The 144,179-nt window shown below is 40.3% G+C and overlaps 4 protein-coding genes and 3 long non-coding RNA genes across 13 annotated transcripts; 5 read left to right on the top strand and 2 right to left on the bottom strand.

The window, feature by feature from the left end:
• The first annotated feature begins 27,278 nt into the window (after positions 1-27,278).
• On the top strand, positions 27,279-54,639 carry LOC124298821 (transcription factor SOX-4-like). 2 transcript variants are annotated; one of them, XR_006906908.1, is made up of 3 exons: positions 27,279-28,490; positions 48,216-50,608; positions 54,378-54,639. XR_006906908.1 is itself a non-coding variant. In XM_046751383.1 (2 exons), exons 1-2 carry the CDS (start codon positions 28,386-28,388, stop codon positions 49,380-49,382), a joined length of 1,272 nt encoding a protein of 423 aa, XP_046607339.1. In that variant the 5' UTR covers positions 27,279-28,385; the 3' UTR covers positions 49,383-52,551. The 2 variants fall into 2 exon arrangements, 1 of the variants encoding a protein (XP_046607339.1); XM_046751383.1 differs by lacking the exon at positions 54,378-54,639 and having other exon boundaries at positions 48,216-52,551.
• Positions 54,640-74,058: 19,419 nt separating this feature from the next.
• Positions 74,059-114,433, top strand: LOC124298376 (uncharacterized). Its single transcript, XR_006906792.1, has 3 exons — positions 74,059-74,315; positions 96,982-97,164; positions 113,819-114,433. It is a non-coding gene; the product is annotated as an uncharacterized LOC124298376 (long non-coding RNA).
• A 4,346-nt stretch (positions 114,434-118,779) lies between these two features.
• Positions 118,780-123,385, bottom strand: LOC124298341 (formin-like protein 20). 6 transcript variants are annotated; one of them, XR_006906783.1, is made up of 4 exons: positions 123,079-123,093; positions 122,587-123,013; positions 122,177-122,424; positions 121,779-122,052 (listed from the first exon to the last, which is right to left on the bottom strand). XR_006906783.1 is itself a non-coding variant. In XM_046750219.1 (3 exons), exon 3 carries the CDS (start codon positions 120,993-120,995, stop codon positions 119,385-119,387), a length of 1,611 nt encoding a protein of 536 aa, XP_046606175.1. In that variant the 5' UTR covers positions 120,996-121,119; positions 122,587-123,013; positions 123,079-123,382; the 3' UTR covers positions 118,780-119,384. The 6 variants fall into 6 exon arrangements, 3 of the variants coding, with proteins under 3 accessions (XP_046606175.1, XP_046606168.1, XP_046606184.1); XR_006906784.1 differs by having other exon boundaries at positions 122,177-122,408; XM_046750219.1 differs by lacking the exons at positions 121,779-122,052; positions 122,177-122,424 and adding an exon at positions 118,780-121,119 and having other exon boundaries at positions 123,079-123,382.
• A 61-nt stretch (positions 123,386-123,446) lies between these two features.
• Positions 123,447-124,493, top strand: LOC124298363 (glycine-rich cell wall structural protein-like). The gene is made up of 2 exons (XM_046750254.1): positions 123,447-123,704; positions 124,050-124,493. The coding sequence occupies exons 1-2, from the start codon at positions 123,611-123,613 to the stop codon at positions 124,298-124,300; spliced, it is 345 nt and encodes a 114-aa protein (XP_046606210.1). The 5' UTR covers positions 123,447-123,610; the 3' UTR covers positions 124,301-124,493.
• Positions 124,494-125,537: 1,044 nt separating this feature from the next.
• LOC124298369 (uncharacterized) lies at positions 125,538-126,542 on the bottom strand. Its single transcript, XR_006906787.1, has 2 exons — positions 126,326-126,542; positions 125,538-125,866 (listed from the first exon to the last, which is right to left on the bottom strand). It is a non-coding gene; the product is annotated as an uncharacterized LOC124298369 (long non-coding RNA).
• Positions 126,543-128,138: 1,596 nt separating this feature from the next.
• On the top strand, positions 128,139-131,379 carry LOC124310315 (basic proline-rich protein-like; the record flags this gene model as incomplete). The annotated part of the gene is given in 5 exon segments (XM_046774126.1): positions 128,139-128,311; positions 128,898-128,974; positions 129,087-129,275; positions 130,280-130,500; positions 131,143-131,379. Coding segments are annotated over 5 exon segments (897 nt in total), but the record flags the coding sequence as incomplete, so codon positions are not given.
• LOC124298372 (uncharacterized) lies at positions 128,714-129,507 on the top strand. Its single transcript, XR_006906791.1, has 2 exons — positions 128,714-128,974; positions 129,087-129,507. It is a non-coding gene; the product is annotated as an uncharacterized LOC124298372 (long non-coding RNA).
• Positions 131,380-144,179: the final 12,800 nt, after the last annotated feature.

Genomic DNA, 144,179 nt, shown 5'->3' with positions numbered 1-144,179 from the left:
CGACATGGCAAATATCGCTTCTCGAACTTCAAGTACGAATTCAAAAACAACGGTGGAAGACGGAGTGAAGTCACAGACCGGTGCACCCGCATAATTCACGCCTCAAATGAGTGCTGATATGCACTCAAGGCCAAGGACGTTTCAGGTACGTGTAATACATACCGGGACGGAATGCCCGATCTTTCGGTCTTCCAACCATCCATGTGGGTAGCTGTTGCCGGTGTGAGAGAAAAGGAGAAACGAAAATACAGAAGAGACGATTTCCGTAACGACCGGAAATTCTTGAAAATCTAACCTCGGGTGACACTTGTGAAACCCGTATTCACTTGAGCGCTGTAGTGAGTCAAGAGCTTTCGAAACATCAAGAACTGCTGTATCTTCTCCAACATCTCGGTAAAAGGGCGTCTCTGTTCTTCAGGGTTAACTTGTCCTTAACCGTTAATACTTTTGCGGTAAACAGGATGCAGCTGATTGTATGGTTTAATGCTGAACCGCCTGAGCAAACGCAATAAGCTTAAGCGACACTTGTTGAACCCAACATACATGTGTGTGTGTGTGTGTGTGTGTGTAAAGAGGAAACCTCGCGATCAGTCGTAAAGCACTGGTGACTCAGAGTCTTCGAAATATCGATAACTGCCAGTGTAGAAAAAAAATAAAAGCAGCATTTTCTTCCAATCCTGGTAATTGGTACTGGAACACCAACATAGGTACCTCATGTACGGACTATGGCAATATCGAAGGGAACAGCATCGACTGTTCCGCATATAATTAAGACGGAAGTACCGCCGGGAACACGTGTTCCCTTACCTCCGATTATAGACAGCAAAGACATTACGCATGACGTATGTCACTGGACGAGTTTCTCTACGCATGACGTACAATAAGTCAAGTTTTTGCGTCATCGCACGCATTACCGGTTGCCGGTATAACTAGCTCGTGGCACTGCTGCCCAGTGGGGACAAAAGGAAGGTGAACTGGATCTGCGGTATGTCTGTGTCTGTGTGTTACGCGGTTGTGCAAAATTGCATTAACCGTGTGAGCATCGAAGTTCTGCGAACTGTTCAACTTGTTCAAGCACAGCTATCGGCAGCCTCGATTTGATCCGGATAACCGCGATCGGAGTATCGAGAATATTGTCAAGGCATTTTATGGCGGTGTCAAAGTTATTGCAGGCTCGCTTGATCGGTGGATAAAAATTTGAACAACTAAATATATTCGAGCAGTATGTCGTCGCGCTCAACGTTTTTGGGTGAGCAATTGATTGCGCGAAGAATTCCAAGGCACAACAAAACTTGTCGAAAACCGTCAAGTTTTCAATTTATTACAATCAAATATCCATTATATGTGTATGGTTCAGGTGCGTTACTAGTATAGCTTAAGGAATGTTATTTTTATATTCTTATTTTTTGTTTTCTTCGGTACTTATTTTCAATCGCCATAAACGATGTAATTTTTTTCACTACAATCAAGTCAACGAAACAGCGTTCAATATTACCTGCGGCGAGGTCGAGATAAGGTTGGCAAAAAAAAATATAACAAACCGTATTTATTGGCGGTAAAAAACGTGCGAAGATTTAAAAAAAATAACAATAATAATAACAATTGAATTATAAAAAAAAAAAAAAAAAAAAAAAAAAACAAAGAAAGAAGTTGGACCAAAGGAGCGAACGAATTATATTCCGTCACTCGTCGTCTCTTTTGACTGGTAAAATGATTTCATCATCATAATTTTCATTCCCGGCTGTCGGGAGTCTAGCTTCTGCGATTAATTATCTTATACACACATCGCCGGTAGTGAGTGGCGGTTTATCGCGACGAAGCGTGATAAAATCGTCGACCCACGTGCATGCGTGTATAAAATACGTGCACACATTGCGTATTGTATTGGAGTATATTGGCCATTCGCTCGACGCGAGCCGAGTTTGCGGCGTCAACTAGTCTGGCAACCGCTAAGCGAACCGGTGCGGTGACGCATTTCGCCAAGCTTTGGCCTACGATTAGATGCTCGGTCGGTAAGTAACCTACAATTATTGTTATGTTTCATTATTGCCATTATCGTTATCATCATTCTTATTATTATAACCACGATTGCAAATAACTGCGGTTTAGGATTTTGGCCATCGAAACTGTGCAATCATCGATGCGAAAACGTGATTTAAGGGCGTCGCGGAATGGGGGGGGGGGGGGGGGGGTACAGCTTGAACGGTCTAAAATCATATACCTATTTTTAGGAGTTTCTTTTTTTTTATTTTTTTACAGAAAATGAAAACACTTGGGAACAATTTGAGTTTGAGGGCTTTATTATTTATAGTTTCAAGAACATTTTGGAATTTTTTTATTGAAATTAATAATCACGTTTTCAATCCGGTGACGCAGATTTGAATTTGAATGCCAGATTTTATTTATAAATATTTTTTTTATAATTTTTTGTTCATTCCCGTATTTTATTGCCGAGTCATTAGTTTATGGACGTTAAATTATGTAACGACTGTACTTATCTGTTATTGTTTTTCTCAGCCAATAAAGCTCAAGAAAAAATGTGTATTAGGTGATCGTAGGGAGTTCGTTTATGAATAAAATGACCTGTTTTTCACGAGAAACGAACAAATTGTATGAATTTTTCTATGAAACGATTTTAAAATAGTGTAATTTCTCCAAATTTGTCGACAGCAAAGTGATCACGGTACAACCTCATTGTCAGAGTTTTAAAATTTATTTTTAGATCACGGGAACTAATCCGTGTTTTGCCATGCTTTTGTTTTATCAAATTTGAAAAGCTTGTTAAGCGCCAACTTTGCACAAAGTACCTGAAATCTAGTTACCGTCATGTGAAAAATTCCCCTTCCAGTGGCCGGTAAAAAAGATTTCCCAGCAACAGCTTCCCGAAAAAAAAAGAAGAGATTCGAAAAAACAACTTCAACCAAAATTACGATAAATTATATTTGCCTGCATACGTAATTCACCCAGGAAAAAAATGTACATTAAAAATGGAAGTACAATACGTTAAATCGAGATTCCCGGAAAAACAAAGAATATGAAAAATATCGATACTTACGCGACGAGTAATAATGTAAAACTAAGTCGCGTGGAACCGGAAGTCATGTTTTAAAGGTCGCTAATTCGACTCGAACTGCATCCGATGGGATTTATTTTCCTCACCGTTTGTTACGTTTCGCTCTTTGATATTTATAAGCGAATATACCTATTTTACAATCACACCTATACGTGCATACGATTCTGGGTACATGCATGCATTTATTTTCGGGCTGTGACGTTCTTATCTCTATATTATACGGGTGCCCGTATTTACCTACGTATATTGTTTATCCGTCTATAATATGCGTGTGCCAGCTGCAGGCTGCAGTGTAACATACATAGTTTGAAATTAGCATCGTTTTCGAATCGCCGAAGCCTTGGAGAGCAGCGAAATAAGTTTCCGAGTTGCAAATATACGTGTGTGTATGTATGTGTATATATATATATATATATAAATTTAACGCGTATGTTGGATTGATTTTGCCGTCTATTTGCTCCAAGTTTATTCCTTATTTTCAAACATCTCGCCCGCTTATCACCGCAAAAGAATTTCCGACGAATGTGAATATACGCGCGTATGCGTACGTAGAACCACGTGTAATATCTTAGCCATATATGTATATACGTGCGTGTGATTATATCGCTGTATAATAATGCCGAGTTTACACGTCATCGCAGCCCTCTGTCCTTGAATTGAATCAGGTGTTTTCCTGTCTCGTCATTGCCGCAGTTCTACCTTATAGGTAATTATCGTAAGTATTGCTGTTGCAATTGAGGCGCGCGATTTTAACGGCCTGAAAGAAAGATAGTAAAAAGATAGAAAAAAAAAAAAAAAAAAAAAAAAGGAAACGGCAAACAAATCGGATGGGGAAATCTAACCGACAAGAATAACCCTGCGGGTGTGAATCAAGTCGTTGCAATAATACCGACGGTCGGATAAACAATTGCAAAAGTATTTTGAACGACCGGGGATAATGTGTGTTGGAAGAAAAAAAAAAAAGACACGATGAGGAAAAAAAAAAAAAGATTGCAGAACTCGGTGGAAATTTGACGTCGAAGAAAAATCGGATGGTAAAAAACACCCAGAGTTTTTATCGCTTCGAACTTCCTAATCGTAAAATCTTTACTAAAATTGTTTATGCATTCGTTTCCGCGACACGTTAATAGTTTTTTTATTTTTTTTTTTTATTTTTGCTCTTTTCCTCCCTCCCTTGACTTTTTCAACTCGCGACTCGTTGGTAGTTTGCCAATTGATCGCGGTTTTGATTGTTGACTAACGTCGTTGTAGACTCAACAGATAATACAATCTTTCCATGCGCAAATTTTTTTTTTTTTTTTTTAAATCCTTTTTCTCCTTATTTTCTTAGGTTTTATTTTTTTTTTTTTATTTGTTTCGTTTTTTTGCCCCGTGATTTAGCGTAATGATATAAATTATAACGTCCCTTATACACTTGGGGAACAAGTCGCGACGCGAAAATTTTGGCGAGAGCAGGAAACGTTTAAATTCCAATTCATTCCAGATGCGGTTTTCCGCGCAGCGAACTTCCTTCGTTCTCTTCGAATGGAAAAAACTATCGCTCGTTAGCTTAATTATTCTTATATAAATATATACGTATACAAATTATACGACTTACCTCGTTTATTGAAGCGATAACTAAATGTGGGATGCCAAAATGTCCTCGTTTTCCTTAAGAAAATTATATAATACGAGTGACGTAACTTATATATGTATATTACAGGTTACCAGGAAATGAAAAAATCTATTAACAGGCAGTTGATTTTTAATTTCCTTTTTTTTTATCTCCTAGTTTTATTAATTTTCATAAATTTTCTAGCCACAAATAATGTGTGATTCGGAAAATCGTCACGCGATCAATTAAATTTCTTCATTCTTCGATAGCCGAAATCACTTGTTTAACGGTCGGAATTTTGCAACGTGTTTTCTTAAGCCTCTATTTCGTCTTCTTTCCGTGACGTATGTATATAATACCTAATGCCGTTGTAAGAAATGAGGATAACACCTAAGCGTTTTAAGCTGGCGATAATAAGTTTGTTGAATTTAGGAAAACAGAACGACAAACAAAAAAAAAAAAAAAAAAATTAGGAAGGAAAGAAGTAAACACCCATCAAGAAAATGCGGTCAAACGATCTACGCAATGATAATTAATTTATATACTTAACCTAGAACGATTTCGAGGTTGAAAAATCAATCAGTATAGAGGACAGATAAAGAAAGAGACCGTTTAAAACTTTTTATGGGCAGAGTAGTTAGAAACTGACCCAGTCAAGTCTTCGCTATGCATGCGGTACGAAATTCTAGTGATTTGTGAAAAATGCATTGTAAAAGTTACATAATATTTGGTGAAACTTTAGAGAGAACCAATTACAGCCTGTAACAGTAACTTTATACATACGTATATATGTCTGTATATGTAATATATGTATGCATGAATTAAATGTACTTGAACCACCTGAGTAACTTTGGCGAAAACTTCGGCGGAACAACAAAGTTTCGAATGATTCGAAACCCGACGCTCAAAGTTCCGAAAGGACGAAATGCCAAAAGAAGATAATATCCACAAGTCAAATTTGCTAAAGTCCAAAAATTAGAAAATTGAAAAATCTGGAACTTCGAAATTCCGGATGATCGAAGATTTTCGGTTCTTTGAACTTCTGGCTCTTTGGATTTTCGGAATCTTACTCTATCGAAACTGTATTTTTCGAAATTTTTCTCCATCGTAACTTGAATTTTCAGAATCTCGCATTATCGGAACTTTGAGCCATCGACTTTCCGACCGTTCGAAACTTTGTCGTTTCTTCAAAGTTTCATTCCCTTACGTCAAATTTCGTCACCAAATAATTCGGAATTCGGCGCATCCGGAACTTTTCAAATTCGTAACTTCTACTCCGCCCCGTATAACATTTATTCACAGTACGAATTACCCTGGGAATAACAAACGTCGTGGAAGAAACGAAAAGTGCGAAATTCTTACAGACGATGATAATAATTTGCACGTCAGGTTGAATGGACGCGGAATAAAAAAAAAAAGAAAATCAAAAAAAAAAAAAAAAACCCTCGAACGAAGAAGTAATCGGAGAAACAACAGCGCTGCAATATCGCAATCCTATACGATTTCCATAATGTAAGACACGCATGCATGCAGGTTAACGATAAGCGGTTTTATCATTATTAGCTGTAACGAAAAGAAGAATATTATATACGTGGAAAACTGGAATAGCGAGTGAATTAAACCGCGGATCGGCGTGTATGTAAGAGCTGATAGCGAAAATTAATAACGCAGAATACTCGGAAAGCGGGGTGATAAAATATAGATATTTTTACGGTGCACCGTGCAACATTAATAATAATACGCGCTAGGCGAATCAACGTACAAATGCATACACGCAACGCACATCGATGAAAGGCTCCGAAGCGGATCTGGACGTTAACAACCGGCGGCGTTGTTATTTAAGAAAAAATATCGATATATCTATTAGCGAATTAAATATCCTCCCATGTTTTATGTAGACAATTTCTGCGTTTTATCACGTCCGAGTTGAGAAAATTAATCACCCTCGTTATCGCATCGGCGGGTCTGCGGAGGTCAGCCTCGCGATTGCTGCCGCCTATTTTATCGCTTTATTCGCGTACTCGGGAAGAATCATAAGCGCCCCGACCCCTTGTCGCTTATCCCTTGGTGTTAATGTTACTTATCAGGCGTATCGCAATTTCTGACAATAAACGCGGAGCTGCGAATTTCTTCCGATTCATTCGCAAAGTCCGATTGATTTTGTCAAATTAGAAACTGGCATCTTTGACGGACACGCCGAGAGAAATTTTTAGTTTCCGGTTACCGCTCGGTCCTTGACTGTTTTCATTTTTTTTTTTTTTTTAACGCAATCGAAAAATATAGTTCCAGGTAGAAAATGACAATTAGTTTTCTAGCTCTAGACTTGGTCAAGCCAACGAAGTGTCGTAAGATTCCTTCGAGCCTCTATAATTACCAAAATTACCGATCGCTCGATGTCGTTTCCGAGTTTTTATGCGGTTTATCACTTTCGCTTATACATTTCTCGCTATAATCGTGCGCGAGTAAAAACTTCGATGTCGTTGAAAATACGGTGTTTTAGCAAAGGCCGCATGATGCGCGGTTTTTATCGTTACCTAGGCGCAGACAGTCCGCATCGTAGCTGATCGCGAGCTGAGGAAACGGCGTAAAATTTTTCTACGTAATGCGAAAGACGCGGTGGATGGGCAAACCTATAATTACTTTTATCAAAAACAAGCGTAAAACGCGGGTAGGCGGATTCACGGAACGCTATTATGCATGTAAATTTCGTTTCGCACCGCGACCCATCTCAAAAGCAATATTAGCATTGCCATTATTGTTGCTCATTCTCCGCGCGTTGCTTTTCCTGCACGTATCCACGAAGATACGCTTCGCACACACGATAGTATACCTATATACACCTGTCAATAATCACGTGCGCGGAAAAAAAATCGTATCTCGGGAAATCGCGAGTCGTATTCATTTTTTATATCCTTTGTTTCAGAGTCGCAAATTTACGAACCTCGGGTCTATCAATTTTCTTCCTCTTTCTCGCTATTTTTTATTTTATTTATATATATTTTATTTAGGATTGAAAAAATATATCGTATAATTAGGTCATCAGGTGTTCGTAATTTCGTAGTTTTTTAAATTGAAATAAGCCAGAGGGAAGATAAAAAATATTCTTGAAAATTCATACAATATTTTTAGGGAAAAAGACAACGGAATTATTTATTCCTTTACAGTTGCATTAGTTTTCACTTCGTCTCAAGTTCGTTTTCCATCTGGATAGATCTTTGAATTTTTTAGTATTATCAGACGATTTTTTTTTACAACTATTCCAAATCGTCAGTGTTTAATTCCTCATCTTTTTCTTTTTCATCTTCTTCTTGTCCCGTTTCTTTCGTTCTTTTATTTGTTTGTTTCTTCGATGAATAGACGCAAATTGATTTCGCAATATGTAATCATATTCCGCAATATCGTTCGTAAAGAAGTAACGTTTATACGATGATAACATGTCTTAAATTATACTAGCCGACAACGCGACGTTTCGATCCAGTATTCGTTATTATTAAATACAAACACGGTAGAATAAACCGTGAACAGCTGTTGATGCAGGAACGCAAGTGTCGTTACTACAAATCTCTAATTGCATGGAAACGCGATACGTGTCACTGTTTAAATTTAATTACAAAAATTTCGGGGCGGGGTTAAAGTTCCGAATTTTGAAAAATTCCGCCTAATTCAAAGAAATCAAACTTTGAAGAAGCAACAGAGTTTCGAACGGTCGGAAAACCGATGGCTCAAAGTTACGAAATGCAAGATTTCGAAAATTCAAGTTACGATGGAGCAAAGTTCGGATAAATAAAATATACTTGCGAGGTTTACTCAACGAGCGGTTGTAAGAAATCAGAATGACCAGGATTCCGAAAGTAAAAACATAAAAAGAAAACAAAGAAAGGTTAAAGTAGCGAAATTTCCCCGTGCCAAAAATTCACGGAACTGAAAATTTCCGATCATTCGAAATTTCGACGTTCCTGATTTTTAAATCTTCTCATTATCACGCTTTCAAAATTTCGCCTTGTCGGGATTTCGTCCTTTCGGAATTCCGAACGTCGGGTTTCGGACCTTTCGAAACTTTGACGCGTCGCCAAAGTTTGATTTCTTTACTCAAAGTCCCGCCACCAAATACTTCGGAATTTGACGCTTTCGAAACTTTTCAAGTTCGGAATTTCAAAACCTTGCCGCGCTCTAAAATTTCCGAGAACTTTGATGCCGATAAATAACAATAAAGACAGAGTCACCTGTGCATACAAACGAATGCGATGCAGTAAAATTTCATATTTTCCCAGCTGAATAACTAATTGTACCTATATAATACACGTACGTATCGGTAATTGGATATCCGCGTAATATGATTCAACTCGGGTTATACAAACCGCGACGAGCCGCTGCTGCGTTGCTCATGCATTTCCGTGTGTTTGCCTCTTCTTTATAAACGGTTTTATTTATTTTTTAATTTTTTTACATCTCAACCTTCCCAGAATTATAAACATTCGCGTACATGCCTTAATACGAAGATGAATGATAGTAATAATAAAAATAAAGCACAAGGTGCAGACAAGGTATTAAATTTTAATTAATTTAGCTGCCAATTATAATTTTAACTGTTTTTTTCTTTTTTTTTTTTTTCTTTTATTACGCTCTTTTTTTTTCTTTCCACAACAACAGCGATTTATTTTATACACAAATATGTATCCAAACCGACTGTACGAAAAAAATTTTAACTTTTCTCCCCGTTTCGCAAGTCTATTGAATCAATTTGCCCGTTTTTCATTTCTTTCCTTCGTGTAAAATTTTGAATTTGCCAAAATTGAAAATTCTCCACCGTACTTCACGGTGTTCGATTTGAATTTTCGTAAATCCAATATCTACTAACGGTTACGTCTATAGTTTATTATTAATCTTGCTGTCGTTTTTTTTTCTTTTTTTGTTTATTTCTATTTCTCTCTCTCTCTCTCTCTCTTTCCGTTCAAGATCCGATAAGCTTGGAACCGATGTAGAAACTCTTCTTCTCTCTCCCTGCTTTTTCCGATTCGTCCACGTGTTACATCGACATGCGATTTTTTACAAGAAACCCTGCGCGTACATCGCAGCCGGTCTCGCTTCCCGGTAAAAGTCATTACTTCATTTTAATAACACATTTTCCCGAATCAATCAGCTTGACAGTCAGTCCGACCCTCGGCTATGCATTCACGGGGTTTTATTATATTTCACGGTGCGCGCGAGATGGAATGCTCGAATCTTACGTGGATGCGTATGCGCGTGTGTGTATATTTATTGTACCTAGTCTTTTCGACATATATCTATATACATACGTTACATTCTAGATGTATACACGCGTTAACTTTCAGACGAGAATATAAGCCACGGATAATATGGGGGAGGGCGGGGGAGGAAGGGGGAGGGAAGAGAAGCCGAAAGGTGAAGAAAAATGACGCGCGCGTTACGAAAATTTTTAGGAAGAGAGTGACAGAGAGAGAGGGATGTCTGTCAGATATACATCATCGCGGCGAAAATAAATTTGATACAAATACGCGGCATTCCATTCTCGTCTACTCATCGTATTCCCATGTATGTACACATTGTACGTATATATATATATATATATATATATATATATACATGTATACCTTACCATCTTATTTCTCATCTTCGCCGTAATAGACGACTTTACTTTTGCATACTTGTTATACATCGTATTTATACTCGTATTACGTACACGCATTTTCATTGGGCATAAATATGCACGTACGCGCACGTTTGTGTAAAAACCAAAGCCGAATCGTGTGTGCCAATGCGCGTCGTTCCGGGGAATCTTTGGGTATAAATTAATCCCGATTCCTCCACTCTGCTCTTCCAAGGCAAAGGACGACACCGTCGAATTGTCGACTCACCGAGACGAATATGCGCATACCGTACATGCGTTATAAATTTATATATCTCTGCGTTATTTGAACTAGCTTTTCGTGAATTATTTTCATATCGTACAAGCCCGTAACGCGAATTTACAACAAACCTGTCCTACAGGCTAACGATGACGTAATTAACGTAGATAGGTGGGTGAGTTGTGTATTGTGTATCTGATGTCGTAGATCATGCGGGAATTAAGAGTAAGGAGAACCTTGGATCGATTCGGAACTACGTTAATAACGATCATGATCACGGCTACGGCAATAATAATAATAACAACAATAATAATAACAATAATAATCATGAGGATGAAAATAATTAGATTCTAGGAATATATATATACATGTATTTGTAAAATTATTCTTGTAATTAATTATCAAACGAGTGTGTATACAGAATGTTTGCAATGCATGGGTGAAAGGAATGCAGGGAAATAATTATAAGACGACACATTCGGGAATACAGATTTCAAGTATCGAAGTGATTTCTATTGTCCAGTTTGAATGTCGAGGACCGAGGTGAGCGTGCGTAATACGTTAATCGAAAAACAGAACGCGAGAATTGCGAGCGAATATTGATCAATCCGTACAGAAGAAGTCGAACAACGGAACAAAAACTGAATTCAACACTTTGTGCTCTGTTGTACATGCATTGCAGTACCTACGCAATGGAAAGATGAACAACTTTTGTTGCATTGTACGCGGTTCAATCACCTGAAACATACTTGCGTCGGTAAATTTTTTTCTGCGCCGAAACGAAACAAAGTTTTCAATCATAGATCGAGTCAATTAAGCTTGGAATAAATGGATCTACATTTTTTTACTTACACGCGATTTGCATTGGAGGTAACGTGTTGGATACGCGATAACTTGTTTCATTTTCGTCGATCAACGTCGAATTGCAGGATCGTTGACTTCGGAAGTCGACATATTCTGGCAACAAAAACACCGCAGCCAGGCTCGTATTTACGTATCAGATTGTTTTTGTACCGCTCATTTCATCCTAGATCATATCAACGTGACGAAGCGGATATCCGACGGCTTGCACGCTAACCTCAGTGTCCTGATATTTGTCAAATATACCTAACACGATCAGCTGATTGCCCGAACCGACGCCATCGTGTCCTTAAGCACGCCCATCTCCAGGATCTCGCGATATCTGATTTATAATCTCGCTTGGTTTAGGTTAGGTTAAAGGTAAAATTAGATTAGGATAGGTTGGTTCAGGACGGGTTAGAAATATCGTTTCGAATAACATTTTCCTCATGAGTTTTTCCTCCTAGGTTAGGTTAAGTCACATTAGATTAAGTTAGGTTACGAATATCGTTTCAAATAAAATTTCACCTTTGAGTTTTTCCTCCTAGGTTAGGTCAGGTTAGGTTAGATTAGGTTAGCTTAGGTTACGAATATCGTTTCAATTAAAATTTTACCCTCGAATTTTTCTTCCTAGGTTAGGTTAAGTCACATTAGATTAAGTTAGGTTACGAATATCGTTTCAAATAAAATTTCACTTTCGAGTTTTTCCTCCTAGGTTAGGTCAGGTTAGGTTAGATTAGGTGAGCTTAGGTTACGAATATCGTTTCAATTAATATTTCACCCTCGAGTTTTTCTTCCTAGGTTAGGTTAAGTCACGTTAGATTAAGTTACGTTACGAATATCGTTTCAAATAAAATTTAACCTTCGAGTTTTTCCTCCTAGGTTAGGTCAGGTCAGGTTAGGTTAGATTAGGTGAGCTTAGGTTACGAATATCGTTTCAATTAAAATTTCACCCTCGAGTTTTTCCTCCTGGGTTAGGTCAGGTTAGGTTAGGAATATCCTTTCGAATAAAATGTTCCTCTCGAGTTTTAAACCTCGGCGTGACTAAAGGAGGCATCGTGACGCCGCGCTACGCGTCCTGTGCACGCATGCGACTGTTTTTGAAATCTAATCCAAACCGAGACAGCCATATGGATCTGCTTCCGGAGTTTACCGAGCAAACGGTGATTCTTAGATCTTGTCAGTTTTGTCCCCAGTCGTCGTATTTCTCATAATATACATATATGTACGCTGTGTTTGCAATTTTTTTTTCTTTTTTTTTACATTTCATCGTACACTGCATGTACGATATATTGTCCGCACCTCTTGTGCATGTATAACAAGTGCCCTGTGCAAATATTTGCATAGTTGGCATAAAATATTGGTTACTATTCACCTATGTACATTATAAATGTATGTGTACATGTATATTGTTTGTACCTTGTTGTAAGATACATCAAAATTTACCTCAGCAATTGTATGTAACTGTTTCTCTCTTCATATTTCCTAACATTTTTTCTTTTCCGTCAATTAACCCGATTTAAATTAGATCGAAAGTTAAAGAAAATCGAACCTGTTTTTGTTTTTTTTTTTTGTCACAAAGAATTCAATCAATTCGAAACTTTCCTTGTAATATTAGTAATAATTCCGACGAACGGCGGAGAAACATCGAATATGAATCATTGGAAATCGTAGGAGGGAACAAAAAGTGAGGATTTACACAGTAAAAAAAAAAACAAAAGAAAAAAAGGAAAAAAAAAAAAAAAAAAACCACCACGAGTGATGAAACTTCGAGGAAAAACGCGTAGTTATATATCTTGTGAAGGGAAAATACAGGAAAATTCGCACGCAAAATCGTTGTTTTATTCGTGAATTTGATTCATCTGTTTCAGGCCGCGTTTCGCCTCGACGACTTTTGTTCACGGATAATTATAATTACGGTTGTTTGTAACGCTTGTGCACTTTCTGGGCGACCGTGGTTGCACCGAGCAGGCGTTCGGTTGTCTTTTTTTTTTTTTTTTTTCATTTATTTTTATTCTTATAATTTATTTTTTTTCTTTTTCACAAAGGAGCCGCATGGCGGCATTAAAACACAACTCGGCACGAGGATACAAGCTATAATTCGTAGAGTGACGCGAGGTCATTCTCAGAAGTCTGTCTGTGAACTCTTGGGTGTCGTGACCGAGTAGCGATGGATAGAAACGAGGCTGGAGTTGGTAGCCAAACGGCGTTAAGCCGTTCATCGAAATCCAAAAATTTTCTCATTGTTTTTCTGTTTTCAGAAAATTTATCAAGAATTTTGGTGAAGTTGGTTGTTGTTGAAATTCGATAAAAATGGTCGTAAAAAGGGAGACTGTTTCTGAAGAATTTTTTATCCATTATTGTTGTGGGTTTGAAAGAATAGCTTGTAGACTAAAATTTGCATTGCAAAAAGAAATTATCAACTCACTGCGAACCGCGTCGGAATTTGAAATGGATATTTATCAATTTGTAGAGCTGATTAATCCACCGTTGAAATTTTTACAAATTTTCTACACTGATTTTTGTTCGGCTCTGATCGTGGAAAAATAAATTCCTCGTTAATATTTACAATATTTGACAGACAGTTTCCAAGTTATTTTCGAGTTCTCGAATAGTTAAATTGACGCGTAGAAATTTGGAAAATTTGTTGCCAATGTGAGGGAGGAGCGTTTTAATCATTGCCGTGTCGTTTGTGTTTAAATGGAAGAAACGGAACGGCGAGTCGGGAAAAAGAAGAATTAAAAGAAGCCTTGAGAGTTGGCGTTTTCTATACGATTGCGGTTATATTTCGTCATCAATTTTCTAAACCTGAATATTATACGTAAATATATGTAGAAGAGCGGCTTTGGATTAGTCAGTTTGCGTACAATCATGCGTGTATACGTTCGGTTTGCACGTCGTGCGAAGCCTTGTGCCTCCATATATAAGTTATATCTATACGCGATTAAACCGAAAGGTAATTACGTCGGTGCACGCATATATTATAAACAAAGGTCGGTATATTTCCGTAAATGAAACAATAGATTATTTAATGCCACGATTATTATATCTCTCCGCTTCTGCGAGTAGTCGTATCATAATCTCTGCATATCTGTAACGTTTGTCTATTATCTTCGATTTCCTATTCACCCTGTACTTATCTACTTCGTACTCTACACTCGCATAAAAAAATTCTCCGCAATCCGCACGGGACAGGAACGATTTTATTTAAATATAAGAGTATCGGATGATTCATTTGGCGTATAAAGAGTAAAAATTTATTTTTAACGAAATAAACAACTTGCGACGAACTGCATACGAAAGTTTATTTTTTTTGTTCGAGCAACGTAAAAACTAAAATAAAACAATCCAAAAAACTGTTTAAAAAATCTACAACAGCGTTATCGGTGATTAAGGATTAAAAACTCTGAGGTATTTCAATCCAAGAATTGGCGCTTTTTTTTTTTCAACGTTCGCCGTCTCTCTTCTCGTTTAAAGTATCTACGTAACTTTTCATTGATATTGAAAACAGCTGAGCAAACGATTGCCGAACAAGGAGCATCCGTGACTAATGTTGCAAGTAAGTAATCCGAAGGGACGGGGAGTTAAAATTGCAATTATTCGAGGCCAGGCACGTGTTTCGCCGATCTACCTGCACGCAGAATTCGCCCGTGATATGTATTTTCTTATCTCGAAGCAGAACGCGGAACGCGGTCACGAGGAGCGATAATAAACGGCGGGCATGCGATCGGACGGATCGTTGCGTTTCACGTGAATCATCAAAACGTGGTAGGCAAAAGCCGAGGCACACATGCTCGGAGGGAATCTGCTGCTGCCGGCTCCTCGTGTATCTCGACAATGACATTCCCTTACGTCATCTTTCGTTAGAAAACGCGAGCGTCGTGTGTTTGCTTCGTATTTCGAAACCCCGACAGTTTCTTCGTAACACACCTACACCAATGGCTTCGTGGCAACGAGTTCAGGGAAGCGAACGCGAGTCCGTGTCGCGGATTGCCGATTTTCGCGGAGGTAATTTTGTCGCATCGCCTCGAAACTGAGATCGGAGAACAATTTTTCACAGTCGAAACGTGAGACTGGACGATTTTGAATCGCCTGATGGAAATTGAGAAAATACGGTTTTTCCACACTCGTGGAGAAATGGTTCGTTATTTTACGACACGGCGCGTGTGAGAAATAACGTCTTATGAGTCATCGGATTTTGACGATTTTTCGTCTCGATCGACGCGGCTTTTCTAAACTTGGAACTGATTAGATTTTGCCTTTGATCAGTTGCTTACTTTTTCAATTACTTGAATAAGAAAATTCCAAGAAATAAAATAAAAATTACGATATGTTGAGAATGTATGAATGGATTTAAACGACAATCGGCAACGTGAGGTTTTTTTTATGTCGGTAATCGCGAATCTAAGGTCAGATTTGTAAACTTTAAATCTGGCATATTCGATAAGCTGAAAAAGAACTAAAAACATTTGGGAATTTGATGATCATGAATCTGAAGTCAGATTGCAAAAAAAAGATTTTGTTAGAAATTGTTGGGCGGTAGTTTTTTCGGTCATCGATAACGAACCCAAGGTCAGGATTCCAAAATTCGTAATACCGGATCCATCGCAGTGGTTCAAAATAAAAAAAATCGTCGTATTTCCATGTAATATGATATCCAAGGGCTTTAAAATCGTTTATCACGTATCCGAATCTGTAGTTCGAAATTCGAGACCAATATTATTCCTCCTTTTCTCTATAAACTTGAAACCGGAAGTATGAGAGCGGAAAGTTCGAGGTCCAACTCACTGACACTCCAATCGTAAATCCGTTTGTTCGCCAATTACTTCCCATCTTTCACTTGGCTCTACTCTTTTTCCGAAGGAAAGGAAGTTATTCCAATTAACCTGACAATAAAACGTCACATTTTCACCAGATCTCAATCAGCTCCGACCGTCCAGTCTGTTTGACTGCATGACGTTGTTATTATTACTTTTATTACTTTGTTACGTTATTTTTCTGTTCAATGTGAATAACAACCTTCTCCACGCGAGATATCAAACGAAATCAAACATCGCAACAGCGCCATTTTTAAAACCTCCGGCATCCGCGGCTGCTAATCTAACCCAACAAACATTTCCCTTCATTTCCTGCGGCTGCAACCGCTGCAAGGCTAACTTCCGGTAGGACGCGTCGACGTCCGGGTGTTTCGGCGAGCCTAGGACACGAGGTACAATCCTCCCCATCTCTCCTTCCGTTCCCTTCCCTTCATTCCTCCCCCCCTATCACCCATCAACAAATGCCAGCCTGCCGTCTGCCTTGCTCACAGAAGCCCAGAAGCCCCGGGATCAGAATCCTCAATCAGGATCGGGATCGGGATCAGGATTAGAGAAGCGTGCATGGGCATTTAAACGTTTAAAGGGACGACGCGAGAGGGGAAACCGAAAATCGTAATACCTGCAACGAAGCCGGAAACGAGACACGTGAATTGTTTTTCTCTACTGCTCGTGAATGGAATCATAGATGATTCGGGATTGCAAAATGTTTGTGCTGCGTTTTCGTGCCTTTTTTTTTTTTTTTGTTTTTCAATCGGATCGGTTGACTCACTCTTTCGATCCGATGTTATTTGAAGTTTTCTAATTTCGAACTCAGGCCCTTAATCGGAGTTTTCAAAATAGCCCGGATACCTTCGAGTTCCATGCAAATTAAGTTAACTTGTTGCAATTTTGAATCCCGAATTTCAAATTCTCATATTTTGAGTAGAAGTTCGTGAACCAGTCGACTCGACGATCCTCGATTTTCGAAAATCGAATCGATCGCGATCGGAAAAAATATTTACATTTTCCGAAATAGGCGAACAACTATCTTTTTGCATCATATTATCGCTGTCAATTTTATACCCGACGTGTACAAAAATTTCTGCTCACATTTTGCTATCCGCACTTTTCAACCACAGCGTACCGAGTCTATTAGAGTATCCATACATAGAAAAAAAAAGTTGAATCCTAGATATTATTTATTCCAACAATCCTCGAACGAATTCAAAGATATTTGATTCTTTCAATAAAAATAATTACGTTTTGAATAAAATTTATCAAGGACTATTGAAATAAATATTCCATTGGATCCAACTATTTGTCTATATATATATATATATATTTTTTATTTGAAACTTATATATTTATTTTTATTAAAGGAATTAAATATTTTTGGATATACACATATGTAAGGCCTTACAAATAAAAGTAACAAATGAACGAATAAGTTAGTATTAACCAGCAGGGCGGAATATTGAATTTATAGGGTTCGGAATTGATGTATCGGGAAAAAAGTTCATTCTCGTCCGTTGCGGAGGATGATTACTGACAAATGATTAACGTTTAATTATACCCGTGTGTATGTGCGTGCACAAAGTGGGTCGTTAATCTGCGTAACGTGTTCACTGCAGAGTATGTAATCGTAAAATTTAACTCTACCAATTAGCACAACCACGCGCGGGGCTTTTGACGCAAGGAGTCGACTACTTGGATGGGTATATAAAGTCAATGCGCGTGTGTGCGCGGGTGTAATATTTACAGTCATTCCACACGTGCACCGCCTATTATGCGATTTCCTCTTATCGACACCTAATTACATTTAATAACTACCATGTAAATTTGATATACTCGTACGTATATTGTATGTTGTATCATTGCAGCTACGATTATTGTGCGAAGAAATGAGAAAAATTTCGCACAAATCTCGTTTCTTCAAATTAAATCTTAATGCGGAATCAGCGAGGATTACACATATTTACAGAATTCACGTGAGAACGTGCTTGTGATAATACGATTAATTCCAACACTCGTTGCAAGATTCGATTCGTACGAAATCTTTCGGGCTTAATTGTAAAATTAACTTTAGCAATAAGGTAAAAATTAACAAGAGGCGTAAGCACGTAATCGTATACTTGAACAATTTTACATTATACCCAAACGTATTATCAAATCTACCGTGAGAGAAGTTTCAAACTTCGCGGGTCGACAGATGGCGCGTCATGCGCGTATCGGTCGTTCGATATGCAACTCTAATAGACGCAAACTTCACACCGGACTGTATGTCCGATCCATTAATTGTCAGAAATAACTGTGATCTGTAAACGTTTCGTAGTATATATATATATATATATTGGCACAGAGTTACGTTAAATTATCAAAATTTTTACGAAACGTATATATATATACATACACGATACATACATCATTGTATAATCACGCGTTACATTCACTTCCAAATCTTGTTAACAATATCTGCTTTACTAAATTGTTCCGAGAGGATAAACTGTACAGAGATTTATGAAAAAAACAACAACAACAATAATAATAATAATAATAATAATAATAATAATAATAATAATAATAATAATAATATTGACAGTGAATGAAGAAAAAAATAAATGCCTGAAAAATTTGTCATTATATTGAAAGGTTCACGATGCAATAGTCGACGATAGTTTCGGACGATTTAGAACTAGATTCTTCAGCGCAGATTAAAACAGGACGACGACACTAATCAAACGCCGGTTTCATTTCGTTTCGTTACTTTTTTTTTTTTTTTTATTCCTCCTTGGTGAACGGGAAAAAAAAAAGAAATATACGAATAAAAAATTTCTGCATCGAAGAACGCGTTTCAAGGAATAAAAATACGAGAAAGAAATTGATCAAATAGAAGGATTGTCAGGGTTAAACGTCGGTCGAGCTTACGTTGGGAACGTGCGGCACCGCATCATGCGATTGATAACCTCGATTTAATGTCTCTTTCGGGTTTAGAATACAAATAATTATTTATCTCCTGCAAAACGGTCTTGCGTTTATTTGTCGTTCTCTTATTCTATCGGCATTCATCCGAATATCTTCCATACATATCACGTATTCAACGTTTGTATGATAAAATATTGTTTTTATTTTTTTTTTTTTAAATTTTTTTGCTTAAACAAAAAATAATTTCGCAGAAAAAATTGACCTTGGCATTTTTTTCTTTTTTTACCTTCTTTTCCATCCTTTTTTAATTACCCCTCTTCAATTATTATTATTATCCGTACAAACGTCGAGCTCACCGTTCAACCTAAACACCGATTGATATTGATTGGAAAATTTTCAGCCCGTCCGGCTGTCCGACATTCTCATACCTCTATTTCACCTACTTAATAACACTCTCGCTGCGTTGTAATTTAAACCTAAGCTACTGCGCGTTGATCTCATTTCCAATTTCTTATCGCTGTTCAGAGTAAACGCGGTGCGTTATTCATCGTCTTAAATTTCTCAAACAATAGTACAGATAGACTTGCCTGTTGCCTATTCGACACAAATATCGGGCATAATCCGATCGCGGTTTTTAATCGATCTCATTGTGATTGGAAATTAAGTTTGGATTTCGTAATTAGGGAGGAACAAAATACGAATAACGCTTGTATTTTATCTCGACATTTTATTCTTAGTTAGCGATAACCAATTTCCAATCGACTTGTCGAAATTGCGTCAACAGATTTTCGTCACTCGATCGTAAAATCGTTGGAATATATTTAATCGTTATATTTTTCACGGTTACTAAATTTCCGGAAAACTTTTCATTCTTATCTCGACTGCGAAATCCGTCCGCTGCAGGGGTCGAGATTAAAATTAGCATGCGTCGATGGCCGAGTATTTTACATTTACACACACACAAGTTTGCTTACGCATGCGTGCATTCAATGTAGATAGAATATAACGAGAATCCGGGTTACAGATAAAACTATTCCTCATTCTCTTACTGCGAAATTTTCGAATTTCTACATACTATATTCTACAATATATATATACACGAACGCTTTGAAAAAATAAAATAAAAAAAAATACGCAATCCCTCGAAAATATTTCCAACCATATTACATGGTCAATTGCGTATACAGATACAGGGCATCATTCCCAGGATAATTGGTTCATCGATCTTTTCGCGGAATAATTATAACGCTACGCGTGAGATAAGGTATTAATTATACGAACTTGACCAAGTCCCAATTATTTTTAACAAATCGGGGAGAACGTGGTTTGAACTCGAACTACTGCTAAACGGCAAATGAAATTGAAAGTAGACTTTTTTCATTTTTATACATCGAACTGAATAGATAATTTTTTTTTAAATTTTTCAATTTTTTTTATTACACATGCACTATTTTTCTTTTTTTTTTTTTACTTCTTTTTTTGCAAAAGAATTACACACATGTGAATACAGAATATGTATATTACATAAGTATCTTATATCGTAATAATAATAAAAATTATTAAAGGATTGTTAAACAATCGATATACTCTAAGATCAACGACATTGTCGAGAAAAATTATAGGTAAAGACAATATGTACATAATTTCTACCGCAAAAATCATACCGCGTGAAAGTTTATATCGCGTGAATTTTTTTACGTCAAAAAACAAAGTGACCAACGAAACAAGACGCGGAGAAATCGTGTGATACGGTAAATTTGAGTTCAGTTATTATATTTCACACGACACACAAATACACATTAATTTTCAAAATAATGTTGAATATAAAACTGCTGGGAGATTTGTTTTTTTTTATAAGTGTTTGTCATTTTTTCGACAGGCGGAAACAAAGGAAAAAAAAAGAGGAAAGAAAACAAAAAATACATCGATCAAAGATTAAGAATTAAGAAATTTAATTTCTTTTACTTACTCATAAATATATCTCGCATCGAGTCTTGGAATTGTAGAACTTTGTTTCATTCTCGGAACATTATTATAATCTCATATTCTTCCTGAAAAAATTTCTATTCGGTATAATCGTGCTTAACGAATATTATTCACGAATTTCATCATTTCTATATTACAACGATTAAATTATTTGGAACTCTGCGTTTTTTTCTCTGCCTGTTTCTGATTAATTTTACATGAAATACGATTCGCGGGACGTGATGTGAGAACGAGAAAAAAACCGTTGACTTCGAAATGTCGATCGATTTTCAGAATCGTAATTTTACTTTTTTTTTTCTTTCGCCCCTCCAGCAACTCGGATAACAAAAATTGTATGATAAGTACACAATAAAAATGGAAATAGTAGTTTTAACGCTTTGAGTCGGCCATTTTTGTGCTGAATCAACAATTTTGTTCTGACAATAACAATTTACGTTGTATCGCGGTAATAACTCTCGAGTATCGAAAACCTATCGGTATACCATCAGAAACGGTAAAAAACCGCAATGAAACATGTCGAAAAGTCATCTAGGTGTAAAAAAAATTCATGTGAAATATGTAGTAAGAATTTAATTTAAATTTAAAGCACGATTAGCATAGTTGCCGAATAACGCAATCAACACGGCGGCGTGCAATTTCAAGATACTCGTTTCACATCCGCGAGGTTTTTACAATGCAGTTGCAATACATTTATAATTATATATTAAATATTCGTATTTATATTTACATTTGCGTAATTCTCATACGTGGAGAAAATTTTTGGCACGTTCTTGTTTCGTTAACTTATTTTCACTGTAAACGAGATTATTTTTAGCAACCAGGTACAACGTCGTATCCATTCGCGTTTTATTTTAACGGATATTCGTAAGCGATGTAAAAGCCGAGAATCAGCGAGGCCGTTGCATCCATTCTGCACCGATATTACGAAATATTTTAACTGCGGAAAATAAACATCGTCAAAATAATATTCATCCGATGAAGAAACTGTTGCAAATCCAGTAGAGCCTCGATTATCCGAAGGTTGCTTCATAGAAGAAATTCATTTTTTAATGTTAAATGTGCATTTTTGCTCGCTGAAAAATGTGGAACAGCCGTTAGTCAATTGACAATAGACGTCTGTGTAAAATCAAAGTAATAAAATAATCGTTCGTTGTTTAAAATAGGTTCAATATGTAGTTAGATGTAGATTAATACGGACTGTGCGTCGATATAAATTTGTACTGTACATATTATTACACCTTAAGATAAAAATTGCATTTCGAATTTTATTTTACTTCAAAGATTTAATTCGTATAATCAAGGCTCTACCGTACACACATTCGCGTGTGCGTCTCTGCAGGTAAAAAACCGGAGATTTTTATTTTAGAAACCACTTCACCTGTGTCAGTTTTTGAAAATTGTTGATAAAAAAAATGTGTAAAAATACGAACTGTATTGAAATAACGAAACAGACGCGTTCTCTTTTCTTCTAAATTTTCATCGCTTCTAATTTCGTCCCGTTTCTTTTTTTCGACAAATTTTTATCGCGATTCGCGAACATTGCGCGTAACTATACAGATCTATTTTTTATAAATTATACCGACGTACATCGACGATTCTTTTTTCTTCTTTTCTTGCCTTTTGAATTGCACGACAGTCGAATGTGTCAGAGGTAGCGTAAACCTGACCTCACCCAACATCAGCCTACGCGCATATAACGTATAACATATTCAATATTCGTATAACAAGCTCAAGATCAACGTGCAACGGGAACTGCATACGTGTAAAAATGTCCACAATATAATATATATAATAAGACTAGCAGCCCATCCCGGCTTCGCACGGGCATATAATAATATTAAGTAATAATATAAATGTTATTTTTCTAGAAACTCACTGTAAACATTGTGTATTTTCTTTTATTATATTATTATATGCCCGTGCGAAGCCGGGATGGGTTGCTAGTGTAGCTTATATGACACGTTCGTAGATTTACCATAGCAGCGCCATCTATTGATTACTTACTCAACCCAGTCGAAAGGTATCGACATCTGTTAGAATCATTCGGAGTTAACAGATAATTGTGACTGTCGAATAATAACAGACAAATAATTAGCAATAAATTAAAATTGCGACTATAATTTGAGATTTAAACTATCCTATCTCTCAAGTTGGATCGAACTGCACATGGTGTGCGTATTTTATTATAATCGGTTAAGTGGTTTAGGAGTCCATTGAGGACAAACATCGTGACACGAGATTTATATATATTAAGAAGATGATGTAAAAGAACCAACGAATCAACGTTAACGAACGATCGTGTTGCGTAAATTGTTGTAATCTGACGTAAATGTGTATACGTCGTGTGTGTATATATATATATATATATATATATACAGACATGCATATATATATGTATACGCTTACATATATCGTAGTCCACGTGCGTGTGGGCACATCGAATAATGCGTGTAATGTGAATATAACAGAGATAGAGAGCCTTGAAGAGTTTAAGTGACGGGTAAACGACCGGGGAGATCCCGTCGTCGACGGAAGAGACAGTCATCGTCGAGTGTGCGATGTGCAACACACACACACACACACGCGAACTTTTTAACGCCCAATGCGGCGAAAAAACTTTGCCTTTTCTTCGATTTCTATTCTTTTTTTTTTTCGTGCCATTTTTTCTACAACATTTATTTTGTCGTTTTCCTTAATTTTTTTTTTTTTTCTTTTTTCTATTTTTTTTTTCGTCATCTTCTTCCTCTTTTTCCTCTCTCTTGATCGGTATTCGTCGACACTCGAATGCGGCAGGGTCATTATACAATTATGTCCGAAACAGTGTTTCGATCAGATTTCTCAGATTACCGAACAGATTTTAATTGCAGGAAATTTGTGTGCAATTTTTATTTTTCTTCACGATTCGCAATCAAACGAACGAGGTAAAATTATACGAGCGAGATTTTTTTTCTCGCCGAGTAAGCGAGTGGAGAATTATTGACAAGCATAGGGATTCTCAAAGTTAATAATAATACACGATTCGCTTACATTGTGCAGTGAAAAATTACGTTATATCGTCGGAAATTTTTGTAATATGCCTCTTGAATCGAGATCTTGAAACACATTTTTGCGAATGTCAGGATAATTATTCCTGTACAATTGTTTTTCGCTCAGGCTTTTACATATTTTCTACTTTCGGATACGTAAATATATGCACAGATATTTTTTTTTTTTTTTTCGTTTTCATGCACGCAACATTGATTGAAATTTACACGTATGCCTACATATATCATACGTATACGATGAGGATGATGATGACACGTATGTATAACTGTATTCCGAGTTTTTTCCTTGCCAACTCGTTACGCGCCATTGATTGCTATTTGTACAGTCCCTATGTTTGGAGGCGTGTATACAGGTATACGTATTGCATTAAAGGTATGCATGTAAATTGAGAAAACTGCAGAAACGTCCGTATCTTTTTTTTCTGTCTGAACTCGTATTTGACTATTATTTTTTTTATTTTTTATTTATTAGTCATCTTTTTTTTTATTCAAGACTGACCGTCGCTTCCAAAAATGTGGCGAATAAATTTTTTCCCATCAATAATCTCACGTTGGGTGTATAAATAATCTGTACACATATCGCAGAATCGTTCCCGACAAATAACATGTGCACGTACACGCAATATGTTGTTTTTTATCCGTCACCGGTATACGAAGAATTTTCTCCTCCGTTTCGGCACTTCGATCCGATTTTATACTGCTATTCTCTAGGAAGAATTATAGGAAATAACGTATCGTAACGTCGAATAAAATTCAGACAACCAACGATTGCTTGTTCACGTATGCACAGTATCATTAACGTTGAGTGAAAGAAACTTTTTGCAACAGCGAAGAATTTGCCCTCGACGTGAGTAAACAATCTTCAATCTGCCCGAGTTATCGATTGACAAAATCAATCATGCAGCGTGTGTTTTTGTCCAACTTTGTTGTAATAATTCGATCGCCACCCACGATGAATACAATTTTTTTCAACTTTCTCCCTCCCGCGCTACTTTTCTTTCGTAGCCCGATTGTCGGTGCGACGAAATGTACGAAGTAAAAAAAAAAAACCGCTAATTTATTGCGACAAGTTTTGCAGAGTGAGGGAGAGGGGGGAGGGCTAGAAAAAAGACAAAAAAAAAAAACCACCGCGCATCCCTTTAAATCCAAAACTGCGCCGCGGTCGAGACCAGGGCTAAATGAATGAAAAAAAAAAAAAAAAAAAAGTGAGTGAAAGAAAAAAAAGGAAACACTTTCGCACACACGTTGGTGAAACGGAAGCCCGCGTGCTGCGTTTGACAGACGCGACAACAACTCGCCGTAGCCCTGCAAGGGTGGCTATGCGTATACACACATACATACACACATATATATATATATATATATATGTGGGTGTAGTACATACGTATGCATGAATGTACCTACCTACCTATACAATTTTTCATTCGGTCGGCGAAGTGTCTCAACTCTTGGAAATTTTCGGCGGGGATTGTAATAAGGAAAAAAACACAGGACAACATACGACATGTGTAACGCACGTATTCTAAAATTTTTTTGCAAGTTTACAGTCGTATACACATCGTATACCTATGCGTATACCTTTTGTGTGTGAAGGAAACGAAAGACAATATATATGTATAATCTTGTACACACTCGTCTAAACATCGCGTATGTAATGTAAAAGTACGGCCAAGTCGCAAAAGAAAGATCTCTTTGAAGTTATTTGAGGACCGTAAAAAGTTGCGACTCGGGTGAAAAAAAAAAAAAAAAAAAAAAAAGAGGCACGTTTTTTAATAAACGAGATACGAAGCACTGGACTAAAGCAACGGGATAATTAAATAATAATAACAACAACAACTATAATAATAATATTTTTCATATATTTGCGGAAAAAAGATAATTCAGCGTAAATATTTCAAAGCTTTTTTATTTGTATGATTTTCTCGGTACGTCCCTCGTCAGTTACTGCAAATACGATTCGTTTTCGAAAGATGTGTTTGGTGAGTAAGGTGAAGAAGAGTGAAAAAAAAATTTCTTTTTTGTGTGTTTTAATAAAAACGAGGCAATTAGGGGTCGGCGAACGGATACACGTGTAATAAGTTTACTTTGACAAGTGGCCAGAATTCGGATTCAAACGACCAAGTAGGTACACATGCAATACGTACGCGTGGATAATTATTAACTTCCGAGAAGCCTGCGCAGATTCCACTCGCATCGCGTTGATGAGAAACAAAATAATAGAAAAAAAAAAGAAAAAAAGAAAAAGAAAAAGAAACAGCCGAATTAGATGAAATAAACGACAGAATCGGAAAACGAAAAAAATTCCCACGAAAACACATTGCGAGGAAAAATTGTAACATCAGTATATTTTGGGTATAGGAGAAATTGACAAACACAAAAAAAAAAAAAAAAACCCAGGAACTTCCGAACGAACTTTCGACAAGCCTCAAAACGTCGTGTGCGAAGAAAAAAAAAAAAGGAAAATAATTGACATAGAAAAAAAAAAAAAAAAAAAACAAAGCAACGGAAAGCGATCGATACCCTAAACCCACCCCGAAATTTCTCGTCGATACGAGAAAACAAAATGCTCTTCTATCTCACAATCATTGATCACCTCTGTGCTTGCCGCTCTAGCACGACGAGGAGACGCGGCAAACAAACGTCGTCCACAACCGACGACTTGAGCGCTCGGGGAGCGAATGCGCGGATTGGTCGCCGACTGGCTGCGCTGCGCTCTCGCGAAGCGTTGGAGGGGAGGGCGGCGATCGGTGGTGGGGGAAGCGCGGTGCAAGGGTGATTCGAATGCGCGCCGACGTCGGCGAAGGGGGGGCGAGAGGAGGAGGAGGAGGGGTTGGAGGGGAGGGCGAAGCGGCGCACAGCTGATGCAGCTCCCTCCGCGAGTTATAGAGAGGACCGTTCGTGACGGCAGGGAAGTCAGTAGCTTATGTGCGCTCGTGATGCGAGGGTCGTTTTCGTTGCGTTTTAGAGGCGGCGGTAATAATGTCACCACATGTCAGTTACTGTATTAGAATACGACAACAGATCGTTACAGTGAGAAGAAGAATATCGTAGAACGCGACTCGCGATCGTTGTTACGAGTTAACGTTTCGGTTTGTTCGAGAGAAGTTTGTTTCACTTTTGTTTGTTTTGTTGTTTTTGTTTTTCTTTGGTTTTTTTTTTTTTTTTTTTTTTAATTTTTTTTCTTACTTCGCTTCTCACACACGCGCACCAACTTTGTTCATCCACCGACCGGCTTTGATTTTTCACTTTTTCTTTCGCTTACTTCGCGGCAGACGAAAATTACTGCCTCGTCGATAAAGGAGAGGAGGGAAAGTGAGGAAGACAAAACAAACAAAAAAAAAAAAGAAGAAGGAAAATCGACTTCTGCTCCCGATCGATCATCTGCCGACGGAATTTCTTTTTTTTTTTCTTGGACTCAGCGTTGTTGCGTGACTGGAGAGATTTCTTCGAAAGGGAGAGAGAAAAGGGGAATGCTCAACGTCGTGTTTTCAACATCCGTCCTCTGCAACGTACGAGGAGAAGATAAACAAAACAGAAACAAAAGAAGACAAGATCAAATCGTCGATTACACGATCGAACAATTGCCGCGCGCGGATTTTTGAATAATCTGTTATCCGCTCAGTTTTATTCTCGCGGGACAGATCTCGGCGATCCGATATATTATTATTGTACATTGTTGTTGTTGTTTATAAATCATCACGCGCAGTGCACAGGAGTTGCTGTTTTTACGTTTCAAGTTCTTTTCGATTGTTACGAACGCTTTGCTTAAGAATCGAGAACGTTGAAATTTCCCGCAAAGAAACGCGGTGAAAATTAACCACGTGTAATCAACGGACGGGTGAAAAATACTTTGCTCAAAATCCCACCTCAAAAATCATCGTGTAACGCTTAAACAATAAGAAAAACAAAACAAAAAAAAAAAAAACTACGAGAAACAGTGAATGTATGTATATAAAAATACACATACGATGAATAAAGTACGTTACAACAAGAAGCTGGCATTCGACGCGTAAAAGAGAGAAAAAAAAGAAGAGCGAAAGGAGTGTACTTTTTTTCTGTGCTTCGAATTATGAAATAACTGCATCCTTGCGTGTGTCGATACTGCGTAATGTAATTACAATTTAAAAGTAAAAGTGAAGTGAAAAGTAAAGTTGAATAGAGAGAGAGATAAATAGAGTCGCCGTAATCGGAGGTCTCGTTATTTCTTGTTGATTACGAAGAATAGATAAAATTCGAATCAGAACGCGTAATAAATAAGTTAAAATGGTGCCGCAACAGCAGGACAGCCCTTCAAGCTCGGGGATTCCCCTTTTCGGATCGCAGCTTGTGGATAAAAATTCGCCGACACCTTACTCGGACGCTACTCAGGTAAATACTTGTTTATGTTTTTAATCTGTTAAAGTTTTTCGCCACCTCGCTCGTTTTCTCACCCTTCTCATTTTACCCCCTTCGCGTGTTTATTCTTCGTAGGGATATTTGCCGGGTTTTCCAAGCGGTCGAAAGTTCTCGAAGATAAAAACAAAAGATCGTCGATTTTTAAATCTGTCGAATTCGATTCCGAAGCGGAACGAAATATCGGTCGCGAGAAAAGCACGAGGTTGAAGTTGGTCGCGTTATCGTAACGAAACATTGGGAAAAAATCATTGTTTTTTTAATGTTACGATGATTTTGAAACATTACCGTAATTGAGGTTTTGTCTTATTACGGTTTACTCGAATTTCAGACGATTCGAAAATCGCGAAATAACGGTTTTTCCTCGGCACGAATCGTTGCGTTAATGTTACTAACTTCGTTATGATAATAAAAGAAAGCGCCAATTTTAAATTCCCCCGCGTTGGTTTTCGAACAGTGTATTTCTCCTTTGACAGCATACGTAATTTCGGATCGTAACTGAACACTCGAGGCAAAGAATACCTGTCAAGTTGCGCAAAATAAGTAATTTCTCAAAGCTATGTAGAACAATGTAAGATCGTGAATAAATACAACAATAACGACACGTGGGCGCAGTGAACGATGAATCCCTCTTGAAAAATGAAAAGAGATAGATAGGTGTGTAAGTAAAAAGAGAATCAGGCTAAAGTTTGTAACGTTCTCGTAACAATAAACCTTTAGAAAAGGTTATCAATTTATAACTGGGATTATCGGGAATTTAGTAAACCGTTAATAAAGCATCAATCAACAATCACATACTTTGTCAATACAACTTGTTCGGTTATTAATCCCGTCAACGTAAAAGAAAAGACGCGACACGTCAAAATATGAAGATAACGAATTGGTAGATGTATCCTTGTTTCATAGTTAGAAATAAAAAGTCATCCGCTGCCATATTTTGCGTGTTGCAATGTTCTTCACCGTTTAAACAACGCATCGTTCTTTTTTTTTTTGCGTGTATTATATTCTACCACGACCTATCTTGCCTAGTCATGATTGCGAATAAACGAAAAAATCGAGAGAGAAAGAGAAGAAGAAGAAGAAGAATGAAAGAATGAAAGAATGAAAAAGCGTGGGCGAACTGCTTAAAGACGAAAGCCTCGAGTTTACCGTCCGACGGCTGTTGCTGGGAAATCAGCTGTGGAATTAAGCCAGGTTCTCTACGCATTAAAATACGTGCACAAACGTACGTGAATGAAGTTGTGCGCAAGTTGTGTCTTCTCTCTTCATCCCTTTTTTTTTATTTTTTTTTCATACCATGCCCGAGGAGAAAGAGAGAAAGGGAAATGAACGAAAGGATGAAGAAGGTGGTATAATATTTTATGTTTGCAAACAAACCTTTCGACACTCTCCGAATCTCATGCCGTTTGTTATAATTTGTTGTTTTTCTTTTTTTCTTTTCCTGTTTTTACACACATTTATCGCGACTCTTGTATATCATCTATTTCGCGTATTATGTGCCGCTCTCTTCGTGTTTTGGCCACAATTTCATCGTCCGTATCTCGACGATGACTGTACGCGGATTGTAGAAACAGAGAAGTAAATCGTGGTGAAAAACAATGAAACGTAACACACAAAAAAAAAAAAAAAAATGGGGGACGAAACACTTGACAGAGATGAAAAAATATTTTAGTATCTAGGATGTGTTTGAGTAAAGAAGATAAAATAGAGGAAAGTATTTCGTAAAATGCGCGTCAATTTTGTACATACCATACACACACATACGGTTATTTAATTTTTTAAAACTTTTTTTTCATCATCCGTGCAACAAAACTATAAACTGTAAAGTCTCCTGCACCTACGGTTTAAGCGCGCAGAGTAAAGTTCTACCGTCTGTTTTCTTTTACTTTGCTTTAATCGAGATATTTCGTGGGTGTATCGAGTTATTACGACAATAATGATGGTAATAATGATTGCGAAGTAGTAATTTTTCAACTGCGCGGGTGAAAGGAAATAAGTGTAGAAGATGAAAAGGAAAAAAAAAAAACAAAAAAATCAAAAATTGAAAAACACCAAGATCGATGTAATAAATTACGGAGTAATTGCAACCGCTGTGTAAAACAAAGAGGATGAAGAATACGTAGACTTTAATTTTTGCGAGTTATGAATACGGTTGTAGACAATCTCGCATCTCGGGAGTTCTCCTTCTATTATTACAAAATACAGTACAGCGTGTCTTCTCGTTCGTTCGAATCTCATATCGCTCTTTAAGTTCTCTTTAATAAGCGAAAGAAGTGAAGGAAAGCCGCGGTTAACGGAGAAGACGAGACGAGGCGATGCAGACAGAGTCGGAAAAGAGGGACGGTATACATATATATATATATATATAGAATGGAGATAATCGATGCACCGTGACCGATTCGGAATAATTAATATACCGAGGGCCAAAGACCGTAACGCACTGTGATATAATAGAAACTGACGGCGAAACAAGGATTGTGTAGGTAAAACCGAGGAGAAGAAGCTCGTAGGACGAAAACGATAAGTAGGTGAAAAAAAAAAAAAAAGAAAAAATAACAATAATAAAATAAAAAGAAAAAGACAAGAAGGATGGAATGGAAGAAAGAAAGAAATACGAAAACAACGGTCGAACAAGAAAATTGAAAATAAATGACGGAAAAAAAAGTCGAAAAAAAGTGTACCAAGGTATTATACTCTCTGATCCGACTTTCGGGTCCTTTTCTCTATCTTTCTTTCTTCCTTCTTCTCACTCCTGCATTCTCATCGATCAGGTCAGTCGAGAGGCTTTGAAAGAGAAAAATCCGACTATTTTCTTCCCCCCTTATTCGCGTCGTCATTTTGTAGTCTGTAATTATACGAAAGTAGTAGAAGAAGAAGATGAGGAGGAGGAGGAGGAAGAACTGGAGAAGTGAAACCAGGTCATGGATGATGGGGGTAAAGATGCAGTGAGGTCGGAAGATGGATGGATTGCAATGATCAGAACGTAGAATCTTCAGAAACGCGAACAGGCAACTCTTGTAGAAACTTTCAAATTTTAGAATACTTACATCGAAGTATGGAAAAGTGAAAATGTAGAATCGCGCAAAGTGCGGAAAAGTAGAGTATAATACAACCGTCATTCTTATTCTAAATTTTGAACATAACCATACAATGAGAATGTTGGATGGATTGAAAAACAGAAGGGTTAAAATTTTCGATTATCCTCCGATTCTTCTTCCTGTCTGTGTAAAAAATAAAATCAAAAAAAGAAATCTAGGATTCGGACCCTTTTGTTTTCTAATCCTTACACATCATACTCACATCCGCACAAACCTGTACGATTTCTCCTCTCTTTTTCTTTCTTCCGTCTTCTTAGATGGATTGAAAAATAAAAAAAAAAAAACAAAAAATGCCAGCCTTTTTTTCATCGCAAGTCGCTTCGTTCCAGCCCGCAGTCGTCGGGTCAGTCATTAAGTCGGTCCGTCAGTAAGTCAGTGAGTCAGTGAGTCAGTCAGCGACGCGCCTCTTCGTCCGTCGTCCCTTGGCGTCGCGACGCGGTTCCCGGCCAATTATCTACACCCTTCTAAGGATCTTTTTTAATGGCCCTTTCGAATCCCGACTAATTCTAGACTTTGGCTCCTTCTCTATCCTTATTCCTTATTCCTTTTTTTTTTCTTTTCTTTTTTTTTTGTTTCCTCATGTTTCTGCTTTTTACCCTTCTACGCGTCGACCCTACGTCTAATAGAAACACACACTGTATGTGAAATTCCTCCTCGTCCCTCATCTTTTTATAATATATGCTGCTGTTGCTGTTCGATGTATTTTTGTTACAATTATTATTATACGTTTCGCAATAATGATAACGGCATTAAAGTGAGGAAGGTTTGCGGTTAGTCAATTTTTATTCATTGCCGTTGTTTAAAAACAATTTTTTTTCTTTCACCTTCATCTTCGTCTCTCACATTTTCAAATCCATAATTGATGGAGAAAACGAAGGAAAATTAAAATGAAACTGAAGACTGAATCAATTTACAATACGGATTCGTCATTTTTTTTTTCTTTCTGCTTCTTTGTTGGATTATTATTTGTTCACCTACACGCAACAGTTATATGTATACATATGTGCAAACGTACGTGCATAATATAAAAATCCGACGCGGATTATCGTGAAAATCTCTTTATTAATATTCTATCGGGTAAAACCCCGCCTCTCAACCACGTGTAAAATTATCCTTGGTAATTTTATATATATTGATGGAATAATATATATAACGATAAATATATATATTATATATATGTATATATTCGTTCGCAATTGGAGTTTCCCCGAGTCAGACGGACGACGAAACGAATTACGAATATCTCTTCTTCCCTCCTCTTACGCATTTGCAAACCACCGCCACCGTAGAACTGAATTCATTCCGCGAACCTCGATTCTTGACTAATTTTCGTTTCATTTCTCGTTCGTTTATTATTCATCCGAGTTCGACAATTTCGTTACAAGTTTAATGTAAATAACTTCTATTAAGGATTATAAAAAAAAAAAGGGGACGACGGAAGACGTCGCCGGACGAAGAGAATTTAATCGTTGGATAAAACGAAAATCGATGCTTTGCTTTTGCCTTTCGTTTATAAGATAACAACAATGATAATATCGTTAATGAAAATACAAATAACACGACAAAAAAAAAAAAAAAAAAAAAAAAATGGGACACGTGCTTGAGTTGAGAATGCTTCGAATGAACGAAAATCCTAGTAATAATTATCGTTTAACGAACTTGTTATTTCTTTTCATTTTTTCAAGTTTTATTTGTCACTACGAGTAAGAAAAATTAGCTCCGTACTCGCCGCACGGAGGGAACTTTGTTAATAGATAATAATTGTAAATTGTCTGTACGTTTTTTTTTTACTTTTTTTTTTTTTTTATTTTGTACACGATATCGTTTCTTTTTTCCTCGCAGGATAATGCAGATTATTTTATTTTACTCAGCCATGCAACGTCGTATTTTACACACAATGTTAGATATGTATTTATATTTTACGGTTTACCGCAAAACGCAATCGGTGCAAGAAATAACTCGCCGGATCTCTGACAAATATATTTATTTATGTATACATACACACACAGGGGCTATGTAACTTTATCTTGAGTATGTTCGATGTGTATTGTCGAGTGTTAATTTTATACTTGAATGCGCATGGTGTTAACGTGACGTATGTACGCGCATATTATATCTCGTGAATGCATTGCGATGTATATTAAAAATCAATCTCTCGCTTTCAATGCGTCGGCACAGTTTTCTTCTCTCTCTTCCCTTTTTTTTTTCAAAGCGATTTCCTTCATTCCGTGTATGACTCTTTTTTTTTTTTTAGTTGCAGCAGCTTGACCGATAATAACAGATCGATCGAAAACGAAATTTTATCGTTCGAAATTCGATCGCCGTAGGTGTGCGGAAAATATTACCGAACAATTGTTTTATATAAATAAATAAATTGGCCAATATCCGGGGATAATGCATGCGATGCGACACGCGTGTAGGTATAACGTTGATTAATACACGTGTGTGTCATTTGCTCGTTCGATGAAACCGTACCTATGCACGTTTTCGCAATTTGATAAATTGCACAAGATTCTTGGTGCAATTGCACTCTAATTTCATTATCTCGGTGTTTCAACCCGGCTATTAACAAATCGGTAACGATTATGTATAATTCACCTATTGCATATATATACACACGTGTGTGAAGTCCTGTACTTTCTCAAAATCTTCATCGTGCAGACAAACTTATTACACACATATGGATATAATAAACACCTTGTGATGTGAGAAAATTAAATTCACAATAAAGTTGGTTGAAAAAGAAAAACAAGAAAAATCCGTATTCACCCACAATTCATCAACTTCGTTTGTGAAGTTTCATTCGTAGTTTCTTTCCACGCGTCGTGATATATTTTTTTTCCCCCACCGCCATGATTTCGTTCAATTATCTTCTTTTAAATGACACCCACTTCAAGGAGTCTTTTTCAAATTGAGGAAAAATGTAACGTCATTGTTTCTATTCACCTTGCATCAATGATGCAGGACATGCTTTCATTATTTTCAATATATTTATTCTCTGTTTAATTACAGCCTAATATTATTTATTCGCTACACGGAACTTACGCACACATGTATAGATTGTTTTTCGATCACGATCCTGTTATTATTTTATTTATCTTAACATTTGTATAATTGATTATTATCGTTGAGTATTATACGGTAGTACGGCTGATACGATAATTGCGTTTTTTTTACCATCTTAATATCTGATGGAAATCTTCTTATCTCTGGTCAATCGCTAAAAGAAGATGTATCGAAGTAGAAAAAAAAGAGAGAAAAATTAAAATTGCAACACTGCAAACTGTAGTATTTATTCGCTACATTGTATTCTGATAATTATGGATCACGATTGTCGGACGAAGAATAAGAATATGACGAAGTCGAATCGAATCCGATAACGGACGAGGTTTAAGATAGTAACGTTATCGTAACGAAACATTGGCAGGGGGGGGGGAGGGGAGGGGGATCGTTATTTTCTTTACTTTACAATGATTTTTGAGGAAGCGATATTTCGAAATATTATTAATTGTTTCGTTTTATTACGGTTTACCGAATTTTAAACAATTCTAAAATCGCGAAATAACAGTTCTTCATCGGCATTGATCGTTACGATAACGTCAATACGATGATAATAACGGAGGGTTTGCATTAAAATACGTACATCGCCGATCAAAGTCGCGTCCCATTCCTTAGGTTACATAGGTTAGCACACACACACACACACACACATGTATAGTACATGACAAATTATGTGCAGAGCGACAACAACGTGTGGATTCTAACTTTGAGTTTCACAAATACAGACGAACGAAGTGAAAAAGAAAACGAGACGAAACTAAACGAACGACAATGACAGTTTACATAAAGTGGCGGAAAAGATAAGATTGAATCAGAGGTTGAAAAAACGCGAACAATATTCGATAACGGACGATAAATTGAATTTTTTGCTCGGTAATAAAAATCGTGGCTTGGGTAAACGAAACAACAAAAAGAAAGAAAAAAGTAAACAAAATTAGATTCGATATTCTGTGTCTATTTGTGTGTGTGTGTGTGTGTTAAGAGTTTTTCGGGCGTCAATATTACGTACAGTTTACACATAATGCATACGCGTACATAAACATATGACATATAACATATACCTATAAAGAACATACAAGCGACGCTCGCTGACAACATTGAAAAGATACGGCAATGTCACAGAGATTAGATCCGGCTTTTTTTTCTCGCAACGTTTTTTCTCTCCTTACTTTTTCTCTCTTTTCCTTCTCCTTCGCCTCCTCTTTCCTGATTTATCGTTGTTGAGATATCGTAGATGCTGTATATTCGATTGCATACGTACATGTATGATGTAAAAATATTACGAGCACGCGATCGATGCACAGCACTGCTGGTCGATATTATCGTGCAACAAAGTACGTAACACGCGTGTATATAATTCAATACGCGTACCAACTTGGATTGTTTCGAGCTAGCGTGCACGAGCTGTCTTCGTCAAGTTACAGCTACAACCTTTCGACAATCTGGAAAGATAACAGTCGACACGATTCGCTCGGTATTATTGTTTATAATAATTCAATATTACACGTTACATGCGTGTATGTAATTATATCGAAGCGGACGCGACGATTTTCGTAATCTACGAACGCTTCTGCGACAACGACGATTGTAGCCGTAGGAAAGATAAGAAGGAAAAAATAAGAAGTGAAACAAAAAAAGCCAAAGTGTGAAATTCGGTCAGACTATCGCTGTCTGGCCTTTTTTCCTCCCCTCTCTGTAATCTGCGTTTTATGTCCTGTGTTACACATGTGTACGCATTTAGTGCGAACGAATTCATGGATGTACGTATACGCGTGAGATTGAGGTAGGCAGACGGACAGCAGGGATAGAAAGAGGCGCTAGGCTGGACTCGTTTTTTCGTTTCGTTATCGGTTTTATCGTCGTATCTTTCGTACCGGACGAACGACGAATGACAAGAGCTGCAGACACGGAGACGACGAAATATTATTATTTACATATATTATATGTATACATATTATTCGATGCGGTTGTAACTTAAACGATATGCATATCCTCCTCTCCGAATCTCTCTTTTCTTTTTTCTTACACCCTTCTGAATAATCGCCATTCGGTTACAATGGAACTTTAAATCGAAGCGGTCTTTTAGGATTGTGCTTGTATACCGGGAGAATCTCTTGAAACTTGAAAATCAACCGCGCATGCGCGCGTTTTATCCGCTGTTCGCGCAGGCTGGCCAACCCGAGTTTCGGCTGTCAAACTCTTTCCGCCGGCGATGCGGTTCGTACGAATTTTCGAGGTTAGAATCTCGAATAATCGAGACGGCGACTCGGAATGGTTTTGGAAGCATTTGTTATCGGGTCGGAAAGTTGACTCTTCAAAGAACGGTGGGAATTCAATGCTTACGCTCTTTGAAAATTCAAACGTACACATTTTCCGTACGTTGGCCCGCCTGCATCGCGGACAAAAGTATCGCTGCGGCAAGATTTCGCCGACCAATGAGATTTAACTATTCGGCGCATGCGCGGTTGATTCTCAAGTTTCGAGAGATTGCCCCGGTATTATTACTCGTATATGTACACACACACACGTGTGTTAAATTAACCCTTGGACTGTGTATTTCTTTACTAGTTGTATTACGTACAACGTGATGTAATATTATATGTATATTCCTTATTGAGGGTGTGCGCGTACTGAAACACATAAAATCTGTTACATTCTGTTCCGGCACCGGAAAATCTCGAGTTCATCGAATATTGAGGAGTTTTTGAAAATTCTCGTCACGGTTGTTTTCGCTTCTCCAATAATAGCGGGATTTCTAAAGTGGAAAGAGAATTTCGAAAAATTTCGTACTCACGGTGTTTCCCGAAATCCCGGATAATCTAAATGACAATTTCTCCCAGCCGTCTAGAATTATGAGTTCCGTAAGAGGTTCTCTTCTCAAAATAGTCGACTCACCTCGCCTCGCCTCACCGAAAAATATGCTCTCGAATTCTTTCACATCTTTACAATAACATCAACTGATAAAAAGAGACGAAAAGACGAGATTACAATGAAAATTATAAATTACCAATGTCTCGTTTCCGCGTCGCGTGTATCACGTTTTCAGTATATATATAATATGTATTGCAAATAACGATACGACGGTTTCCCCGTTTTCGCCGCATGATATTTCAACAATAACAAACGTCCAAGTTGCTAATACGTGACATGCAGACGTACAACATATATGTATACGCATAAGCATAAGAGCAGGAGGCTTGGAGAGTGTACGACTTGTACCGTTGACAGGGGGCGATCAGCTGTGCAGAGTAAAGCCGCTCCTTATCCCCCCACCTCTACTAACCCTCTCTCCCCCTCTCTCTCTCTCTCTCTCGATCTCTCTCTTTTCTTCCTCTTCTTCCTCCTCTTCCTCTTCTTTCCGACTACTCCCGTTTTATTTAACGGCACTATCATCGCAAGAGCACGAACAGCGAGCTTTTTTTCGCTTCTCGTTCCTCATCACTCGCATGTGTGATCACCTCCATCACCATCATCACCATCATCATACACACAAACACAACATGTATTTAAACTGAAAACAACCAGTTTCTTTACTCTATAATAATTATATATATATATATATAAGGTACGTCCCTTGTAACATACTCTAAACTCTCGGCAGCGGAGATTTTGGTTTTAATTTTTTTTTTTTTATTATCTTATCGAAGTAGATAAATACGCTACTTATCTCATTTCTTATCTTATATTCCTGGTCCACGTTGCTCTCCCTCTTTCCGTTTCATTTTTCTCTTCAACATGCTTGTTGTTTTTCTCTTTTTTTTTTCTCTCTTTTTTTTTTCTTCACTTCGCCTTCTGTTTTCTATCACGTCGTCGTCGGCGCAACCGACCAGCCAACCGAGCGAGCGATCTGCGACTCTTGCTCGTTTCACGATTACGCGATTTCCGGGAGATGCAGATACGCCTGGTGTGCATAAGTATGTATGTGCAGCGGCGAAAACTGCTCTATCGCGTCTCCGTAACGATTGCGTCGATTTGTTTATAATATTAATATTCAAAGCGACAAATTTGCCTATCAATGCAAGTGTCGCGCAGCGTTTTACATGCCGGACGTTGAGAAATAACAATTTTACATTTATAGTATGTATATATCAAGAGAAAATCATTGGTCGAATTGACGTGGAATCCCCCATATATGTATAACGAACAATGATTTTCCCCTAGCCTTTTTTTTTTTTTGTTTTTTTTTTTCAATTTAAATTGCTTTAAGGAATATTTTTATACGATTCTCTGGTCCCAAAAAAATACTCATGAATTCTTTGACTTTTCTTTCTATCCCGGATTAATCAAATCTATATAAAAATAATAATATCGTATAAATACGATACCGTTAAAACGGCAATGTACACACAAATGTACGCCATACTTTTAGCTTCTGCGATTCTGAAATTTTCGTAAGAAGTCGCGTGAATGTAAATGTGTGATAAAATTATTGGACGAATTATTGAAAAAAAGTGAATCGTCGTTTTACAATTTTTTTTTTTTTTTTTTTTTTTTTTTCATGTAATTTTCGATCCGACGTTCAACTTTATCATCAAGAAAAAAAAAAAAAAAGGAAAATCAAAGTCCACATCGGTGATTCATTATTTTTTGTAATATCTTCTGAATCCCATCAAACGCACGTACACGCAGATAAAATTATGACTACACTCCGTGGGTTTAGTCATTTTTATTTTTATTCATCTCAGCTTCCTCGTCTTCTTCCTTTCGTTTTAAATTAGAGAATCGTATACATTTTTTTTTTTTAATTTTTTATTTTGGGGTTTTTATTTATCTCCTTCTTTCGTTATCTCGTGTTACGCGTATAATCTTTTCCTCATAATCTCGTACAATGTATATAATAATACACACAGACAGAGAGACTTGGCACGTTTGACGAGTTATAACAACACCAACTACGAATATCTTATAACGTGTAATTCTCACTCCGGCGATATTGATGCTGATGCTGCCCCACATATTCGCTTCTCGCTATCGGATTCGGTCAGGATGTCGTCGAGTCAGCTGACCAGCAGCCGGCTGTTTCCGTGCTGAAACGAGCACACGTTATACGATTCGTATATTACACGTCTGCTGTTTAATATATATTTTAAAAACCCTTTTTTTTTTAAAAAAAAAAAAAAGGAAAAACAAGGAGGAAAGAAACGTCGTTTGAAAATTTTACTCTGGGTCTTGCAAAATCATTTATCGTCTGCAGCTCCTTCGAAATGATTATCGACTAGTTCAGAGTAGTTGAAGTAACAAATAAGTGAAACCCTTGTTGGCGAGTGAAGAAAATTTTAACAAAACACAGTGATGACGATGATCAGCTGGCTGTGGCTGGTTGTTATAAAAATCGAAAAAATCTCATCCTTGTCAAGTTTTTCACATTATATCGTCCGATACAACGATTTTATCTCACACACGAAGAACCGGATTCGTTCGTTTGTTTTTCTATTTTAAATCGTTGTAAAATATGAAATTGTTTACAATATAAAAGAATCCAACATTTGATATAACGGTAATATATCAGCTTTTCAAAGCTCCATAAATAAATATGACAAATTTTTAATTCGGCACAATAGCGCATTTTCAACATTTTTACAATAATTCCCGACAATTTATCCAACCGCTGATAATTGACTCGCATTTGAAAATAAAATTTCTACGCGTGTTAAATCTCGGTCTCGTCTATACTAACAAGTTACTTATACATATTGTTGGGTGAGCGAGTGAGTAAGACGGTGGAATCGGCTTAAGGAGGAGGAACGATCGGTTCCCACGATCTCTCTGCGAACTTACGTACATTCTGCTACTCCGCTTATAATATATATATATATATGTATATGTACGTATGTATATATAACATCCCGTATTACACGTATCCAACTACGTAAGCATCGCGAATCAGATAAATATATATATATATCACTACGTATGTTGTGCATTATTCGAATGTCGTTATCATCATTTATTATTACTTTCATATTATCGCAAAGTCGAAAGATTTTCAATGTTTAAATATCGAATTATTATTGTATCTGACGACGATTTTTGTTCTACTTACTCGGGTACTTTAATTTTGACGACGAAATATTATAAATCTAATTACTCAAGTTTGACTTACGATTTTTACCGTTATAGATTATAATGCAAAAGTGAACAAGTTTCCAGACTACTCGGAGAATTTTATCTCAAAGTTAGGCTTCGAAGTTTACATACATACATATATATATATATATATATATATACACACAAATTAGCTACTGTCTTACACAACCGTCACGACTTGACTTATTATTCTGTATTTTTAATGCTGCATTCGAGAGATTGAAAGAATAACGAAAAATTTTCAAACATCTTTCAGAATATATACACACTGTTACAAGTAGTTTCGATTGGTTGATCAAAAAGTTTTCGTAAATCATGCCAATATTTATATCTACGTATCCTGTATCCCCCTTGCACATTGATGTATAACGTACAACAATAATAATAATAATTCTAATCGCGTCTCTGGTCATTTATAACATTATTATAGACCATACAGAGAATATATAGAAGAGTAGCTGCAGCTGTAGTCTATAATCCGATGGTATAAATAAATCAGCATCTCATCGCGAGTAGCAGCAGCAGCAGCAGGATGAGGAGTCGGTTCCTCTCTTTCCCTCTTTCTCTCTGTTCTTCATACACCTCTACACACGTATTGTATTATAGGCCACAAGTTTGATAGTCGGTCGTGATATCTGATCCTATACTCGGCGTGCGCGGCGTGTCCATCACGACTTGGCGATGGTGGTGGTGGTGGTGGTGTAATATCCATGTGGATTATAAATTATAATCTCGCGTGTCTCTCTTATAAGGTATTAGCGGCGCGTATTAAAATCGTACACGTACGTATCTGCGTATGCATGGATGCATGTACGTACGATAAGTACGTAAGTACGTAGCCGCCTTCCGATACCCAAGCTCTACGCAAATTATTATACCGCTGATCGGAATACGTACGACGTACCTCCTTGTATACTGTAACTTACCAACACTCGCGACACAACCGACCCTACCTAATAGCGTCATTACTCGGTGTAAGATGTTTATATTTTACGCATGCGAGTTTGTCAGAGATGGGAGCTGGATAGGTGAACCCGTTTTCACCCTGATCTGCGAAGAGAAAAGAAAATAAAAATAATATAACACACGTGAGACTACCAACTCGATAGTCATTTAATTATGCGATTGTCATTAAATACGACGCGTTAATATTCTTCGCTGATGCGGAAATTAAAAAGTTACGGAAAAGTTTGCTTTCTTTTTTCCTTCTTTTTTCGATTTATACGACAATTGCGTGACAAAGTAGTATAGAAAAAAAGTTTGCGGATATGTTTATTTTTCTTTTCAATTATCACTCCGCGGATGTTTATTGCAATATATTATATCGCAGTTACTCGATTGACTTCGTCGTACGGAAAGTGTAGATAAACATGCGGACAGATGTATGGATGGATGGATGGATAGATAGATGGATGGGAGGAGAGGGAGAGGAGAAATATGGAGGCATAAAATATTAGCGAAGGTCAATCGCGTGTGTAATTCCTAGTGATTGTATTATACACATACTACGCGACATGTGTAATAACGTACCTTATACCCGTTATACATCCATGTACGTATTATATTACACACGCATCGATTTATGCGAGACTATTAAATGCGGGCGATTGGTAACGCCCGGTTATAATACACGTATAACATACGTAGGTATAAATGATGATGTGGGAAATGTGCGGTTATACGGTATAATATACTCTATATATAAGTCAAAACTACTGGCAAAATAATATTTAATATGCGTTATACATGTATAATAACTTGGGTACATACTTACTCACCGTTTATCTTCGTTTAAATCTTGTGTATAGACGATTTTAATGTATCATCTAGTTTAATCACGTCATTCGCGGATTATAATTATACGGTAGCCGCTCCCCGTTGTACATTTTTCCGTATCTCTCTTTCTCTACAATTTTTTTTTTTATTCTCACCTAATATCTGCACCACATGTGTCGCACTACATGTATACATCTGTACATGTACATGTATTTGCTTGCTTGTTTGAAATATATAGATGTGAAATTTATGTCGGTATAGATAGTTAATCTATCCATATGTTATACGTGTATAATATTGGTAGAGAAATGTTGGTAAAACGTCTCCTCGATCAGGTTTTCAAGTAATTTATAATCGATTCGTGTTTGGGTATACGCGATAATTTTTATATTAGTATTCTATTTCTGTATCGCTCGTATGCTTGAGGTCGAAGTGCCATTTTGAGAAATAGCGTGTCGTGTTAATAGATCATTTTTCATGTACCTTGGCGAATTTGACACGAATCGTGTTGGATTCATTCGGATTATCGTCAGTGTACTTACCGAGTTCGTTAGTAACCCGCAGTAATCGTACCTCGATTGAGGATATACCGGGGCAATCTCTCGAAACTTGAGAATCAACCGCGCGTGCGCCGAATAGTTAAATCTCATTGGTCGGCGAAATCTTGCCGCAGCGATACTTTTGTCCGCGATGCAGGCGGGCCAACGTACGGAAAATGTGTACGTTTGAATTTTCAAAGAGCGTAAGCATTGAATTTCCACCGTTCTTTGAAGAGTCAACTTTCCGACCCGATAACAAATGCTTCCAAAACCATTCCGAGTCGCCGTCTCGATTATTCGAGATTCTAACCTCGAAAATTCGTACGAACCGCATCGCCGGCGGAAAGAGTTTGACAGCTGAAACTCGGGTTGGCCAGCCTGCGCGAACAGCGGATAAAACTCGCGCATGCGCGGTTGATTTTCAAGTTTCAAGAGATTCTCCCGGTATACAAACCACACTAGTGCGATTTCGGATTTTGCATTTCCAAAGTATTATAATTCTCGTGTAAATAGTCGAAAAGTATTCGACAACCAATATTTGGTGGGATAAAAATCTCCCAATAATCCAATGACAATAGTCTGGATGTGAAAAATGACATTAATTTACTGGAAATACGTCAAAATCAGAATGGCGAGAAAAGAAATCTTAGTTGTTCCGAATTTGCACTGTCGCGATGTTTACGGGTTAACGGTCATGTCGTTGGATGAAGAAGAAGAAGGAGAGTAAACGGTGGTACGAGAAATGAACTCCGTTGAGCAAAAGAACCAACGAAAGTGGAGGGAAAATGAACGTAATGAAACCAAGTAAGCACAGCACCAGGAAATGATCGTTCGCCAAGACGAGGACGGATGTCGGTGAAGTGATTCACTTACTTCGCGGTCTTACAGTTTCTTTGATAAATTCTTTCTCACGGGTCACACGTAACTTCAGACTATGCAGTGCTGAAGAGTATTTATACGATGATTACACTTGCATACCTACTACACCTGTCCGCTTAACCGAGATGCGTAAGTAGATGGGCGTTCATTTTGTTCTGTTACCGTCGTACGTCAAGACACAGCGAAGAGATTACGCGCTGCTTTGGCGGTCTCTATGTATCCGCACATCTTTTACGGTATAATGAAGTTACGACCCAACAGAGCGAGCGAGTAAGTGAGTATCGATGTAGGTACAACATACTTTGTGTGTTTCTTGGATCGTTGTTGGTCTTTTCCCTGGACTGAGGAGAACTTGGCATCGTTTTTGACGTACGTTCGTCACTCGCCTCTTACACGGTACATGTACGTATACATACACACATGTGTAACAAACGTTTAACCGCCGGGCATAAACAGACTGTGTCTCTATCTATGATTGTGGTGGTGATGCCGATGCTGATGCAAGTAGTACCTACTCATGTAGGTATACACACTCGTTCAATGCCAACGACCGACCGGGGCGAACGCTGCGGGCGACAAAATTATTCGACCGTCTCCGTGAGCACATTATAGTACGTTAAACTCACTTCATGCTCCTTCTTTTTATTCTTATTCTGCTTCTGCTTCTGCTTATTCACGTAACACTGCGTCGATTCGTCTGAACTGACGTTTAGGTACCTACTCGGTTGGATCCTTTTCCTGAAACAGAAGGGACAAATTTAGACCATCGTGGTGGCCAGTGGTCCTGGATATGTCCTTGAATTTTTCTTGTGTTCTGGAAATATTCTATTTTCAATTGCCTTTAATAACCTTGAAATGTCCTGGAATTTATTATTGGTAATTTTCACCGAACACCATGAGTCCACATCGTGGACAACTACTGTTCGAATTTAATTCCCTTACTCTTCTACTCCGATGTCATTTCCGCCTAAAGTGGAGAGATGCGAACGATAGTGATGGGTTGGAAACGGTCGGTGCAAAAAGAAATAAAAAAAAAAAAGAAAAAACCGTCAAGTTTTACCGCTTTCTGATACCATTTGCGAAACCATTAGCGGAGAAACGTGAAAATGGGATTTTTTAGGTTGAAAATGTGTCGGAATAGATTCTTGAATCCATTGGGAAGATCCTTGAGTTGGTTTTTAGGATTTGAGGAACAAGACACGAGCCTCTAATACCGGAATCGTTTCACGGCTTGAAACGGAATGCGGAAAGTGTATAAAAAGCGTTTGATTTAGACTGCATGTTTGTTTGTTTGGTTGTTTGTCGTCGCGGAAAGTTTCGTTTAGTTATACTATCATATCACGTCAACTATCTTACAGCTGGCAGACTAATGTTCAATACGGCTGGAGCTAGCTAAACAACGTCCGCCTGCCTGCCTGCCTGACTTCAATGACGTTCACCATATACCGACTGTGATCGTTTCAAGATCATTTCCTATCGCGAGGCTGCCGGGCCCCGCATGACCATCCAGTTTCGTATTAACACCGACACAACTATACCGAGTGTGTTTCCAAGTTCGATTCTGTCACTCGTCGTCGTGACAAGATTACGCGACTGGCATTCGTCATAAGCGCGCAATCGTCAGCCACGCTGTCCGTTTAAAGCAACGATTGTGCTAATGCGGATCTTCTTTTATTCATCTTCTCCGGTTAATTGGACCGCGTAACGTTTTACTTATACAATATACGAAACGTCCGCGAGGCTTGCGATTACGCGAACCTTTGATGAAAATCAATCTTTGATCCATCGATATCAGCCACGCGAACAAGTGTAGCGTAAGAAAACGGAAGTGATCCGTGTTCCAAGGCGAGATTGAGCGCGATTTGAAATTCGTTTTTGTTCATCGATCATCGGTAGTTTAAGATTCGTTTGACCGCAAAACGATGAAAAGATCTCGTTTAGGAGGAGGAAGAATAAGCGATCCGTTGTAAAAATCTCTTCCGCGTCAAAGTCGTCGGTCAGATTTCAATCCTCAGGGTCTTCTCTCACTCTTTAGAAACGCAGAACGACGAGAACACGGAGAGCGAAGCTATAGTTCGATATCCGCGAAACTACCGATCTAACAAAACCTAGCCTAGCTTCGTAATCGATGGAAGAAGCTCGGAGGAACGTTGGAACGGTCGTTGGAGGTGGTGGTTGGTGGCAGGACTCGAAGGCCAGCTAAGCGTAGACACCGCGTTGAGATGCAAGCCTGGCTACGGCGTGACCTTACGGCTCACTTCCGTCAGCTGCAGGCTTAATAGTAAATATAGTATAACGCGTATTGGTATGTTTTACATTATACATGTATACGGACTTGGATATACGTTTAACAAACCATGTACGCCGCCGGCTTACGTTCTTACATTGACTTACAGAGCGGCACGTTACCTATGTGGTCTCTGGTGCTACCTACGTATAGTTACGTACCCGCGGGAACTCGTTCGGACTTTATGCTCACCGCGTATTCACGTTTTTATGTTGTGGAAATTATACCCTCTGTGCACAGTAGTCGCCATTTTACGCAACGATTTTTTCGCCGAGAACCATGCGTTGCGAGAACTACGTTTGTTTAACGAGTGATTGGGATCAATTGAATTTTACTGTAACGAAAGTATTTCGAATCGTGGAATACTTGGATTATTTCGAGCCGATAACTATTGTTTGTTAACGTTGAACTGAAATGGTCATGGTTGTGGTCGGAACAGCATTCCGAATGTTGTAGATCGATTATGCCGGTGGTAATTGTTTGCCGAGTAGTGTCAGTTGAAGTCGTAGCAATCTTATGGGAACTTTAGAGATTGGCATCGTTTCAAGCCATTGGATCATGACTGTGAAGAGAAAGAAGAAAACTGTGTGTAACGAATTCAAAGGTGGAAAGATAAGAGTGTCGATTTTGTAAAATTTAAGTATCGACTTTGAAGCGAATGCAGTTTGCAAAAGAAACGATTGTTGTATATGTGCGTTTTACTTTACTATGGTTTACCGATTCCTCCGATAATAACACGTTATACTCTCAAAACTTGAACGTCGCAAAAAGACACGCAGAAAATTGGATTCGCACGGAGTAGAGAGTATTTCTCTCTCCGCGATGTAAATGGAGCAGGGTACAAGAACAGAGAGTATCCGCACTCTCGGTGCACTCTCTGGGAGTTGCAACAACTGCAGAGAAAGAATTGTGTCAAGGTGAGAAGCGATCGCTGAACGAACGTCGGAACCGCAACTTGCACCGCATGCGTGTAATGTGCCTCAGATACCCTGATGAATGGATGGATGGATGGATGGATGGATGGATGGATGAATGCTGGTGTGTACAGGTGTAAACTAGGCACGAATACGCGAACTTGCAATGCGCAAGGTGCCGTGGTGGTGTGCCTGAGCAATTATACTCTCGTTGGCCCCGACTTCCGTTCTGCAGGATGGCCTTTTTGATATCATTCTCGCGATTGCTATCTACGCACGCAAAGATGCCTGCGGTACATTATATCGCACCGTCTATGCCATGGATACTTTAACCACTCCTCGCTTCGCCCACCGTTATACCTACTCTCACAACCATCAACCGTAATGGGTTAAGTTGTCAATGTATGTAACGAACACCCACGAGACGCGATTTAACCCAGGTGCCCGCCCTACCGCGAAGGACCATCTTCTCTCTCTCTCACTCTCTCACTCTCTGTCTTCCAACCTCTCTTTCTGCAATTTTCATATAGCGAATCATCATCACCACACTTGTATTATTCAGGTTGACGTTATAGGCACACCTTCGTAAGGTATCCTGTAAATGTTTACGTACCTACCGTATGAAGGTAAAACAAATGTGAAGATGTAATATCGTCGTAAACCAAATTGTTATAACGTCGTCGTTTAATTGCGTATTGTACCTTTTGTCGAAAACTATAACTGTCACCGTGTCGTTTCCCGTCATGACGATAACAACTTATTCCAATCGGGATGCGCCGTGAAGCGTTTATTTCAATCGCGCGGTACATGTTCAAAGGACCACCTCGCGTCGTTTGGGAAACTCTAGTTACACAGCTGTTCCGCGCCACTCCCAAAGGGCTTGGTTTACCCGTTGGGTGATAACCAGCTTGTAAAACCGGGTGCAACTTTTGGATGACTTTTTTGTTTTTTCATCTTCGTGAACACTACGACGAATATCGATATGTTATACGTTGCAACGTTAAGAGTGGGGCAATCATATGCGTGTACTAAACAACATCGTTCTCCCTTTTATGTTACAGACTAAAAAGAACAACCCAAACCACGTAAAACGTCCGATGAACGCGTTCATGGTGTGGTCGCAGATCGAGCGTAGAAAAATCTGCGAGGCACAGCCGGACATGCACAACGCGGAGATAAGCAAGAGGTTGGGTAGACGTTGGAAGACGTTGGACGAGGCCGAGAGGAAACCTTTCATAGTGGAGGCTGAGACCCTTCGTCAATACCATATGACGGAGTATCCGGACTACAAGTACAGGCCGCGAAAAAAGACAACGAAACCAGCGCCGTCCCCGAAGGCCAAAGACGCGCCTAAGAAGACCTCGAAGAAGCAGCAACAACAGCAGCAACAACAGTCCGCGACGTCCGGGGTGACGAAGATCCAGCACAAGAACGACTCCAACAACAACAGCAGCCTTCAGACACCCGTAAAGAGGCTCCAGTCGGTACCGACAACGAGTCCTCTGTCTAGGCTAAAGGCCAGTCTGGCCTTGAACAAGCGGGGCTCCGCTTACACACCGACACCACCGACAATAACTGCCAAGGTGCCGAACAGCCCATCTTGCGACACCCGGTTCCCCGACTCGCCGGAGTCGGCGAGCTTTTACGAGGACGCTTACGCCGATTGTACTTCGATCGGGACGCCGTCGAAGGTGAAGCGGGAGGGTGATATCAAGCAGGAGGTCGTCGAGCTTCCAGAGTTCACCTGCGGCGCCGACACCATCGTGGCGTCGAGCCCGATAAGGCCATTTTCGGAGATAAGGAACTACCCGAGGAACTCCGTGCTATCCTCGAGTTCCTGCTCGTCCTCGTCCTCCACCACCACCTCCGTCTCCGCCTCGTCCTCGACGTCCTGCAAGGGTTTCCCCGTCAAGGAGGAACCACTCGAGGCTGCGGCTACGGCCACCAGCACCGGATCAACGACGACCGGATGCTCGGCTTCGACACCGGTTGTTAAAATGGAGGAGAGCACGAACCCCCTTGCCGACCTCGACTGTCTCACCGATCTCTTCCAAATTCAACCCTGTGACTTCAAGCTCGATCTCGACATCGACACCATAGCCACCGATCTCGACTCGTTTGAAACCGACAGCTCAAGCAGCGGGTCACATTTCGAATTCTCATGTACACCCGACGTTACGGACATGCTTTCCGACATCGGTGTCGACAATGAGTGGGTCTCGTACTGATCGGGGATGGTTCTTCACCTTCTTGCGATATATGTTTCTTTTTCTTTCTTTTTTTTTTTTTCCTTTTATACACAGTATATATATTATACATACGTATATACATAAACATAACAAACCTCGATAAGTCAAGTAACAAAAATATTATATATATTGGTATAGATTGTATGATATAAGTTGAAGTTCAGTTACGGTGAACTATATATAGAATGGATAAGAAAGACGCGCGTCGAGTTTTAAGTTGTGTAGATTATTATTATTATTATTATCATTATTATTATTATTAATATTATTATCGTATTAAGGTATGTATATTGTATACAAGTCAATGTTAAGAAGCTGCCGTTTGATCTCTTTGCTTCGATATCGGTAGAGGGAAAGAAAGAAGGAAAGAAATATAGAGGGGAAAGTGAGTGAGAAAGCCGAGGCTTTTTGTTCTCGTTTAGGAACCTCCACCAACCTTAGCCATCGCTTTGAACAAAAATGTAACAAGCTCCGATAACTTACGTTTTGGATTGGTGGAAAAATTTCGTCGCTGTGCAGATTTTAAACTTGAGCCATGATGCGGTAGTTTCGATGTATAATCGTTTCGTGCCGTGGGTAACGGAAGGTAAAGTTTTTCCAAAGTTCTCGCGAGTCGGGTGAAATTGTAAATTTTTGAAACCGTTTGTCGCGTGTACTGTAATTTTTGTCCATCAAGCTTGACGGGAATATCAAGTTTTTAGTAAAATTTTTTTCTGTTCCGCGGTCCGTCAACGATCGGTAATTAAAATTTTAGTTCAACGTTTAGAGTACCTTCCATGAGTATATCATTCAATCTTCCGTATCTTGCCACAACAATTTTCGATCAAGCTTGATGCAAAGGAAAAATCGCGTACGCGTACGTACGATAATTATTGCATTATATTAAAACAATTTTCATCTACCTTCAGTCTAAAACAAGTAAAAGAAAATGAACACCCGAGACGAGGCGATGGGAAAACCGTTGAAATTTCTTGAAAATTCACCAAACGATTGAGAAGAAAATCCGAAACCTTGGCAATTTGTCGAAAACTTTGAAATGCCGCGGCAAAGTTTGTTCACGTAATATACTAGTCCTGTATGAAATAATACCGCGTTGTATAAATGACGCAGAGACGCGTGTACAGTAACATCGTAGATACACAGGAATGGAAAGGCAAGGCAAGGCTAGGAGAGAGAAATAGAGAAAGAGAGAGAGAGAGAGAGAGGTTTGTCTGGGTGGCGGTGTCGCGGACCGGAAGCGGGCCCAAACTACAGCTGTTTCCTGTTCACACACCGTTGGATCCTCGCTCATATTCAGGGTTCAGGCAGCGCGCTTCGGTGTTCTTTCGCCGAATTATACGCACACTTTATAAGGTTATTTTGTCGCCGACGTTTCGGCCGGTTCTTTCAAGCTGTACCAGTTGATCTAAACGCCCCCTTGCCTTGCCTTGCCTTTTTTTATACACCAACAGCTGATGCATCCAGCTGATTCCTTGAATTCCTGCATCAATTTTAAATACCAACCAAACAACCCCTCGAAGTTGTTTATTATACGGTCTACGTTTCCGAGAGTCTAGGGAGTTTTTTTTCTATTACGTTTTTTTGAGTGGGAGGGGGGGGGGGGATTTCCCACACTTTGCCAGTTATTTTATATATGTGTATATATATATATATACACACATAGTACAGATTCCTTCTTTTCACATTTCCCTTCCGCACGATTTTAACCCATTTCTTGTGTCCCATTTTTTTTCCCTCTTTTTGTATACGTGAACGCGGATAGGTGGTGATGAAAATTTACTAAATCGACCCCCCCCCCCCCGCTCCGCCTAAAAGAAATAAGAAAAAAAATCAAACTAAAGGAGGACTAAAAGGGAAACGAGAAAACAATACACAACCTTCGTAATTTCGTTTAGTTCTGTAAAATTCGGAAGATTGATCTTTTTTCTCGTCAATCTTCTTTCGAACCGTTTGGTATTCTCCCCCCCCCCCCCCCTCCCGTTCTGAATGTTTTCCCTTCTTTATTTATCTCTACATTTGAATCGCCGCGTTGTTAATACATGTTTTTTTTCTTTTTTTTTTTTTTTTGTAATATACATATAATATATAGACATACACACACGCAAACATGCACGAATTAATTCGTAAATACATGAATAAATACGTAAACGCAGAAATAGACACAAACACACACACGATAAAGTATAACATGTGTGTAATAGCTGGATCGTAAGAGAAAAAGTTTCGAAAAAATGACTAGATATTATTCTTCTTTTTTTTATTTTTTCTGTCCGCAAATTCGTAGTTTTCTTTCGTAATTGTACTGTGTACAGCAAACTAGACCTTTTTTTTTTTTTTTTTTTTGTTTTCTTTATTATTATTTCTTACCTCCGTTACGAAAGGCGTTATGTGGCGTCATTCCGCCACCTTGCTCGCGATCGCCTTGCCAAGCGTAACACACCCAGTGCCCGTCATATAATATATACATGTTGGCGAATAAACGAAGAAGAAGAATAAGGAAAAAGGAATACGATAGCAATAAAGTGGAAGGAGAGAAAATAGAAAAAAAAAAACAAAAAAACAAGCACATTGATTACTCGATTCGGTCTTTTCGATCAATCCCCATTGGGAGAGCCTCAACGATTATCTTGCTTATTGAAATTATCTACCAACGAATCACACCTATGATCTATTAAGAATGGCAATTTTCGGTTCTCGAAATCTGCCAACAGAATATGTATATATATATATATATATATTTTATTTTTCTTTCATACGATGTGATTGTAGTGTCGAAAATAATATTACGTAAAAAACGAAAAACAAAGAACAAAAAAAAAAAAACAAAAAAAAGGCAGGGAGTAAGGCATATGAGAGTAACCATGTAATGTTTTAAACACACACACGCGCATAAATACACATGCACACTGTCGTGTTTTCGAAACCCTTCCTTACTCACGCGTTCCCCGTTATACGTCCAAGCGAATCGAACATATTGATTTTATTATTATTATTATTATTATTGTTGTTATTGTTGTTGTTATTGTTGCTGCTGCTGTCGATGTGCTCGCGTAGTTTCGGAAACGACAAGGGAGAAAAAAAAAAAAAAAAAAAAGAAAAAAATGAAACGAAATTAATTATCCCGCGCAACGCCGCGGCGCCCCAAATAGTATACGAACACAGAGACGGTATGCAGTTTTAAAATGCATATTTATACAATGAATGTAGTAGTACGCAACGTGTGCAGAAGCGCGGTTTGTGTAACGAAGGGTTGAAAAAAGAAAAAAAAAAAAAAAAGGAAAAAAAAATAAAAAAAAACGTTCACCAACATGTTCCCACGGCGGGAGGTACTCGCCTACACGCGCAAACACAAACACACACCAACCTAATATGTATAAATATTTTTTACATACGTAGATACGTTACTTTCTCATTCGTTATGATTATTACTATCATTATTATTATTATTATTATTATTACTACTACTACTATTATTATTGTAACAATTCTTCTTCTTATTATTATTATTATTATCATTATTGTTAATAATTATTATTGATGAAGTATCATGTAATACATGTAAAGATGTAGGCGTATAAGTTTATACATAGCGGTATTTGTTGATAAAATATTGTTTCAGTTTTATAAAAATTGATGTGAGAGGTAGAGAGAGGTGCGCGAGTATGGGGAGAGTAAAGAAAAAAAAATTCTTTCATATTTTTTACACAGTGTTTTCTTTCATCTGTCTTTGATTTCTCCTTATTTTCTTACTTTATATAATTCTTGGTAGTTTTTCAAACTATTATTATTATCATTATTATTATTATTATCGTCATTATTATTATTATTTCATAGCTAGGTGCAGTATAAGTATATATAACGGGGTCAGAAGAAAAATATACATACAACGTCATATCGATCGGTAAACAACGTGTTACAGCATATATATATATATACGTAGACAAAAGTTCGCACGGCGAGCGATTGATTGAAATTAGAAGCGGGTTTGCCTGATTATTATTATTATTATTATTATTATTATTATTATTATTTTATATATATATATATATATAGTAAAAAAGTGACAAAATAAAAAAAAACACAAAGAATTGTAGGAGTGTAGTATTATACAATTATCAAATCTTGATCTCATCACTTGTGCTTTGTAGCTTGTTTATTTCGCGTTATTTTACTATGTATTATTATTATTATTATTATTAATATCATTACCGTTATTGTTATCATTATTATTTTTATTATCATCGTTCGGATTTTATTAAGAATAACTTTTCTCGGCAACGCTAATCGCTAGCATACACACACACACACACGCACACGCAAACATACGCACCTGGAAAAAAAAAAACAAAAAAACTAGCAATTCCTACGAATATGTACGTATATAATGTGTAGGTATGCGTATTATACGATATATTAAAATGTACATGTGTATAAAATAATACACGCACACTCTGCACCATTGCATAGGCGGTCACTATGTAAATTAGACTGGGACAAAAAAAAAAACCGAAGAATTACAAGGAAACGGCTCGATCTACGTCAATTTAGTTGGAGAGCTTTTTTGTAGGAAATTTAATTTCCTTCAAAAATGTGGATTGATAAAATTTTTCAGATTGATAATTGACGGATTTTGGGTAAAAAAAATGCGGTAACTGTTGAAAAATCAATAGATGTAACGATACGCCCCTTAATATTAATATTAAGGGCTTAAACTTTCAGGATAATTTTTATTTGTCGTCGTGAACAATGTTTTTACAGTACCGTTGAAAAAAAAAAATTCTTCGTTTTTTTTTGGCCCAGTATAATATGAATGATGTATCATATACCTTATGGCTCGTCACCAATTGAGCGTATTTATATGTACACATATTTGAGTGTGTGTGTGCGATGTTATACATAAAGCATATAAAACAAAACGGAGTGGACGTAAGTATTTTATTCGTGTGTGTGAGAGGCAGAAAAAAAGAGAGAGAGTGAGGGACAGGAAAATGGCAAGTTATCGTAGTACGTATATTTTATATTTTAATAAAATTTGCACAACGCGGAGGAAGGAAATTTCGGATTTGGATGGCCGGGGTTCGGTGGCAGCGTTGTAAGAGAAAAACTTTGATTTCAAATGGCGATGACGTGTTAAATATTTACGTAGCGATTAATCAATTACTACGATGTATATTTAATATCCCCTATGTAATACAGGTATACACTTATATTATACACACACACATATATATATATATATATATATATATATATATATATATATATATATATATATATATATATATATATATATATATATATCATATCATATATATATATGTATATATATATACATCATACACGTATACACGGTCTGCATATTGTCCTTATCATATACGTAGCGGCGGATGAAAAGGAACCGAACTAAAGGGGGGAAAACAAGGAAAAAAAGAAAACCAAACTTAATTCGTAAAACAACAGCAAAAAAAAAAAAATATATATATATACACACACACACACACAAATAAAGAAATATAAAATAAAGTTTTACGATCGATCGACAATATATTTATATATTATATGTATGTATGTATATCTTCTAATACATGCAATTGTTCAGGGATGTGCGATTGCAATTTTTTATTTTCCATCTTTGTTTTTTTTTTTTTCTTAAACTCCAATATTTGTTCAACCATACCGTGAAATAGTGCCTATTTCTGCACAAACGGAGAAAATACGGGAAGGAATAAGAAATATTACGAATATTACGATTAAATTTGACAAAAGCGAAAAGATGGGATTTTAATATTTTTTTTTTTTTTTTTATTTCAACGAAACAAACAAGCAAACAATAATACTGGTAACTTTGTACAAAATTTGATGAAACATGCAGGGCCAAAATTTGAAGAGAGAACAAAAAAAAAAAAAAAAAGAAATCATAATAACAGTAATACTAAAAACGAGGCATGACGCGAAAATAACTTTTATTCAGGAAAAAGATATAGCTGAGGGAAAAAATGGAGAAACGCGTGGTGATACAAAAATAATAATACGAAATGAAATAAATCATTTAGATAGATGATTATTGTTTAGATTATACTATAATGAATATTTACACGCGCGTACAAACTTTTGGAACACCGAATCAATATGTAATATATATGTATATATATATATATATATATATATGTAATCGTCAATAATATACCGACGCAATTCGTTATTATTAAACAATCGTCTCTTATATAACATCTATATGTATACCAATATATATTACATAATGTATTCGCACAACATGTGAAATATAATGACACAAAGGAGACACAATGAGAAGTAATGGGTATAACAGAGACAAACGATAGGATCGAAAACAAAAAGATATATATATATATGTACGTTGGAAAAATACAAAAACAAACAAAAAAACATGCATACAAGCGATGGAAACGGAAATCGAGGTGATAAATTGTTGCGGAAACAGGCGTGCAAAAGACACATTCGTTATTACTATCATTGTGAATAACCCAAGTTATATATACATATATAATACATATACATAATGAAAATAGAAAGATAAAAGCCACAGATATAGGAGACGACGCGAAAGGAAAAGAGAGAGAGAGAGAGAGAGAGAGAGAGAAAGGGGGAAAGACAAACAATAACGCAAACTAGGGAAATTGAAGGAATCAATGGAAAAGTGGTCAATTTGTAAACAATTAACTAGGAAACCTCACACTATATAACATATGCAGGCTGTGAACATCTCTGGAATCAGAATAATGATTAAATGAAGAAAAAAAAAAAAAACAAACAAACAAAAAAAAACAAAGTAAAGTATCATGAAAAAATTGAACAAAAATAAATTGAAGCTATTGGCGGTGAAAAGAGCGAGACAGAAAGACAAAGAGAGAGAGAGAGAGCGAGTTGAAAGGATGGAAAGACAGTATAACAAAATTTTGTTTAATAAAGACGAAACTTGAATAAATATTGAAAAATTACAGAAAGTTAATACAATTATTGTTTCGTCGAAAGACGTAATCATCGATAAAATTGCGTGCAGATTTTCACCGTGTGTGTAGCGTGCGTTGTGCTGCCCCACCTTTGTAACAAAAAAAAAAAAAGAAGGCACAAATTAAACACGAGAAAAATGAAAAGCGTGATTGTCGAATGAAAGAAGAAATAAGGAAAATAATGATAAATAACAATAATAATATTTTGTCGATTAGAAAGATGGAGAAGTAAAATTCGAAAAAGGTAAAGAAAGGAGAGAAAAAAAAAAAAAAAAAAAAACTTATTTTGGGAACGAAATCAACTCAACGAAAACTGCCAATTTTGTAATATTAACGAGTATTGTGTATAATATTATATTAGCGGAAGTGCATTACTTATATTATATATATATATATAAATATTATACTATACTGTATATGTAAAAAGACGAGACATGTAATAGGAGATATGTAATAACGTTATAATATTATTATGTGCGTACCGTGTACGTAACTGGATTTTGTTCAAGTCGTTGATTAATATGAAAATTAGGGCGGACACATATCAATTTCGTTTCACGTAAAAAAAAGAATAAAAATAAAATAAATAAAATAAAATACAGATCTGACGTTCGTAATATTGTAAAATCGCGCGCTTGCTTCGAGCCGAACTTTTCGATTTTTTCCACTGACTTTACTTGTTATCCGCAATTGATCTAGCTTCTCCTCACTGTTGTCTCGTGATAATATTACGCTCGCATGATGTGTAACGTGAAAATGAAGAAAAACGAAAAAAAAAACAATAAAAATAAAAAATACGTGTGAGCAAAGAAGATGAAAAAATTAGATTACTGTAATTTCCCTTTTGGAATAAAGTTGTCTAAAATGCGGTAAAATAATTGGGTGATGGGCCAGTATTGTATTAGCTTTTTCTCAACGCGCGTCTTGTATTTTGAACTGTGCAGGCTCTGAAATAAAATGTAATTTTTCAAGTATAAAAACGTTGATAAATAATTGGCAACTTTCGTCACGATAAGATATTTCGTTTTCATTTTTTCAAATGTCGGATCAATTTTTCTTCTTCAACACCTTCATAGATTGTACAGTTTTTGCGCGATTCGTTTGGGGGGTGAAAAAAAATAAATAAAATTCTTCAAATGTTTCGTTTTTCTCCATCTATGATTTTTCTACCTTTCGCTAAGGCGAAAGTTTCGATCACGGTACCGAGATTACAAATTTTTAATAAAAATTTGACACGTATTAATGATGAGTGAAAAGTTTTTTTTTTTTTTTTTTTTTTTTTTTTTAAAGAAATTTTCTTCGTTCTCTTGAAATTCGTTTTTATATATATTTTTTTATTTTTCTTTGTTTCACTTTACTCGAATGTGGTGAAAGGTAGGACAGCGATAAAAGTTGTTGATCGATATGACGACTATTGGCAAAGCGGCAAATTTGGAGCAAATAATGAAAATGCAACACGTTTCATCTTCGACGCATTATACACGGGTCAACTCTATCGTGAAATAATACGATTGATCGTGCGACCCGATCCAAATTTGTCCTGAAATGGAAAAACATGAAAATTGAATTCGATTTGGGATAACTGGAAAACTTAGAGTCATAAGCAGATTGATATGTAAGATGAAAGAAAGAAGGAAGGAAGGAAGATAAGAAATAAAGAAAAAGAAAAAAAAGTACACAAACGACAAAAATATATATGTAAGAAAAAAAAAAAAAAAAAGTGCATACACATATTTTCCTCGCGTATAATATGCATATTATTAATTTTCGTGGCTTAATAATCGTCTATGTGAAAGTGGTTTGTATTATATATTATATATTTGCGCAAATTGTGATTGGAGAATAATAAGTTATATTATAAATCGATATATAGCTCGTATACACACACACACACACACACACACACACACATTGAATTAAATATATAAAAATATATGTATATTCGTACATATGGTAACAGTGAAGGTAAACAACACTTTTTAAGAGGCATGACACAGGAAAAAGAAATCAAACGAAAAGAGAGAGAATAAACAAACAAATTCGGCAAAAATTATACATGACGAGTGAATCGACAAGCATTTGATAAAAAAGTAACAAAAAAAAAAAAAAAAACAAAAAAAAAGAAAAGAAAAACGTGATGAAAATGAGAGCAGAAAAAAAAAAGAAAAATTGAATTTATAAAATGAACAAAAATAAAGTAATGATAGTTTTTGTCTTAAAAAATAAATGTTACAAATTATATTAGACACTATTAACAAATTGATGATATATCAACGCTCGGGACATTTCGAAAATATTGCGTGATCGAAATCGCAGATGTTGCTTGAAACGATCAACTTTTAGTGGAAAATCGCTTCGATCCGATGTCAATTGGAGAAGAAAGAATATGAAAACAAATTGAACGAACAGATGATTGGTTAAAAATTAAGGAGTTCCCAAAAATATACAGTTTCGATCTCTCATTTTTACGATATGCCTCTTGCGTTGTATATTTTCCATTATTATGGCTGTTGCTGGTAAAATTTCGACTTGGTGAATCAGAGACAAGGACACACGCCTCAAACCTCAGTCAAATAACGATAACGCGTAAATATATTTATTAGACATATGAAAAAAATATATACAATGTTTCGTGCATCTATAGGCTTGCTGTGGGTGTATTATATGAGTACAGAAAAAGAGAGAGACAAAGAATTTTTTTAAAACTAAATTAGGGTAGTTTTCAGATGAATAATAATAATTAAAAAAAAAACAAGAAAACAAAAAAAAACAAACAAACAAACAAAAAAATCACATACAAATCAATGCTCAACGACAACGTCTGTAAAATTAATAATATTAACGATGATAGTTTATGGTAATGACGTAACAATAACGATAGTAGTAATAACGATAATAATAAGAGTAACGGTACGTATGATAATGACGTAAACAGTAATAATAATTATAACAATAACGATAACAATAATAATGATAACGCCGATTAAAAAGAAAATGAAAGCAACAAGGCAGGGAAACCGAATGGGTAACGCTGTGAGTAAGCAATGTTTTCTTTAAACCATGTGGAAATTTTACACGCAACAATCGTGTGTTAAAATTAGGATTTTCCAATTTTTAAACCGTAAGATTGATATTATATAACATATATTATATACATGAATATTATATATATATATACGATAAAGCAGATAGGTGTGTAGTAGTTTTTAACAAATTTTTAGCGTGTATATATGTCCAATTGAAATGAGAGGTGTAGCGAGGAGTAAAAAACAAAACCGAACAAACAAATTATGAAAACAAAAAATTAAATACAGAAATCTTAACTTTTTATATGCCGTTATTTGACGAAGTTTTTTTTGTTTTTTTCTCCTTTATTCGGCTTTTTTTTCCCTCTATTTTATTACAAACCTTATTACTTTCATCTTAATTCAGTTCCGTTCCACGGCTAATATATTCTTCTCATTTCTTTTATGTTCTCTCTCTCTTTTTCTCTCTCTCTCTCTCTCTCTCTCTCTGTTTTACCCGAGTTTCTTTATTTCGTTGGAAATCTTTCGTTTCCCTCTGGCGTTACATCGTTTAACGATCAATTATCATTTGATTCGCGTCTTGTCAGGGAAAAGAAATACGAGGGGGGCAAAAAAAAAAAAAACAAAAACAAAAAAAAAATATACCTACAAAATAGTACGAACAAGAATCGAATTAAACAACTTCGTGAAATTATTCATAGAAATCAACATTGCAATTGATTCATTGCAAACCGAAAAGACGAAAAGACTTTGAACGATGCACGCCGAGGTTTCATTTGAGAAAACGTTGTGTTGAATATTTATTTATATTATAACGGTATTATTTTACTTACAAATATATTGTTATACCCTGTAATATTAGAATCATGAAAGGCCAAACCGCTTTGAATGAGATAATCGGTAAGGATGGAAAGAGTTTGTGGAAAGGGATGGGGAATAAAAACTGGAGAAGAAAGTGGTAATAAAAAGCGCACCAATTTCGGCCGAAATGGAAATTAAAAGTAAAACGATAAAAAAAAAAAAAAAAAAAAAATCTATTTTTTGCAAACAGAGTTGATAACGTTTAAGAGGAGAGGGAAAAAAATGAAAACAGTAATTTACAACAAAAAGAAAAAGAAAAAAAAATGGTGAAAAACGTGAAAAACCTCTCAAAAAAAAAAAAAAAAAAAAAAAATGAAGTAATCAATATTAATACTAATAATAACAGTAATGGTAATAATAATACTGAATAATAATAATAATAATCATAATAATAACGATTAAGAAAATATGATAAAAATGTAGCAATATTTTTACAAGAAGTCAAGTTCATTAACGTAATAACGCCTATCATTTCACTCAATTAATTGTATGCTACGGCTATTACTATTATAATTTATCTACCGTGTAAACCGATCGATCAATGCAAAATGAATTGATCCCTATTATTAAAGTTATTTTTTTTTCGCGAGTATATATACCTATGCTTGTCTCTATGTCGTATTATTATTTTTATGATTATTGGTGTAATTGAAATTTTCAATCATTATTCAATTTCGTTATTATTCTTCGATTTTGTATTCCCTCACTTGTTTCGCCATGTTATCTTGATTCCGATCTTGCCTTTGATTCTTAGCGTTCGTTGTTTTTTCGTGGGTAAAGTTAAAACGAAAGGATGCAAAGGTGCAAGAGACGAAGGGAAGAAGTTTTTTATATCGGGGGATCGCGGGGAAAAAAGAGGAACGAAATTTCTATTTGAACAATGCGGCACCGTACACGGATTTTTTTTCCAACCAACGCAATATATATATATTTACACACGCATGATCGAATAGATTTTGCTGCGTAAACGGAAAAGTTTTACAACCGCGCTTGTACCGCGTATAAATTTTCGAAACCTCTTAAACGAGAGGGGCGAAAAACAATACAGTATAACAATTTACCGACACTTTTAACCTATTATTACAACACCGCTAGTTATCTATTCTAGTTCTCTTAAGTTTACAGACTATACATATACATAAATACATGAATAATAATAATAATAATAATAGTAATCGTAATAATAATATAATGTTATTATTATTACTGCGAAATGAAGTTATACTGACTAACTTTAAAACAGAAAAAAATGTACATTTTGTATTTAGTCCCCCCCCCCCTTGTTTATAATACTTATTATCTTGTTATTAAGTACCCGATTTATATCATTTTTTATCAAAATTATTAAAAAATATTTGAAAAAAAAAAAATCACCACAGACCAAAAACCATTATCCTGACAATTCAGTTGTTCGGGGAATTTATTTAACTCCTTCTATACCTTGTCCCAGACTATATTTAATAATATTTATATATATATATATATATATAACTTAATAGGCAGCTGTGTTGAAATACATATATTCTTGTGTCGATACCGCAACAGTTGATTCGAGAGCGTCTCGACCTGGGTAAGTGTGCACGGAATAGTTATGTTTCTCATTATTCTTATTTCACTTCGTTCTTCATCAATTTTATCACACCGTCTATTTCTTTACTCCGCTTGGTAGAGAGCCGAAAATTATCCTGCAGGCCTTGCGGAGCGGCTACGTGTTATTATAGGTACACAGATAGCGACGCATGTAGGTATAATATAAGCTTGTGGCAACGGATCGGATGTTGAAATTGTTCTACGAAATCACCAGCCAACGGTTTTCGAGCTGGCAAGGAGGAGATATTGAGACCTGGTTCTCGGGCACGCCTCGGATGAAATCAGAGTTCGACGACTCTGGTACAGGGAGATGTGAAAACTGAACGAGCGTTTGGAACAGTTTCGTTTGAGTTTCAGACGTTGAGGTTAGAGCAGACGCCATATTGTTCGAACGAAGGGTTCCGCGCCTACATTCACCATCCAAACTGGTATCCGTGACTCGTTGAGAGGAAGATTGAGGCTACCAATTGTTTCTATCCGTCGCCAGCTCGACGCGTCGTTAAAAAAAATGTCCATATTAATTCGTAAAAAGGTCGAAACGAGCTATCGAAAAGCTGAGCCGAGCAGCCCGCAGACGTCGTACGTCACGCCGCGTGTTTACCGTTGATTTGTCGTTCCGACAAGTTTCAAGTTTCAATAAAACTCCCGTTGTTCCGCTTACAAATCCGTAAGATACCAAAATTGACGATCGAAAATCCTATCTGATTTTGATTACGATAATGATTACAAGAATGAAAAGTAGGACACTCGTTACGTCGTCGGACGGAAAATTTTCGGGCGTAAGGTTTGACTTTGACAAATTTGCACGAACGCAAACCGATTAATCGCAGGTGCAATAAATCGCGCAGCGTTAATAAGAAGACGACGACGAGAGGAGTAAAACAAAAAAAAAAAACATGAATAATAAGTCGTCGAGAGGACGCGATACGAGGGCATGCACGACACGCAACCGAGCTGCGAAATTGCTAGCCAAACAATCCGCAGACGGTAGCCGATTAACGAGTGCGCCTATTAAGGCGTAGGAAGGTGATCGGTGACACATGTGTGACTCTTGTCTGTGTTCCACATCACGGATTTACCACCACCGGCCGACGACGACGACGACGATGATGATGATGCCGTCGCAGCGACGCTTCGCATCGTTAATCGCACACGTCGGATATCGTATACGATAATTGCTGATTGCACTGCAAGTTTTCTCTTGATACACAGGTACGTGTGTGCGTAGCTGTGCACACACACACGCACATTAAGCCCCGAAAACATGCGACACCTGTAATTTGTTAGGTTAGGCTAGGTTAGGGCCGTATCTAAATGAATAAACAGAAAGATTATCACGCGTTATATCTTGACCGTCGTCCGTTACGTACACACATCATTCAAATCGCGTATACCGTGAATGTATCTACATGTGTATTCACATAAATACGTACACGTTTATGCGACAAGAGTTATAGGTGTTTGATATACCTGCGTCACGAGCGAAACCTTGCGTTTTAAACAGGAACATTCGGCGTTCGGTGCAGCAGCAATCCATCATTTCGGAAGACACCGTATGTCGGCCCTGTAAATGGGCGATTATTTCAGCCGGCTCGATATTTAATTGTAAAAGTAATTTTTTCCCCTGCCTTCATCCCCTCCGCCCCGCTTCTTTCTTCGCTGGATATTAGACTCGACGTTGCGAAACAGGAGATCAGTACCTGGCACGAAGTTCCGTTCCCACGGCTTTATACGTATTCGGATAATTTACCTAAAACGATCACGGCTAATCAGGTCTCTGTTCGACGCTGTATTTATTAGCCGCACGTATCGCGCGTGTTACAATTCTGGACACCGGTATGAGATCAGTTTTGTCTTATTTTTTTTTTCATCCTTTCGAAACGCGGAAAGGTGTCTTGATTTCCTTGATTTTTGATCAATTTTTTTCACGTTCGGCGTAAGAAATAAAGGAATACTGTTAAAATAATAAATAAAAAAATGGTATTGTTGCAGGCAAGAAAAAAAGTGCTGAAAAAGCATTTGATTGGTCAAATTATCGTCGCGCGGTTCGAACTGTCATGTGTGTATAATATTCATCTATTTCCCCACGTGTCAGGTACGTCGTACAGTATGTGTATAAATGGCGCATATAAATGTACGGACACATCGCTGCTCGAGTGCAACGCCGATCAGTAGCAAAGGTTAAATCGGACACATGCAGCCTCGTTTCCGAAGCGCTTACCGTATAAGCAAGATAACAAACAAATTGGAACTGCAGTCATCGAGATATCGTTATTTTGTATATTTTTTATTTTTTACGTACGTTATACCTATATACATGTATTCGTCACTGCATAGATATAATAAACGCTGGTATACAGATGGATCGAAATTTTAGTCTAGATCGATTGGATTGTATCGGGGCTAAAACAATCGTCACGAAAGATGTTTCCGTACCGTGACTGTAACGTTCGAAACCATGATAAAAAAAATGTATAATTCTAAACCGAACGATACGTGTAGATGGCGTTTTGTACGAAATAATTTAGGGATGACCAGGTTTTTTTGGATGGAAGAAAAGGTAATGAGATAATGATATTCAAGGAAGTTATTAGGCGTGTAATTAAGTATAATACAAAAAATTGTTGTCAGCAAATATTGAAAAATAGCGGCACTAGAGATATTCCATCGAGACATGTTGAATTTTGCAGCACGCAGTGTAACTGATGAAAATTTCAATCTGGAAACAAAAAAGAAAAAGGTTAAAAAATACCGCTCGATCTACATGTCTATAGCTAGAGAATTTTAAAAATACTAATGTACGTGCAATTGCCGAGTATTTAAAGGAAAATGTTGAATTTTCGACGAAAAAAAGGGCACTTATTTGTCGATGAATAATGTTTAAATTAACTTATTGAAAATCCCCAGCGTGATTCTGTAGTTATTAATACGTAGATTGAGTGATTTCTTTTTTTTTTTATTCTTCCGACTTCAAATTTGCATATAATGGCGCCAGTGTCGCGATTTTTTAATACTTGTTAATAACGATCTTTCATAATTAAATATATGCCTAATAACTTCCTCAAATATTATTATCCTATTAGCTCTTCTTCCGCGTATGCGAATTTGTAAATTAGCTACCGTCGATATCATTTTGCCAATTCCTCATACTCGCAAAAACGTTTTTACTTCAATCTCGAACGTTATTTATCTTCCTCGTTTCATCGCGTTCCGCGCAATTAATTAATTATCGCCTCGAGTTTATTACGTATACGAATGCCGGCAGACACAATAGCCGGTGAATATCCCACTTACGGAGACGTCTGCGAGTCGTTTACCGTACGATATGATACATGGTTCATTGCATAATGCAGCGTCGTTAAAAAAAGTTACCATACACGTATACATACATACGTGCAGCGATGAAAAAAACAGTCAGGGCAGAAAAAATAACAACGATAAATAATGAAAAAGCCGGTGATAGGCGGAAAACAAAAAATGATTCACCGGACGAGTAATTTATTTCCGACCGGTCGCATGTGTGTAACTCTGTATAATTCATACATGTGCGATTCTCCTGTTTAGCCGACAAATGCCTCGCTTATCTGTAATATACATTCAGATGTATGCGAATAGATTAGAAATTAGAAATAGCGAGGTGTATTACGAATAAATTAACTCACTCGTTCCTGCTGGAACAGGTATCCGGCCTCGAGTCTCGCAACGCACGCGTGCATGTTTAATTAAGAGATTATTACAATCCACCGAAGTGTCGCTTCGGATCTGGCTGCGTGGTACATTTTATACGTGTAAGCACAATGTCAGTTGACCTTTGATCCATCGGCGTTGGAATTAATCAGAATTAGCGTTAGAAAAAAATTACACGTAACCCTTTTACTCGAATAATTTAGGGTGGTGACTAATTTCGGTCGGACCGACCGCCCCCCCCCCCCCCTCCCCCAAATCAACTTCAAATAATTAAAAACAACCCTCGAATTTTGTCACATTTGTAAATTACCTGCTATCGATAAATTTCAAAATCAAATATGTGTGTATGCATAATCTACATGCGTGCATATGTGGAGTACACGTGCGGAGGGAAGATTAATTGCGCGTGAATTTCGAAACGATTTTTGTCCATCGCGCCAACTACGAATTAAACCGGGAAAAATGCCGCGTCGCGATATGCTCGGAGTTTCCTCTTAATTATCCTACGTACGTAAGTACATTGCAATATACGTGTACCTGCATTAAACGATGTGCGTTGCTTCTGTACAATGTCCAAGTGCATGTTGGTCCAGTCTAGCCTAGCGCCGCAGATTATAGTAACGAGAGGATCTAGTTATAGGGTGTATTGGCCACGTGCCGAGGCCGCGAGTGTTTAGGTTTAGATTCTTCGAGCTGCGCAAAAGCGAGAGAAAAAAAAAAAGAAAAAAAAAACTATAAGTACGTGACATTGATGCAGCGCGGAGAAACAATCGGGAGAAGATCGCAACATCGAGTCTGCAGCGATTTAATCTCTTCATGAACTCGAAACGTGGACTTGGCTTCGCGCACGTGGCTTCGCTGCGCTGTCATGCGCATATATATATATATATATACACACGTGATACGTATGTGTCTGTGTGTATATATATGTATACACACACACACGTACATCGCTCATATTTCGCATGCATACGCGTGCGTCGATGCAGCGGTGATCTTGTTTGTCAACACCTACAGTTAATTGCAGGATAATAGTCGTGTGGCTATGAAGCCACGATGGATTTTCACTGCGTAAAAAACACTCCCTGCGGCAGACTGCCATTCGTTTTTCCACTCGTGTTATACATTGTACGCGTGCACGTAGTTAAGTGCACACAATGCTCGGCGATTAATATCAATTTTATCGACACCGCGTGCAAGCGCTAATATTTCATCCGCTGATAACAGGCTCGTATAGGTGTACGTGACTATTTACGAATTGTTCGCTGTTTTTTAAAAAAACAAACTTGACAACTTCGAGTCATACGTGAAATTTATTTCAAACTCCTTTCGATTCCAATTTAATATTTCATACTCGGTCGTTTTAATCCAGCATGGTATTTCGAGGTTCGTTGTAAAAGGCGAATGATTATAAAATCACTTTTCGCCCGTATTATATTAGCCGAATCGGAAAAAATTAATTTCCGCCCAATTCGTTGCACGAAAACTGCTTACTTTGACATTACGTTTAAAATACGTCAATTTTTTTATCTGCTATTTTATTTCATTACTGTAATTACTACGGATTATTTGAAACTGCACCCACGTCAGTACGGACGTGAAACGCCAGTCGAGTGTCCGTATCGCACAAGTGGTGTATTATATATATACATGATATATACACGTATAGACGTGCACCGATATACATTTAATATTATAACGTGGCTCTATGTTTAGCGACGCGTTGAAGGTAAATATTTTCCAAGCAAGATTTTTTTGCGTTCTTCAATGATTGAAACAACACACACAGACCGCGTCCGCCCCCGCTCTCTTCACTTCTCTCTCTCTCTCTCTCTCTTTCTCTCTCTTCCCCCCCTCTCGCGGGTCTCTTCTACTCTGAACACGTTTACCGCTCGTACTATTTGCCAACGTTTAGCAATACATGCGTAGCTACTCCCGAGCCTCGTGTTAGGTATAATAAGATACATGCACAGTTCGATGTGTATACCAGTTTATACACATATACGTATGTACAGTATATATATATATATATATATAGATAACTTTTGTATGCAGTTTGATGGCTTTTACGGAGTCGTTAATCATTGGATCGTGATCTTGTTGCCAAATCAAGGTTACGGACGAGTAAAATTTGCCGTTTTTATACAACATATTTTTGAATAATTTCCTATTCGACAATACGATTTAGTCACGTGACACGTGATGTTAAACGTATCTCGAAGGGTGAATATATATATATATAAAATCTTGATTTTTATTGCATTATTATACCGTACTGTACGGTGAATAACAAGGACGGCGATCTCTGACAACAAACTAATGTCACAATTGAGCTTTTTTTTACAATCTCGGTAGCGTTTGTACGGTAAAATTTTTTTCCCTTTCTAGCACGAGTAAAAAGGGTCGTTTGGCCAACTGCGTTGATCGGTAAACTTGGATGATCACGATCGCGACACGTTGTATATAAACGAATATAATGTTTTCGATTTATTTGTCACGCAATTAAGAAGATTCAATATAAATTGCAACACAAGTTGCACGAACACGAAATTTATTTGAAATACCGAATGTTAAATTCGAAGACAATTTATTACGAACGTCAGTTTACTCTATTCCGTACTGTAGTAATTTAAAAAAACGAGTATCATCGAAATGTTGATATTCATTGTTTTTGCATTTCGAAACTGTATCCCTGAGCCTGTACACGTATAACAGAATTGTAAATTACGAGTACATCGTATTGAATCTCGCGTTAAAAATATGCAACGTGTCTGTTTTGTTTTCGGTTTAACGAAACACGGTTTTACCGCAGAAATCGTGCGGCGCGTGCGAGAAATTCGTCGCAGAGTTATGCGGAATATGCACCGCGGCACGTGTAGCACATCTCGTACAAGATGATTCGCATTTTTGTACACGTTGTTACAATATCTGCATACCGAGTGAGGTACGTCAATCGGTTGCAACGTTTCGCTGCTCTTGGGTAAACCGGTGTAATGAATATTTGCAGACGAGATGACGTTCGAAACGTCTTGTATAAATTCGTCGAGATCGCGAGGACGATGATATCGGCGAATAGCGGAGAAAACGGTACGTTTATTTAGTAAATTAGTAAACTGCAAGGGAAATAACTCGCGGGCGGCGATCTAATTTGATACCTAGCCAAGGCTTCGGACACGTTACAGGCACGTAAATTCGGGGCTTTTCTCTCATCCACGCGCGAGATAAAACGCAGCATTGCGGGGATCCCGGGGTCGAGAGAGTGCGGAAAATACGCTCCCTGAATTCCAAGCGTTGTTCCGTTTTGGCAAAGATTCTGACCCACGCCGATGCTGGTATGTTATTACTGCTGAATTTGTTTCTCTCCAGCTCTCCGCGTGTTAACGCTGCTGATGCTGCTGCGGGAAGGAACGGTGTCGGAAAAATCGCTATTTCGCATTCCGCGCCGATTTAGTCGACCACGGAAAAACGTTGGAGACTGGACCGAAAATTAATGACGGTAAAATTCCATGAACATTCCTTACCGCGTAGGTTAATTTATATGTATAGTCTGATGGAAATTCATTTAAAGGAACTACGTAAAATCAACGCTTTTTCATCGAGCTTAATAAATGTGCCAGACATTTTTACAATGCTTTACCGATTCTCAATTTACAGGCTTGGTTTAGATCGGTCCGAAGTCATTTCACAGCTGGAATTTATCTTCCGGGTATGTATACGGTTAGGGTAGGGAAGTATTTTTTTTCCTCCTCTGAGAAATACCTTGGTCTTAAATCTTTTAATTTGCTGTCGCATAAAGCCGAGAATAACGTGATTGATACAAGATAAAAATAAACGGTGATACCTAACGGTCCTTCGAATTCTAGAACGACGATATTTCTCAACGTATTTCGCAATTCATTTTCTGTTTACACAACTAAACATATTTTCATGCTTTCTACCCAGAAATTTTTTCCGGCTATAGTTAGTGTAAACAGACGCGGTACTCGACTGTTTTTTATTTTTACCCATAACCGAAAAATATGACTTTAATCGTAAATCGAAATTCGGTTTTGTATCTTTAATCGGTAAATTTGGTCCGTAGCGATCATATTCTTGTTTTACAATCACTCGCAGTTTTGTTTTCGTTCTACAGGGGAACGTGGTTAACCAAGCCGACAGATCAACGATGCAATACCAGAAACTTTTGGTACCAAACTCTGTAATCTGGGGAATTCTTTTTCTTTCAACGAAATTTTCGCGATTTCCGACACCCGCGGATCTATGTTAAGAACACAGATCGGGCTCCAATAAACGACCAGAGTGTACGGCGATTACTAATTACACAAATCGCATGCTCACGGCATTCGTGCGGGAGAGATAAGAAAAGCTCTGTGTGCATTGAAAGCAATCGCGGTATCCGCGCGTGGCGGTCGGACGAAGAGACGCAGAGTAGTCGGATCACAGTCGCAATATGCATAGCGCGTGTGCATAACAGAGATTTCGCATTAAAACTAGCGCTGCGCACTGGGCAGCAGCAGCAGTTCACTTCTGCAGCTGGGCCTTTGGATGCGCGTGTGTGTGTTTATGCGTACGAGAGAGCCGAGGACGGTCGCAAATAATATGCGTTCAGAGGCAGAGTGAGGCAGGCGGGCAACCGATATTATCATCCTGCGCACAGAGTGCAACGCGAATGCATTGCCTGCAGAGTCAGTCAGGCAGGCAGCCGGCGGTCGTTGCAGTAAAATAATCGCTCAAGGTCTGTCGTGGCGTTGCTCCCGAGAGCACGAGGGCTGCCAACAACCGCACTGTTTACATCGCGTAGGTACACACGGCGTAATATGCAAGCCGCATACTAGCCACCGATGCCCCGCCTCTCTGCATCATCGGTATAATCCGCGATTCTTAGTGTCGCCGCAACGCGACGCTTCCCGATTCCCTTCTTCTTCTTCTTCTTCTTCTTCGAACCCTTTCCGCCAACCCGACCTCCCTTTCACAGTCATCGACGAGACCACCGTCGACTGCAATTGCGAATTTCACTTAAGTACTCCAGCTGCTGCTGCATCGCATCGCCAAAGACCAGTTTCGCTTATTAAAACTCGAGTTTTCCTGGGTCTTTGGCAATGGGGAGTAGGGTAGAAATGCGGAAATAAGACGGAACGATGGAAAAGGTTGGTAATGCGGAACAGGAGAGGAACGATGGAATATCGTTTTCCTGGGTCTTTGGGAATGGGGAGTAGGGTAGAAATGCGGAATTGGAGCGGAACGATGGAATAGGGTGGGAATGCGGAACAGGAGAGGAACGATGGAATATCGTAGGGACGCGGAACGTGAGAGGAACGGTGGAATGAATCAAAGATAAAATGATTCCGACTAGAAGAAGAGTAAAATGTAGATGACGTAATGACGCAACGTGTTTATGAAATTGAACTGTGGTTCATTGAAACTTGTTTATATTTAATAGCGACTCGGTCATTGGTACCTTATCTGACGTCCTTTTCGGGAATACTTGCGGGAAGGTTTTCGTAATTTAACGTATCAAGGCGATGTCGTATTATCCAAGTTTTTTTCTTTCATCACTTGTGAGATAGTTTCAAACTTTGGGAAATCGTAGGAGTCTGCAATTACACGTGTTTTGGTACCGATCGGAGGACGGAACGGTAAATTGACGAAAACATTGTAAGTATTACAAATATAATTGCAACCGATTCTTAATCTTCTTCAGTTCACGTGGTGCGCTACTGTATGATTTAATCCAGTTAGGGGGTGAAGGCGCAAGATACGATTTGCTAAACTTGTCATTAATATCTTGAAGTATAAAAGTACCAAATTTAAAGAAACAATTTAAATATGCGTGTATTCTGCTGAAAAGTCTTACAGTTTTTAGTGGTGAAGGGTTGCTGATATTCTCGCTGTTTGATATGTACCAGTCTTGATCTTGACTATAAAATTATACACCTACACTGCGATAAGAAATTACAGATCTCGGTAATAAAACACGTGAAAAATTTGTATATATTATATCTTGCATATAGCTGTCCGATAATTCGTTTAAGACATGTCCAGACGTATGAATTTGAATTAGAATACAAGTTTATGCGTACATCTATTAACTGCAGAAAATGTTTAGTAACTTGTGTAATATATTATACGTATTTCACCTTGCAACATATATATCTATAATATACGCAGCATCCCAGGACGAAAATATCTGTATGGATATAAACCGCTTATTTAATCCAAGGAAAAATACTTGACCTGTCGGCAGTAAATTTTCCAAATTTATTGCGCACACACGTATTTATTATACGAATCTGTGACTGTTTCACTAAAAGACAAGATACTTCGACCGAACAACTATTACTCCTAGTTAACGTAGAATGATGTAAAAACTCAGTGCCAATCGCGAGTGTAAATACTCGCTAACTAATATCGCTTGATGTAGGAAAAAAAAAATTATTCATTAACGTTAAGTCAATACAACTCACTCCGAAGGAGAACCTCGACTACACAAACATCGTTGTGTATGCTGATTTCACAAAAGACAGCATCGTCCGAGGACACGAGCAGGGGTTATTATTTTATCTATCCGTGTGTAGCACAAAAGTCTGGACGCTGTTGTACCGATTGTGAGAATTATATCCAAAGATTTTTCCCGACTAACCGACAAATTCATACTCAGGGATGCGATCTGAATTTCTTTGGAGTATCAGGCTGTCAAAAGTAAAAGAAAAAGAATCTTTGCGAACTTGTCGCACCGCAAGAGTGAAAAATATGCTACCGCGTACGTATTTGATTCGACAACCGTTTTCTTATTTTCAAATTCGCGCCATTTCTATCAAGTTGGCTGCACTGCCTAACGTACGAAAATGTTGCCGCGACGCGATCTCGCCGACCAATAGAGCTCAATTGTTTCGCACATGCGCAGTCGGTCGCTTATCCTCGGCTTGCCGAGTTTCACCGTCGCCTCTGTTGCATTTCGATCGCTCGATGCGACACAGTTTCGCTTCAAATCTGAAACATGGGAATATCGAACCGTGTCTAATGATTATTTCTGAAGCACGTGCCGAGTTGTGCATGCAACGCGCTATTGGCCACGCGGCTAAATGAGCAGCCTGGCGAAAGAATCACCTTAGCACACACCTTTTAACGTTGAACATCGGTCGGATAACCTAGGCCGCGTCAGTATCTCAACCGTGAAGAGTCCTTGATATATACGCTCACCTGGCTCCGGGCGTAAGGTATAATGGAAAAGTCGCAGGTCCTCCACGGTTGCTCGGTTTACACGGATTTTCTCATCGCGCGTTATTACGCGCGTCCTCAACCTTAATTCATCGCGTCTATCACCGAAATTATGGCACTTGATACGTGCGGGTAAAAAAATCCTAGATTCCAACACTCTTCCAGCACAAATTTTACTCGATTATTGATCGAGGTTGACGACTCGATATTTTACTGCTCGTTTTTTCTCGCTGATGAAATTCACGATGTAACAATTGCCGGTTGTTACAACTTTGTGCGGAGTCTATAATATGTATGTGTCGTAGATACGTAAACACATGTATATAATTATAATAATAACGCAAGAGGTGTGAATTATTTGCTTTATTGACAGCGGTTAATGTTATTCACCGAGATCAGTATAGAGCAATGTCATGCATCTGGGATAATTCTATAACTTGCATTCGGTTGTAAATAATTTTCAACATTGGATTGCGAAGTAGAAAGAATAAAAATAAGAAGAAAAAAAAACGAAATAGATTCTAGTACGTTAATTTCGTTAAGGCACGTTTAAAAGCCCGGTTAAACTTGGAAGAATGATGAAATTTTTTCATACGTATCGACAAGTATCTTCCAGAATTATTCCGTGACTGTACACCAGATGATTCGTAACGGCGAAATACGAGTATATATAAGTTAAAGCCGGTTTCACCGGATATATCAGAAGATGTGATTAAATTTGTATTTCCTGTACACGTAAGTACCGAACGATTATTGAAGCCCCAGTGCCGTTAACATATTCGAAAAGGAATACACATACTCGTAATTTATTCCTTATCATTTCCTTGTTTCACTTTACCGCAATCTTATACATCTTGTAACTGCCTTATACACAGCTGCGCGATTCACGCGTTCCATATTTATATTCTAACTAATCGCGATGTAAAAAATCGTTACGAATTCGACCATTAATACGTTGCAACGAAACCCTCTGCACACGACATAGGTATCGAAATGCACAGTGAAAAGAACAAATGAACAAAAAGAATTGTGCCGTCGAGTAGAATATACGAATATAACAATAATACATTATAACATATATACATGTATATATGTATGTATACACGAGCATTGCGAGGTAAGAAAGAAGAAAAAAGGATCACCGGTGTAAAAAAAAAGATTAAAATAAATATAAATTCATTGCCAGGTTCGAGCAAGACGGTGTTTTTTTTTCCCCCCTTTAAATCTGTGTTGGTTCTTTCGCTGGTGTTTCTCTTCCCTTCTCATATACTCGCTCGAGCTCGACCGACTCGCTTTGCTCGGTCCGCGAATCACTCCGAGACCGCTATAGAGGAATAACGTAATACGTACGCGTGACTTGCCGTGACTCGTCTCGGCCGGTCGTGACTCGACCGCAAAGAGTTCACTAGATTCAAAACCCGAGGAGTGAACGTTCCTTGAGAGGCAGGGAGGGAGGGAGGCACTCCGCGTACCGATTGTTAGTGCTCGCTTGCATCTAGACTCTAGAAAATTTTTCTAGTTGCGGTTGATCTGCGTTGTTGGTAAGAATATTTATTTATTTTTTTTTTTTTTTATCCTGATGGAAGAAAAAAAACACGCTTTTGGGTACGATATAAAAATTAACTCTGCACCTGTGACCGGGAAATCTAACATTATTTTACTCGTTACTTTTGGATATCGGTTACTCGTTCTTGTTACCATATAAACAATTATAAACCGCTGTAAAAGGTCATGTTTAACTGTAAAAAAATCCATCAAGCCAACCGAGTTATGGATCATAGGTGGTTCAATAATTGCAATTGCCAGTTTTCTTGTGAAATTTTAATTAATGCAAATTTGATCAAACATCACTCAACGTTGTTATCCTCACGTTCGCATTCTCGGCGCCCCGAATGAAGGAGCAGCTGCGGGAATTTCGTCCCGTCGTGTAACCGGAAACGAGGATTGACGAAGGTTCTGTTTATCGTGGGCCCGACGAGGTTCAAAGCCGTTCTTTCGGTCCGCGGCGCGAGTACCGAGGTCGCATATTTTCCAGCGGCAACAGAGCGAAGGCCTCCGTATATCCTGAGACCCGGGACCGAGGTTCGGATCGCTGGAGGATCATCGCGGATACGCGACCGTAGAGCTCTGCGGCCTGTGGATGATGTATCTAGGCGGGTATTTACGCCGCGTCGACAGCCAGGAACGAGCCGCTATTTAACGGAGGTCGTCACAGCCGACGCTGACAAATGGGGAAAATTATACGGTTGGAATTATTCGTTGAAGATAGCGGAAGATTACGGTTGAAGAGGTGGAGAGGCTGAAAAATGTCGCGACGCGATCTTCTTTCGAGTTTCATTTTTAACACAGGGACTGACGGGTTCAAAAAATCAAACATCAAGGACTCGATCAGCCGGGGAGATGCAGCGATCGAGTCGCTAATTAATATCAACAAGTTTAATGAGCCACGCGATGCTATAAATGTGAACGTCGCGTCCTCGCCCCGCCTTTTTTCAGGGGTTATACCTGGTCAGGAGGACGAAAAAAGCGATTTTTCAAGGATTATTCGCGAAGAGACGCTTCGATTTGTCGATATAAAAATTCATTTACATATCGGGGTAGCATTGAACTTTATTCCGATATTATTTATCTTTGAAAATAATGATCTTTTTAAAGCTGATATAGCCGATCTCCGGAAGCACCTCTAAATAAAGGCGTCTTGCGGTGAGCAAGATATCTCTGGACTGGATCATCCGATTGAAAAAACAAAAAAGATTTAGCTAGTACAAGGTATTGTCTGGTCTTTAATCGAAAGAATGAGCAAACTATTAATTTTCAACAAAACGGCGGCTTCTCAAAAAAAAAAAAAAAAAAAACAAATTCGATTTTTCACAACAATTGACCCCTTAGTTTGTTTATAAAATGGAAAATATTTACTGGCGATAAAAAAACCTTCGATCAAGGACTGAAAAATATATTCATAAAGCTTGTGTAAATATTTGAGACTAATCGTTTCGCTCGTTTTTCAGAAATCTTGCTCACCGTCTTTGAAAGCATGGTTTTGAAAAAATCGCGTTCAAACTTTCACAAGTATTTTCAAACGCTCCGGGGCGTCTTTCCAAATGCGCGCGCAACTTGGAGAATATTTGTCGGATCGACGTGAAATTTTCTGTATATATACGTAAATATATGTACATTGCGAAAGTGAAATTTCAATAAAATCGAATTTGAAAAATCCTGACCACTTATAACCCCTTATCTGACATATTCCATCGTTCCTCTTATCTTTCACGTTCCTATTCCGTCCATCGTTCCTCTACCGTTCCACATTCCTAAAATAATTCTATCGTTCCGCTCCTGTTCCACATTCCTAACCTACAACAGAGTCGAATTGGAACGGGGATTTGTTAACGTTTGCCGGAAAATGTATACAACGAATCGCTGTAACTCGACCGTCGCTCTTAATTCGTTCGGTTTACCTCATCGCCGATTGTGAGCGATCGGGGCGTGAGTTAATATTATGCCGAGGACTCGACCGAGGAACTTGTTGTTGCTGGTTCATACACGCTTAATTATTTGCGGCGAGTTGTCCTTCCACCGAGGCCCGGTCGCGAGCTAGCGAGCGCGGATCCGCGAAAACGTCGAACACGGACAAACACGGAGCATGCGTGTGTGCGAGAGGCTGTTCAAGGCCGATCCTCACGGCTGCGTTACGCTATATTTTATAGCGTTGAAAGGTGTTTCTAGTCTTTATTACGTGCCATTAGATTCAGCGGTTAAAGCCGCATTGCCGAAATCTAACGAGTTCCGCAAAATTGGAATCGATTCGCGCCGAGACTTTTATCACGGATCGAGATTCGACCGCATCGCGAAATATCGTAGGTCAGGTGCAAACTGGCGGCAAAAATTTGCTGCGAAAATATTTGCACAATGTTTGACAGGCTGCAGATTCGGATGCTATAAGTTAATTAATATGGCGGCCGTTGACCGTCACGCTCGGATACCGCTTGACGTTTTATTTCGGCTCTACTATCATTCGCGGTGTTTACCAATTATCGGGCTTCGCTTCACGACCAACAAAATTGCGGCAAGAATTGCTCGGCCATTATTTCACCTTCGACGAATGCATGAGAACCGAGCATTCGAGACTTGCGAATATCGCCTCTACGTGTCTACGCGTACTTGTATATTTTCTCAACGGTTCACTCACCTGTATGAATAGAGTTAACGCGCTGGATGCGTGATATTTAGTTACATAATGCATATTCGCATGTTACGCTGTCCGAAAACTCAGGAAACAACTACCGAGATTTAAAATTCATTCCAGTGTCGGCACTCTAATATTCTCGATGCGAACACGCCGGTCATTACGGAGAAAATTAGCGACTGAACTTTGTCCAGCGTTGCTCGCCTGCAACGGATTCCGATGTTTCTCCCTTTTCCTACCCATTTTGCAAGAATTTACACACTCGTATTAACTTTGGAGAGTATTTTTTTTATTTCTAACTAACTTAATACTTGTCTGAAGAAAATCCCACGGTATTTATGGTAAAGAAATTCGGGATTTCGATCCGGGTTCCGCGTTCCGTTTATGCCAGGCTAAATTACCGCATGGAAACTCATATATTTATACAGATACACACGCACACAGTGCCTAACGTAATGATATCACTGCTCTGATGTAATACCGAGTCACGCGTCCGTAATATAAATGTATGTGTGCAATACGCGCGAGCCAGAAATATATTAATCCGGTATTCTTTACTAACGTGATTACGGTGCGCATAATTCGATAAAGTGTTCGTAAGTTTATACTTTTCCTCAAAATTTTCCATCAACGTCCATTTCTTTATCAATCAATTTATGCCTTCAACGTGTAGGTGATAAATAACGCGTTTTATTTCCATCGACGAAGACAGCAAATAACCGTTTATTCGATTGTCATACAAGATGTTTCACACGTTAAGCGTGTTTTTTGAACATTCCAGATTTTCATACGCTCCACACAAACTTTATCATGTAAATTTATTCAATTGTGTTCAGTTTTAAATCGAAGGAAAAGGAAAAGAGAAAAAAAAAAGAAGAAGAAAGAATATGTGTATATATACGTATAATAATTATTAACATCTCTGCTGTATCGTACCAATCACCCGACGTGTATGTACTTATAATAACAAGAAAATTTTTCATTCTGCCATTCGTCAAGTTCGTACGAATCAAACTCATTTCTGTGTTTTACTAATTATTCAAATACATTGGTAAAAATTCTATTATCCAATCGATTATCTTCTACTTTTCTTTCTTCTCATCACGTATAAAAATAACTAGGTTCCGACAAAATAATACACACGTACGCGCATAGGTACATATAATACACATACGTATTACAACGCGCATATACGGTTGTGTTTTTTTACTCCTTGTACAATTTTTTGCATATCTGTATCATTATTATATTCATACTATTACCTACAATGTTTTTTTTCCTCAAAGAATTTTTTTCAATCGTTTTCCTTCTCAACTTTTTTCCTTCCTTCTTATTTTTTGCAACAGTTCTGTATCTGCTAACGCGATCCCCGCAAACTTCTAACAACTAACCAGCAAACCAACTCAGCCACTCTCTCCCTCTCTCTCTCTCTCTCTTTTTCCCGGTTGCCCTCAGGTTCCGACTCTATCCTACGTGCCACGCGCACGACGAGTCTCGCCTTCTCTCCTCTCACTCTCTTCTTTCTTTGACGGGACACCGCGCGGAACGTTTGCGGTGCGGCGGCGTCTTATAGAAGAGGTGGAAATTTTCGGCAGCATAAATTTGCAACGTCTAGGCGTCTCTCCCACGCAGCGATTCTCGCGCGTTATTACACGGATACGTTCATTCCACACACAAATACCAATACAACTCTCCGAAACGCCAGATGTCGACCGTTTGCTGCGTCATGTTTGTCTCAAGCGTTATAAGTTTATACGATATTATATATATATATATATATATATATATATATATATATATATATATATATATATGTATATATGTATGTTAGACTGTATCGACAAAATCGACTGTTTTTTTTTGTCAAAATCAATCCGAAGATATTGTTCCAAATTATGAAAAAAGGATGCTATCCAAGTTTGAACTCGTAATATTAACATCTAGAGGTGCGTTATCGCAATTTTCTATTTCCCGTTTAAATAACATGAGAAAATTTTCCTTCTTGTTAACTTTCGAATTTTATAACTCGTCAACCAAGACCAGGACGTATTTTTGTGGGAAATTGAACGCTCTACAAAAAAAGATCTCCAATTATTTTCTGCTAAATCTAGTATTTCAAAAATTTATTTAAGGTCAAACGTCAATAAAAGAACAGATTTATCACGAAATGATAAAAAGAAAGAGCGTTCAATTTCCTTCAAAAATACGTTGCGGTCTTATCAGTAACGCTAATGCGTTGACGAGTTATAAGGTTCCAACGTTGAAGAAAAAAAAAAGAAATAAAAAAAAACGAAAACAATATCCCCGCGTTATTTAAATGCGAGATAAAAAATCGCGATGATCCGCATATAAATATTAATATCAAGTGGTCAAACTTGAACAGTATTCTTCTCTCGTCATTTCAAACAATATTTTCGACTTGTATTTGGTTTGAAAAAAAAAAAGTAGAAAATCGTCGATTTATTAGATACACCCGTATGTTATGGAAAACTCTCGGGAAGAGATGTGAGAACGCGGCAGCCGCGGGCAGAGAAGGAAGGCGGATTTTGGTGAAAGTGGGGGGGAGGAGGAATCAGAGGAGAGACGCGCGTATCTCGAGCATCAGGCACACGTCGCCCGTCGGCGTGCATACGCGCGTACGTATTATACGTATACGTATACCAATACAACCCAATCTTGACAGCGAAGCAAAGTTGCGGGAGGTCAGGGCGTGATAGCTTTTTATAGGACCGGCTCTCTCTCTCTCACTCACACTCTCTTTTTCTCTCTTTCTTACCGCCCTCCCACCCCCGCATGGCCATCGCGCGTCGACGATACAGCAACGTGATCTCCTTCTTCTTTCTCTCTTTCTCACTCTTTTCTTCGTTGTTCGATCTTTTACGGTTAACTCGGGCGACCGAGGAGGAGAACATCGATTGCGCGTCACGGAGTTTTGTCGGAATTGCTTTTCTTCCTTTTCCTTTGCATTCGAAAAGAATAAGGTATATTTTTTTTTTCATAGTTTTTATCATCATCTCGTTTACGATTTTAATGGTATTTTTTGTTTACGTCTTTGTACAATTTCTATGTACGTACACGTCTCCGTATCTCTTATCGATCATACATTACATACCTACGTGTAATACTTATGTACATACGTGTCTCTTTTTTTTTTTTTATTTGAAAATAATTTAGACAAGTTATTCCGCGATTATATATTATTGCAATGTAACCCGTGTGCGTAATAAAATTGAAAAATCGTCGTTAAACGAGCAAACCGTGCACGTATGTTTATTTTCATTACACTTATCGTTAGTTGATACAAAAATTGATACAGCCTTGCGTGTTAGGTTCGTTCTATTAATTTTCCGAGATGTGTAAAGTACAGTTTCGTTACGATCGCCGGTACGTACGATACGTACAGAGAGATTATTGCAGATTGTATAGAATAATGCCGCATATTGCAGCTTCCGTGCGTCGATCGACGATCCGAAGAATCGTGGATTATGAAATACACGTTTCGAGCAGTGTAATGAACGTGCGTGTCGAACGGCACGCGGAGTTCCTCGTACCTCTTAATTTTTCAGCTTCTTCCGAGAAGAAGTCGGTACACATAATACGTATAATATACGTAGGGTATAATATAACGTATAACATCTCACACTCGCACGTACTGATGAATTTTCGGAAATCAGAGGTGGAAGAGAACGGTTTTCTTTTATCAGTTATCGCGGACGAAAGCCGCCACATACCTGCGATACACGGATAATCCGTATACACCTCCTAATTATTGAATCTGATATAAAGAACGAGAAAACAAAATTATCAAGATTGTATTTACACGCAGTTTTTTTCCATGTCGAATTGGCCGATCCTGTAATTTTGATGCGGAGTTTGTATCGTGCTTTTGCAATATCTTATCAAAGTCACATGCTTGATAGTTGTAGAAAGAGAAAATCCGACGCCTGTTATAACTTGAGCACTCAGTGTCCATATTTAGTTGTTCCCGAACGCAATTTTCCATTTTCCCAATCAAATTAACACACGAAAATAATTTCAGCCGTTCCGGAATTTTGTAGCTCAGTAAAGAGGCAACGTACGCAAGACATGCCCTGAGGAGTTTTTTTTGTTCGCTTGCCGCAGCTGCTGAAACGATTTCAACAGTTATTAAAACGACACGCGAGCGAAACGCGGCTGCGAATTTTAGTAAAAAATGATCGAACAGAAAACAGAGTTGCAGAAAATCAAGCCTCGCTCTCATCGGCAGATTCTCTGTTCAACATCATACACGCTTTCACGATTTCAAGAGTCACTGTCAAAGAGCCGACTCTTCTCGAGTCAAGATGCCTCATTCGAATTGCAGAGGAGATTATTTCTGCCTCGTCAAATACACCGACGGTTTACGGTTTTTCGAACCGCATACCGTTATTTTTCCCCTCGACGATGTTTTTTCGGATTGTCAAGTCGATTCTATTTACATGCATACGTGATATCCCTACGTTGCATACTCGGCGTAATGTCCGCAGCTTCGTGGAGCGTTGCAGGAAAGCAATCGTCTCCAGGGTCAAGTACGAGACCAAAGATCGGCTTATGGCGAGACTGGCCAATCAGGAAACGAACGGTAGTAAATCATTGTTAATGGTATTTTACGGATGATCTTTGCCGATCGGCTTATCGATCGAACTCGATCTCGATGACTGAGCTGCGAAATGCGGCGGTGATTCGAACCGCAGGATCGTACGATCGTCGGATTTGTTATATCATCGGTTAAATTTCGCATCGAAATTATCTCATCTCCGTGCGAATTTTGTTTTTCACGAGCAAAATACAGGTTGCGTTTAATCGCTCGCATTAATTAAAAACTCTGCGTCAATCTCGCGCGAGCACACAAAACTTGACTTGTTAATAACCTCTTTCGCGCTCTGTGGACCAACCGTCTGTCCCTCGTCTGCGATTCCGTGACGATGTTGACTCGACGCGGCGGGCATTGACTAATATAAGGAACGCTAAAAACAGCCGGCCAAACGCATAATTTACTCACTCGAGCTCCGTCTTCGTGCGATGATAAACCTACCGGCATGGCGGGCGGAGAGATAACCGGATGAAATTATCTACGATGATAATTTACTCCGCTGCAGCGTAATGCGCTCGACGCGATGCTTGTGAGGTTTTCGTCTTACGATATCCGCGTCCCTTTTGAATTTATTTCACGGGGTCAAGACGAGGCTGCCGATCGCTCGGTCATCGTGATTGATTCTTTAAGCTAATTGTAATTATCTGCAGCATCCGTTTGCATAACTCGGTAGAAAATCCATTTAGCCGAATGTATGATGTATTGCGTGGAGAGAAAATAGAGAAAATAAATAAATATGATATTGAAGTATCGTCACGTAACGATGCCGAAAACCTGTTTCGATATTAAGACGAGTGCAGCGTACTTTGCTTTATGAATGTCAAATTCAATGACACCGCTCGTTAATAATCGAGAAGCCTAATTGCGGGTCAGAGGACGTACGTCTACGTGTATTGCGATTTGTTCTGGAAAGATAACAGCAGAGAGGCTGTGCTGCACGCTGATTCTAGGCATAAATGATCGTACGTGAAGAATTCGGACAAGAGATCGGGATGATTATGGAAGCCGTTAGGTTGCCACCAAGATTCGTATTGAGGAATAAACCAGCGCGCTAGAGTGTCCGAATTCGATTTAACGGTCCATATTAAAGTCTCGGTGCGCACCGTTAATCGAATCTGTAACTCAATAAGAAACGCGATGAACTTCTATGTATGCAACGAATGGTCAGAGGTCAAAAAGTGGAATGGGCAGACGACGCAATGATCGGAATACAGAATTTTTTAAGATCCGAAAAACTGTTGAACAGAATTTTCAAAATATCGGAAGACGCGAAATAAAGGTATGTGAAAAAGTGGCAATGTCGAAAACTGAGATGTAGAAGAATTCTATCAATTCTACATTTTAACTGTTTATGCATTGACCACATCATAGATTTTCACTTTTGTATTCGTGTTTCAGTATATTTTAGATTTCCGACGTCTCTACGATACGTCTTCCCATACATCGCGTATCTGTATTTTTACATTTTCACACGAACTTCGCCTCTCCACATTTACAAATTTTATCATTAAAATCTGAGCTTTTGGAAAAACGTTCTTCACATCGCGACCCTCGTCTTTTGCGGAGAACCCACTTTCCGAACCCCACCTTGGAAAAAGTGCTAGCCAACATTTTTAACGACGCAAAAATCAGTCGAGCCGGAGGCTTTGCCCTCCCCCCTCTTCCCCCTTCGAGCGATGATGTTAATCGGATGTCGACGGACTCGGGCTCGAGGTTTACGGTCTCGCGAAGCGGGAGCCGGGCGACCAAGGTCGCCTTATCAAATCTCGTTTGCCGTCGGGATTAGGAGGCGACTCGAGGGGGCATGATCCGCGTTTTTAGCGACGTTAACGCGCGACGCGCACCGTCAGGGGCCGTCCAAACGGCGTTAGCGCAGACAGCGCTGCTGCGCTGCTGCGCGCGGAGATGCGCGTCATTTCGGGCCTGCGAATCGGCGATACGCTGATGCCTCCGCTGCGCGCTGCGCGCTGCGCTATCGGGACCCACGGATCTAGCGCAGCGCCGGTATTCGAGGCGTTGCGCAGGTCAGTTTCATCGCTCACACCTACGCCGCGCGCGATTCTCCCAAGAGAGAGAGAGAGAGAGAGAGAGAGAGAGAGGGAGAGAGACTCTCTCGGGTGACGCGGGAAGTTTCTCTCCGTGCATTTAATGCCTCCGCGCTCGCAGCTCTGGGCCTTCAACTTTATTTTTATAGACTGACGGCCGTCCTAAAGTCGATCTCGTGACGTTTGCAACGCGTCTTGCCGTCGATTTCTTACCTCGTTGAAACCCGGCCGGTGATTTTTCCTCCGACACGGGGGGGAAAGGAAAACAAACAAACGGCTGAACGCGATATCGAGATCTCAGACTCCGTGGAGACCGGAACAGTCAGAGTTCTTCGCGTGGTTGGGAATCGGAGGTCGAATTTTTTAGACAAAAATTTTATTTCGCAACTTCAGAATTAATTCTGGGTAGCCACAAAATTGGAAAACCCCAAATTGTCAGGGGATTTTTTAGTTTGGTAATGGAAAAAACTGAAAATATCAGTTTTTCATCGTGGGAATTAGAAATGATTTTTTGAGGTAACGAATTTACTTTCTTTCGTCGAGAAAACAAATTGGCTTGACGTGACTTTTTTGTACATTATAATTTTCTTCAATTTGAATTGAAATTGAACCGGATATAGAATTAACAAGCTGAACGATTTAGGTTTTACTGACTTACTGGAACTGGAATAATGTCAGGGAAAACTAGGTTTGAGGTCCTGGAAAACCTGGAAATGTACGGAGTTTTTTTTTTTTGTTTTTAAATATGCCCACCGTGTAGTTGAAAGTCTGGAGACTATGATGCACGGAAAATCGCGATCGTATTTTGCAAACCGAACACTCCTTCGGAGCGATTCTAAAGTTGCAAGTCAGCGATGTTTTTAAAAACGTTTCTTTATGATAACCCAACCTAACCCAACCTAACTTTAATCTCCTGATTATACATTCGGGTCATCAAAATTCCCGTTTCAAAGCGATCTCACACGACTTCCGTAGTCAATTTTTGGCTGCACGGATTTTCTGACGCCGCTAGAACGGACGCGTAAAGGTAGTCGAACAACTCGTTAATCAATCATCGCAATTCCCAATTGGTTTAAACGAGCGTCTCAGTAGCTTTGATCGTTGTTAAAATACATTATAATAATACGCAATTATCGACTCGATCATCGTCCCGGTTTCAGAGTCTTTCAAATATACTCGATTTAGCAATTGGATCCATACGGAGGGGGAATCTAAAAGCATAGTAAATAAATTACAACTCGTTCTCCGATCGACCATTCGAACATGCAACCAAGACCTGCAACTCCGATTTTACCAACGCGTACAAAGACATAAATTTCGAACGATCTTTCCGTCAGGATTAAACACCACTGGCGATAAAAAAAGCCGTCGAGTTCATGATTTTTCCATGGAAAAAAGTCCGATGCCAAGCCCCGGTTTGAGCGGAAAAACCGAGCGAAGAAGTAGCGCCGTGTACTTAGACCGGTAAAAAAGTTTACACGGTTCGCGGTAATTACAGGGGATGAGTAATGAGCCGTAATTAAAATTACACCGGACCCTCTGTACACATACCTACACATACGCGGTATTCCTGCGTTTATCGTCACAGCGCGTCGGTTAGGTATCACCTTTTTCAGCGAAGGCTAGGTCGCGGCACCTGCGTCAGAGTGCGTTTAACGGAGAGCCTCTGAGTGGTTTACCTGCTGCAGGGGAAAAGACGAAGGCGCACCTTTCCGAGCGCAGCGCACACCTCGATGAATTAGCAAGCACGCGCTGCGCCCGGCGCGCTGCGTATATACCTACGCTGCTCATACTCACAGCGCAATTTACCCTCCAAACAAGCCGTAAATTTGAGCAGAATTATTGGCTGTAGAGCCGAGCGAGGCAAGGCAAGGCTCTCGGCCTCCCGCTCTTGCCCTTGGAACGGAGGTCGAAAGAAGAACCGGACGCCTCGACTCTCCGAGCTCCAGGCGTTCGCCAGCTCGCCTTGCTCTCGGGTTGTTGGCTTCTGTTTCCCGATTTAAAATTGGTACCCGTCGGTCCGCTGCGAGGGCACTCAGGGATAATCAAAATTGGCACTCAAGTAAATACGAAAAACTATCGCCTCCCTCCGGGGACGCTGCCTCGCCCGAGTAACGACTCTAAACTATAGGTATATTGCAAGGCTATGGAGGGAGCAGATTTTCCATCGTAACACACGCGAGGAAACTGTGAAACTTTACAGATTTATCGCGCGTGCGCGAGATTCCTCGTCTTTGCGCGCAGGCTGGCCAACTCAAGAACTCGGCTTATAGGTGCTCACGCGGGTGATGAGAATTTTTTTCGGTACAAGCGGATCGTCTCGCAGTCGGACAGTCGATGATTCAGTGATTCGACGACGATTGGCAAGGTTTTATTGCCAACTGACCGACGACCGGTGACTGCAACACGACTCGACGTAACTAACGTTTGTTCGTTAAGTTGGCTCCCCTGCCTTGCGGACGAGAATGTTGCCGCGGCAGGAACTCGCTGACCAATAGAGTTCCATTGTTTCGCGCATGCGCAGTCGGTTGGCACTCAAAGCCTGCCAAGTTTCGCCGTTTCCTATCGGTATGTACGCAACCGCGTTCGTTTACGGGTAGAAGGATAGTGATTGTCGAGAAATTATTAAATTTCCGAAGGTCTGAAATGAACACTTCGGGAGTTTAACCCGATAATCCCCGTTTTTCATTGCATGGTAAACACACGCGGAGTAAATTTTATCGTAGCGCTGTAATGTCGCCGGTATAACCTGCACTGCATCAATGAATTTTATTGCATCCCTGTGCGCGGTCGTACAATAACAGAGTATTACTAACCGCAGACTGCAAGCGCTGTCCATACAATCATCGTTGATTGCGGTAAAATTAACTGCAATTGGTCTAACTGCAAAATTTATTTATTTGTGTGTGCTTTTTTTCTCATCTCAATCTGCGAGGTATTATATATCTGTGTAGAGGGTGCTGCCTTCTTCGTGAATTATAGAATACCGCGTGAGCTGCAGGGCGATGTTTTTAAGTCGGTAAAATGCGTCCGGTTATAAGGGAATTGAATTGATTGAATTCCGGTAATATTTCGATAGTATCGAGTTTTCCGTTTTTCAAATGACTGAAAAGGATGCGATCGAAAATACCTTCTACAAAAATTTAGATCATCACAGTACGTGTCGTGAAAGAAATTTCAATCTTCTGCGATGACGGTGTAAACGCAAGGAAATTTTGGCAGGAAATTTCCAGCGCATGGTTGCCAAAAATTCCTTGTTGCATAAACTTTCATCGCAGAAGATTGAATTTTTTTTTCAGAACATATGGTATCATAATTTAAATATTTTTGGAAGGAATTTTTGATCACATCTTTTTTAGTCGTTCCAAGAACCAAAACACCGATATTAAAAAAACTTCACCAGAGTCCCCCCTTAACGATGTATATTCAATTAGTCTCACAGATTGATTGATCAATGCAACAATCAGGGAATTTCATTCCGAGGGTTGAGATATTCTCATCAAATTGGAGAGCCATTCAGGAGGTTCGATTCATCGATACCCAGAATCGTTGCAGTTCAAACGAACCGAGAGCTCGGCTTATAATTCAATTACTCTATAAATATGTTGGGGATTCGTTACCGAACTTGCGATAAAAAATTTGTAATCGTGCCGATCTAGTATATCTAGACAGCTTATTACAGTATTCCAAACAGCTAGTGATTATTGTCAATATGCGAATCAGCGCAAAATTGTTCCTCCCAATAAATTCAGATCAATTATGTGGAATCGTGCCAATTACGCCTCCTAAATTCTTGCCGTTGAAGTTACACCACGTCAAGTTTCTCGGCGGTAAAATTTTCGTCCAATCTATTTCTGTGTAATATTTTTATAAATCGCGACGGTCAAGTATCGCCGCAGTCAAGTAGGTATACACAGCAATTTGTGCGAAAGCCCAAATAACCGGAAGTTTTCGGATAAATTAATAGTAATATTTGTCGCGGAATATTCCCCGTGACGTTCGCCGGCAAAACGTCGCAGCATTTTATTCGAGTGTTGAAAATCGAGGTTCACGATTCGCGACGAAGTTCGAAAGAGCTTGCATGAGAATTCAAGCACGAGAGAGAGGCTGCGGTGCAACGATCACCGCTTAAAGATATACATTTTTTCAAAGCCGCGAGGACGGCCGGGTACTTGAACCTGCGTTTTGCGCCAACAAAAATACTTTACGTCCAACAACTCGAGCTGGTCGTCTGGCCTGGGATAACTATTTCCAGTTTTACGACAGTCGTATACACGCGTTTCAATAACATTTCAATTTGTGCGCAATTCTTATTATAAAATCTCTCCGTGCTCTTCGACCACCACGCGCGCACACGGACACAATGTAACGACACACGCATGATACGCCAAATACCGATCTGCCGCATATCGATACTCCACACTGCACGCGCGAAATGCACCTACGCCAATTCTCGACGTTACCAGTTTTCCTTGCTTTAGCCTGCGCTCCGCGTACCTACCGCAATATAATAAAATTATCTTCCACCTATACATACACGTGTAATAACGTGCTTGCACGCCGGTTGGATCGCCCAAACCGAGTCACCACCGAGTACGTAAACTCTCCGGCTACGGGAACTTGTCTCTACGGTAGAGATAAACGTCTGTCTCTCTGTCATTTATGCACGTTATAAACACTTTTCTTCGTGTACTCGGTGCGTTTTGGTTTGCGAAACAGCGTTGCTCGGATTCCGGCTTCTTCGCGCGCAGTGCGTCAAAATCCGTGCGAATTACACGCCGGAGTACATGCGATGTATGTTTTTAATTTTTACGCTCGCCGGAATTAGTCGACAAGCACTGCGGCGATGGATAATTGGCTAAAAATAATCGATACATCGATCATCGATTACGAAAAAAATAATCGAACACGACTCGATTGAAACGGTAATAATTAATCGACCGTGTCGTTTTTTTTTTTAAACGGTGCATTGGAAACCAAAATTTCGTAAATTTCTGTTTGTAGTTTTAATAGCGGAAAAGTTTTTTGATAATTTATAGTTTCGTTCAAAATATTTTTCTATTTCAGGTGAAAATATTCATTCATCTTTCACTTGTTATATCAAATAAGTATACTCATTAAGTAAGACAATGATAATAATCGATACATAAATCACATAAATTGATATTGCGTTGCGTCGTACGTAGGAGTAAGAAACAAAAACGGATCGCGAGGAAAAATAATCGAGTCGTGCGATTTATCGAGTTTGAAAAATAATCGATTTAATCGAAAATCCATTATTTGTCGTCATTTTTGTCAAGCAGTACCCGGAGTATCGAACCTCAGCTGAGAATCTATGAAACTATTCATGATCAAAATCGAGTGACCAAATAATCCTGGAAAACATTTTTTATTCGAATAAAATGTTGGAAGTTGATGTATTTAGTCACAGAACCGGACTAGATAAATTTGAAAAAACAAACGAAGGATTACTTTGTCAAATTCTAAACGCATCGTCTTGGACTGTGAAATATTTTTTCACCATTGATTTCTTATTTTGCTGTTCGGCCCGAGTTTATTTATCGGCTTATTTTGTATTTATCTTTCCAACTCGCCTCTTCTATCCATCTCCTCCCGACCCGCGGGTCTTCCTCTACTTTATAATATATTCGTTCGCACGTGGCTCTGTCGGCTAATCAACTTACGGCTCTCACGATCAGCTGGCGAACGGCCAATCGTGTTCCACGTTCATCGAGGCTGCGCGATATCGCGTTTAATCTTCTTCTGCTCGATGTTTCTCGACTTTGTGGCGTCCGAAGGGTTAGAAAAAATGATACATCGATTAACCATCCCGGAAAGAAGTTAAACTTCTTTTGAAGTCATTCTTACGGACGATATTTCACGAGTAAGCGGCGTTGAAAGTATCGGTGGACATTCGTTTCATCGACCTTGATCGTAACTCGAAACGTTATACGGGTGAAATAACTCGAAATAATACTGCGTATCAAAAGGCTGCACATGCGCGTGTATGATATACGTGAGGACGTAAAAATTTTGTTGCATTTTTTCAGACCTATCTATATGTGGGCACTTTTAAGAACGTGTTTTTCCAACGGATAATAAATACCGTTCAGCTTACTCATGATTTGCTTTTGGAAAAGGAACAAACAGTTGAATTTACGTCTCTGTACTCGAATTATTGATTGTAATCGCGATTTCTTGTTTGGTGAATCATTCGTAATGAGGTAAGACGGCAACACGGTAGAAACATTCATGTAATAGGCGAAAAACTAATTTGGAGGAAAAAAATTAAGGCTAATGTAGACTTGAAAAGATTTCTAGGCCGGAATCGATACTTTTTTTTGTTACTTTTAAAACATGCGAGAACAAAATGTGTGGAAATTATAATTAGCAAAAGCTTATTGAAATCGATGTTTCCATTCGGGTGAATTTGAAATGGCGAAAAATTTAGTGAATTTTCGTCTGGTTTCACTTTATGCAATGGCTCATTTTGTTATTCACATGTCATAGTCAGATACGAATATCGTTTTAAAAAGGTGGTGAAGAGGAGTTGTAGAAAATTATCATTTTGAATAAAATGAGATATTCCAGAGTGAAAAAAAATGTGTAAAATCAACGATATCTTTTAGATTTTTCCCCAGTGACTTAAAATAAAACATGAATTTCAGTATTTTTCATTCTTGTACATAATTTTTCTAGAAAATATCGTATGATATAATTTATCTTGATTTTCGTTTTTTTTTACAATTTTCTCGACATATACCGCATGTTGAATAATTGTCAAGTATTTAAAACAGGGGTAAAATTTTCCGACAAATCGATTGCCGCTATTCATTTTTCAGAATTATTCTCACATCGCGAGAAAAACGGAAATTTCTGAAACAGCTCCAAAACATCTCAATATCGTCCAAAAACTGTTTCTTTACTTCAATAACGGCATTTTGAGTCCATATTTTCTTCTCTAATTGAACGGGTTACACTGAGGAAAATTTCATTTGTTACAGTAACTAGAAAAATTGAGTAAAACTGGTATCGTTGAAAAAAAACTGTTCGAATATTGTTGGACTTGGGAAAAACGAGGTACACGTAACCATTTTGCGCTATTGTCGATCCTTTTTTGGTTATTCCAACATAAAATCAGTTTGTTCGGTTTATTCTACTTTTTTATTTAAACAAGGCTTTGACGTCAATTTATCGTTGCACAAGCATTAAATTTTCCGCAACAGTTACAAGAAAATATAGCAACAGTGATCGTAACGAGAAAGAATAGCAACGGATACTAGATAAAACTAATTTTCATTTTCTACGTAGAACTATATTTTTCGAATAGTTAAGAACCGACCTGTGACGGAAACTAAAAATTTCTCTCAGTGTAATTCGACGTGCGACTATCTCGTATCACGAAATGAAAAGTACGATCGATTTTGGATCACCGATTGACAAAAATGTCGTAGGTATACCCGATTCCGCGTCAGTCCGACATTTTCACGAGGGGTGAAAATGGAGGATACCGGAAGATGGGTAGCGAAGGATGATCCTCGATGATCGGCTCTCCTTTCTTTATCGCATACGTTTACGTTGCCGAGGTTCGCGGCGCGAATTCCCCGGAGGAGCCGCAGTCGGAATCGGCTGCTACGGAACTATTCTAGGAAGGGAGGTTGTTGTTTGCGGGAGGAAGCGTTGCGGCGTGAACCGAGACTTGAACCCAAGACCTTGGACTAACCATTGCCCTCGATCGCCGTCCTCCCGCGACTCCGCTTCGTCCCGGGCGAGTCGAACGGCTTTTGCCTCCGCCAAACTCGGCGACGCCGACTCGCTTCTTCCTCCGAGATTTTAAGCGCCGCTCTGGAAACCCACGCTGGATTCTCGCCACCAGGTGCGAGAGAGAGAGAGAGAGAGAGAGAAAGTATATTCATTTGATCTTGGAGTCTAACTCCCCAAGGACCACAGGCACGAATTACAATAAAATCTTAACCTGAAAGTAATTATATTCTAATGATAATAAAGGGATAACGGAAGCTAGATCAAAATAACAGACCAAAGCGAATAATTAACGGTATGAAATAATACTGATCGAAAGTAAAAATGAGAGAGAGAGAGACCATCGCTCATTTATTATCTCTTGCGGGAGAGGTTTTCTCGTTTGTCAGAGTTATTGGAAAAATTTCAGTAAAACGAGAATCGTTATCATAACATTTTGAATGTTATTCAAGTTATAAGTAAACGAACATTTTTTTACAAGTAATTATTTACAATTAGTGTCATTTTATACCTGCCATTGCCATATTTTCTGGTTATTGCAACATTAGATTTTGCTGTTTAGTCTATTCTATTTTTGTAGTTGAATGAAATCTCGTTGCAGCAACATTAAATTATTGCAATAGTTACGACCAGTGACAATAATCTGAAATAATAGGATTACACGTGTACTAGATTTTCCGGTTACCGCTACGAAATTCATTATCATTTTGTACCCAGAAGATAGTTCAGGACTTTTCTAGTTTGTACTGTAACTACGATTAGAAATTTTTCTCAACGTAATCATTTCGTTTTACTTTGCAATGGAATAACTCACTTTATTCAAGAGATGTGTTTTATTATACATTTCGAATAACGATACGATACTTTTTGCCTGTCAAATTGTAATCGTTGGGTATCTAAATTTCCTAGACGACGCGGACAGATTTCAGAATAGAAATATTGAATTCAATATCGAAAAAGAAAAAAAACCATTGTCTTAACTAAATAAACGACAGTGTAGCGAAACAGAACGTGATGTAAAATAGATGTTGAACATTTTTTAAATGATTGGTAATAACATATCGATATCCAAACACTTGTTCACAATTTGATTGTGAGTATAGGTATTCTTTTTTCTTCCATTGTAATAAAAATATACCGCTTCGATACGTACTTGAAAAGATATTGATTTTCAACTGACCAATCTCCCCAAGTCATTATGTATGGTTTGGTTATATTATAGGCACCGAGAAGAGAGAATGAAAGACGAAGATGAATGGATATAGAGAGAGAGAGAGAGAGAGAGAGAGAGAGACAGAAGCCGATCCGTCCAGCTGCTGAAACTCCTCCTTTGCCCGGATCCGTGATGGTCAAGAGAGCCAGTCTGCCGCGTTGAATGCATCCTAGTGAAAAATCCGGAGAAGGTTTCGTCTGATGCGGTCCATTAGCTCCGAGTGCGCTGCATCATCAATGCCGCAGTCTACACACCCTCTCCACCTTCGACCGAGGATATTAGCGGGCCGGAGGTAACACATACAACCATGGCGAGACATGCGGACCTCTATCGCATATTCAGTTACCTGCACACTTGAAGAATTTCAAAAGTCTCCCCATTTCCTCTTCTCTCGGCAAATAAGAAGAAGTAAAATAAATAAATAGAAAATAAACAATTCACCGAGAGGAATGAATTATCATATTTGCGCGAAGTGTTTCCTGCACGTTTCTTCATCCTTTGTACATTTCGTTTCATAAATCATGGTTTTGGAAAAGGATGTAAGGTGCAGGATCAAATAACGAAATACGAAAACAGTCGGATGATCATTTTTCTTCTATCTAGTATTTTTGGCACCCGCGTGTTCTGCAGTTATCATCTAATCGTAAATTGTTCGATTGGAATTAGAAAGAACACGGAAACTATGGAATATAAGGACGGAGTTAAGGACCCCCGTTTCATTTTCTCAAGGACGCATCAGTAGAGGTGATCAGAAACGCATCTGGAGTCCGAGGTTGTTAGCCGTGGTTAAAAGATTCGCAGGATGTCGGATCGGTCGAGCAGCGGCTGATATTCTGAACGGTCTCTTCTGGGTATAACCATTAAACAACTCGTCCGTAGTGTACGGCACCAGGATCTCAGCCTGCAAGCTTGAGCGTCATCACAGAGAAGTCTTACGTATCGGACGCATCCGTTTAGCATGGACGTGTAATCGCGTGAATCATGCCTCCAGAACGTAATAATTTAGCAATTAAAATCTCCCCCCTTCCAGTCCTTGCGTTGTGTTATACGAGTGCATATTCACATTGTACGCATCACACACTACGGTGGTGCAGTGATTTATATCGAGGTGAAGCGTGAGCTTTCTGTACTTCGGAGTATGAGATATCACGCATCGAATATTGTGAACTCGAGTATTATATTTGACTCTTAAGATACTTTGATTCGGGTCCTCGCCAAAGTCGAATCACCTAATTTTTATAAGTCAAGTTCGTTAAATATCATGCAAGGTGCAGTTCGGTTGCAAGTGTCTGCGTGTGTGGGTGAAATTTTGTGGGTTGGTTGCCCATAGAGAAAGAAGTAGAGAAAAAGATAAAAGGGGAAACTCGGATCACGTGTAATAAGTTACGGAAAGACAGAGCGGTTACTCTCACCTTTGTACATTACAGGACGGAGTGGTGGCATGACTTCACGCATGAATCGGTCAACGGCCGCGAAATTAATTACAGGAAATAGGCGGGCTTGCCTTTCCGTCGATTGCTCCCCGAATCGGTTCTTCGTTATACACAAATATCGAACCTGATGTAAACGAAGAGTTGTTATCGTATGGATGTGTGCGATTTCGCATGAGCATCGGATTCCCAAAAATCGTGCAGAATTACTGATGAGGTAGTAATTGATTAATTCCTTAATTCAGCTACTCCAGGATACGCGAATTTCACCTAAACATTAATGGAACTGTTGATTATGAGTATAAGATATTAAGCGAGTCAGGGCATTTGGCAAGGCAAAATTCAAAGAAAATTCAGAAGATCTCATGGAATTTTGCAAAATCGATCTATAGATTATCTGTTTTACCATACCCGGGTAAAACAGGAGGTAAAACAGAGTCCGAAATTACCTACCTTCGTTTCAGGTTGCGCGGATTTCAATCCTGGTTGTCTGAGCAGTTGACGATGTTTCCGTGAAACAGAATCAACGGAAAAATGGCAAGTTCTGAAAAATAAAACGACTCTACAATGATCTATTCATCATCGTTATACACGGTTTCAAAGAACTAGCAAAATTTTCCTCATGTACAGTTTTTCGCGTACGGTAGCATGAGTAATACTACAGGATTTCATTATTTGTGTCTTATTTCCCGTCGAATACCTCATCCGCGGGCAGTGTCGTCATAATATGGCAGAAATGTAGCCGCTAATAAAGATTACGAGAAACGAAGTCATTCGCATCGAACGTGACGTAGCCGTGCGTCAGCGTCACGCGGCGATGTCCTTCCAGGAGTGAAATGGATGTGTGCCGACCGGTGGTTGATACGCTGCTTGCGAAATCGAGGCGAGTAGGACTCGGCGATACCGCAACTTCCGGCCGTCAGCCTTCTGCTTTGATTCCAAGGGGCCCGGGCCCGGAGCGCAAGCTCGGCACGAAGTTGGCGGCTTGCGTTGCCCCATCAATTCATCAGCGACTCCTTCGAACCGTTTATTCGCACCAAGATCCCCGCGTTTCGTTGCCGCCGTCGCCATAACGCGAGCCTCGCCGAGGAGGGAAAAATCCGCTTTGAAGGCCGCGCGTGTGGCCCGATCCCGCTGCCAAAATTCTCCCCGAGTGCAGTACCGCGGCTCTCTCTATTTTCGTATACGCGATATAAGAACTTTTCCAGCCAGGCTGCACGAGCGCGGCCTCGCTCGTTGCGACGATGCACTCCAATCTGCGAGAATATTTTCCCCTTGCCGCACGTACCGAGACTCAATCACTGCCAGGCGCGCTGCGGCGCGTCCCTCTTCTTCTTCGGGGCAAAAAACGAAAGAATTAAATTAAAAATGGCAGGAAAAAATGGTATCCAGAAACGTACAAGAAGTGCAAGCTTGGCAAGAGAGACGGAGAAACGTTGGAGGTTTGCGAAACTCTTCGACGCATCGAACAGCTGTAAACAGCCGGTAGGAAAGAGGTTGGAAAAATAGTCTCGATATCGGTAAATATTTTCATTTCAAAATAAGCTTCGCGATCATTATTATAGGTAGCTACGTAGTCACTTGTACGATTTCTCATCGGCGTCGCAACGCCCCCGCGAGATCGCTTTAAACGTATCCCGGCATCCATCATCGGATCGGTTAAAAATAGCTTAACCCTCTCCGTGCGAAACGACGAGTGTACGGTTTGAGAAAACTTGGTAAATCAATTTACGTCAAACAGTACGCGGTGTTACGTATTTGGCTCGTTCGCAACTTGATTGTGTAAATTCGAATACCGAAGGAATTATCCCCGTTTCCCAAACTGTCTGCTGTAATTCGTTTCGCCGGTTTGACTGGTAGTCAAGGGGTTCGATTCGCGGTTTGCCAGAAGAGAAATTAGTAACGTTACCCTAACGAAAGATTGGGATACAAAATTTACATTTTACCTACTTTATAATTACTTTGAAGGAACTGTAATTTCAACATGGTTATTTCCTCAACAATCACCGTTCCAATAACATTACCAACTTCAACACGCTTTTTCACCACACAAAAAAGTCTTTACACATCTCGGGGGTTGCTAATAAAAAATTGACTCCGCCATGTAAAATGGGAGATAAAAACCACGGAGTCTGAAAAGATTCTGAACGAGTCTAAGCATCGTCTGGGTTAGAGTACAGGTTGAAGCTAGGATCAACATTCGGGGATCGATCCGCAGGCACCGGGAAACTTCTGGAGCATCGCATCGCATCGCATCGGATCGCATCGTCGCGTCTTCGTTCCCTGGAACTGCGGGTGTCCTTGGCGGGGGGCAGCGATCTCCCCAGCTCGGCGGCCGCCCACCAGACGGTCGACGAGACCCAGAGACCACCGCTCTTGCCCCTTCCGAACCGATCCCTGCAGCGCGCCTCAGGGGCTGTCGGTATTATATTACCTGACCGTAGAGTCACGGGGTCGCAACTCCACTTTCGGGCTTTTTATCGCCGCGCGTTTTCCGCCCTTCGAATTCATTCGGAATCGATCATCGATAACGGACCGAATCAATTCCCCCCCTATTTCGGGGGGAGGGCCTTGAACGATGACGGATTTCCAGGCTTTCGATGCGCAACCGTGGCTTCTCGATCGGCAGATTCGTGCGAACGGAGAATCGGACTTCGGCCATTTTTATTCCTCGCCCCGACGTATACCTGCACTGCCTCGGCTTGCATTAGTCTAAGATCCCGGGTCCTCGGTTCCTCTGCAACCCGCATTAGTCGTGGTTCTTGGTAAAAAAAAGAATGAGAGAGAGAGAGAGAGAGATAGAGAGTGAGACGGAGAACCGATTCCTCACTTTACCGGTCCCGCGTCGTAGAGTGAGGTCGGTAAGTTGTGGGCAGATGTGTTGGTGAATTTTGTCTAAAGCTTGCTCTGACTTGTCGTATACCTTATACTGTATGTGTGTACCTGTAATTATATTGCAGTTCAAGTCTTCGCGGACAGGTAGGAACGGTGGAATGGCAGAGGAACGTGGAACAGGAGAGTAACGTCGGAATAGGACGGAAATGTGGAACACGAGGGGAACGATGAAACAGGACGGAAATATGAAACAGGAGAGGAACGATGGAATACGACGGAAATGTGGAACAGGAGAAGGATGAAACGGGGTAAGATAAAGAAAAATAAAAAAAATGTCATATCATTGCGTGATTTATATTATAGAACATAAAATTAATTTTTGTGTTGTTCACCGAGTATCAAAAAAGAGCGAACAAATCAACGTGCTGGAATAGAAGTTTCAGAAAACTCGGCGAATCTTGATGCGCGTCTGATATAAATAAGCGTTATTATTATATCTTGAATCTTGAGACAAGCTCAACGGTTCGTTGGTTGAACTTTCATGAATGCGATATAATAATAACAATAATAATAATAATACTGAAATGGCGTAGAAGAGATAAACCGCAGAGAGCCTCGCTGTGGGAGCTGAAATTTCCCAGGTGGCTGTCTAATGTGCACCTATTACATCGTTTTACTCGTGAAGAAAAAAAATTGTCCCCGTAGAATTTAAGTATAACCCCGAGAATATCGGCGGTGCAGATACTTTGCACTTTGTGTGTTACAGTTCAGTTCGGAAAGCCGTTTCATCCACAGTCAGTTATGTGTACAACAGGCGGTATATAACGCCGCAGAAAACGCGTTATCGTTGTCTCAGAGTGGAGGAAGAAGCAAACTCTCCCCGCAACCATTTCTTTTTTTTTTTTTGCGCCTCGAATTTTCGGGCAGCCGAGCAACCGGCTGCAGATTGGGATTCTCTCTCGTTATCGGCTTATCGGTCAAACGCCTACACACCCTGAAAGGTTCTTTGGCCTTCGTCTGCAGGCATGTTCGTTGCTTGTTTTTGTCTCTTTTTGTCTACTTTTCGTTCTTATATATTTCGTTCGGCTGATGCTAAAGAAATTTACCAACTTATCGTCTATAGTCGGAAAAGTTCGACACCCGTGACGTAGAGTTAAGGATCTATCGGGTGTAGTGTGTACAGTTCGATCAAAAAGTGTCAAAACCAACGGTTGGCAAATAGAGGTTCAGACTCGGTTACTGAGCTAAGTTTTATCAAAAAACTATCCTTTTCGTACGGAGGAAAATCGATAATCATGAATCTTGGTAAAATTAGTTCAGCAATTAGTAATCTAAACTTTTTAACAGTCAAAGACGCATGAATTGGTCAATTTTAATGAATAATAAGCTCATCTAATTGATCGTATACGAATTGTACTGACGTGGATCTTTTACACGTGAATATGTTCTGAAATAATAAATTAGGTTATTTCAGTTATTATAGTTAAAGAGCGTGTTCATAATTTAGCTTCAGCTGAATGGTAGATCATGTATTCGCATACAATATTCGCATACAGTTTTCTTTTTATTAAAACTAGATAGAATTCTACTACTTCTCAAAATTAGTCGATAACTGGACGTTTTCAATGCAAATCGGTTGGTTTATTTTTTGTTCCCGTATGCTGACGAGTCGTTGTTTTGACCAAATTCAACTTCATCAACCTCGGCTGCACTTGTTCAGTCTTCATTTCGTAATACATCAGTTTGAACATTGTTTTGACCGGATTGTTACCCTGAGATATTTTTAACCGTCCCGATTTCTGCTTATTCAATCGAGATACAGCAATGAATTGAAATAAATTCGGGATGTGCATAAAAGTAGGTAGACTGCAAAATATTTTCGTTACGATAGCAGTTTAGAGTTTCGCGAATTAACAATCGGTTATAACTACGGAAGAGACGACGAAAAAGTTGAAAAAATAAATAAATAAAAAAAAAAAAAAATAAAAAATTCGACAAGGCCTGCGTATAAACCAAAACCGTTTACAAGAAGGATCGAATTTCGTTCCTCCTTGATCTGTCGGATCGTTTCGATTTCCAGAAGTTGACCGGCGGTTGGTTATCTTACACATACATTCGCACGTATCTGGGACCTAGAAATAACGTCTGTCTTTCCCTCTGTGTGCGTGCGCGTGTGTGTGTGCCTTATAGGAATGGGCATGCAGCGTTTAGGTGACGCAGCGAGCTGCGGAAACCGGTAATAATTTATCGTCGCTCGGCCGTAACGCGCTGTAAACTTTAGTTCTATAACTTTACGGCTTCTTTAGCGTCGCCGAAAATTGCGTAAGATTATTCTAGCGGCGTACGCTGCACTCCCTATTTGTTACATGTATTATGTACATACATACCGTACGATTATTATACACATATATAATAATCGCGCTACCGCGCAATCGTCGTGCCGATGACTGACTAATTTCTCTAACTAATAATCTCATACGCACGTTTTTTCCATCCGCTGTTTGGTCTTGCGACTCACACGTACGTGATAAAATTTTCATTTTTCTCGCCTACGCTCGTTATCCATGTCCTGGATACCCGCCTAACAGGAATTGAAATAGAAATAAAAAATGAAAATGTATTTAGGTATTATAATTCCGATGCATTCTCTTTCACCGGACAAATTCATACAATCTTAGAATTTAAACATGGCGTCTAATTTTTTTTTTATCGATTAGAATATCGAGTTCAATGTGTTCAATAATTTTTCCATTTAGTTGGTGATTTTACTGGGACTGAATGTTTCAGTATACTTTAATGGAAACGCTAAGAGACTATTGTTATGAAACTAATTTCCACGTTTTTTTTTTTTTTTGCTTTTTCCTTAGATCGAACAAAAAATAGATTCGATGGTCGCCTACGTCATGCATTAAACGCAAACGACGATGTGTCGTAGAGATTGCACCGAATCGCCCAAGCTGCGTGGGTTCAAAGAGGCAGTTCAAGATGCGCAGCACCTTAAATGAAATTTATTAATTTACTAGCGACAAGATAATGGATTCAGTGCGGAGTCGAGGCTCTAGATAGGGGCTAACAAGGCTGAAGCGGTAATAATAGATCGGAAATAAAGAAGTGCAGTGGCGCTGGCTCTCGCTGCATGGTTCAGAGATTAAAAGGACGGGTGCAAGTGCGACGTGAATAAAGTCGATTGATCTATGCGCCGCGATCATACAGCAGGATCTAGTTCAGGATAGATATTTGGATGAATGTTATCGGAGAGAAGAGAGTAGAAGTTTCGACTTGGCGAAGCTGCAGCGGCAATTGAGCCGCGGAACAAATACTTGTATGCATACACGTAAATAAAGTTTAATTGACTGGAAATAAAACGAAGAGTAGAAAAATAAATGTCGGATTCCGATCCGGTCGCTGTAAATAAAAATCGCTTACACCGCCCGACACGATCAGGAACGATTAGATCGGCTGCGCGATAATGCCTCAATGATTCCTGTGGGGCAGACGTCTATCCATTTCGACCTGAATCACTCCTTCTCCAGCTGCTGCAATCTTCAGTCAAAACATATTTTTCATTAGGGAAATTCGCCTTATCAGCTCCCATTACGGGATCTGATAATTCGCTCACTCTCCTCGTCTCTCCCTATCTTTTTCCTTCTACGTCCTCTAATCTCTCGTCTCTTATAATATTATCGCCTTGATGGAAGTTGTATTTTTTTACTTTTTATCTTTTTAACTGCACTCAATCAACGCTTGCATTATCGTTCATTATATACCAGTGAAAAAAAAGAGAAAAAAAATCGCACGATCAAGGATGCAGAGGTCGTGGACAGTCTGGTCAAAAATATGTCGAGCAATAAAAGTTATCGAGATGTAACGGTTCGGGTCAGTAAAGTCGTGGGAAATGCCATTATCTGAAGTCTAGGGAAAATGGAAGGCACTATAAAGTGCAGGAAATGAAAAGAAACAGTTTTCAGTAACTTTAGATGAATTTATTTAACGCGCTGCATCGGAAGAAAAAAAAAACAAATAGCATCTTCAATCTCACCCGAAATCTACAACTTACAGTTACTAATATGATATTTGACATTTATTAATTTTTATCACCGTGCGCGTGCAGATTACACGTTTTATTGCTGCATCGAATATGACCCGAATAATCTGTGTACATATTAAAAATTTGTCATCGAGAGAGAGAGGGAACAACCGATACCCCAGCTGATCCATTTTATCTGCATGTTTATTTACTGGTACATAATTGTCGATTGATTAAACGATGATTGCTTCTCCAAGTGGTTTAAAAAGATGACACTTTCGATCTCTCTCATTATTTGCGCAATGAAACGCAACACCGGGAAGTCAGAGGTTCAAGTGTTCCCCACTGACAACCCACCAAGCGTTACATTACCTCTCGGTATTCAATAAAACCTGCGTAACTTCCGGCCATCGGTGCTCTAGAATCATCCGCAGTCCCGTACGCAGGTAGCGCGAAAAGTTAGGGGGAGTCCGTCGCCCTGCATTACCGACGGACGGTAAGGCAGGCCGATCGAGAAGCCGTTCGCCGGCGCAGAAATCGCACCGAAGTCGGAGAGATGAAGCGGCGCTGCCGCAGCTCGATCCCGGCTCGCCCGAGGGTCGCGTTGGAAACACCGATTAAAGAATATTGACCCGAAATACAAGTGTGCCGTCCTCCGCGCCCCGTTTGCCGCGTCAGCCTCTCGGCTCTGTAGTGTTTTCATCGCTCGCTCTCTTGCCTCGCGATTAGCATGCAGTCACGGTTCGCTTAATTAATGTCTCGGCAGAGCTGCTCTCCTCGCCGCTACGAGAAGAGTTGATTCTTACGTACCGAAGGGGCAATTAACGGGTGTAACCGATACTTTTTTCCTCCTCTATACGCGTCAATTTTGTTTCAGATTTTTTACTCGCAACCTCCTATTTTCACAAATTTTGCCATTCTTTTTGCGTACCTTAATTAATTCGTTCTCTCCTTCGGCTCGCTTTCGGACGCCACGACCTATCCGCCTCTCGGATCGATATTTTCATATTCCTCGTTATCATCGGATGCAGCGTTTTTTTGCGGCTTCCGATCAGCAATCCTCGTCTTCCCCATCTTTCATTTCCGTTTATATTTTCCGCCGAATTTTCTCTACTCCCTTACCATTTTTATCATCCCTCGTTATATTCGTACAGCACTTCGAAGAAACATAACTTTCGACAACGAGAAATCGAGGCTTTTTCTTCTAGCGTCTGTACGACTGGTATCCAATGACATCGTAGTCAGCGATCGTTACACATACTCGATGAAATTTATACAATCAGGATTATTTCCCGATATTACAATACGCGCATTGTCCAGGTATACCTATCATGCGGGGGAGCAGCTCTTGCTACGACTTGTGCATAACTGCAGGCTGCAGCTGTATGCGCACACATGCAAGATGTATGTACTTGCGTCTATATAATGCAAACCGGTTTTCACTCTGGGACGTTTTCTTGTCGTTCTAAATACGCGTGCACCGGTTATAATAGTACGCATATAGCAACAGATTTGACTCAACGATCGATAATACTTATCGCAAAACTGGTTCGTCCGATCGTGTAAAATATATCAACGCGTAACACCACGCTGAGTTTCTTATGCGATGTTTTTCTTTTCGTTTAGAAATTTTTTTACACGTTTCGAGGACCAACTGTTTTATTTTACATTATTTATTTATTTCAAACGAGAATTTTACTTCACCGATCGATATAAAAATCGACCATAAGTTAATAATTTGTTAACCTCGTATTTTCGTCATACATCTAAGCCGGGACTTAAAACCTCTTGAATGGTACTGAAATTTACAGAACGAAGCATTGCGATCTTTTTGCAGACGGAAACAAGTAACGAACCTATGTTGCCTAATTAACTAGCACGATAAAACTATTATCGCAAACTTGTGATACCAAACTTAGTCGGGGCTCTGATTATAAGTTTCACACATGCTAGAAGATTGAGAGAGTGAATGATTTAAAAATAGAAATGTGCACGTTGGAATTGGCCACACTGGATGGGATTCTTACTATTTCAATTTGAAAGATGTTTCACATCCACGTTTCGTGTCACCATGTTTGCTTGCAGGCTAAATTTCATTCGCGATAAAACTCGCATTCGCCTTACTCGAATGATCGAGTTTCTTGGGCAACATTGTAAAGCGTTTAGTTCGACTAGAAAACATTTCACTGTACGACGTATATGACATACATGTGGTCGCGTTGCACAATTTGACGCAAGAACATCTGTAAAATTCCAATTCAGTGTTGTGAAAAAATTCACGACTGTCGGTACAGAATTGTGTGGAAAAAGTAGCATTGACAAGAACCTGATCAGCGGATAACGCAGATGGTTTGAAAATTTGTAATTCACTATCATCGTCGTATGCCAAATGTGATTGTTATTATTGTCGTCAATGTCGCCATTTTCGATTCTCTTTTCCTTCATCCGTGTAACGCTATTATAATTACCGGGGTGAAAGTCAGAAGAGGTTCGTTTGTTGAAAAGCAGCCCGCGGCCCGGCAGCGTAAATCACTTGGATTTCGCGTCAGTTTGAATTAACCGCGCTTGCGTCTGACGAAGGTGACGTGCAGGCGATGCGATGGCGAGGCGGGGTGCACGGGATAATTTATCAAAGCGCATCTCTCTCGCCCATCACCTTGTCCCGTCTCTCAGGCACGCGTATATTTTTAAAAAGGATCGCTTATACCATGTATTATACAGAAACGCACACATGCTCCTATGTGCAGACTGCACGTGTGTAACGTGTATGTATACCTATGTATACCGACCGATGCAGCCCGCTGCAGCGCACTCCGCGAGAAATTTGTCGTTGCGCCAAAAACCCGAAAGTGAACGTCCTTAGATCCCTAAAAATAACGGGAACGATTGCTTTTCTCACTTTCGGTATATACATACCACGTTATATGTATATACCATACACCATATACGTATGTACTTACAGGCAGCGTGTATATTCGTTTTCGTATCATGTGCTGATGCTGGTGCAACGGCTGAATCTTATTTGCCTCTTTATTTCTCTCTCTACCTTCCATCCTGAAGACGTTTTCTTTATTCCGTATGTTCGTTTTAATTTTATTTTCCGGCAATTTTTAACGACTGTCCTGCAGAACGAATCAAGGCTAATGTATTTTCCTGTTCAAATTTTGCAAAATGACGCGTGTTGATAATATTTACACGTGATGGAAAAATCGTAATTATAACAGAAAGTTTTTGGAAAGCTCCCACCAATCTAGAGCCGTTTCGGCATTGCGTCGGTTTGTCGATCAGTGACGTTGTGAAGAATCTCGTGTTTGAACTTGATTAAAATTATTCCGTGACTTGGATGCCGATGAAACGGAAAGTGAAATCGCTCTTGAAATCGGTAGGCAATTCGCAGAATAGTTAGCAGTTCCCGTGCAGGCTTGCGATTTTCCACGTCATTCAATGGTGACACTACTAGTGGTTAATAAGAAGAAATAACAGTATAAACTGCTGCAGTAGCTGGTTAGACTCTTGATAGAACGTTCCGGAACCTGGGTACATAAGAAAAAGGATCCAGGAAAGTGACGCCGTGACTCCATGTTTGTTTCCAAGTATAAAGTCAGCGACTGATGATTCATTTACTTTTTACTGATACCGAATGGTGAAAAATTTTGTTCATTTGCGGGTTGCTGCCTCGGTCAAAGATGCATGAATTCTTACCCGGGAAACGAATTTGACACGAGATTCGTAAAATCCAGATGTCATACCGGGGCTTTTCAACCTGTCTTACACCTGTCTAGGTATTTTCCGCTATCAACACCTTGGCGACTCGCCCGTTCGTCTTTTCACTCAGGATCTTGTGACTGAATCGTACTGCAAATATATATGTATATAATTGCACATAGTTTCAAGTCCCAGACATCACACAATAAAATTTCAAGCTAGAGCTTCGCAAGAAAAAATTCTCGGAAAAGCTCTGTTGCCCTCTGCGTGCAGACTTCATTGAAAGTTCGCAGGAAATAAACACTCTGCCGGCTTCATATATTCCCATTTCGCTCAGACGGGTTGAAAAAAAATATGACGAATCGCACGGGGCTCATTTCTTTTCCCTTTACTCTCGAAATCTGGCGCGCTTGACGTTCGCCTAAAAATACAGGGATGAATGCACGATTGGTACAGCGGGTATAAGCTATGTCGCATTATAAGTCTTCGTCGTCGCCGAGTCACAATCAGTACCTCCGTTCGCATATGGGTTTATACTGCAGTCTCCGCGACCCGGACCCACGTGGGTCACTTCTCAGCTCGGCGAGTGCATTGTGCAACGCAAAACGCACCGCGCCTTGCGAAAGTGCAGGAGCTTGTACGTTATCGGTTATGGTGTATAAAAATGAACGAGTATGTGCAGATGGCGCGAAACGGGCTGATTGCGCAGCTCAGCTTGCGATTCCAGCGCCATCTTTCCACCTCGGATCTTCGTGCAGCTCTCATTTGATACTCAACGAGAAAACAAGACCGGTATCGGTGTTCTCGCGTGATAAAACTGTGACGAATTTTGGTAAACTGGTCAGTTTTCATCCCAGCCTCGTTAATGACCTCTTCATTAACGTGGCGCCATCCGATCCAAACGGCATGCGACTGCAGTCAGCCGAGGACAAAGTTGGTCGAGAATCACGAGGTAAACGCGTAAAGGCATGGGCATCGGGTCGTCGACATTAAGATCTTAGAAAAGACACGACGGTGAATCATCGGAAGTGGTAAAACTGAAGAATTCGATTGACCCTGAGACGGTGCGGCGGCGGTGGCGGCTGCACGACGCGATGCGATGCGACGCGATGCGACGCGTTGCGATGCGGCGCACCACTCTCGACTCCGTTTGAAATTCAAAATGGGCAATTAAAAGATTTCCTCGCGCCTCGTCCACCAGTTGGGTACGTACCACTCGTACTTCTGCTTAATGTTCTTGTTATTCATTTTTGCTGCTTAGTTTCTCTTCTTCTGTTCTTACCCCATGCTATACACACGTATCATATATTTGGCCATAATGAAGGAAACAAATAAGCGTTAAAACAATCTTGTAGCGGATGGTTGAAGGTAAGATACATTGACAGATTCATAGTGAGGTAAAAATAAATAATTAGGTACGTAAAAATTAAAGATTTCAGTTACAGATTTATCACATTTGTAAGCTGTGTTTGTATTTGCTAATGCTCATCAGTGATGGTGGCACTAATTTCAGAACGGTCAAGTAGGCTCGAACGAGTATTTTCAAAATCGAAATTGGACAAAATTATATTACTAATACTGTATCCAATAATATTACAAGTTTGAAGAATCTTCAACCAATATATCAACAATTATACGGCGCTAAGTAAAGGACAGGAGTAAAAACTCGAGCGTGTAAATGGTGTGAGTAATAGTACTTTCTCCACCTCAGAGTAAAGTCAGAAATTCACAAACGTCGCGGTAATAGCGATAGTCCAATGCCTGAAATTTTACAAATCGATAGAAACAGGAAAAGAAGAAGCAAAGAGAAGACTATACAAGAATCGACATGCTCAAACGCCAATTTCGATGATCCTCAAAGGCTGCATGAACTTTCCAAAGTCAGTTTGCCAGAAGATTGTGTGTCAACAGTTCGAATTTCGCTGTCGTTACTCATTTCCATAACTGATGCTGTTGTTGATCCCTTCGGTCCGAAGATGGAAGTAATATCGAGCTCCACATGTATATTTAGGTACTTATGCACTTAGGTACCCTTTTTGTATATGAGAAGTAAAGACTGAATCCAGGACTTTGAGTGTTCGACAACTATGAGGACTACTTATCGAGTACCTACGCAGCGATTGCGAGCTTGGATGATAGTGGCAACATCCATGCGTTGCGCCGAGAGTGGTATCTAATCAAGGTGTGGGTGTCTCGTTGCAATATACCGGTAAGCCGGTCGTGTGGCTGGCTGAGAATCGAAAGACAATTCAACCTCCGCTACCCATACACACAGCCACGTGTCTTACCTATCTCACCTATGCCATGGCATTGCATTGCATTGCATTGCATGGCGGGCCAACTAGTTTCGCGTGGAAAAATGGAGGCTCTTAGTCACTGCTGCTGCCGCTGCTGCAGCTTGCGACACCCTCCTGTATGCAAGAAGGCGTCCTGCATGAGCGAGCCCAAGTCCGGACTTCGACGGCGTGACCCACTTTATACCGAGAACTAGTCTCTCGCCGCGGATTCCTCTTAACAGAAATAAGCGCTTACGTATTTATTTACCGTGATATTTTACACGTGTACGTTATACCCATCGTCAGTTCGGCACCTTTTTCAAAAATACTACCGTTGTGAAAGAACCGTGTAGTTTGAAAGCTCAACCTAATCACTCGATGAGTGCCGTGTCTTCTTCTCGGACCGAAGATTGTACGGGTACCTGTAAGTGCTTCTGACCTCGTCAGCCGGCACAAGTGATAACCATGATGCCAACCGTTCTCTTCGTGCTTTCTGTTAATGACACCTGATCGTGTCCAACTAATCGCACCTACTTGTTTATCTCTTAGTTACAACGCATTTAAATTTCGTCTTTAAATCAAACAGTCGTCCCAATCCATGACAGGTTTGTGTTTAAACGTTTGCGAAGAGCGCGGAAGCTTCGCTGTGAATAAATCGAAGAGTAATTCGAGCGGATTGACCTCTTGGCACGTTAGCAAGCCGGGGGTCAAGTCGGTATAAAACGGACAAGTTCATTGCGCCGATTTGATCACCGTGACCCGTGTGGCCGCGAACGAGTCTAACGCCGTTGGCCCAGCTCGAGTGCATCTCTGCAGTCTACTGTAATCCACGTCTCCTCTCGCCCTTGCTCATAACAGCTCGTATCAATGGTCTCACTTTATAGACGATGATGTTTGTCGGTGTGCGTGCACTGATGCACGAGGCATTGGCCAACCTTTGTAGGTCATTTTCGTCACGATTCCGTATCTATTTGAAAAATGGCAAGGAGCATGGGATGTTTTCGGGAAGTTTAGTCCAGCTGATTTTCTATTTTGAAGGCATTATGCAACAGCGGTGGAAGACTTTTCGCATAATGATCGGCTCGGTGTAGGAAAACGTTTTCAAGATCGAATGCGCTCTCCTCCGCCTGAGCGCAGCGCGTCTATCTCGCACAAGTATGTAGATCTTTGGCGGCATGACCCGTAGCGCTGATTCCAGCTTCGACGCTCTCTTGCGCATGTTATACTCTTGCGATTACTAATCAGGCATCGAGGAAGAGAGACACTCTTACGTATAAATAACTCAGTGGTACGACAGCGTCGACCTGGCCTCCAATAACGGAGCGCCTGTTCCATCTTACTATTAATGCCTGCGGCTCCGGGAGATCAGCCACTTCCGGGGCTGCGATCTAGGCGGCTCTTGGGATACTCCGAGGACCGTCACCTTCCCAGGCTTGGCTACTGGCTTCCGACGGTGAAATTGGCGCACCTGCGACTGGTGAGCAGCCTTAGTTAACTTGGTGTATTTAAGAAATTAATCTTCTCGATGATATCTCATAAAAATCTACCCCTTAGTTTGTATATAAAATGGAAAATATAATATTTATCCGCGAAAAAAAACCTTCGATCAAGGACTGGGAGACATATTCACAAAGCTTGTGTAAAAATTTGAAACTGATCGGTTCAGCCGTTTCCGATAAATCTTGCTCACCGACTTTGAAAACGCAGTTTCGAGAAAAACGCGTTCAAAGTTTCAGAAGCACTTTCAACCACTTGGGGGACGTCTTTGCAAATGTGCGAATAACTTCGAGAATATTTGTCGGATCGACATGAAATTTTCTGTGCATATACTTGAATATATGTACATTCCGAAAATGAAATCAAACAAAATCGATTTTCGAAAAATCCTAACTACGTATTACCCCTTAAAAGCGCGCATTGGGCAGATTTTTAATTACGAGTTTACCAACTCGTGCAGGAATTTTGCACGGTGTAAAAATCAGTATCACTTTGCACAAGAATCTGAACGCGCGCATTAAAATTCTACACGTACATTCACAGGGAAATGGGATATGTAAGAGCTTCGCTACGAAGAAACGGCAATTAGTCTATGAATTAATAGCACACTCTCGACGAAGCGAATCTCACGGCGTGTATGCGCGCCCGCGGTGGAATATGCGGATTGAAATTAAAATGCAAATTGAAATGGAAAGTGAAACGAAGAATTCCGCGCCGTTTCGTGGGCGTCTCTCACGTTCGCGCATCTCGCTCTCTCTCTCTCTTTCTTTCTCTCTCGCTCTGTCTTTCTCTCTTTTTCTCTTTTCATTCCTACCGCGCGAAGGGGTCAGCCAGGTGGGTAGCTGCACTCTCGCAATCGTTGAAAGATCAGATTATCACTTCATTTGTTCCTCAATTATTACCTTGTTGACAGTTTCTTAAATTGAAAACTCTAGCCATGACCGATGACTCGATCAAAACCAGAAAGAAATGAAACTAATGATAATCTCACACTTGCATTTATACTGCTATTAATATCGATTTCCGGAGTTATCGATAAACAGTTATACCCAAACGATTCTCGACTATCGTCGTATATCGGTTACGATGGAAATAATAGAGCGCTTCTTATGTGTCCGAACACAAACGACTACCGTGCGATGCTGACGCTGCAAAAGCAGGGATCGGGTAACGAGCTCAAGGCTTCTTCGACGATCATAAAAACCATTAAAAAATTTTACAACGCCACGCGTCTCGTTTATTCTTTTACTGGCAAACCGTTATCAGTCGCGTTGTTCAGTGTGTGTATAATAACAATCTTAATGGCCTCTGGTTATACGTTAAGAACTGCTCCTGCAATATTACAAAGGCATTTTGGACCTAACGGGTCGGTATTGTTCGCATGCTTTTTTCCTTCTTTGGAATTGTCAAGCTTGGAAAAACTGTTCTCTTCCCCAAACGGTCCATCTGACAATCTATGGTTCATTACACGCACAACAGCAACATATTCCGTACTGCGAAAAAATTGGCAGATTGAGCGTTCGATTGCGCTTGCGCAAGCTCTGTCGTAATTTCATTCAGGCTCGCCAGGTCAAGCTTTAGGTCATCTCGGTATAATGAACAGAATTTTTCCGCACGCCCGAAGCAACAATGCATCAGCTTTTTCCGCGCACGCAGATTCCTCGGGGAGAAGGGAATAGACGCGGGTAAATAGGCGAAGCGCAAAAAGGGGGGATGATGAGCGCGGATTGCGGTAGCCGGTACATGATACGCGATGTATGCTGGGTGTTTTTTAATGCTGGCATAATAAAACGCGAGCCCGAGAAAGGAAGGATGAGTTTCTTGCATCTATCGATTTGGGACAAAACCCAGGACCGGCATAACCGGCTCATTAGGCGTCAACAATGGCGTAACAAATCATCGAGATTAGCATCTTCATCTGAGCGACTAGCTCCTGGACCTCGCGGGCTGACCGACCGCCTGCCGCATACCGACTCGGCTCGACTCACGATCAGCCGCCCGAGTAATGCGTTTATAATTATTTTAAACCGCGTTTTTTCGTCTTATACACGACGCTCAGGCCACGTACCTGGCGTCCCGTTGGTTTCTCGGCCATTTCCCGAGCTCCCAGCCTCGCAATCAGCTGAAGGAAAAATTCCCTCCACCGCAGACTTATCTCCTGGTAAACACACGTTGCTGCTGCAGTTAGGTATCGTTCACGATTAGATATTGGGTGGCTAATACCGTGTTTTCTATTTTCAGCCTCGAATGTTATTTTCGAATCGACCGGTCGCGCCGTGGAAACATTACGTTGTCTACCGCTTAGGCTAATTCTGCATTAATATTATCTGACTAAGTGATCAGGCGTTTTTTCTTCTTCTGTACTCCGCAGTGTTTTTCGCAAACTTTTAATAACCGTTCACTGAACTTGCGTAGACAGCCACAATGTACCTACCTGCACCTCGTCACTATGCGTATGTACTCATTTTCGCTTGCCAACTGACATTCAAAATTTCGTAGGGTTAGAAAAAAGCATTGGCAAAAAGTAATCTTTTAGCACGGGTCAAGTGCCAGTATCCTCGAACCTCATCGAGACTTGTCGAAGAGAGGGAGGAACGAGAGGAGAAAAGAATGAAATGAAGTTCGATCGCCATATGTCAACGAGAGTCTTTTGAACGAAAATAATACGCAGAGCGCAAAACTTGCGTCGATGATTTATCTGCAGTACGCAGAACTGCGAAAAGAAATAAAATCCGTAGTTGTTGACTAATATCCTGTATATGTAGAGGTATTTATTACAGCGTCGTTACATGATTGGATGGTTTATTGAAGGTACGAAGAGAAGTGTCCGATGGTCTCTACTCCCACTTGAGAGAGAAGGCGATAAGGAAGCGACGGGTGGAATTGAAAGGTATGGCAGCTGTTATGTTAATTAATCGCCGACTAATTGACGATTAGGAGCTTTGAGGAGTAGATTAGTGCGTTGGGACGATTAAAAGGGGGAGACGATCTCATGTTTCGTAGTAAGGATCGACGGACAGGCGTAGACGAAGAGACGAGAAATTTTCTCCGGCGACGATGCCTCTGGTTTTGGGGTACGGAATCTGGCAAAAACTCGTTGATTGGAATCTAGACGGGACCAGTAGGAGGTGAACTCAGCGTTCGTCCCTTTGGTTTCCAGGTATAGGATGCGAGGCGAGGTGCCACGCGGCTGCGCAGTTTGGTACAACGGTCCCGGCGGCATCAGCATCACCAGCAGGTCGGTTTTCTTTGAGGTTTTCTGCCGGCCCCTGACAACACCCGAATCGCTTTGATACCGCGACTCGGTTGAACACGACAAGGAGAAAGAGAGAGAGAGAGAGAGAGAGCAAAGGAAAAGAGACACTCGCCGGTCGACCGACCACGCCGGTATCCGTGGCCTTGCTAATAAATTATCCAATATTTATTGGTCATGCGTTTCGACTTTCGATTCCTCCGATCGGTCATCTGCAGCTCTTCGTGATCGTAACCAACGGACCGCGTAGTGCGATATCATGTACTTCCAGCTATGTGTCACACCGCATGTGTACAATTTATATAGCTACTCGTATAAATATGTATGCATAAACATTGTATATCTTCTGGCGTGGGCAGCCCGGGTATCATCGGTGCACAAGGTAGACTTTGGAGTTTGAATGTCCCGACATTCGTTACGATTTATCGTGGAAACGTGCAACGGTTCTTATACACATTTTACCCACTGATCACGTTTCGTTCAGCCAGAGCTTCCTTTCGCGTTTGTCCTCTTATTCGCCTACCATTTCTAATCTCACGATCGCTCCGCTGCTTCTGCATATCTATCAGAAGAGATGGGAAATGAAAGAGAACTCCCGAGTCAAAAGGGTAAATTGAAATCACCGCTGGATGTGAGTTCCTTGAATTTCTTGTTCACCGAACTTGAACTTGAATCTAAACATGCGAACTAGCATAAACGTATTCATACCAGCGAACTCATCTCAGTGACTTTTTTGAACGTCTTGCCAATCAGTTGAGTATAATTCGGTTCTACTTAATAACCGAAACCCAAGTCTTACGGAGTGAGCGTCAAGTTACAGTAACAATTGACGAAAGCACGACCCTGCAGTTTCATCCACGAACGATAATTCTTTTCAAACGCAGTCAAACGTCATCGCTAGTCTCTGAAGGGGCCACAGTAGTAAAGCCGAATGCATGAGACCTTTTCATTAGAGGAGGACAGCGAACACGCGTTTAGATCTGGTCCGTTGGTCCTTGCAGCTTCTAGGGGAGACACGGCAGGGATGTCACACGGTCGTATAACTTGGTATAGTTCGTCGATGAGGATGCGAAGGGCTCAGAGGGTGAGGGGGAAACGGGACAAGGATTTACCTGGGCGAGAATGGAAGAGGGGGGGATTATCGTCAAGGATCGGTTCCTCGGGTCCTGGACTCCGCTTCGGGTGCCTCGGGTCGGGTTCTGGACTTTTGCGGTCGGCCCCAGTGGGCGGAATCCCGGGCGTCCGCGATTTCCATCGGATATGCTGGAGTCCTCGTATTCGGACCACGTCCCGATCTGGCGCGGCGTTCCTCGTTCAGATCACCGATCGAGATCGTCAGCCGATTTTTCTAACGATCATCTCGTGCTCACCGGCCAACGACGCCAAAGTAGATACTACTCGATCTAGTATCTGATTTGTAGCCCTGGTACTGCCTACTCGGTACCGTGCCTGTGGGTAATTCGGATTTCTGTAATAATAAGCTTCTTGTTGATGAGGTAAAGCAGCCGGTACGAAGGGTAAAGAAGGAACAGAAAACTTGTAAAACTCGAATCATCGCATCTTGACTTCGCGATAGCATTTTTGAATTGTGACAAAAGGGCAGAAGGTTTGTAATACAAACCTATTTTGGAGTGAAGCGTCAGTTCATTACGTCTGGCTTGTATTGAGCTCACCTGAATTATTTTTTTCACATAATTAAAGTCCTGAATAAGAACATGGTGTCAGCCGATTTGGAGATATTCCATATGGATTCAAAATGATATTTGATTGATAGCAATCGAATATACGGTACAGTTTTTTCATTTACAAAAAAGACAGAATAGTGTTACGTCTCAAAAGTAGCTGATAACTGAACTTTTTGTGTGTAAAATCTGTTAGAATTGTCTCATTCTGCATGTACTGACGACACTTCTTTGACCTAATTCAACTGGATGATTCTTAGTTTCACTTGTTAATTTATTATTTCGTCGTTGTTTTGGTGGGACATTGATTTTAGTGGACTGTAAATCGTATATACGCTTAAGACGTGACCAAAAAAGTGTCTGCAATGTATTTTTTAAAATATTTGTTATAAACAAAAACATCAAATACAAAATTCCAAGTGTCCGTACCGTCAATTTTTGCGACTCCTCCGACTTCCTTATATCGTTATTTCTGATGCTCGATAGGATTTTTCGGAAACGAATTTTTTCTTCTGCTTGCAGGTTTCCGGCTTCAAAAGTTGGGCCTCTTGGGACTCGGTGGGACCGATTTCCCACGCTGACGGAGGTACCAGCCTCGCCTGGTAGGAACCCCGAGCCTTCCGCGTGCGACCTCTGCGTCTGCGTGTAATAATCGGCGCGTTTAGTACCGTTAACTTCGGGCCTGGTCTCGAAATGATGGAAACTTCAATCTGCTAGACGCTCGAAGCGGAGCAGGCCGCCTCGACACACGTATATCTACGTACCTAAAGCTAATTGCTGGATAAAGAACGAACCGCTAAACGCGGTCACTTCCCTGAGAAACTGCAGTTACCACTCTACATCTACGTCGCACCCGCCAGCCGCCTAACCCGCTCGCACATCAGCTGATGATGCACAGTTATCGCGGAAAATTAATGAAACCATTATCCTACCTGCCATTATGTAACCCGCAGAGACGCTGTGATGATGACTGAAACATTATTGTACGTGCCGGCCTTTCGTGATTTCATACGCAAGACCAGAAGCTCAGGAGAAAACATTTTCAAACATTACTTGACCGTGCAACGGATCGGGAACTTTGCTTATGTAGAGTTTAGGGCTACTGGTATCATAATTAAGAACTTGGATATGTGTCAAACTTGTACCTTATATGTTACCACTAATAAAATGGAAGGATATTTCAACATTGGGTTATACTCATATCGTGACTGACTTTGTGATGCAATTACGAAAAATAAACGATAAGATGTTTAATAACAGGAAGCAGATGAACTGAACTATTAACTTTGATTACTCTGAGCCCTCATTTTGTAACTACATGACCCGAATTGGTGATTTAATTACGATTTCAAGCTAGGCTTGGATTGTTTAAGATGATATTCAATATATTGCCCAATTCAAATGAAGTACTAAGAAAGAAATATAGTTCAGCGTGACAGATCGTGAAATTTTCTTATGCGAATTATGCTACTTAGTGATACAAGTTTCATTCATGTTATGATATTATTGAACGTGACGTGTTAATGGTAAACCATCCACTCGTAAGTTTCTCAAAAGTTTATCGCTTGCAAAATTATCTCGATTTCGCGTCTAAGTAAATTGATTCCACCATATTTCAAAGTTCACCAAAATTGGGCCGAAAAAATCCGAAGGGATCACCCTTCTTTTTTCGGATCGTGGACTTTTCCTCTTAGAATCGATCCAAATGGCCAATTTGAGACTAATTGCTGAGGAGATACGAAGAAAATTTTTCGTTTTTGGGCTGTAACTTTGACCCGCTGTTCAAAGCGACTCCAAACTATGCGTAATCGATTCCTGACGCTAAATTACGTCGATTTTGTGTACCAAGACATTAATCATATCATTACTTAAAATCGGCAAATTTTCGAGTGAAAAAATTCAACGGGGTTAGCCTTGCTGTTCCTACGATTCTTGAGCCAGAAACTGTTTGTCTTGAAATCAATTCAAATTTGCATCTCTTCTTGATGGCACAAGTTTTCTGTACCTCATCCTACACTAAAATAAAATGAAATAAGTATATACGATAATTGTAAAACAATTCAGTCGTGGACTCACCTTCTGCGTTGCATTCTAATCAAGAGGTTACCTTTCAGTTATTGACCATCTGTTATCGTGTCCTTTCGTCTTCCTCTCGCTAGGGGTCCTTTCCGAGGCTTCAGAGCCGGTAGTTCTAACGGGCAAGTCAATATTCAAACGTTTCCACTTCGTCGCCCCGGCGCCCCGGGTCTTCTGTAGCCAGGGGTACCCCGTCGTATCTCGGAAATTATCTTCAGCCCCAATGGGTGATACGTGACGGAAGAGGCAGTCGCTCTTCGAGGCCGACTCGATGCTCTGCATAATATACGAGAGCTGGAACGTTGACTTGCGAGGAAAGAATACTGAAATGCACATACCGTTTAGTTCTGACTTACGTTCTGCGTTACTCGATGTTTCATTTATACAGTGATGTAAAAATAAAGATAACTCAAAACGATAATGATGCTACGAACATCATCATCATTCCAAGGCCGCCAGTTATACTAAATAGAAAATTCCTTCAGAATTCGTCACGCGTTTCATCTAGAACTATAGACCATTTTTTAACGAAAAATCATCCTCAAGATTGCGAGCTTATGTATCCCTTAATAGCGATTTTAATTATTCACTGTGTGAAGCGGGTAATGAAACCACGGGAGACATCGCAGTTCAGAACTTGTCTTCCAGATCTTCCATTTATGTTGAACAACAAGCAATGGTGTTGTCTTTTTTTGATATCCTTCGTCGATTGCTGAGTGCGAAGGGCTACCACGAGACCGTCAGCAGGTTGTTGGTACCAGTATAGGTAACGGGGCGTGTAGAGTGAGTGTCGTTTTCGATGACGGGCAGGCACATTTGGACGATCCCTGAATCATCTGCCACGATAATAACCGGTGAAGCGTCATGCAGATACGAAAAGGGGGCCGCTTGTCTGGGGTCCGGAAAAATGAAGAGATACATTCGTCCAGAGTTGGATCGGACCAATCCCGATTCACTCGCGGAGGGCCGAGGAGTAGGACTCGGAGAATACGGCGTACCTTCGCCGGGGATGAGGACCGAGACCTTCTCTGGGGGGGCAGCCGGCCGGACAACGTCACAACAATACAATCTCTTTAGCGACGACACAATAAATCAAAATAAACCCGTCCCGTCGGGGCCGGAGAGAAAACAGGTTGGCTACACCGCGGGAGGCTGCCATCCGCTCTTCCACATCGGCTCTGTGCCAACACGCATGACACACACATAATGACAACCAGCCGTACCTGGTTGCCTCGTGAACCCAAGACCAGTCCTTCCCGATCCCACCGAGCCCTTTAATCTCAGCTCGCTCAAGTTGTACGATCTACCGGGTGTCCCGACGATGCCACACTGCCAAGGACCAGGTCTGGTGTGGTGCACTGCGGCTGAAAGCGTCCATGGATCGATGTTCTCCCAAACGGCGGTCAGGGGAAATGGACCACGTGGTTTATGGTCCGGTACCATGGTCATCGATTCGTTTTCAGGCAATTTAGCCGAGACACCCGGTGCGTCGTTTCCCGGGGAATATGAGACAGTAGAGCTGTGGACACGCGCCCGCGCTTCTTTAAAGAAATGGTCTCCACTCTTGTGGAGTCTGGTCATCGTAAACTCGACGCCAACAACGCGGATGGAGGATTATATCGACCGATTATGATCAATATAACAGTTGATTGAATCAGGATTATCCTTCCAGAGATGCGTCGTAGCCCGATGAGACTTACAGCGTTTACGAAACGATTTTAGTGTGGTCAACAACTCGAAACATGACTAAACGATTCAATATCTGATCAACGTGGTGCAGGAAATGGTTAAAATATCATCTAAAGTTTTTCTGATTTCGGTAGACGTTCACTGTGTGGCAAGATGATTGGATCAGCATTGGACTCCATTGGGAAGATGACCGTATTTTGAAGAATTAGTATAACCACTGTCATACCACATTCTTATAAGTTATTACACAGATTTGTATTTGGAAGGTGGATTAGAACCCTCTCAGATCATGACTGGGTTGAATAAACGCGAAGCGCTCCGTTGATCGCTCGGTGAGAAGGGTACTAAAGTTAAAGTGGAGCGTTGGATTCAACCAAGTGAACCGAGTACCGAGTAGAAGACGCGGTGTTTCTGACCTTGCGGGACCGACGCCCTCTCATCGTCATCGTCAAAAAGTGATTTCCGTTAGTTCAAGTTGTTAGAACAATAACTTTAATTAGCCGGATTTAATTCGCCCCGAACTCGCTCGTCTGGGTTCACCTCCATAGGAGTGGAGAAGAGCGGCGAAGAGAGGAGTCGGGGAGTGCGAGTGTGACGGACTCCGAGCAATCCGGCCGACGGCTGCGTGCGGGGGCCTCGGGTCGCCCCGGGTTCGGCGCTCGAACGGTGAACTCGGATGAACCATCCCGACTGTACCGCGTCTGTACGGCTCGGTGCGCTTTGGTGTGCACCAGGCTACGTTCTCTCACAAGCGCGGCGCGCCGACGCGTGTTGGTAAACTTGAGCGCACGTACGGACGCGTGTTGGTTCCCGGCGTCGTCGTTCCAGGCGGCGGGTGGCGGGTCGACGCCGGGTCAATGTCGCCAGAGTAATTACCTTGCTCTTTCTCCCTCCCCCTTGCCCCTCGGCCTATCCCCTCTCCGTCCTTCCTCCGGCCGCGCTGCACTCTCGCTCTCTCCGGTGTTCGCTCTCATTGCTTGTTATTCTCCCACTCTATTTTTCTCCCTCCCGTTCCCGCTCTCTCCCGATGCTGCGGCTCCGCCGCCGCAACAGCGTATATACGATTCGCCGCGTAAAGCGATCGTAAACTGTTGTTGCTGCAGCCTCCGAGAGACCCGAGTGGGGCCCGCATTTACAACGTCTTCGTAAATTCACTTTTTCTATTCGATCATTTTACCAGAGCTGCACCAACGACAGCTAGCAACGAGGCGAAAAACTTTACATTTATTTTTTTAGTTCTATCTTGTTCTCGCTCTCGCGTCGCGAGAGTCGATTTTACGCTATGCCGTTTATATCATGGGTGTGATTCTTGCCTCGCAGGTCTTGTAGGTGCAATGACCACTTTTGTGTGAATTAAAAGTCCCGCCACAGATATCGACGATTGCTGGCCAACAACCGGATCAGCTCGGTCGGTCGGTAACCCGGCGCAAGATTGAACTTATGCATACACATGTGTACGTACGAGTATTCACCTGGCTTCTTTACTTTATTTTGATTTTCAACCTTTCGGATTGAATGATTCTCAAAGCAGATTAGGAAACAAAGAGCCGAGGATGGAGTCGTAATATAATTAATATTTTTTGAATCACATTATTGTGTGGTAATATAGTTTAGTTTAATATTCTAAACGTATTAAATAGATGTAAAATTAAGATAGGATGACTGAGAGGTGTTTGGTGGATTGTGTAGGTAATAATAAATATTGCTGACAGTTCAAATTTGTTTGATTTTATTTAACCTTTATTGATCCATATCCCATATAGTAATAATAGTTAGAAATATACGTATATTATATATGTACGTATGTGTAATATAATATGCTATCTCTGCTCGATGTACGAGTAGCAGGATTAATAAACATTGAGTATACATCGTATGCCAAGTTGAATATGTAAATAATGCATTAATGCTGAAGTTGCATTCACCGAGAGGTTGAAGTTAATAACGTTATTTTTTTATTTGTTACAATAATTTTTAACGAACTAATATTGCAAAATATGAGTATGTTTTGTTTTGTCACGGTTTACTGAATTTCAAACAGTTCCAAAATATCCGAAATAACAATTTTTTTTCGGTATGAATCGTTACGGTAACGTTGCTAACTTCAACGTGATCATTCACCGAGGTATCCTTCGACGCGATATTAATAACAGCAGCTGTATTCTCCAAACGGAAACATGCCTCCTTCCTTGAGCATCAGATTAACCGAGTATATCTATGAATATAAGAGTAGTATATGCAATAGCTCGCAGTTCCGATCACGTAACAATATATCCAGCCATTGCTGGAAAGGCCCTTAGCCTTTGGTACAACCGAACGATTCCTATTCCGTACGGTATCTTGATTCCCCGAAGTCTTCGGTATTCTTCTGATGACCGTGGTTACGGCGATGCCCGTGATGACCTCCGTTCTTATCGCCTTTGCGATCGCGTGGTGGTTCGTTCGAATCCTCGTGACGACCGTATGGCGGATGCTGCCCTGGGGAAAGACGATGTCTTGGCCTTGGTGGTCCGTGATGGCCATGGTGACCTTGATGGCCACTGTTTTCATGATGGCCATGATGACTGTGACGGCGATGACGACGAGCTGGTGGTGGTGGATGATGCCGTACTCCATGGTGATCACGGCGATGAGGGGAAGAAGGCGGAGGAGGAGGATGAGCTGGCCCATTGTGAATATGACGATCATGATGCCGAGAAGGGGAAGGTGGAAGAGGAGGATGGCCTTTCCCATGGTGATCGTGGTGATCATGATGACCGGGAGAAGGTGGAGGATCAGCTGATCCATGGTGATCATGTTGACTAGCTGGAGGTGGGGGTGGGGGTGGGGGTGGGGAATGGCCTTTCTCATGATGGCCATGGTGATCATGATGACCGGGAGGAGGTGGAGGATGAGCTGGTCCATGGTGATCATGATGACTAGGTGGAGGTGGGAATGGATGATGGCCTTTCCCATGATGACCATGGTGATCATGATGTCCGGGAGGAGGAGGAGGAGGAGGAGGATGAGCTGGTCCATGATGATCACGGTGACCAGGAGGAGGTGGGGGTGGAGGATGGCCTGAACCATGGTACCCATAGTGTGGAAAAGGAGGTGGTGGAGGTGGAGGATGATGATGTGGTCCATGATGATGGTAGAAATGCGGTGGAGGAGGTGGAGGTGGGGGTGGGGGTCCGTGGAATCCATGGTGACCCGAAGGTGGAGGTGGCGGATGACCCGGTGGTCCAAAATGTCTGTGATGAGGTGATGGAGGTGGTTCATGACGATGGTAGTGATGCGGTGGGGGAGGCGGAGCTGGCGGCCCATAGAATCCGTGGTGACCGGGAGGTGGAGGTGGCGGACCGGGTGGTCCAAAGTGTCCGTAATGAGACGATAGAGATGGTCCATAGTGACCGTAGTGATGAGGAGGGGGAGGAGCTCCATGGAATCCGTGATGAACCGGCGGCGGAGGTGGTGGATGTCCGTGATGAGGTGGAGGAGGTGGATGTCCCGGTGGAGGGAAATGTTCCGGAGGTGGATGGCCACTCGGTGCTCTAGGAAGTTCTCTGCACTCGGCGTACTCCTCATCATAACAGAACGACGACGACGACGAGCACGAGGACGAGCTAGCGTCATCGTCATCTGCAGCTTCCTGCCGCCATGCCGAGTGTGGCCCGTGTTGTTCCTGACGAAGAGGTTCGTCGCAATTTTCTGCAGACTCTACGGGATCTGGGGGGTGTGGTGAAGTTTCCAGACTTGGAATGTTCCCGTCCGGAAGTCTCGAGGCGTGAAAAGACCGGTCACAGGTCACGTTAAAGCCAGAGAAAGAGTCGGATTGATTGCCTTCTCGCTGTTGGGCTTCATCTGCTTGGTCGTACAACTTCTTTGCCCAGTTCTCAGCTGGTACGCCCTCCGGCGCAGGCTGCTCAATGCGCGGTGCAACGACCATCACCATCTCGACGATGTCGAACGGGACGTGGAACGAGTGTGATGTCTCGATAATCACTCTGCAGTGGTTCACGTGCGAGAGGGAAGCGTGTGATATCACTTGAAGAATGCCAAAAAGTACTGAGCAAAGCCTGTAATGAGACGAATGTAAGACACTTCTTCACCTGCATCACGTACGCGTAATTTAGGTGCTTATTGAGTTGCTTGCCTTTTGTAGCGGGATATTGAACTTGGATTATATTCGAGGTTAGGTTAAAGAACGACACAATGCTATCATGATCGAGCGACGAATTGAAACTGCTGTGGATAACACAAGTCGATTCGTTAATCTTATCTTTACAAGTCTCGATAATGTACAACGAATGAACTGTTAGCATGTAGTTATAAGCGGGTAATGAATAAATGCTGATTTTTTTACGCATATACATTAATTTTGAAAACAATTCGGAACGTTTTTTCTCTTTTTCTCTCCATTACACTTAAAGTCATCCTTCAGCTCATTTATATTCGACTCTTCTTTGCGAGTGTCTAAAAGCAACGTATAAAATCACCGGCACGTGAAAACACGACTTCGTAACGGATCAGAGAGTTAAATATGGACGGACAAAAAATCTCTTACACGCCTCGCTTCTTGTTCTACTCGTAGGCTCGGAGGACCGAATCACACAAGATTCCCGCCGTCTCGTTGCCTTTCAACACTATTGTCGATCGAAGTCTTTCATTATTTTCATATAATAAAACAATAATTACTACATTCCGTATAAAAGTAACGACCGAAGATAGAATGGTGTACAGTATAAATAGTTTATTTTTATAAACTTTGTGACATATCATATTATACAATTACAGTGTTCAGAATAATCAATATTCATAACAACAATAATAGTGACAACAGTAGTAATAACAATGTAACAATATTAACAATGAGATGTGATGCAAAGAGATCGGTAAAATGAAAATCGAGCCACTAATCTAGTTCTTCGGATCCCCTAATCGATATAAGTAGTAGATCGTATCCCGACACCTTAGGCCATCTGAGACGGACACGAGCCTTTGCCTTCACTCTAGAAATACAAATACAGTTTAGAAGATTCTCAAAACAGAAAGAGTAAGAAGAAGAGTTTAACTAGCGATCAAATTCGTTAGGGGGGTTAGCGGACAGTTTTAAGTTAGCTGAGTTAGAATTACCAGTTAGTAGGACTAGAAATGGGGTGGGTGATGATGATGGGGTGGTCCATGAGGTGGTGGTGGGGGACCATGATGCGGCGGAGGAGGGCCATGGTGAGGCGGCGGTGGGCCGTAGTGAGGCGGTGGTGGACCATGGTGTGGTGGTGGCGGTGGTCCATGTGGGTGATGCGGGGGCCCATGGTGAGGTGGACCCGGGGGTGGTGGGCCGTGCGGTGGGTGGTGGGGATACATGCTGGAAAATAGCCACCCTTGCCGTGAATTTAGTAAATGGATGAAAATGAGGAAGCTGTTTTTCTGCAGCGGAATCGCTCGACCCCTGATGCGCGTTGTTTCAGGTACAGTTGGATACAATATCTCGCAAAAGGCAGAGCAATGCAATATCACAGTTGTAATTCAGCGCTTGTACTTACCTTCGTTAGTTGACTGAATGACGGTTCACGTAGCACTGCTCATCACCGAGAAGCACTCGGCTTTTATACTCCCGGCATATCTAATCACGGTTTCAGAGTGTGGTTTATGCCTCGCTCCTCATTGGCTAAACTCATCGTTGGTTCCGCGAATCGTTTGAAAATTCCCCTGAGTTATCGGTCTATTTCTGGGCATGCGTCAGCGCGTCGAAGCCCCCTGGACATGTTTCGACTCGTCCGATGAGTCATTTCCCGTGATGCGCAATTGCTCTGGTACTGTTTCGTAACACGGTGCAATTTTTCGCCGATAACCGGGTTTAAGTAACAACGATTACCAGGCTAAACCCAAGCTTGTTAAATATTCGCGAAAACAACTTTGCCTGCATCGACATTTTGCTGAAGCAATTTTGTCATTCCCGCCTACACAAGTCTGGATAGCAACGAATACTAACTGTTTATTATTTGCTTACAATCAGTCATATTTTTAATACTTACACATTTTCAAGTTTACGCTTCATTGTTTCGCGCTATTTATCCTTAGACATTTCCCCGCGGATTTAATGCGTTTTCACCAGTGGTTAATTCGGCGTTGGCGTTTTTTTATCACTTCACAGTGTTGACGCCCTGCGATTCGGCGGAATGAAAAGAGGCAAACAAATCAGCGTCACGCGGTCTGAGTCAGTCAAAAACCAGGTGGGTATCGGAAGTGCCAATCTTTGGACAGGCGTTCAACAATACGACGAAACGCTGACTGGAAGCGCGGAAGTCGCGAATTTGTCAAGTAATCGATATGGGAACGTTGACGTTGTATTTTCCGCGTCTGAATAAGGACCGTTATCACGCTGATAGCAGATCATAATTCCATACCCGAGTGTTGAGTCATCAGTTTTCGGCTGTCGGTGGCTCGAAACGCTTCGATGAATTGGCTACGGTGAGCGGCCCCAGTAGTCGCGAATTCATTTTGCAGAGCCGCGACTCGAGCAATTAGTTATACCTCAAGACTCACTTCCGGTGGAGATTGGATAGCATGGGAATAGGTTGGTGCTTCGGTGGTCCAGGACCACCACCACCCCCGCCGATGATGGGTCCAGGTTTCATGGGCCCTCATTTTGGCCATCCAGGTAAATACTGATGACATTATCAATTTCCGGTTTCCATTACCCCTGTAAATCAACTCCTTTGCAGTCGAATTTGCTCGACCCTGAAATGACAGATGGTCCGAGGTCTGATCGGGTAATCCATCAAATATGTTTGACGCCATCGTACCAATCGAATGACCTGGATTTCACAAACAATGTTTTTGTGTAGTTTTGGGACGTGTTGGCAATTCAATGTATCTTAAAACAAAAAAATGCAGATGCTTAGAGTAGATCACAAATCTTTGAAGTAATTGTAAACTAGATGGCTTAGTCGTACGAGGGTTGAGTGCACTTGTATCATGCTGAAGGGACTTTTAATTCTCGTAGGATTCGGTGGTCCGGGTGGTTTCGGTGGACCAGGATTTGGGGGACACGGTGGATTTGGTGGTCCTGGAGGAGGATTCGGTGGTCCGGGTGGAGGATTCGGGGGTCCGGGTGGAGGATTCGGGGGTCCGGGTGGTGGATTCGGAGGTCCTGGCGGAGGATTTGGTGGAGACATGGGAGGCGGTGGATTCGGGGGTGGAGGTGGCGGGTTTGGAGGCGGTGGCGGAGGCGGCGGGGGAGGAGGAGGATTTTAGATGAATGCAGGTGGAGAGAAAGAAGAAGCAGCTTGTGAATCTGACCGTGCAAGATCAAATACTTGAACAGCTATAATATTTCTTATCTAAGGTTGTGCAACTCATGATTAGATTGATGGAGCACTATAAATCAAAAAAAGACAAGAGTGAACACTTATAACAAGTAACAATAAAGGTTCAGTATAGGTAAATATCAAGGCTGTATATCATTTTATTATAGATATGTCACGCGGTATGTTTGCTCCGACATCACTCTGGAGGATTGATGTAAGGAGGTATAGATAAGGTTAATAACGATACCAGTATATCTATGGTAAATAGTAAACAATCAAGCGTATGTTTACACGTCACCGTGAATGGTCCGAGAATAAAAACATGCCAAACTCTCAACAACCGAGTTGTTGTTCGTGCTTTTAATTTTAAGATCGTCGAGATTAACGACCGGAAGCTCTGCGAATTACAGAATAATTAGCGCAGCTAGATGAACGACTGTTTGCCATGAATATGTATACTTGTGCGATTTGCTCTCGTGACCCCGCAGAGCGAGAAAACCGTGCAGGCTGAAAGATAAGCGGTCCAAGTGTGCAGATTTTTATAACCCTTCAACCGATGATTGATTTCATGTGTTTGTCGCACTGTTTTGAAAAATCTTTCTATGCATGTATATGCCTGCATATATGTATATGTATATCATACTGATTATTACGTCAATCGGACGTCTCGTTGCTAACTGCAGATTCTACAATCAATTCAAACCACGCTAGTCAGTGATTATTCACTCTCTGCCAAACCGTCAAAAGCGGTTGAAAAAATTCAACTCAAACGTACACGTGCAGGTGTTCTTACGTATTAAATTTCTGGGTCAAATTCAGAACCTGACGATCCGCGAAATAGAATTGATTGACGTAAAAATAATGTAGCGCATAACGGAATTTCGTTGATTGAAAATTGATAGTCATTTCATTCCTGGATAAAGGATGAACGAATGGATCACATATTACAATTTACAGGCCATATAAACTGATACCGAGTATTCAGATACCGAAAAATTGCGTGATTAATTACAGTTACTGAAACTCGGAGCATGACTCATTAATGCACATGTAAAAATGAGTCGTTAAACTTATCGGCTACCTTATAAATCATCGATATTCATGGAGCATATCGTCCGTACGAGAGGAGAGTTGTTAGGAGTAGGCTTAACAGTACGTCGCAGTAAAGTTAGTTGAAGGATTCATTGTGACACTATTGTACTGTATTTTGTACAATACAAAAATGTTTATTCATCAAAAATGTCCATATCGGCCACCAACAATGAGAAATGCGGCCAACTATTATTCAAGCATCAAGACGATCTGCTCTTCTTTCGCGGACTCGTTAGTGTGGGCCACCGTGTCCTCCCTGTCCTCCGGGACCATCGTTAGGTCCTCCGTGACCTCCCTGACCTCCATGGCCTCCCTGGCCTCCGTGGCCTCCGGGACCGTCATTTGGTCCACCCTGCTGTCCTCCCTTTCCATCGGGTCCATCGGGTGGTCCACCTGGTGCTCCCATTTCTCTTTCTATTACCTGAAATGCATTGCGAATGAAGGATTGTGACTTGTTTTTGGAAAGGGTGAAGCCAGGTTCCAATTCTGTAGCCTTAGATGTACTGATCCATCAAATTCTTACATGTAAAAAAAGGTAATTTTACGTGGTGACGAGAAAAAACCCAAAAGGATTGAAAACTGTATTGTTGAGCAGTTCATGAATAAAATTAACCATATAACTATGATATACTTGGATGAATGTTGCAGTGGCTTGTATGGGAAAATTTAAAATCCGTAGATAATTTTGTACGTGGTTTTTAGTAAGCGGCATTATGACAGTGCGTTCACAACGTGAGGTGACAAAATTGTTAGATTCAATTACATTCTACATTGCAACGTATGAATAAAGCTTGATTGAGGATAAATTCTGCAGTATTAAGGTTAAGCACAGTAAAAAGGCTATTGAGAAATGACGATGAAAGTTGAACTCGATACTTACTGTGCGGATTTCTCGAGAAAAGTGAAATACTTGACCAGTTGGGTTTGCCTATCAGTTAGCCGGCCCGGTATTTTATACCAAACCGTTATCTGGACGCCCGTCGTCCGCTAATAATCGCTGATAAGATTAGCTTTCCACCACTCGCCGAATTCATATATCTAGTTCACTTCCACGCCCTACAGTGATCGAGCTGTAACCGAATGAGTCAAGTTTATTACATGTTTCGTCAAACCATCTTGATTGACGTCTAACCCACATTATTTGAACGCGTGTCTTAGTTGCGCAGTGCAAGTTTTTCACAGAGGCTGGCTTTGATTGGGGGCAGGATTAATTCTACGTCAAATTTTGCTACACATCGGCTCAGTCAAAAATGGGACAGTGTTGCCCAACGATAATTTGTTGTCCTGGACCTGGTAAGAAATTTAGTCTATTTATCGACAATATTATATCAACCGATTTTTTACATTATTTTAAAATTGGACTCGAACTTCATACATAATGCGTTTGTTCTAGTTTTTTTTTTCGTTATAAAGTTTTTATTACATCACCTTCCCTCTTCTACAATTTACAACAATATTTGATGCCATACGAAACCATAATCTTTGTATTCAGTTTTTCATTTCCACATGTGAAATTTGAGAAATTTTCCAATTTGGAATATTCAGTACTTTGGATATTCCTCCGATTCCATCACTAAGATCACTATACTAACAACAGTTTGCTTTTCAAACAATTAACTAATTCTTATTACCCGCAAACTTAACTCACTTTCTACCGCAATAACAGAGCCCTGTCCTGGCTGCTGTGGTCCGGGATGCCTTTGCTGTTGTGACCCTGGTCCCCCTCATCACGGAGGATGGGGACCGCATCCTCCAGGACCAGGAGGTCCCGGAGGTCCAGGAGGTCCAGGCTGGGGAGGACCGGGACCCGGAGGTTGGGGACGTTGAAGAAGACGATACCAGGAAAGCCTTCCGAAGGCTTGATTAAACCTACGTTCGAGTAGTGCCGAATAAATTGCAAGGAATATTCAATTCGGATGTATATGAATTAATTTATAGATCAGGCACCAGTATAGGCAACGTATTTATGTCAATCACAACCTCATTACTCTTCTAATTTTGTTCGCTGAATAAAAATACACACGTGAGAACCATTTCTGGCATTGTTTTTGTACCCGATATTTTATTAATTCATACTTGCAATTTGCTGCTCTTCTTTATTTTCCACTATTGTTACGAGTATTATTATTACACACAAGAGCATGCCTTGGCGATCGAGAAAATTATAACAACGAAATTCGGGAAACGAGACCTCGGATTTGGTATTGCCTATCGACTAGACAGGATGTTTTTCAATTCAATATGTCGGAATACTAGATACGGCAGCTGCTCGGTTATCACAATTTACGTTCAACATTCTTCGAACTCTGAATCATATATAATTTCTAGTGGTAATTATTATAGAGGTTACATCTGATTACTAACAGCATAATTGTTGAATCATAGCCACACTTGAGATTTCAAATGACTATTTACATACTCAGATAAGCAGACATGGTGTTCTGACTCATTCTCTTTCTGACTCTGATATCTGATCTCATATTATACGTATGTAAAAAGAGTAAACATCGCACCGTGGTTGAGGGCATCATTTTTTATTATAAGCAAGTAAAAACATAAGACCCGTGAGAGTGTTGTTCAATTATACATTATGTTAGAACTCCAATATGGATATATAAGATTATAGAGTGGTAGACATAGAATATTTCGTAACAATAGGTGATTAGTGGCGGGGTGGAGGACCTCCGTGGTGAAATCCGGGTCCTCCAGGACCACCGTGGGGTCCTCCCGGTCCTCCAGGACCACCGTGGTGTCCTCCCGGTCCTCCAGGGCCACCGTGGGGTCCTCCAGGTCCTCCAAAGCCTCCATGAGGTCCGCCGGGACCGCCGGGGCCGCCATGAGGTCCTCCATGTCCTCCGGGACCGCCGTGAGGACCGCCGTGAGGTCCCCCAGGACCTCCGTGATGTCCGCCATGGGGTGGTCCGGCTGGTTGTCCCATTATTGTTGTTTTTACCTGAGGAAAAATTGTTGAGTGAGTTTAGTGGGTCTCCGATTTAGAGAATCCTTGGAGCTGTCTTCTACTGTATGAAAGTGCAATTCGTATTACGTGATTATCAGAATTTTTCACTGACCGACGGATTGGTTCCTGCACGATGCGAAATGTTAAGGCGTTGGTTTTGGGTTATTCCAGTGAGGTGTTCGGACCACAGCTTTATGCCAGCTCGATATCTCTGCCGGAGAATATTCCTGATAAGATTACCCTCCCACCACAAACCGATTTTTACCGACCGTACGTGTTTTCGACGTTCACGCCCTGCCCGAAACGATTCGGCGGCGACTGATTAGTCACTCAAGGTTCTGATGAATTTCGGTCAATATCTCTGCTTAGAATTCGAACTCGGGTTATGACTATGCGCACTATTTGACCGTAGTCACGGGTGGGGGGAGCGATTACACGCAGCAAAAAAAATAAATAAATTTCTATCTTTAGGTACTGGCTTTGCGGATTTCAGAATAGAACGGATAACCTCAGTGTCGGACAGTCCGTTGGCGTGCTGTTGGAAATTCACAATCAACCTCAAAGGTCCAGGTAAGAAATCATCTGGATATTCACTTCACGGATAGACCATTTGGTCCAAATCTTTGTGCGATTATTCGAAAAAGCTCGTAATCGTTACTTGGTTCATTCGTTTCTTTCTTAGAACCCCTCGAGATGGGAGCTGTCTGTCCTGGCTGTTGTTTCGGACCCTGTTGTCCGGGTCCTAGAGGAGCGGGTAGTTGGGGCCCACCTCGAGGTGGACCAGGTGGGCCCGGTCGAGGTGGACCGGGTGGCTTCGGAGGACCAGGGGGTCCCAGAGGAGGTGGTCCCGGAGGTGGGGGGCCTGGAGGAGGTCCGGGAGGGCGTTGAGGACTATGAAAACCTGATGAAATCTTGACCCATTTTTCGTCATCCTTATTTATACTAGTGCTGAGAAAATTGTTCGAGCTACATACTATGTTCACTCTGCTTATGACCGCCGCCAATGCTACTGCCTTGGAGCATCATCCAAGTTTTTTTCTGAGATTCATCTGGTGGCCTTCATATGTTAGAGATTTTTAATAAAACATTGTATTTGACGCTAATTTCGCTGTCCAAGTATTTCATTTCCTTTTCCTCCCTCGTTTCACCGGCCGTCGACAGCACGGATAGATAAGGAAACTGTCGGATCATTTCAAACTAGATTAGGCTCTTGTAATCGATATTTTATCGCGCGATGGATGATATTCACCTCATGACACCAAATATGGAATGGCTTATGTCACTCTTTTGGTCAACTTTCGTGGATTATGAGAAACAGATATCGGAAAGAAGGTTGAATGAATTTCAACCGTCTGATTGATTTGTTGATAAGACGTGGAGAATTTTTGGAAAACATAGACGTGCGGAGTTGTCGGATTCTCATGACTCCCAACAGACCATGGATAATGGAGACGAGTTTTTTCGCAATTCGTAAAGCGCGCTCCCGACTCGGGTTTATTTTTAGTTATTGAATTTGGAAACGAGTGAGCAATTTGCGCTCTACTATTAAACCGGTCAAGGACACGGCGTCAAATTTCGACGAGCTGTTACACCCACAAGAAGTCGTAACCGTATTTGTATATATGCATATATATATGTATAAGACGCTTGAGTTTTGGATTCAGCAAAAAAATTACGAGATAAGAATGTCATAATTTTTACTTGTAAAACACAGTACATTTATTTTTCTATTTTATCAGGATTTATACAATAAGGTTCAAAATGAACAATTTTAACATATTATCGTTATTGAGAAGAAAGAGCTCAGTTCTCAATTCTAAACTCTTTAATGGGGGGGTCCGCCAGGACCTCCGTGCCCTCCGGGGCCACCGTGAGGTCCTCCTGGGCCACCATGGGGTCCTCCTGGGCCTCCGTGCTCTCCTCCAGGTCCTCCATGCCCTCCAGGGCCCCCGTGCCCTCCTGGGCCTCCGTGCCCTCCTGGGCCTCCGTGCCCACCGGGACCATCATGCGGTCCACCAGGTCCACCAGGTCCACCATGTGGGGGTCCAGTTGGTTGCACCATTTTCGTATTATCTAAGAAAAAGGGTAGACTCAGTGTAAAGCTTGCGAGTCTTGTGCGTATCGAAAAGCCAGCTAACAATTTATCCGCGATTAGGTAAATTTTACTCACTCGTTTTTGGGTCGTTGATGGGTAGAAATGTCGCAGAGTTGATTTTTGGTTTACTCGAACTGTCAGCGGTCAACAGTTTTATACCGAATCGATATCTCCGCCCGCGAGAACTCGCTGATAAGATTGGCCTTCCACCACCAGCCGAATTCTAAATCGATGCATGCAATCAGCCTTCGATTCAACAGGACCGAGTAATAAATATGAGTAATTTAAGATTAGAAGGAATTTTCCCTGATATCTTTAGCCAGAATTAGATTTTTCGGTACAAGACCCCGCCCAATGTTTCATCGATGCGTCCAAAGTGGGATGTTATAAGACCGACCTCTGCTCGCCCGTCATTTAAGTTTCAGAATAGAACGCGGTCATCCTCGTTACCGAAAAGTTTTACCCTGTGAAAATTAGCTCTCCTCAAAATCCAGGCAAGTGATCGTTTCTCACCCCCTATACGTATTCGACGGCGACTAATTATCGTTCCGCTCCTATTCCGGTACCATTCACCGCATTAACTGTAATTATCATCCGTTCGATAACCTACAATTTTGCAATTGTACCTACTTATACCCTTCAGAAATGGGAGGCTTGTGCTCTTCGGGCTGCTGCAGTGATCCTGAGCCGGCTGTCACGCCTCGCAGGGAATCGGCTGGCCCGCCTCCTCCAGGGCCTAATGGACACGGAGGACCGGAAGGACCGGGAGGCCCAGGAGGCCCACCGAATTCGGGACCTGAAGGCCCGGGATGGCGATGAAAACGGGCCTTTCGGACATCCGATTTCCGCTCGGAGTCCAACGGACGAATTGCGAGTGTGACCTAAAGTTTTGCCCGTGAACATACCTGTCATACGTTTAGAATATCACATTCCGTGCACTCCTCGCCGTTTTATCTGACGGCTGACAAGAAAATATACTGCCATTTTTTGTTTAGTTTCGTTGTTGATATTTGTACTTGCATACTCGATGTAGCGTAAGTGTTGGCTCTGCTATAGTCAAGAGGCTTTGAAGATGTTCCAATCGATTACCACACCGACACGACACATTCGGAAAAGCTTGGACAGTTAGGTGCGCCTAGCCAAAATACGGTAATCTTATCGCCAAAGCGGTTATATTATCAGGGTTGATAAAATATTGATCTTGGAATGTCCAATCGCTCGTTTCTTCTGTCGTTTGCAAGAAAAAAAATATGAATTCAATATTCAAGGATTTCGAGTTATAGGTTTGCGCACTATGTTTGCATAACAGGATAGGCAGACAATGTTAAGGAGGACACTAGGTTGTACGGTATTTCGAAAAGACTTTCAATCCTGTCCCAAGATCCTTGGTTTAGTGCAGGCAAATACGGACGAGCGAAAGAATCGAAAACAAGCGACGTATCCAGTCTTGAGAAAAAAAGATGGTCACTCGGTTGTCGATCGCGATTGTTACGTGAGACAATTTTCAATAGAAATTGCGGTCCTTGTACCGCGGTTTGTAACACAAGTACAACGTTATTACTGTTATACCTTAGAGAACAATAATTATTTTTACATTAGGAACTTTTTTTTTTTTCCACCTGTATATGACGCTTCCTACGTACACAGATACACGAGTATACATGTGCAAACAAATACCGGGTAAGTATTTACTTTGACATTTGACGAAGTTCGAAGTTACGTATACCTTTAGAAACTGTCCCATGCGTGCACGATGTCTCAATTTTGTCGTTATGCCAAAGTAAACTGGATAATTGTGAAAATGCTTCGAGTATAAGTTATATTACGCGGATGTCTGACCGGCGGGCGGTTTCAGGAGTTTTCAGCAGCCTCGCCATTAGTTACACAACGAAAGTCACCGGTATAAAGGGACGTGATTATAAACCTAAATCACAGGCATGAACTCATATTTTTATAACTGTTGGTCGAATTATCTATGTAACCTCTAGTTTTCGACTTCTAAACAGCAAATTTGTGCCGCGAGTTTTAACCGGCTGATATTAAACAATTTCAAATTAATTGTTTCCGTTGTTGAACCTTGAATAGTTGTTTAATCGGTAATAAAAATCAGCGATTAATTTCTCAACTATGCAAAAACATCGCATAGAGATGCGATGTATTGTAGAAAGTAATTTTACTCCGCATTTGCATTCGACATATTCTTCCATGAATAATCGGAAACGTCACGTTCGTTGTACGCAAGTTTCGAAACAAACCTATAACGCGTATACCTCATTATAAGACGCAATTAATATATCTACCTGCGATGTGGTCGACTGTAATGATTCAGTGTCTTAATATAAAGAACAAAGGCCAACCGGGTATGCATGATCGTATTATCTCCATAGTACAGCGTATATACATATATATATATACGTATCTTACAATAACAATAATAAAAATCCACACCATCCTTATCTGTCAAACGTTGACAGTACTGCGCGGATGACGATACCTACGTTGCAATAATATAAACAAAGACATAACTAATCGAGTATACACCTATACATATATGTGGAAAATACATGTAGAAACGGTAGTCGATAAGTTCTCAAAGAATTATACGTATATACACCTACGTTGTTGGATGTTGAATTTTATTCATCAGTTTCTTAAATTTATAACAATACAAATACAATATCATTTTTCTATACACCGAGAAAAAATTTAGAGTTAATATTTATACGGTATAATATAAAGTCACTAAACGCATATAAAATATTTTCATATTTTTATAATAATACCGACGATAACATATGGGACTAAGAAAAATTTCAACAACATTCAAACGGTTCTCTAAACTGTAATTACAAAGATACAAATTTTACTGAAATTTTCTAACCACTTGTAAAGCGGTACAACTTATTCCACATCGACAAAATTTAACGTAGCAACTCTTTTTCTCTCACAATAATTCACGAGACCGCGATTCACTTTCGACTAATTGTACAGGATTTAAAACTAAACATAGTTCATCCATAAAAATTTCCACCTTCTATAATTCCACTGCTGCGTTTTCGCTTCCCTCGATCAACTCTCATCGCCTCAGTACCTGATGATGTGGGCGGGAACCGCGTTTGCTGGGGGTGCCGAGGGGGCCCCGTAGCTGTTTCCGGGTTCCGAGGGTGGGTCGTTGGGCCTGTGACCGTAGGGCTGCGAAATCGGCTCGCAGGGCTGCGGCTGCGGCTGCGGCTGCGGCTGTGGCGGAGGAGCGTGGACCCATCCTGGGTGGTGAACGTGGTGGGGCGGCGGCCCGGGCCATCCGTGTGGGCCCATCGCGTAGGGCGGGGGTGGGGGCGGTGGGGCCCATAAGTGGTGGTGGTGGGGAGGCGGCGGGGGCGGGGGTGGGGGCATGATGAGGGAGTGAGCGATGCCGCGGAGCAGATCCATGATCGGAGTTGTTTTCTTTTTCCGATCTACGTACCTTTCGTTGTTCAATTAATGTCTCCTTTGACTTGGTACTAGTATTAATTTGTTCGCAGTATGTATTTTTATAATCAATCCAATCAGTACTCAATTGGTTAATATACAGTTTTATTATATCGACGTATCGCTCTCGGTGCAGGACTGTACAACACCAGTGGCACTGACGCCTCGTTACTAACCAGCCTATCTTCGAGGCGTTGATTTATCAAAAGGCCGGGAATCTTATCGCCTCGTTTTATCGACGGGATATTTAGCTGGGTCGGATCAGATTATGACGCGCGTTCGCCGATGATTTCATTCGCAATTTTTAGAATTATGCGTCGTATCTGGGATTGAATTTGTTTTATTCTTTTTCGATGATACTCAAATTTCGTGCCGGTAAAAATAACCACGAATAGTGTTTTCGGATCATCAATGTTAAGTGATAGCATGGTTTTGAATCGTTTTTTGTTAATCCAAAACACTTGTACATCAATTCGATCAAGCGATTGGTATCGAGGTCAAGCAATTATTCATTCGATCCAAATTGTATGAAACGATCTTTTCTTAACGATCGATACGAGTATGCCGTACATAGATTTGAGAGATGAAATAAACTTTGCCTTCAATCGGGGGGCAGTGATAATATTTGTCGATTCCAGGATCGCAAGAAAATAATATTTATTTTCAATAACAACAATGCCGAAAAACTATTCAAAAAATTGTTTAAACAAAAAATTGGTGCAAAAGTTTCTGGTAACATTTTTTTTCGATCGTACATAATAAATTTCTTGATTTTTCTGAATACATGTGAATTTTTCAAGAATTTTCTTATGGTTCATGGTTTATGTTATTTAGACTTTTGAAAAACTGTATTTACAAAAGTATTCGTTTGATGATCCGGATACTTCGTCAGTGTAATATAGAACCTTCGTACGAGAACATATCCAAAATTGACCGCTTTTCATGCAATTTTCAAAATTAAAGATTCTAAAAAAAAAAAAACAGAAATTAAGAATCATTATTAACGTTATTAACCGACCTATCTTCGAGGCGTTGATTTATACGCCTCGTTTTATCAGATTACGACCTTAAGGTAAAACAATTTCGACAAATAATCTGATGAAACGAGGCGATAAGATTCCCGGCCTTTTTATAAATCATACCCAAACTTGCGTATAACGAACTAGACATTTCCGATTATTCATGGAAGAATATGTCGAATGCAAATGCGGAGTAAAATTACTGGCTACAATACATCGCATAGAGATGCGATGCTTTTGCATAGTTGAGAAATTAATCGCTGATTTTTATTACCGCTTAAACAAGTATTCAAGGTTCAACAACGGAAACAATTAATTTGATATTGTTTAATATCAGCCGGTTAAAACTCGCGGTACAAATTTGCTGTTTAGAAGTCGAAAAATAGAGGTAACATAGATAATTCGACCAACAGTTATAAAAATATGAGTTCATGCATGTATTTTGGATGTTATGGGCACTGCTGATGCCGATGGTGGTCTCCAGAATCGCAACGGACAGCTGATCAAGATCGTCATCAACATCAACAATGCCCGTGACATCCAAAATAATAAACAAAGACGTCGGACGTTGATCGACGCATACCGGGACGATGACCCATAACAGGAGACACAAATAGGGGAAGGACGTCGACAAGGCAATCTGACGAGAGCTCCAGGATAGTATAAATTGGAGGACCACGAAGAGCGGTTACCAGTTGTCCGGCAAAGCGCCGAGCTACGTCACTATTTAGGCGAAGTGTACCTCGTCTAGAGAACATTCTCGAATTCAGCTTCACAAAGTTAGAGTAGAACTTCAAGCAAAGCGCTTAGTTCGAAATTAGAAAGATATTATAAATTTAGAGTACCTCTGAAAAGAATTCGTAAAGATAGGATAGAGCCGTCTATTTAAGAAATTTGAGCCGTAGGGACCGTTTTAGGAGCAGAACCTATTAATTCTGGCAAATATTATTGTTTCCTTATTTCATTTTTTATTGCTAGTTCTCTATAGTTAAGTTTATGAACTCAACTTGTCAGTTGCGAACGATACCAATTGTATTTCAACTATTACTATTACAGCCTATCTACTGTCAAAAATATACACTCGTCCGTCTCGTTGTCCAACAATCTCCGCGAACTCCAAGTTTCACTTTGAGATGGGGGAACCGACAGACAGCCAAGGTAATTCCTGGTCTGGAAGATCGGCGGTGTTTAGGGTCAGTAACCCACGACTGAAAATCGGCAGGCGACTCTGTTTACCACGAGTTTGTACCACTTTGGTGATACCTAAGTCCGCATAGTTTGACAGTCCAGGGTTTTTGGGTCCGATAAGCTGATCCTGTTTTTTACCCATCAGAGGGGGTTCCTTACATACATATTCGTTCATTAAAATTTGACAAAGAGCACCGCAATAACGGGTTTATCTCATAGGCTCATAACCGATAAAATAATTCGCAATCATTGAAATGATTTAAAAAATACCCAACAGTGCGTATAAGCCGCTCTCTCGTATAAGTAGAATTCGGTCACGTTTGCCCGAAATCGGACAACTTTATCCACGCTTTGTACGCACCGCAATTGAATGATTAATTTTCCAACAACGCATCGAACGGCAGCGCAGCTGTCCCGATATTACATCCGGACGTTGAACGTTACAGGGTTACGTTACAATATTGCTGGAGCGTTGCCAAGCTGTCTGGAAGTGCGATGCGTGCGTCGCGCACGCTTAGAATCGAAATAAAAATTAGCGATACGGTGGGATCGTATTGCTGTACGCTTGTGCGTGTGCGTGTTACGGGCGTGCGAAGGAGGGAAGAAAAGAATAATGCGAAATGAAAAACGGTAAGAAATTGCGATAAGTGATAAGCGATATACAGAACGTAGGAGTGTGTCGCACACTTCTCGACCGCACGCAGCATATTCAGATACTGCGTCATACGATATATTCGCTTAATTAGCATCGTCGCGGCCTCGCTACTTCTGCGTGTATTTGTAGCAGACGCACGATGCAGCAGATTATACAAATTGCGCCACGCCGGGCGATTTAGCTGATTGAATTCAAACCGAATCGAGATTAAATGCGTAAAAGTTATGCCTGGAAATAATAAATTCTACACACGACAAGCCGTTCATCGACGTAACTCATAACACAATATCGCTCGTTTAGTTTTCTAGTTATTATATTACGACGTGTGTTTCTTTCGTTTCTTTGCGCAATCCAACGATTAATTGATAATACGGTAATATCCACACGTGCGCTCGTCAATAAGACGATATGCAATTTGCGGTAAAAAATCAAACGACGATCATCCGCAGGTTGTGCAACCCGTACACACACACACACATACACGCACCCACGTTCAATTATTGTTGCTATTTTATACGTACCCACTTTACACATCGGTCGATCGATTCTTTGCGGCTGAAGACGAGGACGAAGTCGACGTAATTTCTAATCTCATTTAAAGCTCCGCGTGTAGTTACGCGGGATTGATAATAAACGAGAAAATTAAGCGCAGAGAACATCTGCACAGTGTGAAACGGTTGTTTAATGCGCCGCGCTAATAAATCTTATCGTATCACTGGCCGTATTGTTATTACAAAATATAACGTCCCGGTATCGAATGTACGTGCATGCATGTATATACCTGCACAAACGTAGACGCAGTAATGCAAATTAACGCCGAGAGTGGTTATCGCGTATAATAATAATTTTCGCTAGTCTCATACGCTGCGCGGATGTGCGCTTGGCGTGTATCTATTATTCGCATGCACACGAGCAAGTAACGAACTTTCGTTTAAATACGCAGTTAGCCGTGCTAATCACTCGGCACGATTGCATGTACGTAGATATTAATATGCATGTTACAGAGGCATGTATTCGATGTACATAATTTGTATCATTTGTACGCGTACACATTATAATATTATGGATACGTTTTACATGTGATTTCGTATTGTTCTACCAATTTTTATCGTCTCAGTTGATATATAAGCTTCGTTTCCCGGAAATTGAATTTTTTCAATTATCGCTTATTGTACCGCAATGATAAGCTATATTCGAAGAAAACTTCCCCGCTGGCTTATGATTGTATTATTATTTCATAATAACGCGCATGTGAAACTTATGAACACACATTACACGAACTTTGATCGATATATTATACTTCCTCGACTTATTAATGAGGTCAGCGAACTATGAAGGGACTAATTGTTAGCTGTTTTACTTGGGAGTTAGTGGCTCTTTCTACGACGATACTTTTTGACTACGTCGGGTATGAAACGTATCGTGCATCGATTCGGATCCTGGCTGAATCGAATTGTGAGGTATTTGTTTAATAATCTTGATCAAACGGTGTTGGATTTATAAATATATCTAATACCGACAAATCGAGATATCAGTCATTTAAAATGGACAGTGTATATACGAGGCAACGCGACTGCGCATTGGAATCGAAATTTCTCTCTCACTCCGATAACAATACAGGTTAAATTAATCAAAAGTTGACATTCAGTCTGCATCGATTCCGATCATAAGCTACCGTTTCCCAAGCAAGCTTTTTCGTTTTCACAATTTCACCATCAACCTAGTAGATTTGATCCCATCCGTTGAATAAAATACGGAGGCATGAAATCGAAGAGGTTGGACGATGACGAATCAGGGATGCGTTTTCGTCGCGCGTGCAGAAACGGGTGTAAAAGTAAAAGTTACAACAACTCTCAAGTGTGAGGCGAGAGGCGTTCTATAGCGTAGTTGAAAATCGTCCCGATTCTTTACGATGAAAATAATTTACGATCGACGCACGTGTGCGTATTAAAGCCGCGAGGTGAAAGAGCGTTATTTTCGAGTAGAGCCGGGGGAATCAAGGGTTTCCAGTGTCACGATTCCCGGAACACCGGGAGACTTTGCCCCCTGCACGGCGACGACGAAGCCGAGGAGGAAGAGGAGAGGCCAAAGCGCCAAGGCCAGAAGCAAAAGCTCGGAAAGAAACAAGGCTCGCGTTGTCCCGCCGATGCGCGATACCCTCGATAATGCTGGGAGATGAATATGGCGCGATGTGATTTCTCCCCGCGACGCCTCATCGCCGTTTGGCCCCGTCACAAAACCTTCATTGTCCACGAAACGTGTCCGCCGCGTGTCCGAAACCGTATCGAAACGTGTCAATATACGATCCTCCATTTCGCTGTGCACTATGCGTGTCGTCGAAATCCTCACCGTGCCTCGATATCACTTTGCACCTCGAACAAAAAGAGAAAGAGAGAGAGAGAGAGATTTTACAAAGTAGTTAGACCAAGGTACGACAAGTTAGACATTTGTGTGTACGAACCCGTCCTCTCTGCACAACGAATCTTCTGTGGCCGACATAATGAGACGCTCATTTCAAGGTAGATAGATAGATAGATAAGAAATTTTATTTCATCCTAGAGCCGTAGCTTCCTAAGGACCATCAAATACAGACGTTGCAAAAAATGTCCAACTGATGTTTACGCAACGACAAGCTATTTGGATATTATACATATACATTCTTAATGTTACCCAGAAAAATTCAATCCGATTTCGTTATTGAGGAAATGATTAAAGCAAGCAGCATGGAATTCATTTAGAATTTGCCATTTTGTAATTTCAGTAGTTGGACACATTATTATGTGTACGAGACGTTCTCTCAAAATAATCACCGTTCTACGGCCGAAGCCATTAACCGGTGTCAGTTCGTAACAAGACGGAAAACGTAAAGAAATGTAAAAGTCTAACATTCGTTAATAAATATTATTCCTTGTAACATGAACTTTTGCGGGACCATATTTGAGCCAGACGGACGAGTAACCGCTTAAACGATACCACAAGAGAGAGAGAGAGAGATCAAAAAAGGAGGAACTCTTTCCATTCGATATTTTCATTTCAATGGATTGACGGTCCCTCGTTTCATCAGGCTGTACGCAATACAGCGAAACGCGGTTTTTGACACCTATCAAATTCCCGAATTAAATGTTTCAGCTTTTCTCGGCGAGATTCAATTCGACACATTCGGTTTTGACAGGGTCTTTTTAAAACCTCTCGAGAATTTGATACCGAAACTTTATGCTTGCCGGTGAATTTCCGCATAACCTTGTCGACGGTTCATCCGAATCCACGTGTTATGTCACTGTCAGCGTTATGATATCGTTACGTAAAAAATCCGCGTGGATTTGGACAATTCAGGCAATGAGGAAATGCTCGGTATCGCAAGGATCTGCCAGAGTTGCAGGCTCGTAAGACTTGTATCACGTGTTATAGTGACTTTTTTTTTTCAGTAAAGAATGTTTTCAAGATCGTTTAACCGTCTTGCTGACAAAATTTCCTCGTACACGTAAGTTGGAGTAAATGCAATTCATCGTCGATATTTGCAGTCTTCGGCATAATTGATTGAAAAACTTTTGCAAGTCCGGTAAAACTATTTGCCAATCAATTCGTCTAAGAATCCCATCGCTTTTAACCGCAACCGCAAAATTCTGCGTCTCGCAAAACGGATATACGTATCAGCAGCACTCGGTTCGCTGGTCCAGGGAATGTATCACGTGTATTTATCGAGTTTGTTCATTTATTTCTTTTTTTCAATCCGTGAATCATTACCGCCAGGTGGTAAATGCGTTATACATATAATCAGTGTGAAAACCGCAAGAGTGACCTTGCGAACGTATAAAATTCACGGCGATTTCCACACACCTTGAGAAATCGCAAACGGTTGCTACTGACTTTGCCGCCGAGTTGCGAAATGTAATCGCCATGCACATAGCGCTGCCTGCTTGCTTGGCCTTGTACTTGAACCGTGCCTGCGGTAATAAAAAGTGCGTCTCTTTTTAATGCCTGGTTGGAAATGCACGCGTCGCAGTCGCCTTTATGCAAAAATTAAAACGCGGTTGACAAGTTGTACGTTGAATTTCACACGCGGAGAATAATTCTAATTATCTGCGATTGAAAATCGGTGTGAAATTGATGAATTGATGATGAATTTTAGTTTAGTTATGTTAAGTCGCTCATCTTGGAAGACCTTTTTATCGAGGATATTACTACAGGTACGTCGTTTGTAGACAGGTTCTGCATGAAATCCATTTTCAAATGGAAATTTCAACACTCTCTTTGAAACCGTTAATCAACTAATCTCAGCGCCTATTTCTCGCCATTTCTGACAATTAGTCGCATACTTCGACGAACATAAAAGTTTGCTGAAAAATTACAGTTTTTTTGTAATTCTGTTTTATCGATAAAATTGGTACTTCGCAAGGTATGATAATTTCCATAAGAATCTGGGAAAAGAACCCTAAATCATTGTCAAATATGAAATTGTTCAAGATTGCACTGATCAATAACAACTTTGATCAAGAAACAGTAGTATCGATTTGACCATTTGATAAAAATCTGTTTCTCTGAATTTGTAAAAGAAAAAACAGTACAAATCGCACAATCTTCTCAACAAAATAAACCATTGCATGGAGCATTAAATAGAACGATCAACAAATATCCCTTGAAAAAAAAAAAAAAAAAAAACAACATCTCAGCTATACTTTATAACAATCACAAAAGAGCAACAAAAACCACAATGGTAGCCGTTACGCTATACATATTGATTTGATTAACATTTTGACGAAAAATTATCCTAGAACGATCGAAAGTAATAGTTAAAAATCTAAAAAACTTGGGCATTCATAATACAACGTATAAGTTACAGCCTTTTAAATTTCACATGGGTCGGCTGCGCTGCACGTGCAGAGCGATTCACTTTGCGGGATAAATTTTATCTCCAACCAGTCTTGAGGATTGGTAATGATACATTGCACGTACACATATAAGGCAGCCATAATACACATATATTTAATACGCATACACCGCAGACTTGCTGCAATCTCCGTGTATAATGTTAAATGTATATTAACACGGTATACACACACACACACACACACACATATATATACATGCATACATATGCACGTATAATATAAATTACACGGCACGATGCAAAACTCTAGTCAATCTTCGCGCACGGCTCCACCAAGGCCGCGTTCTGGGCCCGACTCCGCCCCCCCCCTCCCACCCTCCCCCGCCCCTCTGCCCGATGGGCCGAAGGCCCGCGTCCCTCTTTGGGACCGGAGAACAGCTGTTCGCCGCGAGGTGCGCGTGTCTCTCTGCGCGTACATGCGCGAAAGCGAGCGAATGCGAGCGAATACGCTATCCGAGTTGTAGTTACATTAGATAGCAGCTTCCTGGTGACCTCGAGAGTCGTTGCCGCTGTCGCCCGCCTGTCTGTCCGTCTGTCATCGCGCCGCTGAACCATGCTTTTTAAAACCTCGCACGATCCGCTTGTAAGAGAGCTTAGAGAATTACGCTTGGAAAACATACGTAGAGTGTATAATTTATTAATATATATTGCGACACATGCAACGCGCCCAGCGGTGCTGACTCTGTCGGAATTCTACTCGGTATGCGCTCATCGCTGGTCGGTGATCACTTGTTGTATAATGCATCTTATAGTTTTAGGGTGGTTAAGGATTATGCGAGTTTGCACGATTCGTGGACGCAGGTTTTACGGATAATTGCGAGCTTCGCAGTTTCAACAAACCGAAAATTAATTATAAAGCACATTTCGGAATTTTCTTTTTTCCTATCTTTTTCATATTTTTTATTTTTCACTACATCTCGGTCTACGTATTTCCATTGCTAATTGTCTCCATTTTCATCGGTGGTTTATGCAATCGGCCGTCCGCTGCACTGTTTTTTTCGTCAATACTATACTGCGCACCCACGCCTAAGCGTACGGAGAGCGAAGAAGTTTTTTTTGAGACAACCGATGTTTACCCGGTTACTGATCAAACATGACGAAACGGGTGTTTCCTTGCTTGGGAAAAAACACGGTTTACCAAAAGAAAGGGAAAAGAAAGAAATAAAATAAACATACACTTGAAAGTAAAAACAGGGGTCTGAACAACAATTTTCGTTTTCCACGAAACGAGACGCTAATTGTTTGATTTGACTGAAAAATATTTGAGGCAAATGATGTTTCTGTTTTTTTCTTTTTTTTCTTCGTGTCAGACCAAATTCATTATCTCGTGTGGATTTAACGAGTCCTTATTCATTGTACATTACACGCAATACGAGACGAGTCACAGATATTTCTTCACCTTCGGGTGTGTCGACATATTTTTCTCCTCATCGTCCTGTCGTATTATTTGTACAATTTAAAGCGTTCTTCTGCCTGTGGCTGATCACTATTTTTGATTTCGAATCTCTCGAGGAGATTCAAAATAATTTCGTTTGTCAAGGGTTGCCATCGCGCCCGCATTGATTTGCGATTCTATGTCGAACTTCGGGTCGCGTTTGACTTTGACGACGTCGGGAGAACCGCAAATCGTTTAAGACTGCGAATAACCACGCGACTTGTTAAATTGGAAACGTGGTGGAAACTTGATCTAAAATTCGCAGCAACTCGTTTTACAATTCGTGTATTAAGCCGCAACGTTGTCGAGGGAATGAGGCGAATCGAGTTGATTAACCAGGGAGCGTTCTGCTCGTTATTGCTTTACGCTCCTCGACGTTTTTCATCTCATACATTTTTCCACCCGCGTAGTTTTTGCCTTCTTGTTTTGTTTCGTTTCGTTTCGTTTCGTTTCAAGCGCCACTCTGTCGACGCAGACGTACACGATGACATTTCCGAGGCCGACTGCCCTTTGATATACACTCACCCACCTACGTTGCGAGAGCGTTTGTGAGGATCGAGAAACGCGTAGATAGGATCGTTGGATGCTGCGAAGAAGGCACGGATGGCCTGTGGAAAACGAGCTCGTCGTCGTCGCGAAGCGCAAGAAGCTTCTTCTCTCTCCGAAGCTCCGGACCGATGGCGGACACATGTGCTTCGCACGTGTGTTTCAGTGCCTCGAGAGAAGAGGCCAGCTTCCTAGCGTTCTTGGCCAATATTATTAATGGTGTACATGCATGTTTGCCGGGCAAAAAGAGGAAGACGATTAACGACGAAGTAGAAGAAGAAGAAACGAAAATAGGAACTGCCGGAGTGGAAAGCGTGAAAAACGAGAATCGGGAGTTGTACAGAGACCGGCGTCGTGATCGTAACAATTAGTTTGGTAAAGACCATAGTTCGATTATCTGCCGCTGGCCGCAGCACCGTCGGTAAGTCAGGGAATCATTAGTGACAATTTACAGTACAGCAGTCGCATCTAGGGTTTTTAA

Source organism: Neodiprion virginianus, chromosome 1 (genome assembly GCF_021901495.1).
Source record: "Neodiprion virginianus isolate iyNeoVirg1 chromosome 1, iyNeoVirg1.1, whole genome shotgun sequence".
NCBI classification, from domain to species: Eukaryota; Metazoa; Arthropoda; class Insecta; order Hymenoptera; family Diprionidae; genus Neodiprion; species Neodiprion virginianus.
The sequence above is the reverse complement of the archived record's forward strand: the minus strand, read 5'-3'. Positions and strand labels throughout refer to the sequence as shown.

Bases quoted from the DNA above. Each gene is read 5' to 3' on its own strand.
- LOC124298821 (XM_046751383.1), top strand. From the start codon at position 28,386: ATGGTGCCGCAACAGCAGGACAGCCCTTCAAGCTCGGGGATTCCCCTT. The intron at 28,491-48,215 runs GTAAATACTTGT...TTTATGTTACAG, and splicing joins CTTACTCGGACGCTACTCAG to ACTAAAAAGAACAACCCAAA.
- LOC124298341 (XM_046750212.1), bottom strand. From the start codon at position 123,101: ATGAAGCGTAAACTTGAAAATGT. The intron at 121,120-123,078 runs GTAAGTATTAAA...GTCTCATTACAG, and splicing joins AAGCGTAAACTTGAAAATGT to GCTTTGCTCAGTACTTTTTG.
- LOC124298363 (XM_046750254.1), top strand. From the start codon at position 123,611: ATGGGAATAGGTTGGTGCTTCGGTGGTCCAGGACCACCACCACCCCCG. The intron at 123,705-124,049 runs GTAAATACTGAT...TAATTCTCGTAG, and splicing joins CCCTCATTTTGGCCATCCAG to GATTCGGTGGTCCGGGTGGT.